The sequence below is a fragment of the Drosophila rhopaloa genome, unplaced genomic scaffold (assembly GCF_018152115.1).
Source record: "Drosophila rhopaloa isolate 14029-0021.01 unplaced genomic scaffold, ASM1815211v1 contig_155, whole genome shotgun sequence".
Classification (NCBI taxonomy): Eukaryota; Metazoa; Arthropoda; class Insecta; order Diptera; family Drosophilidae; genus Drosophila; species Drosophila rhopaloa.
The window spans coordinates 14,210,918-14,355,096 of NW_025335034.1; the positions used below are offsets into that span (position 1 = coordinate 14,210,918).

At 37.6% G+C, this 144,179-nt stretch overlaps 3 protein-coding genes and 1 pseudogene across 3 annotated transcripts; 2 read left to right on the forward strand and 2 right to left on the reverse strand.

The window, feature by feature from the left end:
* Positions 1-3,358: 3,358 nt before the first annotated feature.
* LOC123037204 (fatty acid synthase-like) lies at positions 3,359-6,847 on the reverse strand. The gene is given in 6 exon segments (XM_044456901.1): positions 3,359-4,033; positions 4,093-5,137; positions 5,199-5,548; positions 5,612-5,886; positions 5,953-6,565; positions 6,625-6,847. Coding segments are annotated over 5 exon segments (2,892 nt in total). The 5' UTR covers positions 6,515-6,565; positions 6,625-6,847; the 3' UTR covers positions 3,359-3,373.
* Positions 6,848-9,976: 3,129 nt separating this feature from the next.
* LOC108039020 (fatty acid synthase) lies at positions 9,977-84,643 on the reverse strand. Its single transcript, XM_044456900.1, has 10 exons — positions 84,355-84,643; positions 17,065-17,582; positions 15,188-17,005; positions 14,706-15,129; positions 13,371-14,651; positions 12,699-13,311; positions 12,358-12,632; positions 11,945-12,294; positions 10,788-11,883; positions 9,977-10,728 (listed from the first exon to the last, which is right to left on the reverse strand). Exons 1-10 carry the CDS (start codon positions 84,490-84,492, stop codon positions 10,054-10,056), a joined length of 7,188 nt encoding a protein of 2,395 aa, XP_044312835.1. The 5' UTR covers positions 84,493-84,643; the 3' UTR covers positions 9,977-10,053.
* Positions 84,644-104,085: 19,442 nt separating this feature from the next.
* LOC123037297 lies at positions 104,086-107,488 on the forward strand. Its single transcript, XM_044457361.1, has 3 exons — positions 104,086-104,346; positions 106,992-107,090; positions 107,211-107,488. The coding sequence occupies exons 1-3, from the start codon at positions 104,232-104,234 to the stop codon at positions 107,486-107,488; spliced, it is 492 nt and encodes a 163-aa protein (XP_044313296.1). The 5' UTR covers positions 104,086-104,231.
* Positions 107,489-108,854: 1,366 nt separating this feature from the next.
* LOC123037298 lies at positions 108,855-132,290 on the forward strand (annotated as a pseudogene).
* Positions 132,291-144,179: the final 11,889 nt, after the last annotated feature.

Sequence of the window (144,179 nt, forward strand, 5' to 3'; positions counted from 1 at the left end):
AGTAACTGGTGTCTAGACTCTGGAGCAACGTCTCACATGTGCTCACAACAAAATATGTTCGTAAATTTTGAGCCTGCAGAAGGCCCGAAGCTCAAACTGGCAAATGATGAGGCTACAGACATAAAAGGATATGGACCCGTGCAGTTCTCGCCAAACAACAAGTTCACCGCCAGCCTGAAGAACACACTCTATGTGCCAGATTTAAGGACCAATCTCTTATCGGTCTCAAAAATATGTGATCACGGTTTCAATATTGTTTTCAGGAAGGAGAAAGCTGAAATAATTAGAGCTACAGGAGGAGAAATAGTGTTCACCGCTCCTCGCAAATTGGACTTATACCAGATAGAAGAAAAACACGAATGCAGCCAGATCGCTGCAGGTAAGCAAAACAGCATCAAAGAATGGCATGAACGTTTCGGCCATCTTAATGAGCCGGACCTAAAAGAACTAATAAGAAAAGGTAAAGTACAAGGAGCCAAAGTAAACTTCAAGGAGACTCTTCCAATTTGCGAAGTATGTATCAAGGGGAAGCAGTCCCAGAAGCCGTTCCCTGTATCAAATTCAAGGGCAAGAGACGTACTAGAACTTATCCACAGCGACGTATGCGGTCCCATGCGTGTAAATAGCCACGGCGGCAGCCGCTACTTTTTGACATTCATCGATGATTTCTCAAAATGGTGCGAGCTCTACACTATTAAAAGAAAGTCTGAAGTGTTCCAGAAATTTAAGGAATTCAAAAACTATGTTGAACGGCGAACTGGAAAGAAGATAAAAACAATCAGGTCAGATAACGGTACAGAATACACTAATAATGAGTTCAAAAGTTATCTTGCAGCCCAGGGAATAAAGCACGAGTATTCCGTAGAATATACTCCTCAACAAAATGGTACAGCCGAACGTAAGAACCGGACCCTTGTTGAAATGGCTCGCTGCCTGATGTTGCAGGCCGCACTTCCTGCGAGCTACTGGGCTGAAGCAGTAAACACAGCAAACTATATAAGAAACAGATGTCCTTCAAGGAGCCTATGTGGAGAAACGCCCTTTAAGCTGTGGAACAATCGCATCCCAATTGTAAGGCATATGCAAAAATTTGGTCAAATTGCATATTCACTGGACAAGCGATCGAAGAGTAAGTTCAGCCCAAAATCCAAGAAATGCGTATTCGTTGGATACTGCACCGATGCCAAAGCTTATAGACTGTACGATGTCAAAAACCAAATATTAATTAAAAGCCGAGACGTCGTTTTCACAAATCTATTTGAGCACGAGTATAAGTTCGAAGAGTTCATTGAACCTCAGATCGATGTCAACATTGAGCCGGTAGCAGACAATCAACCAGAAAATGACCAAGATGACAACGAAAGCATCCAACCAGAAAATCCTGAGTCAGAGGACAATGAGCCAGACGATAGACAGCCAGTAAAACGTGGCCGTGGAAGACCAAGGAAGCTGTTAACAGGTAAACCAGGAAGACCCAGATTAATTTACAATCAAATACTTGCAGACCAGATCGACACACCCAATCAGCATTTTGAGTCCGACTCAGAAGATGTGTTCTACGAAGCCACTTCACTTGCAACGAACCCAAAGGAACTAACTGCGAGCGCAGCACTTAAAGGTACAAATGCCATTGAATGGAAGGAGGCGCTTATAAACGAGTACAGGTCATTGAAAATGAACAATACCTGGGAAGTTGTTGATCGGCAGAAGAACCATAGGGTTATCGAAACGAAATGGGTACTTCGAACAAAATACTTACCTGACGGAAGGGTAAATTGCCGTAAAGCTCGCCTGGTTGCTAAAGGATTCACCCAACGCGAAGGCATTGACTACGATGAGACATTCTCCCCAGTTTCCAGAATGAGCTCGATTCGAATTGTAATAGCTTTAGCTGCGGAACTCGGACTGGATCTTCATCAATTCGACTTTAACAGTGCCTATTTGAATGGAGATATTGAGGAAGAACTTTACATCAGCGTCCCACCTGAATTCCAAGAAATCTTGACAGCTAAAGAAAAACAAATGTATGGACCTGAAAAAGTGTGTAAGCTAAAAAAGGCTCTATATGGCCTAAAGCAGAGTGGACGCCAGTGGTACAAAAAGCTAGATAGTAAACTAAAAGAACTGAACCTTAAGCCCCTCGCCGCTGACAAATGCGTGTACTTGAAAAATGAACAAAACGGAATCCTGATCGTATCGCTTTATGTAGACGACCTCATAATTGCGACCAATAACACCCAAATGCTCTTACAATTGAAGCGCGAATTGTCCAACAAGTTCCAGATGAAAGATTTGGGTAAGCTATCGTATTGCTTGGGCATCGAGTTTAAACAAAACAAAGATAAAACAGAGTTTACCATGGGTCAGCCAAAATATATCGCAGATATTCTCAAACGGTTCAATATGGAGAATTGTAAGCCCGTAAATACACCAATCAACACGAATGAGAAATTGTCAACTGAAATGTGTCCAAAAACCGAAGACGAGAAAGAAGATGTTTCCAACGTGCCGTATCAGAGTTTAGTAGGAGCCCTAATGTGGTTGGCAGTATCAACGCGCCCTGATATTGCATTTGCAGTGAGTGCACTGAGTCAATACAATACAAACTTTGGAAAACAACATTGGATTGCTGCGAAAAGGGTATTACGTTACTTAAAAGGCACTCAGAACTATTGCCTGGTTTACAAACGAAGTGGCAAAGACATTGTAGGCTACGCCGATGCTGATTGGGCCGCCAACATTGATGATCGCAGATCTTTTTCAGGTTTTGCTTTTAAGTTCGCAGGTGCAGCAATATCCTGGGAATGCCGAAAGCAACGGACGGTTGCATTGTCAAGCACAGAAGCAGAGTATATGGCTCTGTCTGACTCCTCAAAGGAAGCTGTTCATCTTAGAAGCTTTCTACAAGAAGTTTTGGGCCAACTGAAGACGACCATCATCTACAATGACAATCAAGGAGCTGGCCAACTTACACGCAACCCCGTGTTTCACAAACGCACCAAGCATGTTGACATCCGCCACCACTTCATCCGAGAGCTGGTTGAAGAAGGAACTATTTCAGTAAGCTATATTCCAACGACCGAGATGCCAGCGGACATATTGACAAAAGGACTCTGTGCTTCAAAACACAATACCTGCAAGACAGCCTTGGGTATACGTCCAGTCGATCAACGCCCTACCAATTGAGGGGAAGTATTGGAAATGCAATTGGCACCGTATTGATATACAAACCGAACTATCGATAGTACGATAAAGTCATCATATAATGTAACTTGTCTCCCCCCTTCTTCTGTCCACCACTATCGCCAACGAATGTGTAAAACTTAATCTCTGTATCAATTATCCTAAATAAAACTATTATTCACTACTCAAGCTAAATTACAACACTAATATATTCTTCAAAATTTTTGTCTTCTAACAGAGCTGGATCAAAGTCATTTATGATCTGGCTTAATGATGGATTGTCCAACATAGTCGTATGATTTCCCTCAATAACTTTGAGCGTTACTTTACCAGATGTCAGTAAAGATATGCAATAGTCTTCATCAATATCTTGCAGTGAAACCTCCGCCGGACGGACTAGTGTAATTGGTGATTTAATTTTTCTTATACTATCCAAATCAAAGGAAGCGGCCATTTTAACTCTTTTAACCATAGCGTCTATCATTGTTACAGAGTATTCTTTGCTGTATATGTTTTGGTTTTCAACATAGTCCATGAACAAACACATTTTTTCTGACAGGGTGTCAACTTTGTGAAAAACTTCAGATGTTAATTCTTTAGTTTCTTCGGGAAATATCTGATTTACAATACTAGTGAAAAGCAGGTCATAAAGGTCGTTATCCGAAAAGCTTTCTCCCAAATGCAGATTAGTAAGACTTTTTAAAAAATGAGGTGCTCCATCTAACAACATTACATGTCCTCGGAACCCGGAATTTTCAAGCAACTCAGCTAGTTGTAAAGCTACAAAAGTTCCATATGAATATCCAATCACATAAAAAGGTTCAGTTTGCTTTAAAATAAGTTTTACATGCTGTAAAGAAAAAGACAATCCTAAAATTACTTTCACGATATAACAAAAAAATTAGTTACTTCAAAGCATTGTTGCGCTAAATCAGTTAAATTTTCCAAATGCGCGAACTAATGGAGCTGTAAGACAATAGCCCTACTTTGCAAGCCCGAGCCTATTTGGTACCATGCGCGGCCAGCTGTTCCTTCTAATTCCGGTATTAATATATTTGGTAAAAGACTCTGTTTTGAAGGAGCTGCTGGGGTCTTGAGTGGAATTATTATTCGATCACAATTTGTTTCATCGCCTAAGTTTCGAATCAGTGAATCCATTCCTAAAAGCTTACTATCTGAAGCAAATATCATTTTAATTTCATTAGTATTCTCTTTTTCCTTGGCCTCAATGAACTCTTGAAGTTTTTGGAAAGTGAGCAAACGTAAATCTTGTGGAGATAAAATTAACTCAAAGTGCCGCTCTAGGGTTTGCTTGATTTCAACAGCCATCAATGAGTCCATACTTATTTCTGATAGTGTTGTACCTAAGGAAACTGACTTTAAGTCCCGTATTCCCATAATATTCATGACAGCATCAATAATACTTTCATTTCCAGAACGACCTGTCTTTTTTTCAGCGACAACCATGCTGGAAACTATCGATGCTTCAGCACTTAGTAAATGATCCAGTTCCTGAATACAAGATGAAATTCTTTGCTGAAGGGTTCCTCCTATTTCCATATCAATTTTGTCTTCTGCCATATCGGCCACTAAACCCACTTCACAAACTGCACCCCATTGAATAGCTTTACCTGGCAAACCGTCTCTGTTGCGATACTCAATGATACGTTCCATTACAGAGTTAGCCATTCCATAGTTGGTTTGGCCTACATTTCCTCGCACTTGAGATATCTCGTCAAGATGTTTTGTAGCAATAGCTTTTGGTGCAAAACTTTCCAAAAATTGATTACAATTTTGGTTGGAAAAAAAGCTATCCCTTAACACAACTCCCAAATTAAAAATTCCACCCACTGGTCCCAATAAAACAGCTTCAGAAAGCAGTTGACGGCATCCATCTTTTGAAGTTATATCTGCGGTGCTAACAGCGATTTGGCAGCCATACGTTTTCCATAGCCTATAGACACAAATTTGCTTTGAAGTTGTGAAGATAAATATGTTAATTCTATAAAACTTACGCAATTCGGTATGATTGATAGTCTTTTGTTACTCCATATCTAGAGCTAAGTACAAGATTCCGAGCACCACGCAAAGCCATCCAATCAGCCAGTTCCATTCCAAAGCCTCCCAAGCCACCAATGATGACATATGTAAGATTATGCTTAAAGTAAATTTGACTAAGCACCCGTACAGGTAAAGTAGCTGGATCATCCGGGTGTTCACGAACTTGAATAACAACTTTTCCAATGTGCTTGCCACCGATCAAATGTCTAAAAGCCTTTTCGATTTCATGAGCCGAAAACACTTTAACCGGTAATGGTTGAATAATTCCATTCGAAATATCTGAATCAATAAGGGTTTTCAAATGCTATAAACAGATAATAAATTTGTAAATTTAATTTGTTCTTAGGATATTATACTACCCTATTACCCAAATATCTTCATCAGGAGCCACAAGAAGACTATCCGCAAGAACAGCATGGAAAGTAATTTCTTTTAAAAAGCATCCCAATCCAATCTTTTTGTCGTTAGCCATGTCAAATTTTCCAATTTCCAAAAAGTGTACGGACTTACCAAGACAAGGTACTGACGCAATCAACTTTTCTTCTGATAAGGAATTCAACACAAAATCAACACCTTTTCCATTTGTCTCACGCTGCACCATAAGCTCAAATGATGTATCCCGAGAATTTCCAATGTTCGATTCTGAAATTTGTAATATAATGTAATTTGAAATAAATTAAAATGTTATTTAAAATTTGTTTAATATACCTTTAAGTTGGGGAAAAGTCTCTAACAAAAATTTCTTTTTTTGAAGAGAGCTGCAAGTTGTAAAAACTTCTAGGTTATAGGCCAATGCCACACGAATAGCGGCCAGACCAATGCCCCCGGTACCAGCATGTATGAGAATGCTTTTCCCTTTTCGAATATCGCATGTCATAAAGAATGCATAGTAGACAGTTATGTATACCACAGGCACTGTAGCTGCTTCTTCTAATGACCAGTGATCAGGTATATCCCAAATTAGTTTTGATGGCCTCTCCACATAGGAGGCTACGCCACCTTTAACCACCATACTCATTATCCGACGTCCAGTTGCCATGTTAATGCCGGAATATTCAAAGCCCAGAATACAGTTTTGATCTATTCGACTTGATCCATATAATTCAACGGCTAAGCGTCCAGTTGCGAGCATTACATCTCTAAAATTTAGAGAAGAATATGATATTTTAATCAAGCAGCTTTTAGCTTGAAAAGGTCCTTTTAGCCATTGTAAAGTCGATAAGTCACCACGTTGAATGACGTTTCTATATATGTGATCCAATCTGGCCATTGGGTTGTCACTTTTGAGCAATTGCAAATGTCTATAGCTGCCCCAAGAACCCTAATTAATAAAAGTGAAATATAAAAATGAATGGTGAATATATACAAAATAAGTCTTACATTGCGATATATGTTGAACGCCAATCCCAATGCAAGCTGAGCCGAATATAGAGGGTGTGATAAATCAAAACTAGCATTTTGATCATCAATAAAGAAACATCTTATCAAATTACCGTCGGGCTCTTTTCGCAAACAGGTAACTAAACCTATAAGCACAAGCTCTCGTTAAATGAATACACAATAACCGGTGTTTTCGTGCTTATTGCAGATTGTAATTCTGCAATTCAGTCAAAAGTCTCATCGATTTCATATACCTTTACCAAAACTGGTTGTACTGTTAGTTTTTTTGAAATTTTCTGTAATAATACAAATATATCCTCTTTGTTATCGATCGGAATTATTGTAATAGTTCGGAATAGCTCCGATTCTTCCAATGCTGAAAGATTCGTCTTAGACTTTAGTCTAAGCAACATATACCCAATGTCAACGAGTACCTTATGGGCAGCTTCAATATTATCTCGTAAATGTTCTTCATCAAGGTCTTTTAATAAAACAAAGTGACAATTTGATTGACAAGACAAGCTTCCGTTTTCAACACGAAGTCCTGGAAAGTCATCCAGTTTGTGGGATGTCAATAGAATGTACTCTCCAGTAATGACAGGTAAATCTTCTATAGATTCTAAAAATGATGTTAGCAGTGGTTTTTCTCCATTAGAATCAACCTCTACCAACTTCATTTTTAAAGAAGGATTATTTTCAAGAGCGATTTGAACGCAAATACGAGCAGCATTTTTTATTGAAAGCATTGGTGACGGAAAAAGGGAAGAAATACATATTCTTCAAGAACTGGGATACCCGGAGGTCTTCGCCTTTGCACTGGACTGGCATGTAATCCGACAAGTTCTATTCCACCTGCTATGATCCGATCGTACATTTGATCTATATAGACATCAAAAAAGCGATTCTCTGGATTCATTTTGGTCATTAGGTTGAAATGATGCACTCCATTTATTTTCAATTTTCGAATTTTTGTTGGTAATAAAAGATTTCGTGAATCTGTTCCCAGTATTTAAATTTTAAATATTGCATCCATGAAGGTTACCCAATTATAATTCCACTCAACTTTTCCGAATAAACCATCTGAACGGGCCATATGAACGGCCTTAAATGCGCCATTGTAATGATAGCCTCGTAATCTTAACTCTTTATAAAAGTCTTTTTTATAAACTTCTGGAATAGTGGGGTTTTCCGTTTCACGGATGATACCGGTGACAACTAAATTACCTGCTTCCGTTATCTAAAAACCAATAAATAATTTTTTTAACTTAAATCCACTTTAAAATGGGCTTACCTCAAAATGACCGGTGCCATAGTGAATCATAACAGTTAAATCGACTTTTCCATTAACGGGCATACTTGTAGCTCTTAAGAAACGTATATCTTCGAATTCAACGGGTACCATATAACTCGGACCATGGTACATAAGGGAAAATGTTTCCCAAACATATTAAAGATAACATGTAGCTGGCACTAGAATTTTGCCATCTATAATATGTCCACTCAAAAATTCTTCATTATCACTAGCCAAATTAACTGGAAAAACACGCTCGCCACTGGACTTTGTTTTCATATTCTCGTATTTTGTCACGAACCAGTCTTCACTATGATCCCAGCGAATAAGCGAGCTAACACTAGGCGTTGCTCGCGAAACAGGGAATTGATTGGTTTCATATAGGTCAGCGACCGGTAGTAATACACCATTTTGATAAATTCTACAATAAAACAAAGCTATAACAATAATTAACGATCAAGGACTTAAACTATACATACTTTCCAAGAGCCGATAAGAAAAACAACGTATTGTTTTTATTACCCCTGTTTGTTAGTGGAATATGTACACCACTGGGCATTGATCGTTTAAGAATAGCTCCTAAAAGTCCATGAGGCGCGATTTCAATAGTCAAGGAATTTTTAGGTAGCAATGAAAATGTTTCATTAAAAAGTACACTGTTTAAGAGATTGTTGGTATGATACTCTGCAGAGCACATTTTCCCTTGATCTTTATACCAGTCATTTTTGGGAACACTAGTACTTAACCACTTTATACTTCTAGTCTTAGGATTTGGGATAATTTCTTTCATATATTGCAGTAATGGAGGCCCCATGTGTGCAATATATTTTGAGTGATAAGCAATATTTGAACAAGGCACTTCCTTTGCGAATCAAATCGATCGGCGTACAGCTTAAGAAGTTTAACCCGTGTCTTCCCAAACCGTTCAAAAACTGCCTTCTGGCGCACTTAATATTATATTTAAAAGCACACAATACTACATTGTATTACAATTTGGTCTCAAAAATTATAAATAAAAACTGCATTTGACCATCGGGACAGTCGATCGAAATTAACTTGAGGCTCTTATGAATAAAACCAAGACGGTTTTGCCTAAATACATTAATAGATTACATGAGAGATAGACAGACCCTTCGTAGTGATATGTAACGCAACAACATCTAACGACTAATTTATTGGTGATTTCCACAGGGACAGCGTTGTCCTTACACAGTAGATAACAACATCAAAATTCGCTGACAACCCCGCGGTCCTCGGCCGTTAATTGAATGGTATATTTACCCAATTTATGTTGTCTTTACAGACAATCGTGTCCTCCACTAACCATTAATCTTACTCAGATCCTTCAAGACAGCGATGTCCACCCGACAGGCTTCTAATAGCATCTGGTGGATCACGGGCAGAAGTAAAATAGACATCACAGAGAGCGATCTTCAAATTCCTCGAATAATCAACGGGGTTGCTTAAATTAAAACATCCACAGGGATCTTGGCAATTCGCCGGAATAATATACTTATTTTCACTGCCATATATCCATTCTATTATATTTTAAGCTGAGTTTCTACATGAGTATTTATTATCACACTCTGCTTTCACGATATGGGGAAGAATACGAAATGGAACTACCATGATAAAATAAGATAAAATCTTACAAAATAGTGCCCGGACTAAACCATTTTCTAGTTAGTGCATTGGGACAATAAGATTATAGATATTCCAGTTTTCACCTCACTTTTGCATTTTGAGTTTTAAGCAACTCAGCGATTTAATTTTTAAATGCTCCGGTACTCGCAGGTGATTTATACATATAAAGAATAAACATTCTTCAGCAGGTATAATTTTCATATCAAATGTGAGCCTTTGAAAAAAATAGATTGGCTTCAAATTTTAAATGTTTGCGTTTTAATAATATACTTACCTACTAAAATTTACATCGGTAAAAAAAAAGGTTAGCAAATTTGTGAAACACAACCCCAATTTGGGAAGATACCACAAGCGCACACAATATCCCATCAGGAAAGGAATTGTTAAATATTTGATAAAATTAAAAGGTTTTTAATATTTGATTGGATATTTATTTAATATATAATATATTGCGTGTTTTGTTTGCTTTAGAAATGAATATTATGAATGAATGTTTACACAACTGAAACCGGCTTGTCATTTCTAATATATTCTTCAAAATTTTTGTCTTCTAACAGAGCTGGATCAAAGTCATTTATGATCTGGCTTAATGATGGATTGTCCAACATAGTCGTATGATTTCCCTCAATAACTTTGAGCGTTACTTTACCAGATGTCAGTAAAGATATGCAATAGTCTTCATCAATATCTTGCAGTGAAACCTCCGTCGGACGGACTAGTGTAATTGGTGATTTAATTTTTCTTATACTATCCAAATCAAAGGAAGCGGCCATTTTAACTCTTTTAAACATAGCGTCTATCATTGTTACAGCGTATTCTTTGCTGTATATGTTTTGCTTTTCAACATAGTCCATGAACAAACACATTTTTTCTGACAGGGTGTCAACTTTGTGAAAAACTTCAGATGTTAATTCTTTAGTTTCTTCGGGAAATATCTGATTTACAATACTAGTGAAAAGCAGGTCATAAAGGTCGTTATCCGAAAAGCTTTCTCCCAAATGCAGATTAGTAAGTCTTTTTAAAAAATGAGGTGCTCCATCTAACAACATTACATGTCCTCGGAACCCGGAATTTTCAAGCAACTCAGCTAGTTGTAAAGCTACAAAAGTTCCATATGAATATCCAATCACATAAAAAGGTTCAGTTTGCTTTAAAATAAGTTTTACATGCTGTAAAGAAAAAGACAATCCTAAAATTACTTTCACGATATAACAAAAAAATTACTTACTTCAAAGCATTGTTGCGCTAAATCAGTTAAATTTTCCAAATGCGCGAACTTATGGAGCTGTAAGACAATAGCCCTACTTTGCAAGCCCGAGCCTATTTGGTACCATGCGCGGCCAGCTGTTCCTTCTAATCCCGGTATTAATATATTTGGTGAAAGACTCTGTTTTGAAGGAGCTGCTGGTGTCTTGAGTGGAATTATTATTCGATCACAATTTGTTTCATCGCCTAAGTTTCGAATCAGTAAATCCATTCCTAAAAGCTTACTTTCTGAAGCAAATATCATTTTAATTTCATTAGTATTCTCTTTTTCCTTGGCTTCAATGAACTCTTGAAGTTTTTGGAAAGTGAGCGAACGTAAATCTTGTGGAGATAAAATTAACTCAAAGTCCCGCTCTAGGGTTTGCTTGATTTCAACAGCCATCAATGAGTCCATACCCATTTCTGATAGTGTTGTACCTAAGGAAACTGACTTTAAGTCCCGTATTCCCATAATATTCATGACAGCATCAATAATACTTTCATTTCCAGAACGACCTGTCTTTTTTTCAGCGACAACCATGCTGGAAACTATCGATGCTTCAGCACTTAGTAAATGATCCAGTTCCTGAATACAAGATGAAATTCTTTGCTGAAGGGTTCCTCCTATTTCCATATCAATTTTGTCTTCTGCCATATCGGCCACTAAACCCACTTCACCAACTGCACCCCATTGAATAGCTTTACCTGGCAAACCGTCTCTGTTGCGAAACTCAATGATACGTTCCATTACAGAGTTAGCCATTCCATAGTTGGTTTGGCCTACATTTCCTCGCCCACAAGACACACTTGAAAATACTACGAAGTGCTCCAATTCAGGACAGGAAATCCGAGATATCTCGTCAAGATGTTTTGTAGCAATAGCTTTTGGTGCAAAACTTTCCAAAAATTGATTACAATTTTGGTTGGAAAAAAAGCTATCCCTTAACACAACTGCCAAATTAAAAATTCCACCCACTGGTCCCAATAAAACAGCTTCAGAAAGCAATTGACGGCATCCATCTTTTGAAGTTATATCTGCGGTGCTAACAGCGATTTGGCAGCCATACGTTTTCCATAGCCTATAGACACAAATTTGCTTTGAAGTTGTGAAGATAAATATGTTAATTCTATAAAACTTACGCAATTCGGTATGATTGATAGTCTTTTGTTACTCCATATCTAGAGCTAAGTACAAGATTCCGAGCACCACGCAAAGCCATCCAATCAGCCAGTTCCATTCCAAAGCCTCCCAAGCCACCAATGATGACATATGTAAGATTATGCTTAAAGTAAATTTGACTAAGCACCCGTACAGGTAAAGTAGCTGGATCATCCGGGTGTTCACGAACTTGAATAACAACTTTTCCAATGTGCTTGCCACCGATCAAATGTCTAAAAGCCTTTTCGATTTCATGAGCCGAAAACACTTTAACCGGTAATGGTTGAATAATTCCATTCGAAATATCTGAATCAATAAGGGTTTTCAAATGCTATAAACAGATAATAAATTTGTAAATTTAATTTGTTTTTAGGATATTATACTACCCTATTACCCAAATATCTTCATCAGGAGCCACAAGAAGACTATCCGCAAGAACAGCATGGAAAGTAATTTCTTTTAAAAAGCATCCCAATCCAATCTTGTTGTCGTTAGCCATGTCAAATTTTCCAATTTCCAAAAAGTGTCCGGACTTACCAAGACAACGTACTGACGCAATCAACTTTTCTTCTGATAAGGAATTCAACACAAAATCAACACCTTTTCCATTTGTCTCACGCTGCACCATAAGCTCAAATGATGTATCCCGAGAATTTCCAATGTTCGATTCTGAAAATCGTAATATAATGTAATTTGAAATAAATTAAAATGTTATTTAAAATTTGTTTAATATACCTTTAAGTTGGGGAAAAGTCTCTAACAAAAATTTCTTTTTTTGAAGAGAGCTGCAAGTTGTAAAAACTTCTAGGTTATAGGCCAATGCCACACGAATAGCGGCCAGACCAATGCCCCCGGTACCAGCATGTATGAGAATGCTTTTCCCTTTTCGAATATCGCATGTCATAAAGAATGCATAGTAGACAGTTATGTATACCACAGGCACTGTTGCTGCTTCTTCTAATGACCAGTGATCAGGTATATCCCAAATTAGTTTTGATGGCCTCTCCACATAGGAGGCTACGCCACCTTTAACCACCATACTCATTATCCGACGTCCAGTTGCCATGTTAATGCCGGAATATTCAAAGCCCAGAACACAGTTTTGATCTATTCGACTTGATCCATATAATTCAACGGCTAAGCGTCCAGTTGCGAGCATTACATCTCTAAAATTTAGAGAAGAATATGATATTTTAATCAAGCAGCTTTTAGCTTGAAAAGGTCCTTTTAGCCATTGTAAAGTCGATAAGTCACCACGTTGAATGACGTTTCCATATATGTGATCCAATCTGGCCATTGGGTTGTCACTTTTGAGCAATTGCAAATGTCTATAGCTGCCCCAAGAACCCTAATTAATAAAAGTGAAATATAAAAATGAATGGTGAATATATACAAAATAAGTCTTACATTGCGATATATGTTGAACGCCAATCCCAATGCAAGCTGAGCCGAATATAGAGGGTGTGATAAATCAAAACTAGGAGCATTTTGATCATCAATAAAGAAACATCTTATCAAATTACCGTCGGGCTCTTTTCGCAAACAGTTAACTAAACCTATAAGCCCATTCAAGCTCTCGTTAAATGAATACACAATAACCGGTGTTTTCGTGCTTATTGCAGATTGTAATTCTGCAATCCAGTCAAAAGTCTCATCGATTTCAGATACCTTTACCAAAACTGGTTGTACTGTTAGTTTTTTTGAAATTTTCTGTAATAATACAAATATATCCTCTTTGTTATCAATCGGAATTATTGTAATAGTTCGGAATAGCTCCGATTCTTCCAATGCTGAAAGATTCGTCTTAGACTTTAGTCTAAGCAACATATACCCAATGTCAACGAGTACCTTATGGGCAGTTTCAATATTATCTCGTAAATGTTCTTCATCAAGGTCTTTTAATAAAACAAAGTGACAATTTGATTGACAAGACAAGCTTCCGTTTTCAACACGAAGTCCTGGAAAGTCATCCAGTTTGTGGGATGTCAATAGAATGTACTCTCCAGTAATGACAGGTAAATCTTCTATAGATTCTAAAAATGATGTTAGCAGTGGTTTTTCTCCATTAGAATCAACCTCTACCAACTTCATTTTTAAAGAAGGATTATTTTCAAGAGCGATTTGAACGCAAATACGAGCAGCATTTTTTATTGAAAGCATTGGTGACGGAAAAAAGGGAAGAAATACATATTCTTCAAGAACTGGGATACCCGGAGGTCTTCGCCTTTGCACTGGACTGGCATGTAATCCGACAAGTTCTATTCCACCTGCTATGATCCGATCGTACATTTGATCTATATAGACATCAAAAAAGCGATTCTCTGGATTCATTTTGGTCATTAGGTTGAAATGATGCACTCCATTTATTTTCAATTTTCGAATTTTTGTTGGTAATAAAAGATTTCGTGAATCTGTTCCCAGTATTTGAATTTGAAGCATTGCATCCATGAAGGTTACCCAATTATAATTCCACTCAACTTTTCCGAATAAACCATCTGAACGGGCCATATGAACGGCCTTAAATGCGCCATTGTAATGATAGCCTCGTAATCTTAACTCTTTATAAAAGTCTTTTTTGGAAATCATTGGAAACTTAGATTCATTTTCAAAATTATAAACTTCTGGAATAGTGGGGTTTGCCGTTTCACGGATGATACCGGTGACAACTAAATTACCTGCTTCCGTTATCTAAAAAGCAATAAATAATTTTTTTAACTTAAATCCACTTTAAAATGTCCTTACCTCAAAATGACCGGTGCCATAGTGAATCATAACAGTTAAATCGACTTTTCCATTAACGGGCATACTTGTAGCTCTTAAGAAACGTATATCTTCGAATTCAACGGGTACGTCCATATAACTCGGACCATGGTACATAAGGGAAAATGTTTCCCAAACATATTGAAGATAACATGTAGCTGGCACTAGAATTTTGCCATCTATAATATGTCCACTCAAAAATTCTTCATTATCACTAGCCAAATTAACTGGAAAAACACGCTCGCCACTGGACTTTGTTTTCATATTCTCGTATTTTGTCACGAACCAGTCTTCACTATGATCCCAGCGAATAAGCGAGCTAACACTAGGCGTTGCTCGCGAAACAGGGAATTGGATGGTTTCATATAGGTTAGCGACCGGTAGTAATACACCATTTTGATAAATTCTACAATAAAACAAAGCTATAACAATAATTAACGAACAAGGACTTAAACTATACATACTTTCCAAGAGCCGATAAGAAAAACAACGTATTGTTTTTATTACCCCTGTTTGTTAGTGGAATATGTACACCACTGGGCATTGATCGTTTAAGAATAGCTCCTAAAAGTCCATGAGGCGCGATTTCAATAGTCAAGGAATTTTTAGGTAGCAATGAAAATGTTTCATTAAAAAGTACACTGTTTAAGAGATTGTTGGTATGATACTCTGCAGAGCACATTTTTCCTTGATCTTTATCCCAGTCATTTTTGGGAATACTAGTACTTAACCACTTTATACTTCTAGTCTTAGGATTTGGGATAATTTCTTTCATATATTGCAGTAATGGAGGCCCCATGTGTGCAATATATTTTGAGTGATAAGCAATATTTGAACAAGGCACTTCCTTTGCGAAAATGCCTTTCGTTTTTAGTTCAGATACAAAGAGGGAAACTTCATCGATTGGTCCAGATATTGTACAAGAATCCGGGCCATTATGACAAGCTACTTCGATGGACTTAGGCAGCATGTGTACAATAGTATTATATCCAATACCTATTGCTGCCATTGAACCCCTTATTTTTTCTAGGTCCACACTTACTCTTCCACGATAATAGGCAGCCAATATCATTTGTTGAGGAGTCAGCCCACCATCAGCATATGCGCAACCTAATTCACCAACAGAGTGGCCAATAATAAAGTCTGGCTCAAAATTAAGAGAGCGCAAGACATCTGTTAGGCCTATTTGCACAGCGGCTATTCCCACGAACGAATGTAAAATATTTTGGTAAATTTCCGGGTCATTGGATGTTAATATATGTATAAGATTAAGGCCTTTCGACAGCAACGTCTGGTGACATATTTCAATTGATTCGCGGAATCGAGGTATTATCATAAGTGATGCCCCCATCTCGGACCATTGTGACCCCATTCCGCTATAAACCCAGACGATCGGACGCTGGAGGCCAGTGTAATGCTGAATATCTTTTGTCAATGATTTACATGATTTCACACCTTCTTTTGAAAATACTGCATAGCCCCTAAATACCATACCGGAAACATCTTCCTCTTGAATGTTTTGAAGCAATCCAATAAACTCAGCATCTAACGGGTTTTTCTCTACAGCTTTAAAAATCTCTTCAACGGCCTCTTCCGTCCTTCCTGCCCATGTAAGTAGCCGCGGAACTTCATCTTGTGGTAATCCAAAATTTATTTTCGACTTTGGATAGCCCTTTAAAAGCGCATGCGCATTGGCTCCACCAAATCCAAAAGAGTTTATTCCAATATAAGGCTTTGGTAATTGAGTAACGTCTTTTACAACAATCAACCGTCCCTCTGCTAAGGGTGCAATTCCATGTTTAACCTCCGTAAAATTTATATTTGGTGCAATTAGTCCGGTCTCAAAAGCGAAACAAGCTTTTACTAAAGAACATATTCCAGAAGCCGCCTCGGAATGCCCAACATTTGACTTTACTGAACCAACCAATAGTGGCTCCTGCCTTTGACTGCATAAAACATTATCAATAGCTTTGCACTCTTCTGGATCACCAACCACAGTTCCAGTACTGTGAGCTTCCAAGTACCCCAAGTCACTTGGTTTATGGTCAATGTCTTTGTAAAACTGGTCAAGTAACTTCTCCTGGACTATACCAGACGGATAAGTTATACCTTCCGGCTTATATCCATCGCAGTTAGTTTTTGAGTAAACTACACTTGCATAAACTCTCTTAGCATCTTTTTTTCTTTGCAAGAAAAGGCAATTAATAGTCTCTGACCTGGTATAACCACTAGCATTTTTATCAAAAGGGCGACAAAACCCATCAGGTGCCAGTACTCCAAGTCTAAAATATTAATTAAGGTTAATGGTTACTGGCTACAAATAAAGGTATTTCTGGCTTACCGTGCAAACTGAAGTGTTACAAATGGATGAAGTAGTAAGTTTGAACCACCTATAATTGCTGCATCAATCTCTCCATTTCGAATAGCGGTGAAGGCATTGTCTAAAGCGTACATCGAACTGGAACAAGCCGTATCTAGTAAAAATGAAGGACCCTCTAGTCCCAAAGAATATGAAATTCTATTCGCCATCATAGCCCGACTACAGCCAGTGATTCCAAACCCGCCAGAAGAAACTTTTTCGTAGAACCAAGTTTTTTCCGATTCAGATATACAGGAACCGATATATACTCCGGTTTTTGATCCACGTAGACTTTTTGGATTTACTCCTGAGTCTATTACAGCTTCATAAGCCGTCTCAATAAGAATTCTTGTTTGGGGATCCATTGTGTGCGCCTGTTTAAAATGGACTCCAAAAAAAGTTGCATCAAATTTTTCAAGTTCACCAATTTTTCCAGATCGTTTTGGTATCTCCGGATTAAAGTGACGCCAACGGCGTTCATCATCGTCAACCATGTCTATCTAAAATAAGTTAAGCATGTTTTTCTCTTAAAATTTTGATTCGTACGACTCCAAATGTCATTAGTGTTTTATCAAAACTATCATATGCATTAGCTTTTATATAACAATATTTTTTTATTATTTGTTCACTTATTTAGTTTTACTTTGTTGATTGCTATAAGACCCTAAAGTATGACAATTTAATAGTTAATTGTTAGTCAATAGTCACTAAAAATATTTAAATTAATCTGTCCAATAAATAAAACGCAGCAACATCTACTGCAACGGTCCCTGCGACCAGATCAGCATAAGCGCTAAACAAAATTACAACACCAATTGAGGGTTCCAGTGACTTCATCAGTCATATCAGTGATTCACATCAGTCGCTACATCAAAAAACATTGCTTATAAAATAAAATACACCTAAGACTAACTGATTTAATAATTCAAACAAATATATATTCCTGTTTGGCGAGTAATGAAAGTAATTAACCCGAACCTGGACAATAGGTCCAAAAGAAACCAAAATTCACACCCATATAGATAAGGAAAAAGAACTCGAGCCCCTTAGGCAACCAAATTGGTGAGCTGGTCACCAAGGTACAGTGAAGGCACCAATTGTCATGACTATTGACACACCAGGAATGATTACGACCTTCACCACACGTGCCTAGCCAGGAGGCAATCACTCGGCACTACTACAACGACGTAAAAAGTCGATAAAGGGCCATTATTTGTAAAATTTTTAGCGAATAGTCGCTGAGCAGCGTAGCAATAGGAACCAATACTGCAACAGTCACTGCGACTCGAATCAACAAAAAGACTGTGCTTCTAACCACACTGTTTGTATTGGCACTGGAACAATATCATCTTATTAAAAATCAGAATTGAACTGTCCCCATATCTCAACATCAAGGCCGACATCGAGTGATCTGATAATGCTCTGAAAAATCAGCGAAGATCTAAAAACCACAAGGAACATATGAGCAGATCCACCAATACACATTCAATCAGCAAGTTAAGAAAAAGACGATTGCTAATTTTAAAAAATTAAGTAAACGCGCAACGCCAGTATATTGAAAAACTTACACAAATCTATGCTCTTCGATCGAAATGGTCATTCCTCTAAGAAACTTGTCGGGAACTGTAACCGAAACAACGAAAACAGAGTTGAAATATTGGCCTTACATCTACGAAATTTATTGCCGCCAATCCGCTCTGAAAATGAGAATCAGCCAATTTTGTTTAGCACAGACGAGAATGCAAAAGTCATGCACGAGCAACTGAAACCAAAAATGGATATGGGCATGGCCCTCCGAGCTACAATATTGATTATTGAATATCAAATCTGAGCTTTCACATTTTCGTCGGCGTACAGCTTAATAAGTTTAACATCGTGTCTGTCCAAGCCGAAAAATGGCTTAAAATCTTAAAATTTTGCGTGCTATGGACATACCGCGGTCAAACTTACTTACTGAGCACGGCATTAGTGAAAAACCCAAAGGAAAAGTGAATATATATTTAATTTTGCAATTGGTAAGTATCTCTTATTCAATTGCCTTTTTACACTGCAAACTCTAAAACAAAAGTTATGCATCAATTCATTCTTGTTTTTATTTTGATACGAGGGGTTAACAATTGTTAGACGGATATGGTATATACGGTATGAAGCCTTGAACTGCTCTGTTTAGATGCCGACCAAGAAATCCGTTAATAATCTCTTAAGGTAGGTGTTTCCTTTTGAAATTTTTACAAATCCCGGATCTAATAATCCTCTATGAACGATATTCATATTTTAATTTGCATTTGAAACTCCCAAAAAAAACTTTTTTTCCATACTTCAACAGTTATTGCCCAGTGAAAACTGCACTTATAACCAAATTAACCGTTAAATCACCCTATTTTGTCTTTAATAATTCCAGAAATTCTGTCAAATTTTTATTTTTTGAATGTCTATGGTTCAGACAGCCGAAATATTTGAAAATTATTTTCGTAGATGATTTTTTAAATGACAAAATATTGTAATTACTTTTTAAGCAATTTTAAACTTTTAGTCAAGCAATACATTACTTTGCAAGTGTGTTTATGACACATGAAAAATAAGTAAATTAAAAATGTTGGATCGACGGCAGTAGAAATTTAGATTAATTTTAGGGTCTGGGTGTGATATTTTAGAAATGTGTTATATGTATTTAAAAAACAAGAGAGAACGCTATAGTCGGGTGCCCCGACTATCAGATACCCGTTACTCAGGTAAAGGGAGTGCGAGGGAGATGGAGATAGAAACTTTGATCACGCATAACTTTTTAACGAATGGTCCGATTTGAAAAATTTCTTCTACATTTCGAAAGGTATTGATAAACACAATAAAACTGCATTTTTACTTTTCCGAAATATTTAAATTTTTAAAATTGTATATAAGCGATTGTGGGCGTTAAAGGGGGCGTGGCACCTTTTTGAAACAAACTTGCGCTGCGTAGGAACTCCTAGAATCTGCATGCAAAATGCCAATCTTCTAGCTTTTATAGTTTCCGAGATCTCAGCGTTCATACGGACAGACAGACAGACAGACGGACAGACGGACAGACGGACATGGCTATATCGACTCGGCTAGTGACCCTGATCAAGAATATATATACTTTATAGGGTCGGAAACGCTTCCTTCTAGCTGTTACATACTTTTGCACGAATACAATATACCCTTTTACTCTACGAGGAACGGGTATAACAAGAAAGGAAAGCTAACTTCGGACGGAACCGAAGTTGATATACCCTTGCAGAATATTTTGTAAATTATATTCTTCAAAATTATTCATTTGATGCATTCTTAATACTCATAAAAAGTCCCAATTTCCTAACTTTGAAAACACCAAAGTTATGGCATTTTCAATCGTTCAGTTATATGACAGCTATAAGATATAGTCGGCCGATCATTATGAAATTTTGTATGTCGGATTGATTGGCCAAAAATAAAACCCATAGAAAATCCCAACTTCTTAACTTTACAAACACCAAAGTTATGGCTTATCCGATCGTTCAGTTATATGGCAGCTATATGATATAGTCGCCCGATTCGGCTCGTTCCGACTTATATACTACCTGCAATAGAAAAACAACTTTTGGGAAAGTTTCAAGCAGATAGCTTTAAAACTGATGGACTAGTTTGCGTAGAAACGGACGGACGGACTGACGGACGGACAGACGGACGGACAGACGGACGGACAGACGGACGGACAGACGGACGGACGGACGGACGGACAGACGGACGGACAGACGGACGGACGGACAGACGGACGGACAGACGGACGGACGGACGGACAGACGGACAGACGGACATGGCTAGATCGACTCTCGTGGTGATGCTGATCAAGAATATATATACTTTATAGGGTCGGAAATGTCTCCTTCACTGCGTTGCAAACATTTGACTGAAATTATAATACCCTCTGCAAGGGTATAAAAATATATTTATTTTTCAAGGGTTACCTTAATCATTGGGTTACGCAAAGTATTTTAAGAGAAATATTACTATATTAAAGAACATATTTCAATTTTGTAAGATAAGTTACTTTTTGGGGCAGTCTTTCTATTTTTAAGAAAAAGGTACGAAATTTACACATTTGGGAACAATTTTCTTCATCCGGGAAAAATTGCCTTGTTTTTAGAAAAGAAAGTTCTTAATTTTTTCTTGGACGTATACAAAAATAAAGTCTTATGGAGAATTTAAAATAATAAGGACTATTTTTTTTGTATGAGTGCTGCCAGTGTCGTGTTTCAATTTTTTAATTTTATAAAAAACCGGAACAAGCCTCTACTTCAAGGATTTGATGTAGTCGAAATCATTAATAAGAGGTCATTGATAAGTGCCACAACCAAAAAGAAGCAAGCAATTGGGTCCTTGCTAGAGTCGATGGGGTGAGCGGAAGTTAAAAAATTCCCGTCCTTTATTGAATAGGTCTTTTTTGCTTCTCTATGTTTTCGCCTTTTTAAGTGTGAGAAACTTTTCTTTTTCGGAATTAATACACTAATTTAAGACCAAAAAAGGTGAAAATTTGTCGGATTAGTGTAAACTGATATGCTTCCATTTTTAGTTGTTAACTTGTATACGGCAGTCAGTGTAGCCATTTTAGGATTTTAATGGTAAGTCGGATTTTAATTGATATTTGGAAAGTTACTTCCTTGCCTCACAAGAAATTTCTGTAGAGCTCGATATGAGTTTTTTTAATAAAAGAAATAGTGTTGGATTCTAGAGCTGTGGCTGTTCGAAAAGACAGAGAAGAACAGCAGAATGGTGGTGGTCCCGAGGTTTTCAGCGAAGTCAATAATATCAAAATTCTTTTTTACTATTGTCAGGAGCTATCGACTACCACGAGAAGGTACATTTTTTGTTAAATTTTTTTACACTCGCGGGATGTATTAAGCAAATAGCTTAATCAAAACAAGATCATCAAGGCAATATATGGATGCCTTGGAATGCTTGGCAGCAGCTCGATGATCACTGACTGTAGTGGCATCTAGTGTAAGCTGTTCCAATTCTGCATCTGATCCTGGCTTTGGATTGCATTCGGTCCTGGTCATCATAATAATACTCATATTCCTGATGTCCATCTGGTACTTTAAATAGTTCACAACCTTCTCCTGACTTTATGTAGCTTTTAACAAGGTTTCGCATTCGAAGTGAACTCGACTAAGCGCGTCTACCTGGTTTATATGTGTTTCAGCTCGATGAACAATGTTTGTCTAACTCTTGAAGTGTGGGGTAAAAGCTCTCGTTTCTTTATCGACGTTTTTAAGGCATTACAATCAATAATAACTTTTATTCTCATACTCTCAAACCATAAATGTAATACGTAACGACGGCTAGAACATCCAGCTGGTAACTGTAGTAGTTTTTCTCAGACTTTAAAGTTGCTCGTGCATAATAAACAATTTTATTGCCGGTGGCAACTGGATTCGATACCAGATATTTCTTAAGCTCGCAAGGGCAAGGCGAAAATAACCGCTGAGACACCAAAAATGTTCTCATTTTGGTATCATTGGTCGGCTTTGGGAACATTCTAATGGTACTCGTTTGGTTACCTAAGAATCTATTTGACTATTTGAACAATTCATGTTTATCTAGGTTAGTCCGCCCTTTCACAGGACTTAAAGGATTTGCCAAAGCTTCTTATACATCTCGCCAAACATTTGTTGATTGGCAGCAGGAGCGTTTTTTAATCCGAACGGAAGCCGCTTGAACTCATATAGTCTATCCGTAGACTATAGCACTATCTGGTGCTATTGCAATTTAATAATTGTCACTGTTGAGGTCCAGGAAACAAAGAATTTAAATCGTTTTGCCTCCTGCAAACGCTCTTCTCTTTTTGGTACAGGAAAATTTTCTTCTTTGTCAGATTATTTAGGCAGCGGTAATCGACGCACTTCAGCATTCTTAGCACAACCAGGATGCGGTAATAATATCCTGATTCAACGGCTCGACAACCATTTTCTGTACAATATCCTTGTTTGGCTCGGAAACTCGGTAAGATGCTTGAGATTCTGCCTGACCCCTCTATAAGATGATATTTGCTTAAACAATGCTCATTTTTCCCATGTACTGCTATCAGGTGAGAAGATATCTCCGAACTTTTTCAACAAACTGCGCATTTGGCCTATTTCCTTCTCGTTTTGATATTTGCCTGTCTCAAGGTTCCTTACCCAACCAAAAGTCCTCCTGCAATAAATCGCCACTATGCCATCGATGTCCATATACAAAATTAATTATTTTACGATCGCTGACTCACTAAGCTGGTAGCGCACCCCTAGGGTGGACATCCTGAAACAGTATTATTTTACTGTCTCCTTTGATCGTCTGGTTACGTTGGCCATATTGAAATGATCTTCAACCTCGCCTGCTTCAGCAAAATTATTCCATGTTGTGTGGGAATCAAGTTACATCTCGTCAGGACCGTTGAGCCTTGCATACCTTGCGGGTAATAGGATAGCCATCAACAACCTTGTTGACACGATCGATGAACTGGTTCACGAAGATGGCGTTATCGCTGGGATCAAACTCTGGGACGGTATTTGAAATTTCTTCGACTGATGCTTGCCTCACGTTCTTGGTCGCCTGTCCAACAGGACTCTAGATGCTTGTGACATCGGATTCCACTCCTCTTGGAGCCCCTTATTAAGCATTAGAGCACGTCTTTGAACTTCTCTATAATATTTAAGTCTGGGCTTTGTGGTGCTAAAAATAATTGCTTGGGAGCATAATACTGCAACCAGCGGTAGGCGATTTTTTGGTATGATGGTATTTGGGGATTCGAAAGGAGATCTATTGTTATTTTAAAAAATATTGCTTCTTTGGTTCCTAAGAGAGTTACAGATGGACAGCAGGTGTTTCAGTGATAGATTGTCATTGCAAAACGGACAGGTTGACGGTTGGATTTGGTCGAAGTAGTGCTTGTGTGTGATTTGTGTGAGTGCAAGTCTGAGCCCTGTGATTTTTATACCCTTGCAGAGGGTATTATAATTTTGGTCAAAAGTTTGCAACGCAGTGAAGGAGACATCTCCGCCCGAAGTTAGCTTTCCTTTCTTGTTATTTGTTCTCTTCGCGAAATCGACATTTTTTTTATATTAAATATGTTGCTGCATTGTGAGTTGATTTTGGTTGATTTTTTGATACCAGTTGAGGTATTGGTGATGTTAGTTAGGTATTCTTTGTAGTGTGCCTTTTTTATATATTTAAGTATGCCCTGTGTGTTAAGGTTTTCAATAGTTGTAAGTGGTTGTTTTTTGAGGTTTTTGCTTGGCTATCTGCGAGTTCGTTTCCTGGTATACCAACGGGTCCTGATAAACAAAAAATTTTGAATTTGGGGCTGAATGTGTAGTGATCGCTCTTATTCAAATGTTTGATGGCTTCAATGGCAGAGAGAGTCTGAGCATATGCAGAATTTTCCTCTTTTCTTTTTGTAAGTCTCTAGGGCCTCTATGAAGCTAGAAGCCCTGCTGTGAAGACTGATGAGAAGCTGGGTAGGATGTGTCGTTTGTTAAATTCAGCTTCGTTGGTAACAGCGAGGATGGTAATTTCGATTGTTTGAGATCCGTCTGTGTAAATGTAAGTGCAGGAAAGATCGTTGGTTTACTTTTCTGTGAATAGTGTTCTGAATGTTTGTGGAGTCGTGTTGTTTTTATTGAACATATTTAGTGTTGTGTCGAATTTTGAAAGGTTCTTGTTTTAGGGTGCACAGTGGTCGCTGCCATAGGCCAAAAATCAAAAAAATTGATTTTGAGATATTCCAGCGAAAACCGGTTCTACGATCAGCTGATTGTCCAACCTTTACGACACAATAGTTTTTTTTTGGAATATCTAACGGGACTTTCCAACACTGGAATGAAAAGTGCGAGAACGTGCTTACTTACTTGCAATTTGTCAACAGTTCAGTGCTACGCAGTGAATTTAAAAAATTCTAATCAATTATAAAGCACGATTTAACCCCATTCGAATATAATGCACATTGTCATAACGGTATATACTTTGTTTATACAGATACATGAATTGGGCTGTGTTTTGTGTAAATAAGTGGTAAAACGTGCGTCCTATTTAGTTCTTAAATATTGTGCATTACAATGTTTAGGTAAAGTTTTAAGTGCATCCCCCCGGTTGCCCCCTAATGATGTTTATATCCTTTTATTTATTAATATATGAAGATTATAAAAATGTTTTTTCAGCTTCCAAATCTTGCCGATGTACTTGTGCCATTAAAAAATGCAACCTTGCCTCATTTATTTTAGCAGCTCTATCTAGGAGGAAGCATTTTATTGTCCTGTGTCTATATGTGCTCAGTTGTGGTTGTAGTTTGTTTTTGATGTGTGTTTTATGCTTTATGTTGTTAGATTATTTTGTCGTTTTATTAATGTATTCTTTCATTAGGAACAAATACCTACTACCAGTATTCTGGAAAGCATGTTGTTAGCATTTGGCAGAATGAATGCGAATTAAAATTGTTCTGGATGCTTTAATTAAGGATCTTAAAAACTCAGGATATGAGCTGGATGTGGACAAATGAAAAAAACAAATACCCTACATTTGTAAGAAGATCGCATTATTAATTAACGTTATTATAAATTAACGTTTATGAAAAAATATTCTGATTGGCTTTTAATTTCCGATCCATTTATTAGTGAACAAAGAATACTAAATTATAAGGAAAAGTCAACTCTACTAGAGTCAACTCTTTTGTTACTTGATGAAACCATTTAAATATTATATAATTTTTTATTATTGTTCGTTTTGCTTGTTATAACTTTTTTGGGAAGGTGGGCGTGGGAAATGGAGTGAGTAATCACTCCCATACTTTTATATTACAGTTCCTATTTTGTAAATAACTTACATTAAAAAGTTCAGCCTATTATGATTACAAGAAATAAATTTATGACCGCTCTCGCGTTTTGAAGGGTGGTAGAATTTTGATATTGTTATAATTGGGGAGTTGTTAGAGTTGATTAGGGTTTTTGTGAGCTTTGATGGAGGGAGGTCTCGTCGGTCTTCCAGAGAATCTGCGCGTGGTTCGAAGAGGAACCAGTTGATCTGAAAGCTCCAAGGGTGGTTCTGAAGGCTGTGTTTATGTAGGTTTTAGTTTTCGTAATTTTAAGTTTGGGGAAAACCCGTTGCTTTTGTGTCGTTAAGGATTGTGGATGTGTTGCAGTTGAATTTTGGCCTTGATAAACATTTTATTATGCTAATTTTTTTAAGTTTGGATGCTATGTGGTCTGCGTGTGTTTTCCATCTGTATTTGTTGTTAAAGTGTCTACCTATTATTTTTAGTGACGTTCTGTATTTGCATGCTGTCAGTTTGCAATTTGCAGTTGCAGTTGTGTTTTCTGCAGACATGTAGATGTTTACATTTTGTAAGCGTGTGTGGCACCTGAATATTTAGCCCAATCGGATATTGTAGTGAACATGGGGTTTAAGTTCGTGTTGGAATTTTTTTTGTTCTTAATGATATTGAAGTCGTCTGCATATGCGCTAAGGTTAATGATTGTAGGCTATTGTTAAGAGAACGACTGAGAGTGGAAGCCTTGTGAAATGCCATTTTGTTTTGGTTGAAAGGAGGAGAGATCGGAGTTGATGCGCCCAAGTATTTTCCTATTAGTCATGTAATTTTTTACGTAGTTTGTTATGTAGGGTCTAGTTTTCCAAGTTGGTCTAGGATGGAAATTATCCCTATGCGGAAAAAAGCTTTAGCGAATTTTAATGATATTATATAAGTATGGTTTTTTCCAGAGATGGCTCGAGCTTATAGGTGGTCTACTAGAAGTAAACTGTCTATAGCCGATATCTTCTTCTTGAAACGATTTTGACTGTTGTGGATTAGTTTGTCGTTTAATATAAACCACCACAGTCTCTTTGCGATACTTTTGTCCAGAAATTTGGATAAGCATGAGTTCAGTGAGATAGGCCGGTATGAATAAGGCAAGGTTTTTTCTGTGTTTTTGGTTTGGCAATTGGTATGATTAGGCTTTTTTGCTTGGAGTATGTATTTGACAAGAATTTCACTTTGATGATTGATAATTCTATCTTTAGTTTTTTGTCCAGGTTTTTTATCATCGCATAGTTTATTCTGTCCAGTCCAGGTGTACTTCCTTTTAGTGTGTTTAGTGCTGCTGTAAATTCTATGTATGTTATTGGTCATTCTATTTAATTTGCCGATGGGTTATGAGTGATTGTGATTGGTATTAAGTAAAGTTAGCTTTTGGTTATTAAAGGTGTGGGAAAAATTTGTGTTGTGTGATGCTTAGGAAAAGTTTTTGCAAAAAGCTCTGATATTTGTGAATGTTGCTCCAAATTGTTTTTGAGGGAGTGTCGGGTGAGATTTGGGTGATGAAATTTTCGATAGATAGGCTAACGCACTTGTAGAATCGGGAGTGAATAGGTTTATTATAATGAGGAAATTGTCGCTACTGAATAGATGATCTTCTGTGTGCCACGTGCTGTCGATTTGTGGTATTGGGCTGGCGAAAGAAATGTCCAAGTTTGTTAGTATATTGTGACAGCTAAAGTGAGTTGCTGACTTGTCGTTTAATAGGATGTAGTTAGATTGGATGATCAATTTTTCTACCAGTGACTAGGGTAGGTATATATGAGGTGTCTAGAACGGCGTCAAAGTCGTCGCTAAGGGTTATTTCTCGAGCTTGCTGAGAATTGTGGGTTAGCAGAGCCACGCCTCTGTGGTATAGTTAATAGGTATGGGTATATGATCAATATATTTTATATGAGTTTTATAAGGATGTGTGGAGTGAGTGCTTTTTAATAATTAATTGTAGTTCGCAGTAGTTTTTTAGATAACCATTTATATTCCATTGTATAATTTTCATAGGCATTTAAAGAAGCTATTTAGTTTATTTACATAGATTGTTACGATTCTTGATTGTATACCTGTTTCCCATAACTGCTTTAAATTATCGGGTTTTTGGAAATATATGCTATCGGAATCGTTATTGTTAGTGGTCTTAGTTTTTTTTTTAGGTATTTTTTCTTTTGGTTGGTTGTTTTTAATGGGTTTGAGATTCATTGCAAGGTTTGTTCTTTTTTATTGAGAAAATTTTAAGTGTCAGGTCGTTGGTTTTTTCGATGGTTAAGTCATGAGTTCGAAGTGGAGGGTGTGTCAAGATCCATTTAGGTGTCATCTGTGTTGTTACGATCAGTTAAAGCTTGTGAGATTGGTGCTGAGTTTACGAGACGAGTTTACGAGACGAGTTTACGAGACGAGTTTATGAGACAGGGTGGGGTGTCTGTTATGAGGTCGTGGTATGAAATGGTGTTTTGGTGATGATGGGTTGTTTTATTTGGGTATGTGTTTTTGGGTGTAGATGTGGTATTTTTCTTTATTGTTGTTGCGTTGATGTTTTGATTTTTCAGTGTAGATCCGAAGCTCTTAGTTATTTGTTGATTATGGCGTTTGTAGTGTAGTGCTAATGCTGTTTTGTGATCGACTTTTTCTGTAATGTTGATGGCTACCAATTCTTGTTGTTTTTTAAATGTTGGGCAAGTCCAGTCTAATGGGCTGTGTTTGGCACCAGATTCAAGGAGGTTTCTGCAACAGTGTGCGCGCGTACAAATAATAGATACCTGTTTACCGAAGCAATGAACTCAGCTATTAGTGAAATTATTCGAAAAAATTACTATACCAAATATTATATCAGTGTGTAGATTTAATGTTAGTACCCCAAGTAAATTAAGACGTGTTGCACAAGAACTAGGAATATATGAAAATTACAAAAACAATATTAAGCAACAACAAAACTATTCAAAGAAGAAATTTTATAACAATCCTCAAATGCATCCTAATTTTGACTATCACTTATGCAAAACCAAAATTGGTTTAATCCAATATATCAGAATCCTATTGAAAATGTAAATAATAATTATAAGTATCCACAGAATAATCAGCAAGTACAAAATCAAAGTTACTTTAGAAATAAGGCTAGGGAAATTAGAAACGATCGATTTGACAACGACAGGTTCCGAAAAAATTATGAGAACATGAGTATTCAACAACAATCTAATTCAACCAATTTTAGGCCTTGCGAATTTCAGAATCAGAAAAGAAAACGTATGTCAGATTCTGGTCGAAGCAACGGACACTGACAAAAATGTTCTAATAGGAGCCTTGGTCAATCAAAGAATTCCACAATTTGCATACAAATAAATAAAAAACAAATATTATATCTCATAGAGACAGGATCTAGTATTAGTTAAAAAGGGCCAGATATAATTAATATTTATCTGTAGCATGAAACAAGCCCCAAAGTAATATTTGCAATTATAGGAGAAGTAATTTTACTATACGAGAAAAAAACGCCAAACCTTTAACTAGCAAGCCTGGAAAATTTAAACCTATTTATCAATGATTTTTCGACCAAATATGATACTTTGATTGGAATAGATATACTAGAATTAAGTAAGGCCCAAATAAACTTCGAAAAAGAATAAGCAAAATGAAATAACTTAATTTTTAATATCACCTCTAAAAACATAATTACAATGATCATTGTAAAGCGAATGTGAATAAATTAAACAAAAGTTTATTCCAATTAAAAAAGGAAAAAATTTGGACGAGGAATTAGAGGATAATGACTTTAATTATGCATCTAAATACGGAAGAATAAGAAATCAATAATGCATTTAATAAAAAAATAAAGGTTTATACAATTTGTTGAAGGTCACCTTCACTTTTCCCTTTACACATACCAAACATGTAATAAAAACTAAACATCAAAGTCCTGTCTATGCCATACCATACCATACAAGTACCCAGATATTTATAGAGATGAGGTTGAGGAGCAAATATAAGAATTAATAAGTCAGGGTATGATTCGAAAATCATCTTCTCCGTATTGTAGTCCAATATGGATAGTCCCAAAGAAAGATGATAGTCACTTAAACAATATTACTATTAACGACAAGTTTCCAATTCCTATTGACGAAATATTGAACAATTTTGGAAAATATCAATAATTTACGACCCTTGACCTTGCCAAAGGATTTCATCAGATAGAAATGGACCCTGAGTCAATTGAAAAAACAGCATTCTCAACATAAAACGAGCACTTTGAGTGTGGGCAACCAAGTATTTCTGCTGTTTCCTTTACGGTAAAAAGTTTAAAATTATTTCCGAACACAAGCCTTTGGCTTGGTAACACAATGTAAAAGAGCCAAACATTACAGAAGTGGAATATAAGTTTAAGCGAATTTGAAATTGAGCACATTAAAGGCAAACAAAATTATGAAGCAGATGCTTTTTCCAGAGTAAACATAACAGACAGTAGTCAAGAAACAGATTCGGCCACAGACTTTATGAACAATGAATCAGATTCATTTGTAACAGTAACTGAAGATTTTGTCTCGTTAGTACCTACAGTTTATAGAGCAGAAGAAGATGCCTTTCTAGGTATTATAAAGTGTCCTCTTAATATTTATAAAAGACAATGACAAGGAAAAAGTCGAGGTGGAAAAAATATTTAATCGTTCTTTCGTGAAAATTTTCTACTCTGAAATGACCAGTGAAAACGATATAATACTAGAATCCATTTATGGACAAACCTCTACTATTTTGTTTAAAAATATAAATGATTTTGTTATATACCAAAATGATTATATGAATAAAATTCTAACAAACACTGGAATTTAACTCTTAAAACTACAAAAAATCTTATAAATATAAGAAACTATTCTGGACTTAAAGACCTTATTATTAAAATACAGTAAAATAAAGTTCACCAATTTACCCAGACTATAAAAAAATAATACGAAACATATTCAACGAATGTAATACGTGTAATTTGGCAAACATGAAAACAGGCGAACAGATTTACCATATGAAATTACCTCAACACCAAATAACATAAGAGATAAATACATTATTGATTATTTCTTTACAAATAATAGATATTTTTTAGCTTGTATTGCTTTAAAATCTAAATTTTGTCAGATGTGGTTTTGGGCCTCTACTGATTGGATTGAAACAAAAAAGACATTATAAAAAGTATTTAATTTTCAAGGTAAGCCCATAGACCATTGACTTTAAATGGGTCAAGATCCAGGTATGACAAGTAGCAAGGTTAAAAAACGAAAATATTAACAATAAAAATAACAAGCTCTAAAAATGGAATAGCTAATATTGAACGTTAATGAATAGAAACTGTTGCAATGGATATGGAAGAAATTAATTAAATTATAATCACAAAACTATTCATAGTCCTACAGGCAACACTCCAGCACCAATATTTTTAGTTAATGAGGAGCCAACGGTGGACGTAAAACAAAGTAAGGAAGATAAAATTAAACGATTAAATAAAGAGAGAAAGAAACATGAAATAGATACAGCTTTTGATTAAATAGATATGAAAGTAAAAAGAAAATTAAAAATTGAGGGCCATTTAGGAAAACTAAAATTATCATTATTAGGAATAGATTAAGAATAGAAATATAAGGCGTCATAGATCTAAATTGAAACGAATAAAATTAATTAGAAATTCAAAGTACTCAAATGAATACGAAAGGAAAGAAAATGCTAATTCAAATGATAATCGCAGCGAACAAGTTTAGTTATGCTAAACACCGCATAAAAACGACTGTATGAATTAAAAAATTTAACTTTGTTTAGATTTATAAAACTGTAATACATTATTTTTAAGTGAATATTATTATTAACGAGGACGTAAATCATTCTTAAGTTCTTACGGTGTAGTTTCTTTTTGGTATTTCTCTCTCCGTTCTTTCGTTCAATATGCTTATAATAAAACTCTGTCCAAATAATTGAAAAGAGAAATTCAAATCGAAATCAAAATCATTTTCAATAAAATTAATTAAATTAAGTACATATATATATATAAATAACAAGCATGTGAAGCGCATTAGCTCAAAACCATAACGAACTGCAACTCCCGTTATAATGTGCATCACGTTTATTTACAATGGGGAAAAGTAATAAAAGTACTGCGGAATTTACAGTACAGGATTTGTAATTTATAATGATTTTAAGTAATGCCTTACATAAGCGTATACACATACTCGTTCAACTAAAAAAAACATTTATATACGTATTTATTTTCTTTTTTATATAATTTTTTATTACGTAAGTTTATTTACTGTCGTTTGTTATTATGTAGACAATATCCTGATAATGTCAAATTCGGCAAGACCAATTTTTAAAAGCCGTGCAGATTTTTCACAAGAAAATCGCAAGTCAGGACTTGGAAAGTTTTAAGAATCTATCTTTTACTCTGCGCGAAATTTTGATCAAAACTTAAGAGATAAAAAACTCATTTTGGACAAATAACAATAACTTATACGTACATTTAAAAAAATCAGCGAAATTGAACAAATTCGGATTGATTTTTCCTATGGCACCTATAGGATATTATCGTCCAATTGACAGATTTCTTAACTTGGTCAGTGTACACATAAAAACAAAACGCTTTGGAATGTTAATATATTTTACACAGATCTAATAATTGGCGTTAACCGTATAGTCAGTATGACAGATTTATTGCAGCTATGGAATATATAGTCAACCGATTCTTATCAAATATCAAGGGATAAGTGCTAAACTTAAAAAAAAACATCATTTTGAAACAAGTAATTCCCGGTCTATACTCAAATTTAAAATAAAATCTAAATTTAACGTTTTAACTTGATTGCTCCTATAACAGCTAAAGCTATAGAAGTCCGAACTCTACCATTTTCCATCTTGATCTGCGTAAGCTGCAAAAGGGTGTAGAAACAGCCGGACAATGCAATATCAACTCGGAAATGTCTCCTTGAAATAAAACCAATCAACTTCGGCTGCGTGCAGACGTGTTTTCTTAACGCTCCGGAAAAACAACTAGTAAATCAGTCGAAAACGTTCGAAAAATTAATAAACGCGAGGTTCTGTTCCGCGATGCAAATCGCAAATCGTAATCTAATGTTTTAATTAATTAAATAATTAATCTTTACGCACTAACGATAAACAAATGAGTAAGAACGTGGATCAGCACACTCAACGACAAAAACAACAAGACGAAGCCCGTGAAAAATTTCAGAGAGAGCAAGACAAACGTCGTCTTTCTTTGGCCCGTAAGAATGCTTATTTTACGGTGACTAGTAATACTCTAGAACCGAATGTGCAAGTTTACTGACCGCCGAAAACCAGAGAGCTAGCCCTTGCTCTCCCGCCCTGCTCTTTACCGCTCAAACGCCATGGAGTGAGCAATGCAACCCTCCAACAGAGCTTCTGCCGCCTAGCGCAACAACAACAGCAACTACTACGACTACTACAACGGTCTCTGTCGCCACCAATGCAATAACGACTCCATCCTCTTCTTGTGCTGCAGGTAAAGCAACAACACAACCAAGTGCAAAAATCGGTGCAAACGGCAAAAACAAAGCTACGGCCAAAAATAAATCGTTCCAACAAAGGCCCTGAAAATCCCGGGCCACTAAATGAAAATAGATTTTCCATTCTGGCGGAGCCTGAAAAAGAGTCGGAACAATTAGCCCCAAGGAAACTAAAGCCCCCACCTATTTTTATTCGGGAGAAGATCTCGAATGCCCTAGTCAACAAAATAGTTGAGCTTGTCGGAAAAGATAACTTTCATGTTACTCCGCTTATGAAAGGGAATATAAGCGAAACTAAACTCCAAGCCAAAACCGAAGACGATTTCAGAGCAGTGTCGAAGTACTTAAACGATGCCAAAAAGAATTACTACACGTACCAGCTAAAAAATTGTAAAGGTTTGCAAGTTGTGCTCAAGGGAATAGAACCCGATGTGACCCCCTCCGATATTACAGAGGCCTTAAAAGAAAATGGTTTTTGCGCAAAAAATGTTATAAACATTATGAACAAAAACAAGAAGCCGCAACCACTCTTCAAGGTCGAGCTGGAGCCAGACAGCAGAACTTTGAAAAAAACGCAGTGCACCCGATCTACAAGTTGCAGTACCTTCTGCACCGTAGGATCACAGTGGAAGAGCCGCACAAACGAACCGGGCCAGTGCAATGCACAAATTTGCAGGAATACGGTCATACCAGGGCTTACTGCACCCTCAGGTCAGTATGTGTAGCTTTTGGAAACTGCCACGGCTCCGAACCCTGCCCTGCCAACAAAGAAGACTCTCTCACTAAAAAGTGTGTAAACTGCCAAGGAAACCACACCGCAAACTACAGAGGCTGTCCAGTCTACAAGATGATGAAAAGTCGGATGCAACGAGCGACAACGGCACGCTCCCTGAACACACAAAACACTTACATGAGATCCCAAACGACACCGGAAGTTTTCTTCCCAAAAGCAGCCAGATCATCATTTGGCCCTTCAATTACCACCAACGGAATGTCTTACGCCAGTGCTTTAAGATCAGGCACAGTTCACAAAGAGCCGAAAATTGATAACATCCAGCAGGCCATGGGACAGCCACAAAGTAACATGGAATCTATGATGATTACTTTGCAACAAAATATGATGGAATTTATGTCCTTCATGAAAACCACCATGCAAACCCTTATGCAAAACCAAAATATCTTACTACAAATGCTTGCAGCTCAGCAGTCCAAATAAACCATGCCTAGCCTTCGAATACTCTGTGGAACGCCAACGGTGTTTCACGGCATAAACCTGAAATAACTCAATTTCTGAACGAAAACCACATCGACGTTATGTTGCTGGCAGAAACGCATCTCACCAGCAAATATAACTTTCAAATACGGGGATACACGTTCTATGGCACAGATCATCCAGATGGTAAAGCGCATGGCGGCACTGGAATCTTAATAAGAGACCGCGTCAAACACCACTTTCACCAACGGTTTGCTAAAAATCATCTGCAAGCTACATCGATAAAATTACAGTTGGGCAACTGCAACCTTGCCATTGCAGCTGTCTACTGCCCACCCCGCTTTACAGTCTCCGAAGGCCAATTCATGGACTTCTACAATTCACTTGGTGAGCGATTCATAGCAGAATTCGCCAGACGAGAATTTTGTTCAATTTTTGTAGGCCGAAAATCGCCTTGAAAGAAATAGAAATATCATTAAAAATAATAAATCAGCCTTTAACTTGGCCAAGCTGCAAACCCCATAGCACAGCGGTGAAGGCGCTTAGCCATAAATCTGAGCAGTACAAGTTAACATCTTAAGGACGGGATATTATTTTGTAGGCTTTTTATACCCTTGTGGAGGGTATTATAATTTTGGTCAAAAGTGTGCAACGCAGTGAGAAATCTCCGACCCTATAAAGTATATAAAATCTTGATCAGGATCGCATCCTGAGTTGATATAACCATGTCCCTCTGTCCGTCTGTCTGTTTCTACACGAACTAGTCTCTCAGTTTCAAATATATCGAATCGTATATGAGTCGGAACGGAGATTACAACGCCAAGCACACGCACTGGGGATCCCGCCTTGTGACCCCCAAAGGAAGGCAATTATATAATGCACTCATTAAAACGTGCAACAAACTGGACTACGTTTCACCAGACAACCCTACATACTGGCCTACAGATCCTAGAAAACTACCTGATTTAATTGATTTTGCTGTGACAAAAAACATTTCTCGCAATCTGATATCAGCAAAATCGCTTTTGGATCTATCATCGGACCACTCACTTGTGCTAATAACAAAGCCCGGAATGAATCGAGCACCCTCGCAGGCTGACGTCGCATAGAACCAACTGGCTGAAGTTCAAAATGTACGTAAGTTCCCACATTGAACTAACTCCACAGCTCAACATCAAGGAGGACATCGACTGCTATGCCGATGCACTGGAGTCTGTACTCGTCGCAGCAGCCAAAGTCTCAACACCGCAAGGGTGGGACGGGCACACACCAACACAAAACTAACCTTAAAATCAAACGCTTGTTCTGGAGAAAAGACGTTTGAGACGTGCTTGGCAAACCAGCAGATCGCCATCCTCCAAACAAAGACTTAAGGAAGATGGTCGCAGACTGATTAGGGCTCTAAGGCAAGAAGAAGTAAAAGCACAACGCCAGTACATTTTGAAACTTTCACCCACCAGCACTAAGCATCCCTTGAGGAGGGCCCACCCAAATCTAAGTGCGCCGGCCGAAACAGTAATTCCCATAAGAGACTCTTCAGGCAGCTTGGCCAGAAGCGACAAAGACAGAGCTTGTACATTTGCTTTGCACCTTCGAAATGTTTTCCAGCCAAACCCTGCAACTTATTCATTCGCACTACCGTCGCCGTTAATTCGAATCGAATCTGAGACGGATCCAATTCTGTTTCAACCAAATGAAGTTGCAAAAGTAATCAGCGAGCAATTGAAACCAAAAAAGGCCCCAGGCGGTGATCAAATAACTCCCAAAATGTTAATCGAACTTCCAAACTGTGCAGTTGAGGTTATTTGTAAACTCTTCAACGGGATTACACGACTTGGCTATTTCCCAAAAAAATGGAAAAAATCGGTAATCATAATGATCCCAAAGCCAGGGAAAGATCACACAATACCCGCTTCGTACAGACCGATAAGTTTACTCTCGTGTCTGTCAAAACTGCTCGAAAAATGCCTTTTGACGCGCATAATCCCATATCTGAAAGAGCACAACGTTATTCCAGCACACCAATTTGGCTTTCGAGAAAGCCACGGAACAATAGAGCAAGTCAACAGACTAACAAAAGAAATACGGACTGCATTCGAGCTTCGGGAATACTGCAGTGCGGTATTCCTTGACGTTGCACAGGCTTTCGACCGAGTCTGGCTTGATGGCCTTATGCATAAAATCAGAACGATCCTGCCGTGAAACACTCACAGGATACTTGAATCGTACCTTTACAACAGAGCCTTCGCCGTGAGATGCAACACTACAACATCCGACGACTACGCTATAGAGGCTGGAGTTCCCCAAGGTAGCGCCCTTGGTCCAACTCTATTTCTCCTCTACACCGCAGATATCCCCGCGAACGAGCGGCTAACTACTTCTACATTCGCAGACGATACCGCGATCATAAGTCGGTCCAAATGCCCAATTCAGGCAACAGCACTACCAGCTGATCATCTCGTTGTAGTGGAGAGGTGGTTATCAAACTGGCGTATAAAAATAAATGCGCAAAAGTGTAATCATATAACGTTTACTCTTAACAGACAAACGTGTCCCCCGCTAACCCTGAATAACACGCCACTTCCACAAGCTGACGTTGTAACGTACCTTGGCATCCACCTAGACAGGAGACTTACATGGCGGAGACATATCGAAGCTATGAAAATTCACCTAAAACTAAAATCAAACAGTCTCCATTGGCTTATATACGAGCGCTCCCCCCTCTGCCTGGACTTCAAGGTCCTGCTCTACAATTCAACACTTAAGCCAGTCTGGACCTACGGCTCCCAATTGTGGGGAAACGCGAGCAGCAGCAACATCGACATTATTCAGCGAGCACAATCAAAAATCCTGAGAACTATCACTGGGGCACATTGGTATGTTCGGAACGACAACATCCACAGAGATCTTGGCATTCTACCCGTAAAAGATGAAATATCAAAACAAAAAGCGTCCTACCACACCAAGATAACTTCTCATCCAAACCAGCTCGCCGGGGGCCTAGCCAGGGTTTCCAACCGGACCCGATTGCAACGCAATGACCTTCCAGCTCAGCAATAGTTATTAGAGCCCCTAAATCTCGCGCCAGTCACCTTGACTGTCAGATAGTTTTTTAATTTAAGATTCTATATACTTATTGTTAGTCTCAATTCAGAGAAGATCCAATAAATAAAATGCAAAATGTTAAAAAAAAAAAAAAAAAAAAATGTCTCCTTCACTGCGTTGCAAACTGCTGACTAATTTTATATTTTCTCTTTCAAGGGTAAAATAATATCCCGAATAACAAGAAAGAAGTTGATTTTTCTATATTCAATTGCAAATTTATATTGAAACAACACATCTGTGATTTAAAGGCGTCCCAATTTTCTTAAACTTGGGAATTTGTTTCTGGTACTTCTGTGTTTCCAACTGATTTCTATTAAACCTGTTTTAAATAATATGCATGTTAAAAGAGCATTTTGACTCCACCTTCAGCAAAACAGCTCTAGTAAATCAGCTTACACAAATTTTTGATTCAAGTAGCTAAGTCATTCTTACGATAATTATATTAAATTTCTACGATTTCTTAAATTTCTTTATTATCTTCTTTTAAAAAATATAAAATCGAGTCCAAAATCGTTCAGATAATTAATAGGCTCTTCTTTATTCTGTTTTGAATAACCGTCAATTCTTTACATAAAAGAGGCTTAGTTTATTCCTAAGGATTGGTTTGATAGCCAATAGTCGCGAAAATGTTGCTTTTAGTAGACCATCATTTCTTAAGAAGGCATTGTCAATCATTGGTGTAACCTTTTTAGTTTTCTTCTGTTCATAGGATTGGATAGTGTAATCTTGAAATATAGTGAAGTTTCGTGTAGAGTAAGGGGCGTTAATCATATCTCATAAAATTTTTGCTTGGCATGATTCAATTAGTTTAATGGATGTGTTACAGCCATTGCCCCAAAAGTGGATTCACCAAGGAAGGGTAGGCGCCCTTCGCCGTGGACGATAGTCCACTGCCCGGTTGAAGGATCCATTTTACCTTCCGCTTTTTGCCGAGTGGAGGCACAGGCAGCCCCAACATGCTGCTTCCTGGTAAGTCACCTGTCTAGGGTAAGCCGAAGGTACCTAAACGTGGCAGAGTGCTTGATGGGAACCACGCCCAAAGAAAGGCAATATGTGTTTAGCCTGTTCAGCGAAAAAGTGGCATGCTGAGACTTCGCAGTACTAACAGCAATATTCCATCGCTTAAAACTCATTTAAGATGTCCTGCACCATGTCCGTGACATCGGTTAGCAGTGCACTCTTCGCCAGAAATGCAGTGTTATCTGCATGCGTCGCTTTTGAAGCATGTCTGACGCGTATATCGTATACAAAACAAGGCCCATTACACTTTTTTGAGGAACTCCAGCGTTGTATTCTTTGAGCCACGAACATCCACTTGGAAGGTTCAGACACGATAAAAGGCTTGCTTCACATCTAGATATACTCCGCAACAAAATTTATGTCTCAAAGGCTTTAAGAATATGATTGCATTCTGGAAAAGATCAATTCTCAAAAGCCGTTTCAGGAGAATTCCCTCGAAAATCTTGGAGACGGTCGGCAATAGTCTTATGGGTTTTTTTTGGGATCATAGCAATATTTCCATGCTTGTACGGCCCTGGATAATATAATAGAAATATTGTGGCATTTAAGATGCAAGTTAAGAACGATATTGCTGTCATTGGCAGAGCTTTGACCACTTTCCCATCGCCACTATCATGCCCAAGGGCCTTATTCGGTTTTAGCCGCTTGATTTGACCCTTAAATTCTTCAGAACCTATGGCTATAACTACAACATTAGGACCAGGCGAAACGTCATTAATGGCTCTTGTTACGGCTGTTTCATCTTCTGTGGCTAAGTCGAAAGACTTGAATCGTTCTTACAATGAGACTGCAAATTCGTTAGGATAATGAAATATCCTTATTCGCCCAAGTACCATGTGATCGAAGCAGGGGATGCAGCCGCTTAAGCCCGCGAGTACATTTCCATAGTTCAAAGCCTCGATCAGCATCAGGATCAATAGCACTAAGTTTACGAAGGAAAAAATCTGAGCTAGCATCGTAAAAACTGATCAATTTTAAGGATGACGTGTACGCATTCAGGGTCGCCGTAGTGCTCGCTACTGGCTAACCAGAGCCGATATTCCAGGACTTATAAAGGCGTCATTTAGGTGAGGAACAATAGGGTGATTACCGTTAGCGGAGCATGCGGCATCAACGGACGGCGTTTTGAAATCATTTACGGCGGCATCAATTCCCAGATCTAGCTCTCGGTCAGAGCTTGTTATACCCGTTACTCGTAGAGTAAAAGGGTATATTGTATTCGTGCAAAAGTATGTAACAGGTAGAAAGAAGCGTTTCCGACCCTATAAAGTATATATATTCTTGTTCAGGATCACTAGCCGAGTCGATCTAGCCATGTCCGTCTGTCCGTCTGTCTGTCCGTCTGTCCGTCTGTCTGTCCGTATGAACGCTGAGATCTCGGAAACTATAAAAGCTAGAAGACTGGCATTTTTCATGTAGATTTTAGGAGTTCCTACGCAGCGCAAGTTTGTTTCAAAATGGTGCCACGCCCCCTCTGACGCCCACAAGCCACAAGCTGTGGCCACAGTTTTGATGCTATTACGAAAATTTTAATTGATATGTATTTGTTTCGTCAATACCTATCGATTGGCCTAATAAAAGTTTGCCACGTCCACTCTAACGCCCAAAAACCCATTAAACGCTTAAGCCTGGCTAGCGCCTACATTTCCGCCTTTCATGGCCCGTGGTACCAATGTCTTGAGGTAGATGGCGCAATACAATAGCGCCATCTAACGGATAACTTTGGAACAGCTGGCCAAGGTGCTCAACAGAGTCAACGTTCATTCTCGATAAGGATTTCTATTAAAGGAAATTGCGATGGTTTTCATTTGTCAATACCGAACTATATCCCAAGAACTATGCAAATCAAATCAAGTGAATGTAGAAGTATATGAATATATTCTTGCGCAGAGCCAATCAACGTCGAAATCTGGGAAACTACAAGAGCTACAGTTTTTGGATTAAAGTTTATTTCAAAATGTTGTCATGGCCAACACTTTGCAGATTTCATAGAGGCCAGTTATTTGGCGGAATATGTCAAAAACGATCTGAAAAAACTTATTCGATCAATATCTAATGACACACCACAAATTTTCAAAATTTGTATTTATAACGACACTGCATATTTGAAAACGTTTTTCACATATTTGAGAAAGCGGAAGAGAGCGGAAAAACTGTGAGCGGTTGGCGGAGTGCAGCTCACTCTATTCAAATCTTAGCCTAATACATAAATTTAAATATGTGAACTGAGTAACACAAATCTTATAGTCGAGGCACTCGACTATAAAGATTCTCCTTTCTATTTTTATACCCTTGCAGAGGGTATTATAATTTTGGTCAAAAGTGTGCAACGCAGTGAAGGAGACATCTCCGACCCTATAAAGTATATATATTCTTGATCAGGATCACCTTCTGAGTTGATATAGCCATGTCCGTCTGTCCGTCTGTCTGTCCGTCTGTCTGTCCGTCTGTCTGTCCGTCTGTCTGTTTCTACGCAAACTAGTCTGTCAGTTTTAAAGATATCGAACTGAAACTTTGCACACACCCTTATTTCCTTTGCACGCAGTATATATGTCGGAACGGCCGGGATCGGTTGACTACATCCTATAGCTGCCATATAACTGATTGATCGGAATTGCCATAACTTTGATGTTTGTAAAGTTAGGAAGCTGGGATTTTCTATGGGTTTTATATTTGGTTAGTCAATCCGACCTATCAAATTTCATTAGGATCGGCCGACTATATCCTATAGCTGCCATATAACTGATTGATCGGAATTGCCATAACTTTGATGTTTGTAAAGTTAGGAAGCTGGGATTTTCTATGGGTTTTATATTTGGTTAGTCAATCCGACCTACCAAATTTTATAAGGATCGGCCGACTATATCCTATAGCTGCCATATAACTGATTTATCGGAAATGCCATAACTTTGGTGTTTGTTAAGTTAGGAAGTTGGGATTTTCTTTGGTTTTTAATTTTGGCCAATCATACGACCTACCAAATTTCATAAGGATCTGCCGACTATATCCTATAGCCGCCATATAACTGATTGATCGGAAATGCCATAGCTTTGGTGTTTGTAAAGTTAGGAAGTTGGGATTTTCTATGGGTTTTATATTTGGTTAGTCAATCCGACCTACCAAATTTTATAAGGATCGGCAGACTATATCCTATAGCTGCCATATAACTGATTTATCGGAAATGCCATAACTTTGGTGTTTGTTAAGTTAGGAAGTTGGGATTTTCTTTGGTTTTTAATTTTGGCCAATCATACGACCTACCAAATTTCATAAGGATCTGCCGACTATATCCTATAGCCGCCATATAACTGATTGATCGGAAATGCCATAGCTTTGGTGTTTGTAAAGTTAGGAAGTTGGGATTTTCTATGGGTTTTATTTTTGGCCAACCGATGCGACTTACCAAATTACATAAGAATCAGCTGACTATATGCTATAGCTGGCATATAACTGATTGATCGGATATGCCATAGCTTTGTTGTTTCTTAAGTAAGAAAGATGGGACTGGCTATATCGTATATCTGCTATATACCTGAACGATCAGAAACGAGATAACTGTGCACTATGGGGAATTCGCCCGATTTTTTGGAATAAATGTATTTTTTAAAAGTATGCCAATTTTCAATTTTTTTGTTTTAATGTATTAAGAAAACATCAAGCTGTTTCGTAACATACCGCAAATGTTAACATAAAAGTCTAGTATTTAAATACCAACTGTTAAAGTCAGCTGTTGCAAGCGCACATGGTTTGTTTACATTTTGCTTAACTATGAAGCTCATTTTCAAATCATTATCTCTGCAACAAAATGACGTAAGACAGTCAAATTTGAAATGATTACCAATTCTCAAGGTATGTTCTGTGTAAAAATACTTATATATTGCTTAATATGTGCGTCCAATTTTTACAATTTGTAAATGTAGCAGGTGATGTTTTCGTTTGGGTTTTGGAAAGAAAGTTTAACTTTCAATAGAGTTTTACAAAAATGTTTAACTTTGTTCAGTAAGTGTCTATATCCATGTTGTAAAGTCATTAATTGCGAATTCAAAAAATATTGTCTCATCGTGCGCTTCGTGCGACTTTTCGCGTAATTTCATTTTTTAGAAACCAATCTCTTGATCAAAAACGCAGCCCTGCTGGAAGTTTTGCATAAGCAAAAGGGTCTTCGAGAAAGAAAAGATGGCGAATTCACTTTTGTTAGCAAGCAAGTAATCCCACAGTCGAATCTCCAACTCTACAGATGTTTTTCAGAGAGCCATGGTTACTTCAGACCCCATCATTTCATCTATGAATTTGAAGAAGCGCGTCCGAAAACATAAGCTGCTTGCTCTTCCACCAGAAGTCATTCAATTGTTATTATGCGAATATGAACCTGGAGACGAGTCTCTAGATGTTGATAATTATGAAGAAGAAAACGACTATGATTTTTTGTACAACATTGAAATTGAAAATTAAGAGCATATAGAGCTAAATTTATTATAAAAAATATAAAAAATTGGGTGGGGGGGAGGGGTATACTTTCACTTTTTCAACAGGTGTGTATAGGTATGTAGAACACTATAAAAAAAACCTCACTGAAATATGTTACATAGTTCGCGAGTTATTAATTTATTCCAAAAAATCGGGCAAATTCCCCATAGTGCTGTGGTGTGTTCTTCAGACTTAACTTTAAACCTAATTTAGAATTGTTATTGAGCACTAAGAAAATTTTTACTTAGTCAAAGAATATGTCATATAATGTGGCTATCATAGCTATCATCATCAATAAATCAATAAAATTCAACCCCCTCGAATTTTTCCTTAATGGTAATGCCAACTTTTGAGAAATAGATTTATTAAATATTATTTTCCATTTTGAATCTGTCGTCGATTTATTTTTATACCCTTGCAGAGGGTATTATAATTTTGGTCAAAAGTGAAGGAGACATCTCCGACCCTATAAAGTATATATATTCTTGATCAGGATCACCTCCTGAGTTGATATAGCCATGTCCGTCCGTCCGTCTGTCTGTCCGTCTGTCTGTTTCTACGCAAACTAGTCTCTCAGTTTTAAAGCTATCGAATTGAAACTTTGCACACACCCTTATTTCCTTTCCACGCAGTATATATGTCGGAACGGCCGTTTATATCCTATAGCTGCCATATAACTGATTGATCGGAAATGCCATAACTTTGGTGTTTGTTAAGTTAGGAAGTTGGGATTTTCTTTGGTTTTTAATTTTGGCCAATCATACGACCTACCAAATGTCATAAGGATCTGCCGACTATATCCTATAGCCGCCATATAACTGATTGATCGGAAATGCCATAGCTTTGGTGTTTGTAAAGTTAGGAAGCTGGGATTTTCTATGGGTTTCATTTTTGGCCAACCGATGCGACTTACCAAATTACATAAGAATCAGCTGACTATATGCTATAGCTGGCATATAACTGATTGATCGGATATGCCATAGCTTTGTTGTTTCTTAAGTTAGAAAGATGGGACTGGCTATATCGTATATCTGCTATATACCTGAACGATCAGAAACGAGATAACTGTGGTGTGTTCTTCAGACTTAACTTTAAGCCTAATTTAGAATTGTTATTGAGCACTAAGAAAATTTTTACTTAGTCAAAGAATATGTCATATAATGTGGCTATCATAGCTATCATCATCAATAAATCAATAAAATTCAACCCCCTCGAATTTTTCCTTAATGGTAATGCCAACTTTTGAGAAATAGATTTATTAAATATTATTTTCCATTTTGAATCTGTCGTCGATTTATTTTTATACCCTTGCAGAGGGTATTATAATTTTGGTCAAAAGTGAAGGAGACATCTCCGACCCTATAAAGTATATATATTCTTGATCAGGATCACCTCCTGAGTTGATATAGCCATGTCCGTCTGTCCGTCTGTCTGTCCGTCTGTCTGTTTCTACGCAAACTAGTCTCTCAGTTTTAAAGCTATCGAATTGAAACTTTGCACACACCCTTATTTCCTTTCCACGCAGTATATATGTCGGAACGGCCGTTTATATCCTATAGCTGCCATATAACTGATTGATCGGAAATGCCATAACTTTAGTGTTTGTAAAGTTAGGAAGTTGGGATTTTCTATGGGTTTTATATTTGGCCAATCAATCTGATCGACCAAATTTCATAAGGATCGGCCGACTATATCCTATAGCCGCCATATAACTGATTGATCGGAAATGCCATAACTTTGGTGTTTGTTAAGTTAGGAAGTTGGTATTTTCTATGGGTTTTATATTTGGCCAATCAATCTGACCGACCAAATTTCGTAAGGATCGGCCGACTATATCCTATAGCTGCCATATAACTGATTGATCGGAAATGCCATAACTTTGGTGTTTGTAAAGTTAGAAAGTTGAGATTTTCTATGGGTTTTATATTTGGCCAATCAATCCAACCTACCAAACTTCATAAGGATCGGCCGACTATATCCTATAGCTGCCATATAACTGAACGATTGGAAATGCCATAACTTTGGTGTTTTTAAAGTTAGGAAGTTGGGATTTTTTATGAGTATTCAGAATGCATCATATGAATAATTTTGGAGAATATAATTTACAGAGTATTCTGTAAGTACCATAACTGCACAGTTTTTGAGTTTTGGTTTTCGGGCAAACTTCTAACACCGCAGCCTAGCGGTTAAGTCGCTGGCCATAAGTCTGAGCAGCACAAGTTTGAGTCCCATCTCGGTATATTATTATACCCTTGCAAAGGATTTTAAATAATTGGTCAGAAGTTTGTAACGCAGTAAAGAAGACATTTCCGACCCAATAAGGAATGTATATTTTCGATCAGCATGACTAGACGAGTCGATATAGCCATGTCAGTCTGTTTCTACACCGTTTGCAAGCTCAGCTTAATTTCAAATTTTGTGTTTGTTTTTGTTAAGTTGAGTATAAGTTACCGCGACTTTCTTGTGCTTAAAGTATTTTTTTCTTACTGTTTAGCACTTATCCCTTGCTTGATATTTGATTAAAATATTGACTATATTCCATAGCTGCAATATATCTGTCATACTGACCATACATAGATTCTTAAAACTTTCCATATCGTGATTTGCGCTTTTCTTCTCGGGAGAAGTCAAATATTTGTTTTTATTTTTGAAAGAAGCTATCGAGGGTATTATTAATGATTATTATCATTATTAAAACTAAATTAAGGAAAACAAAGGGTGGGCAAAAATCGGTTTTACGTATACCATACAGCCATTTGTGAACTGCTGTCAAGTTAATAGTGCTTTTAAGATAGTGTTTCTACAATACGGTTGAATAAAAACATCCATATCATCCGAGCTGTGTGGAAACCAAGCTGATAATATGCTCTTAGTTACATTGCTAGCATCATTTCTTTATTGTGCATGTATATGTGTCTCCGGTATTAAAAACGATTTTTTGACAACACAAGATTTACTAAGCGTGCAAAGTTCAAGCTTGTATTGCTATTCATTAATAACACGAAAAAAGTTGCTCGTAAAAGTTAAATTTTGTTGTGGAATCGAAAAATTCGCTTTCAGAATTTGACGACCCACAGTGAGGCGAAATACAATTACTTATACGAACTCATTTTAAATCGGGTAAAAGAGAAATATTTCGTTTTCCCTTTATTGGGTTTAAATTTTGCGATCATTTTATCAGAAACAATAAAATTCTCTATCGGCTCGAATAAAGTCCTTTATTCATGGTTCCCGGGCTTTTCCTGTTGGTTGTCTAATTGGCTTTAACAATTTTGACAATTGGTGAAATAATAAGATATTATTATTAATATTAAGATATTTATTATAAAATGTCATAATACTTAAAAATTTCTAGAAAAATACAGTTTTCTAAGATATTAAAAAAAATAGTAATTACAATATAATTAAATATTGAATTACAAAAGGATTCATAAATCAAATCTTATAGTTTTAAGCCCTGCAGTCGAATTCAATAGTTTATTTATAAGAAATATTATTTAAAAAAAACTTAAAAGGCTAATTTGGCTCCGTACGCCTATAATCGAGGGGGATAGGTACATTTCAAAAGCGAATTGTTTGAGAGCCAATCGCCAAAAATCAGTTTTCTTTTTGATTTGTATACATTTTTTGGACTAGATATTAAGAACTCATTAGAAAAACTTTTGCAACATTAAACTATTAAGAAAAACATTTATCCACCAAATTAATAAAAACCGCTTTTGAAGCAGTCAAAAAAGAGTCCTTTGTTTTATAGCTATACCTATTTGACCTAAGATCTTTAAACATTTAAGCTTTCCAAAGCAAGCTTCCATTCCATTTGATATTAACATTTATCTTTTGTAATTTGTCATTATTTCGCTATAACCTTAAGGTTATATATTGACCACTCTTTGTCTCTTTGCCTTTATGTTTTAGTCAAAGATGTTTGGAAGAAAGTAAAATTACAGTTTCAGCAATGGTTATATTTTTTATTAGTTCAACAAAAGTTTCGTCACAAATTCCAGTCTAATTCGTTCCCAAAGTTTTCAAAATATTATTAATCTTTTTCCACTTTTAGTTAATAATAATATTAGTTTTTCATTGTTTTTATTTTAAAACAGTTTATCTTTTTACCTTAGATAGAACAACGCACAAGATGACAACACCACCCACCACAAAACAAATCGCAGAACTGCTCGACGATTGCAATAAACATTGAAATAAACATTGCGATCGGGATAGCATTTTCTTACTCTTACTCACTGCTGTCTTTTTTGTTCTTTTTTTGATTTCGAAAGCAACAAGTCAAAATTACGATTTCCAGTAAAGTTTACAACGCGAAGTGGTTGGTGCCATAGGCCATAAATAAAAAATTCATTTAGAGTTATTCGAGCCAAAACCAGTTTTACGATCAGCTGATTGTCCAAACTTTGTGACGTTTTGAAGAATATGAATGAATGTTTAAATAAACTTCTAATTGTTTTACCCCGGTTGCCCCAAAATGAAAAGTAAGTCTTGTTATTTATTAACATTCTAAGATTATAAAAAAGTTTACCTCAGGTGCAGAAGACTGTAGATGCACAAATGTCATTACAAAATGGAACAAAATAGGACCCCGCGCGTAACAAGCACGTATTTGGTGTCGCTGGGCCACTTGTTTGTACTGCTCGAAGTGCATCAACGTCCATCAGTATAACCTCATTTGTTTTAGCAGGACTATGTAGAAGGAAAGCACTTTTTAGTTTTGTGTCTGTTATGTTGTTGTTGCCACTGTAGTATGTTGTTGTATTTTCGTTTTTTACTTTGTGTTTTATGTTTTTAGTTCATTTTTTATTTTATTTGTTAGTTCTTTTCTACCCATAATCAATGCGAGTATTCTCGTGTGTATGTTTTTAACATTTGCCCTAAGAAATAAAAATGTGCTGGGTGCCTTAGTTAATGACATAAAAAGTAAGGGATATAAGCCAAATTTAAAAAAAAAAAAGGCGTTTAAGCTTTGATCTACCTATTACTGGACAATCACTCCCAAATTTCTGTATTATAGTTCTAAGTTTGTAAATAACTTACTCACACACATAAAATGAAATAAGTAATCTACCCTACAGGACATTAATGCAGTTACTGCACCTAAAGGTGCTATTAAAAAAAAGATTACTGTTTAATAGCTTGATGTCTCAAAAAATAGGGTCATGAACAGGCAATTATCACAAATCAAACCGTTAGATTGCATCACCATTAGAGTTCGTTAGACCTTTAAATCCGAAGTTGTTATCATTGGATCTGTGGACTATGTTAAATAACGTAAATTCTGTTGGTCTCATTGTTTGACATCTGCTGGGTAACCTAGCTCACCATAATCCTTAACCAGAAAAGCTTTTAACTTCTCATTCTGAGGAGCTACATGGAGTCGATAGCTTGCCGGCAGAAGTATGACGGAGCCTTTGCGAATTCCATCAATTTTTTTCAACTGGGACTTAACTTGCCTATTAAAAAATCCGTTTTATTTAATTTTCTATATATTTTTTAAAATCACCTATTTTAGTACCTGATGTGTAAAAGCTGGTACATTATAAACTTAAACATGTATTTATATCTACGATGTTCAATAATGATTTTCGTTGAATTTGTATTATACGGAACTGAGCGGACGTGTTTTACGCGAGCTGCGTCAAAACGTACAGAAATTGTTTAAATTCAAAGTTATTAAAGCAAAAAAATGTAGGGGTAAACCAAAACGTAGAAACTCAGTAAGCTAAAGAAACGGGTTCTACTACTTCTCAACCCGGGAGACGGAAGTGGAAAATCTTCTTTAAAGAGCAAGTCAGCTCTACTGACCACTGATAGCCAAAAGGCACGGTCCTGCTTAACGGCACTCCTCCCTCCCACTCCCACATCATGTAGTTCGCAGAGTAAAACCCCCTCTTCTGGCTTCGACGAATTGCGCACCAACAACAAGCAGTGCTAAAATTCCCGTCACTGCAGTAACTCCAACCGCAACAGTTTCGGCAGCGACCAAAAACGTGATGTCAACGACTGCAGCGACTGCAAATAAAACAAATTCTGTAAGCTTTAAAGCGTCCCGGCCACACAGACCGGAATAGGTCGCCATTCACCATTCAAATCAAGCGTAAGCTGAGCCCACAAAATAATTTAGCACGCAACAAAACAAAAATAAATCGTCCAGAAGATCAATGAAGAACTGTTCTCTTGGCAGAGGAAGAGAAAGACAAACCTGCGCAAGATTCTCTAAAGAAACCCAACCCCTCTTATCTCCATCAGGGAGAAAAGCTTGATCGCCCTGGTCAACTAAATATTAGCGACACAAACGTAATGGTCATGTGCAATACACTTATTGCCAGGAGCATGGACACACTACATACATATTGCACACTTCGGGCCATCTGCGTAGCCTGCCTGGACTCTCACGATTCTGTACACTGCTCTGCCAGGAAATCATACGGCGAACTATAGGGGCTGTGTGGTCTACAAGGAGCTTAAGAGTCGCATGTGACAAGTGACAACATCGCCCCATCAAAATGCACGGAACGCATATACTGCATCGCAATCATTACAAAAGCATCGCCAGAAGTCTTCTTCGCGAAATTTGCGAGGTCCTCATTTACTACTCTAAATACCCCCGATGCTCTTTTATCTGGGATGAAAAATCCACTCCAATCTAACTAAGAAAGCTTTCAGCAGGCCCTAGAACAGCAAAATAGCAAAATGGAAAAAAAAATTGTTTACCCTGCAACAAAGCATGATGGACCTATGTCATTCATGAAAACGACTATGCAAACATAGAGAAACTTTCGCCAATCAGTACAAATAATCCCCTCTGAAGAGCGCACCCACTAACCGCAAATGATAATCGAACTTTTAAACTGTGATATTGAGATCGTTTGTAAACTCTTTAATGGGATCATTAATCTTGGCTACTTCCCTAAAAAGTGGATAAAATCGAACATCATATTCGTATGAAGCCCGGAAAAGGCCACAGAACTCCATCATCGTACAGAGTTACTATCAAGTTAACAGAATAACATCAGAAATACGCTCAGCTTTCGAGCATCGAAAATATTTTAGCGCTTTATCCCTCGATGTATGACAAGCCTTCGACCGAGTTTGGCTTCATGGTCTCGTCCATCGAGAATATTGTCGCGCTATATTCCTCGATGCATTCTGAGCCTTCGACCAAGTTTGGGTTCAAGGTCTCTGCGGATATCCCTACGAATGAGATACTCACAACGTCCACGAACCATCTCTGGGGCACCATGCTCGCAACGAAAACACCCACAGGGACCTTGGCATCCTCGCAGTAAAAGACGAAATCGAGAAATAAAAAGTGTCTTAGGAAAAAAAGATATCTGCAAGGGGACCGCTCGATAGGCAACAGCGGGATATTGTTCAGCGGGGATTATTCAAATAAAGTGTTTACTGTTGACATGTTTTTTTCTGATTAGTATTGTTAACGCACTAAGGCCAATACATCCAAATATTAAACATACATAAACTCCTACAGAAGAATGGAACACAAGATGCGGAAAACTCAGAGCTTAAAGAATTGGATATAAACAAAACTTTTTTTCCTGCTTTAGCACCTTTAGGTGCTTGCCGGAAAAACTTGAGCTTCCTTAACATGTCTGAATTCCAAATATCACAATGTCCCCAATGTTTAGACATGTCCCCAATATATAGACGATCGTACAAAAATGAAGAGAACAGTAATTTATTTTCATACCTTATTAGGCGTGCTTTTAAAATATCTTGAAAAAGCATTAACTAGTGCTGAATTACAAAAGAAAAAAAAATAAGAACTATAACTATAACTTACAGGAGTACTTTAATGTAAGATAGCAGCTTTTGTAATGATAAAGGATGCTTATGTGACGCCCTAGCGGCACACCGTCGCTACAATTACGTTCTGGTACCAAATATATTTTATATTCAGTGCGTGATCGTGGGAAGCGGCACCAGCTTTGGTAAGCCAACCGATCGCGACCAAACTTAACAACGATTAACTCAGATATTAGGCCCTTCGAAAAGAGATAAAGAGGAGATAGTTCGGGAGCGTAACAAGGCTCAAATTTTCTCAGCGTTCACTTGCGTTCCAAAAGCGTTTGACGACAAAAAAATAAAAATAACTTAACAAACTAAGCAACGAACAAAATGTTCAAACTAATGGTATTAATTTAAGCACAATAAATTACAATGTTGTTAGAAACACATAAAGGCAATTATTTATTTAAAATGTTTCAATGTAAGACCGAAGAGATATTTTAGTATACTCTTTAAATGAAAAATATAACATTAGGACTGGAACAGATAAGAATTCGGGCTTAATCATCAGATGTAAGCCCTATAAAAAATACATATTCATGTTCAGAATTTATCTGTCCATATGAACGTGGAGATCTAAGAATCACAGAATTACAGTTAGCGGGGGTCGGAGGTGCTGCTCGCCCTTTGCTAACAGTTTTGACACTGGAGCTCGGTAAATGATGGAACCTAAAACGCGATTGCTTGTCAGCTAGGGCCATCTTAATTTTTTTGTATTGATTAGCAGAGAATTAATGATGTCCTTAAATTAAACAATTTGTGACCGTACTAGGCAATAAGAATATTTGTAATTCAATCGTTAAAATGTATGTAACAGGTAGAAGGGAGCGTTTCCAGCCCTATAAGGTATAATTAATGCCACAGCAAGCATGTTGAACTTTAACGCTATGTTTGTTTATCTAATACGCTGATATTATATAAATTAAACAAAATATTTATAGATAGAATCATTATTTTACTTTATAAATAATTTCTTAAAAATAAAAAAACAAAAAATTGACCTAATTTCCCTGAACAACATTATTGTTTTAATTAACTATTTTGTTAAATCTTTATCGAGTTGGGCACTATTTTTTTTAGCTTTTTCCCATTTGCCTCTATACTCTAAATGGTAAAATGATACATTTTAAAGCAAACATCTTTTTAGTGCCTCAAATTAAAGAAATACTTGTTTGAATTTACATTAACATTTAATAAGCAGGATCAAGGCAAACCGAATGCAACATTTTAAAGGACCCACGCCGTTGGGTCCGAATCATGGATTTAAATGGCCAGGAATGCGTAAGGATCGTATAAAAGGATAATGTCTCCTCACTTTGGTAAGGTATTTACCCAACAGCTTTTCTGCAGGCCCTGCGTGATGGTTTCTACAAACGACTTGCTCCTATATAAAATAATTAAATTTGAAATGTCAACTAACAAAAAATTGTTTTTGCTTCGGGAAAGAATTTTTATATCAAACGAGAAGGTTGAAAGGATCCAAAAGTAGATTAGCATTCTGCAGGCGCTTCCTAAAATTGATTTATTTTAAAATCGGTTAGCTGAGTAACGGGTATCTAAGTGACAGTCTTCACTCGACTATAGCGTTCTCCTTGTTTTTGTTGTGTTAGGCAGCTCTATATAAAAAGTTGTATACAACGACATTTTGAAAATTGAACCAGCTAGAACAACTCAAGCTACACAATTTATAAATGTGTTTTTATAGGTCTTTGTATTTAATCGAAAACCACTAAACTTCTGCAATCGCACAAAAAGTAACAGCAACAACTACAGCAACGGCAGCAAAACCAAAAACATCCCGAGCAACGGCCTTTATCGCGGAATCGACTGCGATGTCGTCGACTGCAGCGCCAAATACAACTAAAACAAGAGAGAACGCTATAGTCGGGTGCCCCGACTATCAGATACCCGTTACTCAGGTAAAGGGAGTGCGAGGGAGATGGAGATAGAGATAAAAACTTTGATCACGCATAACTTTTTAACAAATGGTCCGATTCGAAAAATTTCTTCTACATTTCGATAGGTATTGATAAACACAATAAAACTGCATTTTTACTTTTCCGAAATATTTAAATTTTTAAAATCGTATATAAGCGATTGTGGGCGTTAAAGGGGGCGTGGCACCTTTTTGAAACAAACTTGCGCTGCGTAGGAACTCCTAGAATCTGCATGCAAAATGCCAATCTTCTAGCTTTTATAGTTTCCGAGATCTCAGCGTTCATACGGACAGACAGACAGACGGACAGACGGACATGGCTAGATCGACTCGGCTAGTGATCCTGAACAAGAATATATATACTTTATAGGGTCAGAAACGCTTCCTTCTAGCTGTTACATACTTTTGCACGAATACAATATACCCTTTTACTCTACGAGTAACGGGTATAAATATAACAATAAAACAAAACCAAAAAATATTCAAAATAAATTTCATGCTGTTACTTACTAAAGGAAATGTTCACGAAACCAAACTTTTGACCAAGTCCTTAGAACATTTCCGATTTGTGTCCAAATACCTGGAGGAAGCTAAGAAAAACTACTACACGTACCTAAAAAAAAAGGCAGCAAGGGCTTCCAAGTTATACTAAAAAGAATGAAGCCCGACGTAACCCCCCATTAAGTTATCGACGGTGTTTCTGCAAAGAACGTTAATAACATCATAAACAGGAAAAAAAAGACGCAACCACTCTTCAAGGTATAGCTGGAGTCAGAGAGTAGAGTCTTTAAGAAAAATGAAGCGCATACCAGTTTTAACCTGCGATAACTATAGCACCGAAAATTTAGGTGAAAGAGCCACATAAAAGGAACGGCCCAGTGCAATGCACAAACTGTCAGAAGTATGGACACACCAGGACATACTGCACACCTCGATCAGATTTTCACAATTCCGCTAATTGCCCTGCCAACAAGGAAAACCCCCAAAAAAAGAATTGTGGAAATTGTGGAAATTGCGGAGGAAATCACACGGCAAACTACAGGATCTGTGTGGTCTACAAGGAGTTGAAAAACCGCATGCGACGAGGGACACCAACGCTCCATCAAAATACTCAATACGTGTACACTTACTTACGACACCGGAAGTATTTTTCGGGACGGCTGCAAGATCCTCATTTGGTCAGCTAAATACTTAGAAGGGATTCTCATACGCCGATGCCCTTCGAATAGGAACGGAAAACAACCCACTGCAGTCTAATCTAGGAAACGTTTAGCAGGACTCAGGACAGTCACAATGTACACTGGAAGCACTGATAGTTATTATGGTACAACTTGAATGAAAATCGAATCGACATTATGCTACTGATAGAGACGCACCTCACAAGCAAATAGAACTTACATATTTGAGGCTACACCTTCTACCGCACAAGTCATCCAGACGGTAAAGCCCACGGCGGAACTAGCATCCCAATCAGGGAACGCATCAAACACCACTTTCTTTTAAAGTGCAGTGAAGTAACGCACACCTTTCAATAGCCGCTGTCTACTCCCCGCCTCGCTATACAATTTCAGAAGGACATTTCATGGATTTTTACAACTTACTTAGAGATCGCTTAGTAGCAGCTGGAGACTATAATGTCAAACACAAAGGCAATTATGCAATGCAATTATAAGACTGAGCAATAAATTGGTAGCTCCACATACTGGCCAATAGACCCCAGAAAAGTCCCAGTCTTAACAGATTTTGCGGACATTCCACGCAACATCAGACCATTCGCCAGTGCTAATAACTCTTCATTAAAGTCCAGAAACTACGGATCACCCCCAGAGACTAACATCGCACAGAACAAACTGGTGAAAATGAAACCAACAGATGGCCATCTTGAAAACAACGTCTTAAGGAAGCAACTCGTACACTAAACCGAGCCCTGAAGAAAGACGCTAAAAATGCACAACTACGGTACTTCGGAAAACTTTCGCCAACCAGTACAAAACATCCTCTCTGGAGGGCTCACACAAATCTGAGCTCTTCAATCGAAACAGTCACTCCGATAAGAAACCCATCAGGTAGCAACATTGACATCATCATCAATCGAAAATCCTAAGGACCATCACTGGGGAACTATGGTATATTCGCAACCAAAACATCCATAGAGACCTCAGCATTTTTGCAGTAAAAGATGAAAAAATGAAGGGAAACAAAAATCGACCTACAATGAAAAACCCTCTGCGCACCCAAATCATGCGCAACGACCTTCCAACCCAGCAATAATTCTCAGGGCCCCAATACTCAGTACCAGTCATATGATTGTTAGTTAGGTTTCTATAAGATTTGATACACTTATTGTTAGTATCCGAAAGGAGAAGATTAAATGAATCAACTAAAAAGCACTTACGCATATTTACTAAACATAATAAAATTATAGCACTATAGGAAAAATTACCACCATTTCTGTCAAAGTTGATTGACTATAGGTCATTAAGAAAACGTTTTCAATAATTTAATAAATGAGAACAACACTGATCTTCAAAGTGCCGAAAATAAAGGATTAACGAGCCCGACACTAATCTTATCAGCTCTGTAAGAGAGCTGTTACTAGTTTCCACATTAAAATTATAAAAAATACGCCGGTGTATGAGTACCCAGTCCAAAGAACTTGCACGGTGGCAAAACAAAGGCTTAACAGTTGCAAAAAATTAATCATTTTTGTTGTCCTCTTAGATATGTTTGAGTGACTTTACTTAATAAAAAATTCTTTTTTTGGCAAGCCGAAGTTTATATACCCTTGCAGCTATTACAAATCGACTACAATTTGATTTCTATGCCTATTTTGCGCTACACTTTGCCATCGTTTCTATGGGAGCTATATAATATTGTTGTCCGATTTTTAGATCATTTAATTAAAACCGTAATTCCATAATATTTAAATATTACCAAATCCCAAAAAACAAAAACAAAAAATTAAAAAAAACAAAGTTAAATTTTGTTGATTTTTTTTCCGATTGTTCCTATGGGAGCTATGTGATATATTCGCCCGATCCGGCTCGTTCCGACTTATATACTACCTGCAATAGACATACAACTTTTGTAAAAGTTTCAAGCAGATAGCTTTAAAACTGAGGGTCTGGGTTGCGTAGAAACGGACGGACGGACGGACAGATGTACGGACAGACGGACAGACGGACATGGCTATATCGACTCTCCTGGTGATGCTGATCAAGAATATAGGGTCGGAAATGTCTTCTTCACTGCATTGCAAACTTTTAACTGAAATTATAATGCCCTCTGCAAGGGTATAAAAAACTCCAAGTAAACAGATTTTGTAATGCCAGTACTTAAAGAAAAAGTGAGTTACAAAAGTTTGACATAAAAAGGATAATGTAATGCTGTCGGCTCCCTACCTCTCCTCCGACACTTCTTACACGCAACTTTTAAAAAATAAAATATTTTGGTAAAAAAAACAAGAAAGAAAAGCTTACTTCGGGCGAAGCCGAATTCGATATACCCTTGCAGAATATTCTGTAAATTATAGTCTCCAAAACTATTCATATGATGCATTCTTAATACTCATAAAAATCCCAACTTCCTAACTTTAAAAACACCAAAGTTATGCCATTTCCGATCAATCAGTTATATAGTGGCTGTAGGATATAGTCGGCCGATCCCGACCGTTCCGACTTATATACTGCGTGCAAAGGAACGAAGGGTGTATGTAAAGTTTTTAGAACTGTAAGTAACTATTCTTATTTTGGTTTGGGCGTTAAGGGGTTCAATAAAAATATTAAAGTGACATTCTTTAAATGGTCATATCTCAGGAACGAATAATCGTATTTAAAAAACTAAAAAGAATTTTAAAGGTTAGGATGTGCAGGTAAAATTGGTGCTAATGTTCAAAAAAATTTATTATTGAATATATAGCTTGTTGAAATATGCCAAAAACGTCCATTTTTAAACTATTAGGTTAGAATATCTCAGAAACTGTGGGTGCTGGATTTGGATTCAGCGAGAAAAATTGCTTAAGAAAAAGTGTTAATAAAGACGTCATTGCTTTTTGCATTTTGCATTTTTTTGCATTTGAAAACGGTGGTTCAGACGAACACTAATAATAATAAAATATATCATTTTATGAGCTCAGCGCATATCATTTGTCATTATGTAAACCGATCTAGAGCCATAAATTAAGATCTACAAGTTGAACGCTACAAGGGAGCGGTGTTAGCACTTGTAATATTTAAGTACAAGCCACTTGAACCTAACCAATTATAAACACCAAAGATGTTTCTAGCGCTGCACCAAGGGTTCCTGTGCGGGGGTCAAAAGATAACCCTTCTGCTCAGGCAAGCAGACGCTCCCTCTGCTTGGGCCACACATTTATTGGACATTTTTTTTTAATAATAATTCACTTTATTTATTAGCCAGAATTCGGTCTCAAACAAATATCAGTGGAATAATAATAAAAGTTAAAGTGTTAATACTTCCTAAATTAATGAGGGCTATCCCAGTCAATACAGTTAATGTTGAGAAATTAAAATGGGAGAAGTATAATTTGGCTGACCCAGACTTTAATAAGTGGAAGATCTATTCACTTACTTTCTGCAAAATGGAGTGGTCAAAATTAATGGCCTCCTCGGTCAAAAAACCGATTTTGGGTTTATTGTCTCTGGATGCAACAAATCCAAAGGAAAATTACAATTATAGCAACAACCACCATCGAATTTAAGGATATGGATCGCTATTGGGAAGAAGAGGAAGAAGACAAACCATTTCATAACAATTCCAAAAAAAACAGATGGGCAATACATTGTGTCGATTCCATTTAAACATGATGCCACCTTAAGGAATTCAAAGAAACATGCAATGGCTCGTTTCATGAACTTATAGAACAAATTCAAAAGAAATGATAAACTAAGGATAGTCTATATCTATCTAAATTAAATAAATAGATATAATTAAAGATTTAAGCTTGATTTTATTAAAGAATTATATTTTATAGTATTTATAAAATAATTCGTTTAATTAAAAAAAAGAAGGAGTTTTATCCATATTTTCTATTCGTAAAAGAGCTTAAACTATCTGAAAAGGTAAATATTAAGAAACAACAATATCATTTCAGTCTAGAGATAAAGTGCCTTAAAACAAAAAATTAAAATAAGACACATAATTGTATATGGTTGTTGAATTTGTTTTTGGATAACTATAATTGCCGCGCAGCTTGAAAAATATAGAATTGATTGGCATGACTACTACGAAGTGATGTCAAAACTTTTATGCTAAACAGAAGCATGCTTAAATGCAATAACTTGTATACCTGAAAAAATGAAATTAATCAGCATGAGTCTAAACATTTCATGTTTCATTTCATGATTGGTAGAACACCGTTAAAGATTGTTGTACCAAATAAAAAAAATTGGTAATTTAGATAGGGTGAAATTAATCCAAGAAATTAAAAGAGGAGTATTTGCATGCCACAGAGTGGAAGAGGAAAAGTCCAAATATATAGGAAGGACAAATTGTCTTATTAAAGGATGAGAACAGTTACCCAGCCAGAAGTAAAAATACAATATGGATTTATCACTAGGCCGATGGACGGAATAAAGTCTGTCGATGAAATAGAATCAGACCCCGAAGAAACAAAACCAAAACAAGAGAGAACGCTATAATCGGGTGCCCCGACTATCAGATACCCGTTACTCAGGTAAAGGGAGTGTGAGGGAGATGGAGATAGAAACTTTGATCACGCATAACTTTTTAACGAATGGTCCGATTTGCTGTGTTGCAGTAATCATATAATGGGTACAAAGAGTCTATTACTAATATATAAATAGAAAAACAGCAACATAAATTTTTTTTCGTTTAAATTTTTATAATTTTTTCTTTTCATATAGATGTCCGATTTTAATTTAATTAATTCCATAGTACTTAAATATTACTGTTCAGACCTTTCTCCGAGTAAATCAGCAGAATTTCTTCGGGTACGGGGCTGGGATTGATTGCACAGACAGTGACCGGTTGGTGTAAAGAAAAAGCCTTTTTTGTCCAGGTTTTTGCGCTTCCGTTTTATTTCACGTCGTTTTCTTCTCTCTCTTATACACACACTGAAAATTATCAACGACTTATATACTACCTGCAATAGACATACAACTTTTGTAAAAGTTTCAAGCAGATAGCTTTAAAACTGAGGGTCTGGGTTGCGTAGAAACGGACGGACGGACGGACAGATGTACGGACAGACGGACATGGCTATATCGACTCTCCTGGTGATGCTGATCAAGAATATAGGGTCGGAAATGTCTTCTTCACTGCATTGCAAACTTTTAACTGAAATTATAATACCCTCTGCAAGGGTATAAAAAACTCCAAGTAAACAGATTTTGTAATGCCAGTACTTAAAGAAAAAGTGAGTTACAAAAGTTTGACATTAAAAGGATAATGTAATGCTGTCGGCTCCCTACCTCTCCTCCGACACTTCTTACACGCAACTTTTAAAAAATAAAATATTTTGGTAAAAAAAACAAGAAAGAAAAGCTTACTTCGGGCGAAGCCGAATTCGATATACCCTTGCAGAATATTCTGTAAATTATAGTCTCCAAAACTATTCATATGATGCATTCTTAATACTCATAAAAAATCCCAACTTCCTAACTTTAAAAACACCAAAGTTATGCCATTTCCGATCAATCAGTTATATAGTGGCTGTAGGATATAGTCGGCCGATCCCGACCGTTCCGACTTATATACTGCGTGCAAAGGAACGAAGGGTGTATGTAAAGTTTTTAGAACTGTAAGTAACTATTCTTATTTTGGTTTGGGCGTTAAGGGGTTCAATAAAAATATTAAAGTGACATTCTTTAAATGGTCATATCTCAGGAACGAATAATCGTATTTAAAAAACTAAAAAAGAATTTTAAAGGTTAGGATGTGCAGGTAAAATTGGTGCTAATGTTCAAAAAAATTTATTATTGAATATATAGCTTGTTGAAATATGCCAAAAACGTCCATTTTCAAACTATTAGGTTAGAATATCTCAGAAACTGTGGGTGCTGGATTTGGATTCAGCGAGAAAAATTGCTTAAGAAAAAGTGTTAATAAAGACGTCATTGCTTTTTGCATTTTGCATTTTTTTGCATTTGAAAACGGTGGTTCAGACGAACACTAATAATAATAAAATATATCATTTTATGAGCTCAGCGCATATCATTTGTCATTATGTAAACCGATCTAGAGCCATAAATTAAGATCTACAAGTTGAACGCTACAAGGGAGCGGTGTTAGCACTTGTAATCTTTAAGTACAAGCCACTTGAACCTAACCAATTATAAACACCAAAGATGTTTCTAGCGCTGCACCAAGGGTTCCTGTGCGGGGGTCAAAAGATAACCCTTCTGCTCAGGCAAGCAGACGCTCCCTCTGCTTGGGCCACACATTTATTGGACATTTTTTTTTAATAATAATTCACTTTATTTATTAGCCAGAATTCGGTCTCAAACAAATATCAGTGGAATAATAATAAAAGTTAAAGTGTTAATACTTCCTAAATTAATGAGGGCTATCCCAGTCAATACAGTTAATGTTGAGAAATTAAAATGGGAAAAGTATAATTTGGCTGACCCAGACTTTAATAAGTGGAAGATCTATTCACTTACTTTCTGCAAAATGGAGTGGTCAAAATTAATGGCCTCCTCGGTCAAAAAACCGATTTTGGGTTTATTGTCTCTGGATGCAACAAATCCAAAGGAAAATTACAATTATAGCAACAACCACCATCGAATTTAAGGATATGGATCGCTATTGGGAAGAAGAGGAAGAAGACAAACCATTTCATAACAATTCCAAAAAAAAACAGATGGGCAATACATTGTGTCGATTCCATTTAAACATGATGCCACCTTAAGGAATTCAAAGAAACATGCAATGGCTCGTTTCATGAACTTATAGAACAAATTCAAAAGAAATGATAAACTAAGGATAGTCTATATCTATCTAAATTAAATAAATAGATATAATTAAAGATTTAAGCTTGATTTTATTAAAGAATTATATTTTATAGTATTTATAAAATAATTCGTTTAATTAAAAAAAAGAAGGAGTTTTATCCATATTTTCTATTCGTAAAAGAGCTTAAACTATCTGAAAAGGTAAATATTAAGAAACAACAATATCATTTCAGTCTAGAGATAAAGTGCCTTAAAACAAAAAATTAAAATAAGACACATAATTGTATATGGTTGTTGAATTTGTTTTTGGATAACTATAATTGCCGCGCAGCTTGAAAAATATAGAATTGATTGGCATGACTACTACGAAGTGATGTCAAAACTTTTATGCTAAACAGAAGCATGCTTAAATGCAATAACTTGTATACCTGAAAAAATGAAATTAATCAGCATGAGTCTAAACATTTCATGTTTCATTTCATGATTGGTAGAACACCGTTAAAGATTGTTGTACCAAATAAAAAAAATTGGTAATTTAGATAGGGTGAAATTAATCCAAGAAATTAAAAGAGGAGTATTTGCATGCCACAGAGTGGAAGAGGAAAAGTCCAAATATATAGGAAGGACAAATTGTCTTATTAAAGGATGAGAACAGTTACCCAGCCAGAAGTAAAAATACAATATGGATTTATCACTAGGCCGATGGACGGAATAAAGTCTGTCGATGAAATAGAATCAGACCCCGAAGAAACAAAACCAAAACAAGAGAGAACGCTATAATCGGGTGCCCCGACTATCAGATACCCGTTACTCAGGTAAAGGGAGTGTGAGGGAGATGGAGATAGAAACTTTGATCACGCATAACTTTTTAACGAATGGTCCGATTTGAAAAATTTCTTCTACATTTCGATAGGTATTGATAAACACAATAAAACTGCATTTTTACTTTTCCGAAATATTTAAATTTTTAAAATCGTATATAAGCGATTGTGGGCGTTAAAGGGGGCGTGGCACCTTTTTGAAACAAACTTGCGCTGCGTAGGAACTCCTAGAATCTGCATGCAAAATGCCAATCTTCTAGCTTTTATAGTTTCCGAGATCTCAGCGTTCATACGGACAGACAGACAGACGGACAGACAGACGGACAGACAGGACATGGCTAGATCGACTCGGCTAGTGATCCTGAACAAGAATATATATACTTTATAGGGTCGGAAACGCTTCCTTCTAGCTGTTACATACTTTTGCACGAATACAATATACCCTTTTACTCTACGAGTAACGGGTATAAAGACATACAAGAGTAACTTTGAAGATGTCAAAGCTTGGTTTTCAAATGGCTCTGCTATTATTTATATTCTGCCAATTTTCTATCGCATTAGCTGAAAGCATGCAATAGAAAAGATAAATAAGCCTTAAGCAATATATCTACTCAATGGGTGAAGTTTAAATTTTAGTCTACTCCTGGAATTTAATAATATTTTATAATATGGAGGTTTATTTCGATATGCTATTAAATGGTAAAGAGTTAATCCAAAAATGAGAATTATTTGGAAACGACTTCTTAGTTTTGAAGATCAATGCCTTCTAGTTCTGGGTAACACAGAAAGGCAGATCTCAGACTTGGAAGAATATAATAAACTGTTTATGGCTCATGGTAAATCGAGAGAAAAACGTGCCTCATTTGTTTTTGTGTGATCGCTTAATCACTTTATAATTGTAATAGTGCATGAAGACTACAGGATACAAATGGATGATAATATGAAGAACTTATTAAGCAATTGGCAAATCCTTAGAGTTAAGTAGGAAACCAAAATAGAAACTTCTTTAGTCGATTCTACGACCAACATTTTTAACTAAGCGACTAATAAAGTTAACTCAAATTTTTGGGGAATGAACGAGAGAATTAAGAATACGACGGCTGTGTTGCAGTAATCATATAATGGGTACAAAGAGTCTATTACTAATATATATAAATAGAAAAACAGCAACATAAATTTTTTTTCGTTTAAATTTTTATAATTTTTTCTTTTCATATAGATGTCCGATTTTAATTTAATTAATTCCATAGTACTTAAATATTACTGTTCAGACCTTTCTCCGAGTAAATCAGCAGAATTTCTTCGGGTACGGGGCTGGGATTGATTGCACAGACAGTGACCGGTTGGTGTAAAGAAAAAGCCTTTTTTGTCCAGGTTTTTGCGCTTCAGTTTTATTTCACGTCGTTTTCTTCTCTCTCTTATACACACACTGAAAATTATCAAAAAAGCCTCCTTCCATGCTGGTCTTACAAAGTGACCGTACGAATTATAAAAATATACTAAATCTGTTAACATTCCAAGAAATAACATCGAAGACGATAAAATTCAACTAAGTTAGGAATTGGACTCCAACAATTACCAAATCCCAAAGAAGAAAAACAATTAAAAACAAGGAAGGAAGCGAAACCGGCAAGCCGAAGTTTATATATCCTTGCAGTTATTACAATTCGACTACATTTCGATTTCTATGCCTATATTACCAAAAACAATGAAGCTATGTCGATTTTGCTTTTTAATTTTTTTAATTGTAATTTTTTTTTTAAATTTTTTTAAAACCCAAAGATTAACAAAAAAAAAACAAGTTATAATTTTTTTAAATTGTTTTTTCCGATTGTTCCTATGGGAGCTTTATGATATAGTCGACTGATCCGCCTCGTTTCGACTTATATACTACCTGCAATAGAAGGACAACTTTTGGGAAAGTTTCAAGCAGATAGATTTAAAACGGATTTAGACGGGCAGACGGACGGACGGACAGACGGACATGGCTAGATCGACTCTGCTGGTGATACTGATCAAGAATATATATATTTTTTAATGTCTCCTTCACTACGTTGCAAACTTTTTTACCCTTTGCAAGGGTATAACAACAAAGTTGTACTTTTCAAAATTTCGATCAGGCTCTTTTTGACTTATATACTACCTGTAATAGAACGACAACTTTTGGGAAAGTTTCAAGCTGATAGCATTCAAAATGAGGGACTAGTTTTGCGTGGAAACGGACGAACGGATGGACAGACAAACAGACGAACATTGCTAGATCGACTGTCCTGGTGATGATTAAGAATATATACATACATATACTTTCACTGCGTTGCAATTTTTGGGCTGAAATTATAATACCCTCTGCAAGGGTATAAAAACTCACAAGCTGGACTTGAGGGAATTATATGATATTTTCAACATATAACAGTACATGCATCTTTAATTTTATATATATTAGTAATTTTAATTACATATTTTATAAAAAGAATAAAAATACGAGGGCAACTACAAGCCATAGCTATACCTAGTGGTATATATACAAAAAATTAATGATATAAAAATGTTTAAATAAATAAACTCAAGAATATGATAAGATAACAAATATATTGTTCAACATAAAATATATCGAGCAAATAGTCCACTAATTTTGTTTGCAAGTATAATCAACAATGTAATCCTTTCTAATTCACCTTATCTTGCCGATAAACTGATCTAGAGCGATAAATTATGATTTGCAAGTTAAACACTACAAGGGAGCGGTGTTATCACTTGTAATCTTTAAGTACGGGCCACTTGAGCAAAATCAAATATATATAAAGGGTTCCTGGTCAAAAGATAATCCTTCTGCTCAGGCAAGCAGACACGGCCTATGTAAGCATAGACCATAGACCAGAATAAGAATTTCATGTTAGTCTCCCAAGCAGGGACTTAAAATAAATTCGGTTTTAATACAGAAGTCAACTGAAAAGGTTGTTTATTGTAAATACAATCCCTTTCAACGGGGTTTTATATTTAGAGAGAGCAGCGTGTCGTCATAATAATGTAGTTCAATAAGCATTGGGACGTACGGGCAAAAATCACTGTAGGCTATGACTGCACAGGGGAAAAACTTCTAGCCTTGAACAGTTTTTTTGCAGTTTAAATACATAAACAGCAAAAGGACACTCATTTGAAAAAACCAGAGTATAGATATATCCGTCTATACCTATATCAGGATATATGCGGCTATATCCTAAAGCTGATTTAGTCTGCGTGCAATATATTTATAAATATATGCAGATCTTTAACAAAATACAATATAATTTTTCATTTCGATGGAAATGAAGGGGAAACTGGCCCAAGTGTATACATGTTATTAGAATTGAATGGTAAAAAGTTTAAATATAGTTTTTCAACTGGTTTTGTATAAAGTGAGGAAGGTAGAGGAATAGAAATAACAAGACATTTGTGATCTTATTTAAAAATAAAGAAAGCTCAGTTCTTAACAGATTCCCGGTAAAAAGGTTTTAAAAACCCAGAAGATTATGATAATAATTAATATATTACATATTTGTTTATATTTGTAATGTTCCCGCAAGGAAATAAAATTAAGCACATCTATAGTTTCGAAAAAGTAAGTCAAAACTTTTTAGTAAGACTTTTTAATAACAATGGGACTAGAAAAAACTTTATATTTTGAATGCTAAAAATTGATAAAATGTTGTACAGATAAGGTGTAACTTTTTGGACTATAATATCTCTGGCGGAGAGCTAGAGAATCCACTGAGAAAGAAATTTGTTTCGTGCACATGCAAGCGCAATTGTATGCTGGTCGAATTAAATAATCCTTTGCCTTTATCATAACTTCGAAGATAGCTGGGGTTTTGGGGAAGCTTGATCTGACTACACGATCAAAAATATGGAAAATGGGGTCGATTATGTCCAGTGAGCATAACGTTTCTTACAATGATTGTAATTTTGTTGATACAGGTCCGTTGGGTCTTTAAAAAGTTGTTCAAAAAGTTAATTTGTTTTGTTAAAAATTTTAATCCGAAAAACAAAAGCTCTACCATTCTTGGAAAAACATGCCAGGATGGCAGGAAAACAGCTTATATTAACTCTCTACGACCACAACTAAAACAAGGTGGAACGCTATAGTCTATTCGTTACTTAGCTAACCAATTTCGAATTTCGTTCGACGCGACAAACCATTGCGGGACGGGTATACAAAGCATATCTATATGCGAACCTTAAACTAAACAAATTGTGTTCATTAGACATGTGTCCATTCTGAGTTTTAAGGCTTTTAAACATTTCTCTCAGCAACATTATCTTAAATTTTCGTATAATTGTAACGGCCTTATTAAAATTTTTTTAATTTTAGTTTGATATATATGGCCTTATTGGAACTCTTAACACTGACTTCACAATCATAAGGGCCTGGAACACCACTAGGAACGGTGGCGAAGGCGAGACTGATGGCGGTGCTTCTCAACGCCGCGCGCACTGGCAGCCTGACGACCCCAAAGCAGGTGGGTCTTAATAGCCCGGAACGGACTCACCGGCGTATATTAGAAAGCGTTGGCGGCGTCCGAGGATGGCGTGTTATGGTGTCCAAAATGTATCTCTGGGTTGTAAGAAGGTGCGTATAGGTACGTATGCCAATATCCAGCTTATATGTCCCGATTTTATCTTCCAAATGAATATCCCAATTTTAAATATTCAATTTGAACTTCCAATTTAATTAGTCCAATTAAGTCTTCCAATTTGAATTTCCAGATTTAATTTCCTCCAATTTAAATATCCAGGGGCCCTTTGTATTGGGACCCCGGTTGCCCTACGAATAATTATTTATAAATAAAATAAACTATTAAACCTAACACAAATTTCTCTAACACTCACTTTTTATTATATTTCGGCACAAACACTATTTTAACATTTTTGTTCTGTCTGCTGGGACAATATGGTTGCGACTATATAAAAATTTGCCTATCATGCCTATATCTCGCCATATTCCCTTCGCCTCTCTCGAAATTGGGTCATTGGACATATCAAGGCCATCCTAGCCATACCCAGAGCGAACCGGGCTAGTTTAAATAGCTAGATAGCCAAGACATCAGCAGAAGGGGGCGCCACTCCAGTAGGAGTTGCCACCCTCCTACTTTATCGATAGCCCTACCAAAAACGAATACCTCCTTCTTAATTCTTCCAGCCGATTCCAACTTGAAATGCAACACCACCCAAGGATTTAGAGGGACGCCTTCGAACCATGGCCACTCGACGAAATCATTGGGAGCATTGGAGATCGGTGTCTGGCGAAATCCGAATGCAATTCCAAACGGTGCCCTACGCGGGGCCCACGCTTACCGGTAAGTACTGCCTTGGTTTTTTTGTTTCGTTCCTTTAATTTATGCTGCCTCTTTTCAGGTTATACCCGGATGTCCTTAGCGTGATACACCCCTATCCGACGTCCTTGAAGATCCTCCAGCTCGTAAGCATTGTTGCCGACTGCTTTCACCACCCGAGCTTTGAGGAACTTCCGAGCAAACTTCGCGTTAAAGGCACTTTTGAAGTCGCTGAGGACGAAGTTACGGCGATACACTTCCTGGCCTGGCTTCGCAAGGAACGTCCGAGCTCTCTGGTCGTACTGCTGGCGACTTCGCTCGTACGACTTTTCGAGATTCGTCTGCACCTTGGCCTGGATCACTTTGAGCTTGTCGACTGTTCCCATCCCAGCAATCTCATGGTCGCACAGGGATTTCAACTTTCTCGCCAACTTGTAGCTGGCCCCGTTCAAGAACATGTGATGACCGAAAACCGTGAAGAAGGGCGTTTCGCCAGTTGCTGCGTGTATCGCGTTGCGAAGAGCCACCTCGATCTCCGGGAGAAATGCGTCCCATTCCCGATGGTCTTCCTCCAAATAACTCCGGATTGCCGCCAGCACGCTTCGATTAACTCGTTCTGCGGCGTTGCTTTGCGGAGAGTAGACTGGAGTCTTGATGTGGGAAATGCCGAAACTCTCCATTGCCTCCACGAAGATCTTTGACATAAACTGTCGACCGTTGTCTGAGTGAATGATTTCCGGGACCCCGAACTTGTAGAATACCTCGTGGATGAGGAAATCCACCACGCTGGCGGCCGAGGCTTCCTTCATGGCTTTCAGAAACGTATACTTCGAAAAATGGTCGACGACAATGAAGATCCATGCGTGGCCCTTCTTCGACCTCGGATATTTTCCAAGAAAATCGATGTACAGTTTCTGAAATGGCTGCTCAGTCTGGACTCTTTCCCCAATACCAACTTGCATCCGGAAATTCGGCGCCTTGGACTCCTTACAGACATCACATCTGCGTACGAAAACTCGGACCTGCAGCACCATACCTGGCCAGTAGAACTGTCGCCGTAGGATTTTGGGCCATGAGCTGCTGTTGGGTCCGTATGCGCACGCTCGATTAGGCTGTGGGTCAGACTCTGTGGGATCCACAGTTTCCATTCGGAACCTTCCATCTCATCGTCCAGATTTACCGAAGAGACTCTCTTGAAGATGAGACCATCCACGATCTTCAGGTCCGGTAAGTTATCCAAGTTATTCTCCACCTCCTTCACTAACTCGAGATAATCTTCTCCAGCGAAGTCGGTGGTTTCGAACCCCAACAAATCCGTCGGATTAACTACGAGCTCCTCCACACACCGTGAAAGGGTGTCTGCCACGACGTTCTCACTTCCTTTTCGGTGCTCGATGTTTTTTTTTTTTTTTTTTTTTTTTTTTCGCGCGGAGTCCCACGGCCCACTTACCCGCCCAACCGACCGAGGGGCGCAGCCGTGTATCGTACGGCACGATTCGCGATAGGATAGACGCGAGATAGGAAAATAAAGGTAAAGGTCCGGGGAAAAAAGTAATAGTTAGATCAATCTTGTGCCAATGAAGCAAGTATTAATCGTTTTAGGAGCGGCAGAGAGTCAAGATTTGATATTACAGGAGAAAGTCTATTATAGTCAGAACATAATACTCTGAAAGGCTCATGCAAGGCATAGTTAGATCTACAATGATTTAAAATTAGGGGAATATAATTTCTAGTTAATCTACTTGGCACAGAAAAGTTTAGCCGACTTAACAAGTCGGGGCAGTCAATATCACCATGTATAAGGTTATAAATAAAGATAGTACCAAGCATCGTTCTACGGTTGGCTAGGGATGGTAAATTAATCAAAAGAAGTCTACTTGAATAAGAAGGTAAGATAAGATTTGCATCCCAGTTTAGGCGCCGTAAAGCAAAAAGAAGGAAGTTTTTTTGTACAGATTCAATACGACCAATATGTATTCCGTATTGTGGACTCCAGAGGGGAGACCCATACTCCAGAATCGGACGGACTAGCGAAATAAATAAAGTTTTAGTCAAATAAGGATCATCGAATTCTTTTGACCACCTTTTAATAAATCCAAGCACTCCTCTGGCTTTATTAACCATGGACGAAATGTGATTAGAAAATTTTAGTTTAGGGTCCAAGAGAACGCCAAGATCGTTTACAAGAGTTATTCTATCCAAAGAGCTGCCACTTAACGTGTAAGTCGCTTATATCGGATTGGCCCGATAAAAAGTCATCAGCTTGCACTTGGAGCCGTTTAAATTTAGTAAATTATCTCGACACCAGTTTTGAAAATTATCTAGATCGGATTGCAAGTCTAAGTGGCAGGAAATGTCCTTATACTGCAGGCACAACTTAACATCATCTGCGTACATAAGTACGCGAGAATGACTTATAATTGAGGGAAGATCGTTAATAAATAATGTAAAAAGTAACGGACCCAGATGGCTCCCTTGTGGGACACCGGAGGTAACACGGAGAATTTCAGAAATTGAATTTTTAAAAAGGACCCTTTGTGACCTGCCATTTAGATAACTTGAAATCCATTTAAGCAGATCAACTGGAAAACCTAAAAGGTCAAGTTTATGAATAAGAAGTAAGTGATTTACAGAGTCAAATGCTTTACTAAAGTCAGTGTAAATGACATCTGTTTGAAAACTACCATTGAAGCCTTTTATCACAAATGTAGTGAGCTCTAGAAGGTTTGTAATTGTGGATCTACGTTTAATAAATCCGTGTTGACACGGAGAAATAATTGATCTGCAAAAGTGCTGCAAATGAGGAGTAATAATTTTTTCAAAAAACTTAGGAATAGCTGACAACTTAGAAATACCTCTGTAGTTAATGGCTTCTAACTTGTTACCTTTTTTGAAAAGAGGAATAACAAATGATTCCTTCCAAATATTTGGGAATTGGGACGTTTCTAGAGATAAGGTAAACAACTTGTGAAGAGGTTTGCACAGGGCCTTAGCGCAATACCTAAGCACGCACCCAGGAATACCATCGGGCCCTGGCGAATAAACAGGCTTAATACGAAGAAGATCCAAAAGAAGAGAGCTTTCTGTTAAAGTGGGACAGAATATGAGGTTTGACTTGGGCATGGTGTAAGAATAAGGCTGAGATGAATAATCTAAAGTAGAGTAAGTCGTTTGAAAAAATTGGGCAAATATATCGGCTATTGCCTGATCTGTGGTTCCCGTCATGTTTTCGAACGACAGCGAGGAAGGAAAAGAATTAGATTTACGCTTGGTGTTAACAAAATTATAAAACTGTTTCGGGTCCTGAGAGAACTGGACCTTACAACGGTTTAAGTAACTATTATAACACTGAGCATTAAGCACGGTAAATCTTGACCGAGCACTTAGATATCTAGTAAAAACAGATTGAGAACCGGTATTTTTATATTTCCTAAAAAGTCTGGACTTTACATTTCTTAAGTGTGTCAACTCTTTGCTAAACCAAGGTGATTTATTGGAAGTTGACGGATAGTAACACGGAACACAGGAATTAAAAAATGAGTTTATTGCAGTGTAAAAAACATTAACTGCACTGTTGAAGTGGAACCCTTGAAGTTGCAGCGACCACCTCGCCAACCGTCCCGACAAATCCTTCATGGACATGAGCCAGTTCAAGCTGGCATGATCCGTGATGCAGGTGAATGGCATCCCTTCGACATATGGCCGGAACTTCCGGATGGCCATGAGCGCCGCGAGACACTCTTTCTCGGTCACGGTGTAATTTACCTGATGTTTATTCATCTTGGCCGAGAAAAATGCAATTGGCTGCTCTTGTCCGTCGTCGTCTCGCTGGAAAAGCACCGCCCCGACTCCGACGTGTGACGCATCGCACTGGATAAAGAACCGTCTCTTGAAGTCCGCATGCACCAGGACTGGTGCAGTCGTTAAAGCCATCTTCAAAGCTTCTACCGCAAGCTGAGCCTCTGGACTCAAGGAAAACTTAGAATTTCCAGTTTTCTTCAGCGATTCAGTGAGCGGGGCGGCCAACGTCGCAAAGTTCTTTATGAACCGGCGGTACCATCCAGCAGTCCCAAGGAACGCTCTCACCTCCTTCATCGTCCTAGGCTCTGGCATCCTCCTGATCGCTGCTACCCGTCCCGGATCCATTCGTAGACGACCTCCACCAACGATAAAGCACAGGTAGGTCAATGATTTGAAGCAAAACTTTGACTTACCCATACCTAATGTTAACCCCGCTGCTTTCAGGCATTCCGCGACTCTCCGAAGGTACTTGAAGTGGGTCTGGATATCTGGAGCCAGTATCAGCAGATCATCGAGGTAGACAAAAACGTTGGAACGGATCTCAGCTGGGATCACTCGGTCCATAAGTCTCACCAACCGCTACGCCGCGTTGCAAAGTCCGAAGGGCATCACCCGGAACTGGTAGAGAGGCCGACCAGGAACCGTAAATGCCGTCAGTTCCTTGCTCTTCGGGTCCAACTCGATCTGCCAGAATGCGAACTTCAAATCCACGCTGGAAATGTAAAACGTTTGGTCGATTCTGGACAGGATTCCGTCGATACTCGGCAGCGGGTAAGCGTCTTTGACGGTCAGATCGTTCAATTTGCGGGCGTCTAAGCAGAACCGATCTTTCCCAGGTCTCGACACTACCGACGTCCGGTTGCTCCACGGGCTCATGCTCTCCTCGATGACTCCGAGCGCCAGCATCTTGTCCACCTCGTCCTCGACTACCTTCTGCTTGGCTGGAGACATGGGATACGGCCGATCCTTGAAGACCTTGGCTCCCTCAATCAGCTCGATCGTGTGCCTTTCCAGATTGGTCGTTCCCAGACAATCCTTCTCAAATGTGAGAAACACCTCCTGGATCTCCGCGAGCTGTCGTGCGTCGACCTCAGATAACGTGCAGGATTCAGGATCCGGTTTCTCCTCGTCGTCTTCCTGTTCGGCGTAGTGCTCCATATCCCTAGCGTGGATTTCGTCTGCCTTGACGCTTTCCGGGTCGCTGGGGCCTATCACCGCTGGAGCCAAGCCAAACGCCTGCCAGAAGTCCACTCCGAAATAGGCTTCCTGCTCCAGGTATGGACATACATAAAACAGGATCCGCTTTATCTGTCCTCTGTACTCCACAGGTAGCTCGACGCGTCCTATAATCGTGCGGTCCTCTCCAGACGCCGTTCGGACCACGGACAGGTACTTCTAGATTGGTACATCCAACGCCTCGACGAGCTCTCTTCCACCTTTGCCCAGCAGGCTGACACTAGCTCCCGTGTCCAATAAGCCAGTCAGCTGTTGGGTCAGGATCCGGACTTCAGCGAATGGTCGAGGGTCTCCCGTTCCACTGCGCTTCACAGCGGCAACCACTTCTCGCCTCTTCGCTCGTCTCTTACGGAATCGATCCCTGGCCTTCTGGACTTTCCTAGACACCGTTCGCATGCCGGCTAACTGGTGCTCGGAGAAAATTCGGTTCTTGGTCTCCAGGTACCGACGCATCCTTTCCTCATAAGGTAAGTATTTTAAATGGTTCTTATAACTACTCGTACATACTAAACCCTTTTTAAGTCCTATGACATCTACTGCTTCGCGGAACTCTTGTCTGGACGCATCCTTCCCGCCCTCGGATCGCCCAGCCGACCGTTTTCCGCGCAATCCGGATATCTCGGAGACACGGTGTCTGGCCTTCCGCATCGGTAGCAGAACAAGCGCCGTTCTGTTGCCGCACAGTCACGGAACCCGTGGTCTACGGCTCCGCAATTCTGGTCTTCGCTTGTAACGCCTCCACTTGCCACTGAGAATCCTCTGCAGTATCTGGACCAGCTGCCTCGCTAACCCTGGCCTTCTCCGCCGGAGGATAACGCATCGGGTGCGCATAGGCCGCACGTCCTCGTCGTCCAAAATTGCGCTCCACCTCGCAGCACTCTTCCCTCAACTCGTCCACAGTCATCACATCCATTGCGTAAACAAATCTTGCAATACCCTCTCTCAAGCCCTTTTTAATTATTTTTACCATCTGTCGCTCTGACAGTGGTTTTTTAGGCGAGAGGCTAGCTGCTGCATCGCATGGACAGCCGTTGAGGACTGGCTTCTCCCGGCTGCTGTTCCCTCTGCAGAAGCTGATGCATCCGGTCGTGCTCCGTCTGGTGGCCTCGGAACCTGTCCATCAGCGCAGCACGCAGCTGTGGCCATCTCTCCACCCTACAGTGACGCACGTGGACCCAATACCACTCGCGTGCCCGTCCGGTTAGCAGCACATGGAAATGGCGGAGCACTTCCTGCCAAGGGCACTGGTACTGCCGCTGCAGGAACTCGCGCCGGAACAGGAAATATTCCACCGAGTTTCGCTCGTCCTCGCCATCAAATGAAACGCCCCACCGCTCGATGCGAACCTGTTGGCTGCCGCCACCTGGCGCTGTATTGGCATAAAAGCGCGGCTCCTCGCGGAAATCAGAAGCCCTGCGGTCTTCGAAGTGCCAATTTCGAGGCTCGTTGCGTCGCCCTCGTTCGCCATCCAGAGGATATCCTAGACTGCTGCTCTCCACCGGAAACGACTCCAAGGGCCTTCTAGGCGGCTTTGGTGGAACCTTTGGTGGCGGTGGACGGGAGCCAATCGTGTCTGCTGATGGTGCAGTCTTTGGAATCGCCCCTTTCTGGACCAGACTTGGAGCCAGTGGTGCCGCCGTGTCCGTCCAAACCGGATGCTGTTGCTGATCGGTATGGTTCCCCTGTGGAAGCTGCGGCCGCTGAGCAGTAGGCCTTAACACCTAGTTCATCAGCTTCATCATTTCCAGGAAGCCACCTCGGATTTCATCCCTTAAGGACTGGCTGACGCCGGACTCCTGAGCCTTCCGATGGGTCTCTGCCGTCTGGGCCAATGCCACATTTACTGCCGATTTCGCCGCGTTGTCCAGAAACGCCTCCGAGCTCACTTGCTCCGGAACTTGATGTTGCGTGGGATCTGTTCCCATCTGAAGTTCCCTGCGCAGCTCCTGATGAAGACGACCCAACGGAGTCCTTGGCAGTCCCATCGATATCCGTGGCTGTTCGGCCCCGGCAACCTCATCTAAATCGGTGGACCACAATTTCTCCTCTTCCTCGGCCGGAAGAACATTCGATCGGAGATCGTAATTGGAAGGCATCTTTGTATCGCACCGAACAACAAAACAGAAATATACCTATCTCCCTCAGAATTCCTATATCCTACCCTAAACAAATCACCACAAGAAATAAATACTTAAGAAGAATAATAAATATTAAAATAAGGACTAGCAAATAATAAATAAACAGATAAATATATAAACATGTAATAACAGATAATAATTATAGAAACAAAATTTTAAATAAATAAATAAACGTTAGAAATAAATAAATGTATAATTTTAGGAAATCAATAGATAATTTTTTTTTTCAGTAAATAAATAAATATTTGGAAAAATAAATAAATAATGTACGAAAATAAATAGAATAAATAAATAGATATGATTTATTTATGATTCCTCCTTTTTGCTTTAATTCTTCTGAGATTTTTATCAGGGGAGATGGAACTGACCCTCGCCGGTGGACTTCCGACCTAGCTCGTCCGGTGCTTTCCAAAACCCAATTTTTCCCGTCACATCTTTCCACACGCCGCTCGTCAACTGGACTGGCTATCACTCTTGGTGATAGCCGCCAGTTAAGGACTTTGGATGGTGGTTGAGTCCTGTTGGCTTTGTTTTCCCGTTTGTGGTTTGATCCTTAAATCGAGGTGTTCGTGCAGCGCGTGTACATAAGTCACGGGTCACGAACACACATTTAAGCATCCAACCGACAGAAGGTATCAAACACATCCGAGAAACCAAAAGCCTCCGGATCAACAAAAAAAACAACAAATGGAATTACTACAACTGACTTTACCCCACAAACACAAAATATAAATAAATAAAAATCTACGCCCTAACTATTTTATCACAGTTTACATATGTATTTCACAGAGTTATTGCACGGACCACCTTCGGATGCAAATCCTTCGATCCTATTACAGGCGAAGATGCCACCCGGCGGTCACGACCAGTGTTCTCTGTGACCAGGAGCCATTGCCTCTACTCGAAGTCAAGCCTCCTGCCTGCTCAAAAAAAAAATCCCCTAAGCCTGTCACTCTGCCTCGCAGCCCACCACTCCCGGTGCAGTTGCATGCAACCTGCTGTTGCCCTGCAAGTCACCGGAGCGGAGGCTATGCGAGGCAAATCCCTATACGCGAGACGTCGTCGTCTGGACGATTTATTTTTTTTTTACCATTGGGCGCCACTATGTTATGGAACTGCATTTGGTCCTGGGACGGCGCCGGCTAGCTCCCGAATCCCCAGGGCGGAGTATCCCCAATGTCCCTACAGATTCCACAACATAAACATCGATGACACGCGTCTCACATCACAAAAAATATCGGTCTTCACTAACAAGCAAAACAAACAAAATGTAAACAATGCAATTAATTGAAGTGACGGGAAATATATGGCGTTTTGGTGGCAAGCACGCCCACCCAACCAAGGATGCCCCGGAGGATTCTGCGGAGGCATCACCCATAATCAGCTGGTCCAAGTCACTCCTCGCGACTAGGACAGCTCCATCTCCCCCACAACGACAACTCACTCGTACATTTCAGTTTCTAGATCTGTACATTTAATATCCACAGTAAGTACCTATGCTATACATTGTTATAATGGCTCTCCTATAAACTAATTTATCCTTTCATAGCCTTTACGACCAAACTTGGCCACCGTCTTCAAATTTAACCGGTCAAAGCGGAAAATTACCTTCCCTCGGCAAAGGCTACAGGCGCCGCGGAAATAATGTTCCACCAGTCACTTATTGGTGGAACTCGCATTGAACGAGGCGCACAAAAGCACACACACGGTTAGTGTGTCGGGTCACCTAATCCTGAGGAGCTCCTGGGGAAAAGAAGGGACAGGCCAAACAGTAAGTAATACGCGCTGTAATCTATCCCGCCGAAAACTAACAATCGCGACCCTTTTTTTTACAGGCACCACCAGGACAACTAAGGTTTTCGGGTCTAAGTCCGGATAAATTTACAGGTCAACAGGTAAGTACATATATATAAATTTAGTAAGGTGCACATTTAATTCAACATTTATTATTTTCAGCCACTTCTGGGCTAAGCACCGGGCAAATATGGCCCGCCCAAAGAGTACTCTGCCGGAGGCTAGCACTAATAAGGGCCTGGAACACCACTAGGAACGGTGGCGAAGGCGAGACTGATGGCGGTGCCTCTCAACGCCGCGCGCACTGGCAGCCTGACTACCCCAAAGCAGGTGGGTCTTAATAGCCCGGATCGGACTCACCGGCGTATATTAGAAAGCGTTGGCGGCGTCCGAGGATGGCGAGTTATGGTGTCCAAAATGTATCTCTGGGTTGTAAGAAGGTGCGTATAGGTACGTATGCCAATATCCAGCTTATATGTCCCGATTTTATCTTCCAAATGAATATCCCAATTTTAAATATTCAATTTGAACTTCCAATTTAATTAGTCCAATTAAGTCTTCCAATTTGAATTTCCAGATTTAATTTCCTCCAATTTAAATATCCCGGGGCCCCCTTGTATTGGGACCCCGGTTGCCCTATGAATAATTATTTATAAATAAAATAAACTATTAAACCTAACACAAATTTCTCTAACACTCACTTTTTATTATATTTCGGCACAAACACTATTTTAACATTTTTGTTCTGTCTGCTGGGACAATATGGCTGCGACTATATAAAAATGTGCCTATCATGCCTATATCTCGCCATATTCCCTTCGCCTCTCTTGAAATTGGGTCATTGGACATATCAAGGCCATCCTAGCCGTACCCAGAGCGAACCGGGCTAGTTTAAATAGCTAGATAGCCAAGACATCAGCAGAAGGGGGCGCCACTCCAGTAGGAGTTGCCACCCTCCTACTTTATCGATAGCCCTACCAAAAACGAATACCTCCTTCTTAATTCCTCCAGCCGATTCCAACTTGAAATGCAACAACTGAGAGACTAGTTCGCGTAGCAACAGACAGACGGATAGACGGACACGCTTATATCAACTCAGGAGGTGATCCTGATCAAGAATATATATACTTTAAAAGGTTGGAGATATCTCCTTCACTGCGTTGCACACTTTTGACCAAAATTATAATACCCTCTGCAAGGGTATAAAAATTAGAAGGTTATATGTTTAAGCACAAATGAGCATAAAATAAAATTATACTTAGAATATATTTACCTTGTAAGAACTAACGCTGATTAAATCTTATTTACATAAAACAAAGCCAAAACATACGGAATATGATACTTAACTTTGACAAATATCCGAAAAAAAAACTAATTTTAAACTAGTTATTCATTACAAAAAGTGAAAATCGTTGAAATATATTTACCACATCTTACAAAACGCACTTTAATAAAACACATACACCTGCCCTATTTAGGCAAAAAGAAAGTTTGGCAAGTTTGTGTTATTCATGTATAAACGAGAACTTACAGAAATTATTCCAACTCAAAGTTATTAAATCAAAAAATCTGGGGTAACCCAAGATATGTGAAAAGACGCTAAGCCAAAAAAAAACAATAAATAAAACTTAATCTAACAACTACTTTAATTAATAAGTGCCACCCAAAAAAGCTTAATGAGCGACGAACAAATGAAATAGCGTAGAAGCTCAGTAAACCAAGGGAACGTGGAAAAGTCGCCGTTAAAGAGCAACTCGGCTCTACTGAACTTTAATAGCCAAATGGCACGGTCTTGCTCACCCGCTCTCTTTACTCCCACATGATGGAGTTCGCAGTGTAAAACCTGATACTCTAAAGAAACAGAAGCCCCCACTAATCTATATCTGGCAGAAAAGCTCGAACGCCCTGGTCAAAAAAATGGCCAAATGACGAAATGGAAACTATGATTTTTACCCTGCAACAAATTATGAAGGAACTAATGTCATTTATAAAAACGACTATGCAAACACTTGCTTTAAACCAGAACATGGTGATACATTTGCTCGTAGTACAACAGTCTTAATAATCGATGTAGATTTTCAAATATCAATGGGGATCGCCAATGGTGTCTCACGGCATAAACTTGAACTAACACAATTCCTAATCGAAAATCATATAGACGTTATGCTGCTGGTAGAAACGCACCTCACAAGCAAATACGACTTTAAATAAGAGGTTATACATTTTACCGCACAGATCGTCCGGATGAAAAAGCCCACGGCAGAACCGGAGACTTAATCAGAGAACGCATCAAACACCACCTTCACCAAAGGTTTTTAACAAACTACTTGCAAGCCATTTCTATAAAAATGCCATCAAGTAACGGAAACCTTTTAATTGCTGCCGTCTACTTTCCGCTTCGCTTTACAATCTCGGAAGGACAATTCATGGATTTCTACAACTCACTTGGGGATCGCTTCATAGCTGCAGGAGACTACAATGTCAAACATATGCACTGGGGATCAGGACTTGTGACTCCCAAAGAAAGGCAATTGTACAATACAATTATAAATTTAAGAAAGAAAGCCTCACATACTGGCCAGAAAACCCCCGAACGCTCCCAGATCTTTTTGACCTTGCGGTGACAAACAACATATCTCGCAATCTAATAAGTGCCAAAGACTTTTTGACCTGTCTTCAGACCATTCGCCTGTGCTAAAAACACTTCTTCAAAGCCCTAAAACAAAAAGTATGTGCGTTTTCACAACATTATATGCAATCGGACATTGACTGCACTACTAAAGCCCTGGAAGGCGTACTCGTTGCAACAGTCAAAATCTATAGACCACAAGGAAAGAAAGTACACGCAAACAAATACTATAAATCCAATCAGCAAATCAAACAGCAGATTGCGTATTCGACGTGTTTGGCAGACCAGCAGATCGCCATCTTCAAAGCAACTTCTCTCAAAGAATCTTCTAAAGACGGCTTACCCAAATTTAAGCGCTCCGATCGAAACGATTACCCCCATTAGAAACTCTTCAGCATGCTGGGTCCGAAGCGACAGAGACAGAGCTGAAACAGTTCTTTTTCACATCTTTAAAGCGTGTTCCAGCCAAACTCTGCAACAAATCCATTTTTCAGCCCGAAACTACATCTTTCCCAACTTCGTTTCGGCCGAACGAAATCTAAAAGGCAATTAAGCAACTAAGCCCAAAAAAGTGGTGACTTACTCACCTCCAAAATGTAAATCGAACTTCCAATCTGTGCTATTGAGATAGTTCATAAAATTTTCAATAGGATCATTAATTAAGAAGTGAAAAAATCTTTCATCGTAATGATACCGAGGCCCGGAGAAGGCCGCACAATTCCGTCTTGTTTATGTAAATTATTTGAAAAAAGCATATTAACCTTTCTGGCTTCCGAGGAAACAATGGAACCATCGAGCAAGTTAACAGAATAACATCAGAAATGCGCTGAGTTTTCGTGCATCAATAATATTGTGACGCTATATCCTCGATGTGTCACAAGCCTTCTACCGAGTCTGGCTTCTACTCTATATAATAGAGTATTTTAAGTGAAATGCAGAGCAGCAACAGCTGGGGTTCCACAAGGAAGCGCACTTGGGCCTACCCTATTTGTCCAATATAATGCGGATATCCCTACGAATGAGATACTAAGAACGTCCATGTTTGCCGACAATACTGTGATCCTGAGTCGCTACTGATGCCAAATACGAGCAAAAAGCCAACTCGCTGATAATCTTGCTGTAGTGGAAAGGTTGCCAAAGGTTGTCAATAAGACTCTTAGTTAAGTTAGTGTGATAAGATTTGATATATTTATTATTAGAAGATAATGATAAAAACAAAAAAGTTTTTTGTTTAGTTACAAAAAAAAGCATCCGCAGTTGTCGCGTCCAGAATCTATATTAATTTAGATGCAAAATCAAATAAAAGTTTAGCAACAAAACTTGCTAACATATATACTAACACTATACTTACTAAAACAAAGTAGACAACCTGACTTCAAACTTTTGTGTTTTTCTGAAATTTTATAAATTTCATTTCCATTTTGCAGCTAAAATTTTTATCATAGGAAGAGATAAATCAAAGCTATCCAAAACAATAAATAAAAATTAAAATTCCCACTTCGGGTCCGTAACCCTGGAACTGCCAATAAGTCATTGAAAAGGATTTTAAAAATGATATTTTCCTGCCTTAAAATAATTTATTTCAAACGAGACGACTTTTTTATTGATTGTAAACTTTTTTTGGATGTGTTCTAGAAAACGTGTTTTTACGATTTCCGTAAAAAAGTTATAAATTAATTTGTCTATTATCGTCACTTGAATTCTTAATTTAAATTATGAACTTTATTTTTTTTTTTACAAATTTTTATTATAGCTAAAGATAAAAAACCTATTTGATTTTTATAGCAAACTTAGCAACTTAGAAATCGCGGTCCATCGAGAATAACGTTTTAGCGGTTTTTGGGGAACAATTTAAAAACATCATAATTGATATTTACTTTACAGTTACCCAGTAAATAATTAAATGATAAAGTAAATTATCTGACCTTATAAGTCTTAGGTTTGTTAAAGAATCAGAATTAATTTATGTATTAAAGAACAACAATTTAAGGCACCATTTTTAAATTAAAGGTGCCAGTATAGGAAAAATAAATAAATAAAAAAAATTGCTAACTGAAGACAGAAAATAAATGAATAAATATGAAGAAAATGAGTATATATATTTCTGCTTTACGATCGAGAATTTTTAATTATATCGAACAACAGGGTAGATGAGACTTTAAAATATTGCTTGCAAAAAATTAAACCATTTTTCATACATAAGCATTTAAAAATTAAAGGTGCTCTAACTGCCATTATAGGAAAAATACATAAATAACAAAAAACTGCTAGCATATATTTCCTGAAGACAGAAAATAAATTCTGTGCAGAAAGTACTGGTCTAGGATCTTCTTTCGCAATAACCAATATTTGTAATACTTTTTAATGAGAAGAAGTATTTTTATACCCTTGCAACGCAGTGAAGGAGACATTTCCGACCCTATAAAGTATATATATTCTTGATCAGCATCACCAGGAGAGTCGATCAAGCCAAAGACCAATATAAACTCTTTAAGAAAGTAAAAAATCAAACAGCAGATTGCGTATTCGACGTGTTTGGCAGACCAGCAGATCGCCATCTTCAAAGCAACTTCTCTCGACCAGGCGGTACATCGAGAAGCCAATCAGTAAAAAGAATCTTCTAAAGACGGCTTACCCAAATTTAAGCGCTCCGATCGAAACGATTACCCCCATTAGAAACTCTTCAGCATGCTGGGTCCGAAGCGACAGAGACAGAGCTGAAACAGTTCTTTTTCACATCTTCAAAGCGTGTTCCAGCCAAACTCTGCAACAAATCCATTTTTCAGCCCGAAACTACATCTTTCCCAACTTCGTTTCGGCCGAACGAAATCTAAAAGGCAATTAAGCAACTAAGCCCAAAAAGTGGTGACTTACTCACCTCCAAAATGTAAATCGAACTTCCAATCTGTGCTATTGAGATAGTTCATAAAATTTTCAATAGGATCATTAATTAAGAAGTGAAAAAATCTTTCATCGTAATGATACCGAGGCCCGGAGAAGGCCGCACAATTCCGTCTTGTTTATGTAAATTATTTGAAAAAAGCATATTAACCTTTCTGGCTTCCGAGGAAACAATGGAACCATCGAGCAAGTTAACAGAATAACATCAGAAATGCGCTGAGTTTTCGTGCATCAATAATATTGTGACGCTATATCCTCGATGTGTCACAAGCCTTCTACCGAGTCTGGCTTCTACTCTATATAATAGAGTATTTTAAGTGAAATGCAGAGCAGCAACAGCTGGGGTTCCACAAGGAAGCGCACTTGGGCCTACCCTATTTGTCCAATATAATGCGGATATCCCTACGAATGAGATACTAAGAACGTCCATGTTTGCCGACAATACTGTGATCCTGAGTCGCTACTGATGCCAAATACGAGCAAAAAGCCAACTCGCTGATAATCTTGCTGTAGTGGAAAGGTTGCCAAAGGTTGTCAATAAGACTCTTAGTTAAGTTAGTGTGATAAGATTTGATATATTTATTATTAGAAGATAATGATAAAAACAAAAAAGTTTTTTGTTTAGTTACAAAAAAAAGCATCCGCAGTTGTCGCGTCCAGAATCTATATTAATTTAGATGCAAAATCAAATAAAAGTTTAGCAACAAAACTTGCTAACATATATACTAACACTATACTTACTAAAACAAAGTAGACAACCTGACTTCAAACTTTTGTGTTTTTCTGAAATTTTATAAATTTCATTTCCATTTTGCAGCTAAAATTTTTATCATAGGAAGAGATAAATCAAAGCTATCCAAAACAATAAATAAAAATTAAAATTCCCACTTCGGGTCCGTAACCCTGGAACTGCCAATAAGTCATTGAAAAGGATTTTAAAAATGATATTTTCCTGCCTTAAAATAATTTATTTCAAACGAGACGACTTTTTTATTGATTGTAAACTTTTTTTGGATGTGTTCTAGAAAACGTGTTTTTACGATTTCCGTAAAAAAGTTATAAATTAATTTGTCTATTATCGTCACTTGAATTCTTAATTTAAATTATGAACTTTATTTTTTTTTTACAAATTTTTATTATAGCTAAAGATAAAAAACCTATTTGATTTTTATAGCAAACTTAGCAACTTATAAATCGCGGTCCATCGATAATAACGTTTTAGCGGTTTTTTGGGAACAATTTAAAAACATCATAATTGATATTTACTTTACAGTTACCCAGTAAATAATTAAATGATAAAGTAAATTATCTGACCTTATAAGTCTTAGGTTTGTTAAAGAATCAGAATTAATTTATGTATTAAAGAACAACAATTTAAGGCACCATTTTTAAATTAAAGGTGCCAGTATAGGAAAAATAAATAAATAAAAAAAATTGCTAACTGAAGACAGAAAATAAATGAATAAATATGAAAAAAATGAGTATATATATTTCTGCTTTACGATCGAGAATTTTTAATTATATCGAACAACAGGGTAGATGAGACTTTAAAATATTGCTTGCAAAAAATTAAACCATTTTTCATACATAAGCATTTAAAAATTAAAGGTGCTCTAACTGCCATTATAGGAAAAATACATAAATAACAAAAAACTGCTAGCATATATTTCCTGAAGACAGAAAATAAATTCTGTGCAGAAAGTACTGGTCTAGGATCTTCTTTCGCAATAACCAATATTTGTAATACTTTTTAATGAGAAGAAGTATTTTTATACCCTTGCAGAGGGTATTATAATTTCAGTCAAAAGTTTGCAACGCAGTGAAGGAGACATTTCCGACCCTATAAAGTATATATATTCTTGATCAGCATCACCAGGAGAGTCGATCAAGCCAAAGACCAATATAAACTCTTTATATTGGTCTTTCATCAAGCCATGTTCGTCTGTCCGTCTGTCCGTCTGTCCGTCCGTCCGTTTCTACGCAAACTAGTCCCTCAGTTTTAAAGCTATCTGCTTTCCCAAAAGTTGTCTTTCTATTGCAGGCAGTATATAAATCGGAACGAGCCGGATCAGGCGACTATATCATATAGCTGCCATACAACTGAACGATTGGAAAAGCCATAACTTTGGTGTTTTTAAAGTTAGGAAGTTGGTATTTTCTATGGGTTTTATTTTTGGCCAATCAATCCGACATACTAAATTTTATAAGGATCGGCCGACTATATCCTATAGCCGCTACATAACTGATCGGAAATACCATAACTTTTGTGTTTTTAAAGTTAGGAAGTTGAGACTTTTTATGAGTATTAAGAATGCATCATATGAATAATTTTTGAGAATATAATTTACAGAATTACAGCTTTCCTTTCTTGTTTTATTGTATTTTTATTTATATATGATTGAATGGAGTTATTGAGTAAACTCGCTATACTTTACTTTACTCTATAACACAACGTTTATTTCCACTTAACTTTAACTTGCACTCACTGGGGAGTGAAACCTATGATTAAAATATTTCTGATATCAAGTAACAGCACGTGTTATCCAGGTAAGAAATTCGTGTGATAACAAACTTTTTGATAAAAAAATTTATTAAATTCGTTTGTTTTAATTTTATCAACATTAAAAAAATATTCTTAGGAAATTATAAGTGAATTTAAATAAATAAAATATAAAAAATAAAACAATGTGGCTTTTTTACTAAGTCTACACCGAAAGTGATTAGCCCCAAAACCTAAAATGAATGTACTATTAAATATAATTTTAATTTTAATCTTTTATTTTTCCTTTTTCACATGTTTACAATTTACCTTGTTGTAAAGCTTATACTGGTATTCCACTATGTTACGGCAGTTAGGAAATTTTCCTGCCATTCCGGATATCACTATATCATCGCCGTCTGTTTCAGGAAATTTTCTAGAATATTTCTTATTTTTTTTAAATTCCATTTTTAAATAAATTTGGCGGGTATTTTTTTTTAAATTGTTTGTAGTTTATATGAAAAGAATTATAATTTTTTGAAGATGAGCACGTTAAATGTTCCTTAATTTTTACTTCCCCTCTGAATATTAAATAAATAGAAAACGTATAAGCGAATTGCGAAACAATTTGCAACTAGGCATCACAAATCCCTAAGCGGTCTTTTATACATACTGCTCCATTCCCAATTCAAAAAAAATGGTAAGTACTTTGACCACAAACACTTCAAAGTAATTAAAGTCGTTGAATTGCATAAATAGGCTGGTTCATGTAAATTTAGGAAACGTTTAATTTACAAACCATGCCTACTGGCATGCTTAATGTAGTGAATCTATTCAATGGACGATCGCACACGAAGATAGCATGCCCGGATTCAAGGGAATACGTGTTGTACAGCTGGGCCCAAGTCCCCAAAATTTTGTGCATAAACAATATTTGACCAAACGACTCAATTCAATCGTAGACCGTCCAGACTCAACTACCATAGTATCAACCATGTAAACAGTAACGTATAACTGAACCAAGTCGCCAACCATTGATGAGGGTTCGCGGAAAAATAGATATTGCATTTTCTCGTACTGACCTTATGTTGTTACAAGTGGAGTATATTCTACAGAATCAGGGTGCTTTGGAATTTGATGATATCCGATAGCCATTTCTAAACAAGTAACATAATAAGAGGTACACAGCAAGGGGTATTTGTCAGAAACCGTGTTTGAGTTAAGCTCTTTTTTTCTCTTTTTAACAGCAAAATTGGGCTAGAGTATAGAAAACAGCCTGGCCTAATAATGTTGAATTTTATTAACTCACTTATTGTAGACCGAACTGTTTTCTTTTCTGTAAGGCTGAGTTTATACGGTAATCGTGTTTTTAGACGTCGCATTTATAAAAACTACTGAATATTGTTCAAGTAATTAAATCAACTTATTTTTGTCTTTGTCGATCAGTACAGTATAAACATCAGATAAAGGATTTAAATATTATCAAAGAAAGTAAAAAATTAAAACCGTGATTAAGAATTTATCTTTAAACTATAAAATAATTCTGCAATTGCTTATATGGGAAGAAATTATGCAAAATTTCAAGGGTATTTTCATTAATAACAACACTAATTATGATTTAAACGTCTTAAAACCATCCGTGCACTTGATTTTCAAAATTAAATCTTACATTACAAATCTCCGATATAATCTGACATAATTTGCCTAAAGAAAAGTCTATCTATGACGTCGATTTGGTCGATGAGGTTAGCAACTTCTTCCGGGTTTAATTTCATAAATTTCAATAATAAATTATTTACATTGACTGTCGCTGGAATACCAAAATACTATTAATAAATAAAAGAATACTATTCATAAAGACTAAATAAAACAAAATTTCTTTTGAAATATTTACGGTTTTTGTTTTTTTGAGTATTTTCGAGTCTGTATTTTCTGTCTGATTTGATGTTATGATTCAGTAGGATTTGCATATAAAAATTATGTAAAAACCAGAATGTTTTGGTTTCAAAATAAAACGACATTGACAGTAGCAAGATCTCGATTTTCGGTAACTAATGTTGTGTTATTTTATCGAGTAAATTTTCCGATGTCGAAATAATTAATCCTGTCCTTCACGTTTACCACATTTAAAATATTTATATAACATCGTATAATAATTAACTTGATTTTGTAAGGTCTTCATAGTCACCATAAATGAATTGAAGCTTCTTATTGGTTATATAAAAAATTAAAATCTTTATATTGGCTTATAGTATAAGAGCATTGGAAAACACCCTATGGAAATAAAATTAACTTTTATTTAACAGTCAAGGACAAAAAAATAACAAAAAAAGTTTTCATTTAAAACACCCTTTAGAAATAATCCTGCAAACATCGAATTTGTATCTACAAATAAATAGAGTAAACACGCCCACGAGTTTCATTAATCTTATTAGTCATTTGCTCAGTTTGAGAGTAAAATCTTATCAGATACAAACAAACAAAATATGAACGCGACAAAAATAGAATTTTTAGGAAAAAGTAACCAGCTTGTAATATTCAAAAATATCCCATATGATTAACATGTTAAAATATTTTTAAGTTTTTGCCCTCCTCTTCCCAAAAAATATGATTATATGGTTAATTCGGCGAATTTCATGAATTTTTTTACGTGATACGGGACATTAACCGTAAATTATTTTATAACCATATTTCAACTACGTTTTCACAAATTTTTATTAAAAAAAAAAATAAATGAGCCGTTCACAGCAAAGCTCCGTAGGCGCCTCCAAGAAAAAAGGTTTTGCAGTGAACAGCAGAACTCGTTACTGGATCATTAGAAAAAAACAAAAAAAATTGTTTATTAGTTAATATATTTCTAGAGGTAACAACGTTGATCTTTTGTTTATTAAATTTTTTGATTTTTGGTAACACTTTAAAGTCAAAAACGTGATTTTAGCCTAAAAATTCGATATCTTTGTTATTATAAAATGAAAAATAATAATTAAAAAAAAAACTCGACGTCAGAACTGCGTACTTAGATACAGAAATTGTGTGATAAATTTCAAAACGATTTTGAAATTGCAATTTCTGATAAGATTTTATCTAAGTACGCAGTTCTGACGTCGAGTTTTTTTTTTAATTATTATTTTTCATTTTATAATAACAAATATATCGAATTTTTAGGCTTTTCAGGTGAGCGTTTTTAAAGTTTTGGACATCGAAAAATCGCATTCAAAACGAGCTAACTTACCTACGTTCAACTGCCCATAACTTCGAAAGTTTTAGTCGGATAAATCTAAAATTTTAACGCAGTATTCATCAAATGTTGTGCATTCAAAAAAATTTTTAAAAAAAGGGCAAAAAAAATTTAATTACAATACCCCCTTAACTCATTGTATATGTTAGCAATATTATATTTACAACCTGGTCAAGCTGCCACATGGGCAGCAGAAAACTTGTTAAATTTATAATACAACAAGAGAGTGGTTCGACTATTAGATACCCTTTACTCAGCTAAACAACTTAATATAAATATAAATAGTATTATGTATATTAAAGTATAAATGTTTGCACAACACGAGTAACGGGTATAGCGAATAGCTTTCTTTGAAAGTAGGGTTGTTGATAATATATCAAAATATCAATATATCGATATTTTTTTCCTAAAAATGATATATTTACATCGTGAATTCCGATATTTTTTTTAAAATTTTTGTCTTTGGTCACTCTGAATTCCAAAGCGACATCGACTGAAAGAATTCAGGCGCGAAATAAAAAATTGTGTGTAAAATCAAACTATACGGATATAAAAAACGGCATCCGCCATCAAATGTGTTGTGTGCGACTCAAGGAGCAGGATGACTGACGCACACATAACGCAAAGGGTGTTATTAAAATCCCTAAACCCTGCATACTGGTCATAAAATATGTATAATAAAATACTATTGTTTCTAAAAAGAAACTTTTTGTCTTTTTATTGTGTGCGGTCAATTTTTTCATTATATCAATATATCGACATTTTTATGTGATATTTTAAATATTATCTTTTTTTTTCGACAACCCTATTTGAAAGGAGTTATCTTTGCCGGGCAATTGCAACTGTGTACAATGTAAATACATACATATGTATATGCTTACATCCATACACACATACGCCATTGTTTAACTCAGACCTCCAATTTGGCTAACTTGATTTGATTTGCATAGTTCTTGGGATATAGTTCGGTATTGACAAATGAAAACCATCGCAATTTCCTTTAATAGAAATCCTTATCGAGAATTAACGATGACTCTGTTGAGCACCTTGGCCAGCTGTTCCAAAGTCATCCGTTAGATGGCGCTATTGTATTGCGCCATCTACCTCAAGACATTGGTACCACGGGCCATGAAAGGCGGAAATGTAGGCGCTAGCCAGGCTTAAGCGTTTAATGGGTTTTTTGTCGTTAGAGTAGGCGTGGCAAACTTTTATTAGGCCAATCGATAGGTATTGACGAAACAAATACATATCAATTAAAATTTTCATAATAGCATCAAAACTGTGGCCACAGCTTGTGGCTTGTGGGCGTCAGAGGGGGCGTGGCACCATTTTGAAACAAACTTGCGCTGCGTAGGAACTCCTAAAATCTACATGCAAAATGCCAATCTTCTAGCTTTTATAGTTTCCGAGATCTCAGCGTTCATACGGACAGACAGACAGACGGACAGACGGACATGGCTAGATCGACTCGGCTAGTGATCCTGAACAAGAATATATATACTTTATAGGGTCGGAAACGCTTCCTTCTACCTGTTACATACTTTTTCACGAATACAATATACCCTTTTACTCTACGAGTAACGGGTATAAATATATCAAGTGGCCAAAGCGCCATCTATGTGTCAGTGCACTCAGATTGTAAGGCGTCGTCTAAGAGTTAAATTTTTGGGGTTCGTCTTGACTAAGATATGTATTTATGTGATGTTTTAAGGAATTAAAACCTGTGTAGAAAGTTGCATTTAAAAGGTGAGATTTTTTGTTGTATTTTTGGACATTAATATATAAATATGTGTACATTCTGAACAGTCTGAACAGTTCAGTAACTTTTGTAGATCCTGAATACAAGCCTATCTATGCCACGAACAACATGAGACTACGAGAGCTCCATTAACAGATTGGAATCGGCTTTTCCAGCTAATGACAGTTAAAAAAAAAAAATTCTATGTTGAAGAAGAAATTATTTACATTGACTGTCGCTGGAATACCAAAAGACTAAATAAAACAATATTTCGAATGAAATATTTACGCGTATTATTTTTTGATTATTTTTCAATCTAGGACTAACATTACTTTGATGTTATGGTTTAGTGGGATATGCATATACAAATGGTGTCGAAGCAGAGTATTTTTATTTATGGACAAAAGCATCTCGATGATCTCGATTTATGGTAGCTAAAATTGTGTTTTTTTCATGGTTAATAAAACTTTTCCTATAAGAGTATACAATAAACTTAGCGATCTGGTTGAACCAACTTAGCTTTTTGTTAATTTTGTACGTGTCATGATGTATTACGTTATTCTTTTTATTAATAGGAAAAGTCATGACTAATTTGATCCGTTTGTAATAATATATTATTTTTGTGTTTAGAAAAATACCTCCGGTATGCGATGATTTATAGATGATATTTTGAGATACGACCACTACTGAGCAATGTTGTGATCCTTCTGTTAACGTTAACAGTTTACAACCATTTTTACTAAAGCTCCTGCCCCCTGCTTTCAGATTTCTTGCTTTCTCCCGCTCTTTCAAATATATGAACCCCGTTTTTAAATATGGAATGACGTCATAATTAAAACTTAAAATTTTCTATAATTTGTAAAGTAATAGTGCGATCGGAGTGTTATTAGATATTGACTAAAAAAGTATTTTAATGCTAGATTTAACATATTCAGACCAATAACTGGGGGACGGACGGACGACCAGACGGAATTGGCTAGTCTATTAGTAACTTATACACTTTACTAGTAGGCTGTTGCTCACGTCCTTGAGGGTAAGCTCGACGGTAGCTGTAGTGTAGAACGAAATGCTGAAAATACGCGACAAGCTGTATTCTGTTGACTACAAGAAAGGACACATTTAAAAACATTTCCGAAAGAACGATTCACAGAAAGCAGCATTTGACTTTGATGCAGATTTGCCAATGACTAGTGCAACTTACGGGTCAACATCTAGAGTAGATGTTAAAATCCTCGGTAAGGTGATAGACGGATCTACAAAGATTGACGCTGAAACTCGAAGCAAATGCATTGAAGAAAGTCGGGTATGAAAACCCCAACTGAAGTCGATCGACTTAAGTTTTAAGAAGACGCTGTGAGGAATTTAGAGTTCAGTCAAAATTATTCTGACTCAGAATTAAAGATTTGAACTCAACAAAACGAAACTTAGCAATCATAATACGCTTTGGTATCAACGAAAGAAAAAATATTCAAAAAAATGTAACACTAAGGAACACAAGATAGTAGCTACAACTAATGCATTCGACCTATTTTTATGGTTTGTAAAAAGGGATTTGCGCAAGCAATGGGTTTCGCCAGGGTGTACAGTTTATTTGTTGTGTATCCCAAATTTTGTCCAACAAAAAATACCTGTCCTGTCCTTTTTTATATACCTAAAAACCGGACCTGTAATACGCACAGATAGGGTAACGGAATCTCGTTAGCCTCTGTGATTTAAAAATAGAAACTGTCTTAATGGGAGAGAGGGAGAGAGAGGAAGAGAAAGTCTCTCTTAGAAATATTTGAGCATTTAAACTAGATCTGAAATTTTGTTGATTTGACCAAAGTAATTTTAGAATATAAGGCTGTATATTATTAATGTCTGGCTTGAACACTTTAAATTGGTCGAAAATAAAATTATATTTTTGAAGAGATTAACTTAATAAAAATTATTTCATTTATGATAAATAATTTTAGTAGTAAAAAAAATATATGTTAACGTTGACATTGGGGACATTTTTTATGTATATCGATCATTTAAAGGACTTTTGCTGATTTTAGGGACAGTCCTCAAAATTTTCTGGCATATAGCGTCTATTTCGGGGACATTTTAATATACGCAGTGAAGTACGAATTATTTTGGTCCATTTATTTACTGTTATAAAAAGAGGTCTTTTTGCTGCAAAGATTCAATAACCTGTTCTTATATATACTCATTTTAAATAATAGTTTTTAATACTTTTATTTTTTTAATATATATTTATCATTGATTATGGGGACTTCTGATAAAAGTGCGTGTAATGCAATGACTATAAATGTGGAAAGTTTAAATTTATGTTAATATGATATTCTAACCCCATTTCGATGAAAACATGTTGAAAATTCTTAAGTTAAAGCTATATTTAAAAAATTGTACATAATTTTTTTCTGAAAGGTGGCATCTCTGTGCTGTATATATGCAAGTTAACAAGTTAACATAAGCTGACAGAAGTCAATGACATAAGCATTGATTTCTGTCCCTTATCCAACTCCGGCCGAAATTGCTGATGTTGCATTTGGGCCGGACGCTCGTGCACAGACGGCAAACACTGCATATTTGCGTGGCCGCTGTGAGTCTTTTGTTAGCTCTAAGTTTCATTCTTAAGTTCAGTTCATAATTGTCATTCAATAAAGCAAGAGCACAAGCTCATATGAATCTCCGACACTTAGTCGTTAAATCACTTATTAATTATTACACTGACTGAGTCCCTAGGCCAGCAGTATTGAAGGGAAGTCAACCTTCCAACCTAACCTTCCTATCTCAGCATTGGAGGTACCAGGCCAACCGGCCGCACACGGAGTAACCAGCTAACATCCATTGGAGACAGCAGCGAGGGAATTCTGATAATTCATCTCCTGCACCCCCTATACTTTCTAATTGGCGCTCAACTTTAAGATACCCACTCGACAGGCCCTCTTGACCCGAACTGGAAATAATTAAATGACAGTAAAAAACATGTAAGTGGACACTGATGGTCAAACTTTTTGTTGGGTCTGTAAATTAAAAAACTTAAATTGAAAAAAATTGCTACCAGCAAAAACTGAATCAAGTGTTAAGTTTGAGTATTCCTTGAGAATTTGAATTTTAGGAATTTGGTTTCAAATAAAAGTGGTACAAAATAAATAAATATTACATATGAATATTAACAACGAATACGTTTTGTGAGAATATTTTTCGTGTGTTAGCTTCGCATCTCTATGACTGCTGTTTAACCCCCCACTCCGCTAAAAAATTTTTTTTTTTGTTGCGGCGGCACATACATTTGCGACGCAGCGTTATATTACTTGCATCTGTATTTGAACCAGCGGAGAAGCAAGTCTACCCGCAACCCGCCAACCACTGGCCACTACATTCATAGTGTTGTGCCTTTATTCTACTTAACGACAGTGCAGGTCCCCCCCCACTATCTAATAAATAAATATTATAATATTATCGCACATTATTTTCCCTGCGAAAAATTTGAATTACCATATATAATGATATATGACTTGTGAGGCGCATAAAAAATTCTTTTATCACTCATAATTTCCGCCCTGTGTCACGGCGCATCGTTATTTCGCCAAGCAGCTCAAGTTATTTCTCGCTGTGTACTCAACATACATTTTATGCAGCGGTGCATACATCGCCACCCTGCAGACACCGTTGTTGGTTTTGTTGCTCCGCTTATCGCAAGGAAATACGACCCCCAAGCTTTTTGCCTTCGTCTTTGTTGTGTATAGCTTTTGCTTATGCGCACGAATTTCGGTGCAGTTAAATCCGGGTGCCCATGAGTAATCCGTTTCTCGAATATAGAAACAATAAGCAATACTCGAGCGACTCAGAGTCTGAGAGTGAGGGACAGCTCCACACCTCAACCCCAACACTCGGGTCCCCAGCCCCCCCTACAGAAATGGATCCCGAGCAGCTCCGAGTCGTTATACAGGCCGCCGTTACTAATGCCCTTGCAGAACAGGCCGCCCAAAACGAACTGAGGGAGCAAGCGCTTAGGCAGCGAATTGAGGAATTGGCCGGGCGGGTAGCGACAGTCGGAATCGCGTCAGCTCCAGCCCAGACCCCCCAAATAAATACATATAAAACCATAGAGATAAACGACGCCGTTCCACGCAACGAACCGCTGGACGCGGTAAAGTGCTTGCCAGAATTCGCGGGAGCACAAGAAACATACGTCTCCTGGCGGCAGGCGGCTGTAGCAGCCTATCACATTTTTAAACGATTCGATGGCAGCTCTCGCCACTACCAAGCTGTAATAATCATCAGAAGCAAGGTTAGGGGACCCGCCGACGCAGTACTGTCGTCATTCGGAACAGTACTCAACTTCGATGCGATCATAAGTCGCCTCGATTTTACATATAGCGATAAACGCCCGATGCATGTCATAGAGCAGGAGATGGGCACCCTCAGACAGGGAAATCTCTCCCTGCTGCAGTATTACGATGAGGTCGAAAAAAACTAACCTTGTTGACAAACAAAGTCAATATGTCACACGAGCCGTCAGAGGCTAAAACCTTGTGCGATAAATTCCGTGAAGACGCCTTGCGCGTATTCATTTCCGGTCTCAAGCGCAGCCTTACGGATGTGCTATTCGCGGCAAAGCCGAGAGACATGCCATCGGCTCTGGCCCTGGCACAAGAAGTGGAATCAAACCACGAAAGGTACATTTTCGCAACTACGTTTGCTAAAAGCCAAGAGGAAAAAGATCGTAGGCAAACTCCAAAGCCACAAGATCGTCAACAAGACAAATCCTCTTCCCAGGCAAATCAGCAGTTCGGTGCCAGTAAAAACCCGCACTTTAGCAAACAGCACAGGGCACAGGTACATCCTGTACCGCAGGGTAATACCCAGGAACCGATGGATGTTGACCCATCCCTTTCCAGGATGAAACAACCTACCCAGGCACAGGCTTACCAAAATGGGAAGCCGGCCACATCCGGTCGTTCAGGCCCTCACAAAAGACAAAGGGTTAATCATATCGCTCAGAGCGTAGATCAGGCCGATGATACATACGCAGCCGCAGCTTCCAGCGCGGCGGCCAAAGTCGACGATGACGCCATCTCCGAATACGATTCGGACATGATTAATTTTTTAGGGAAAATCCCTGCTGCCCGTCATCAGACGAAGAGTAGCGGGGAAAGAAATGAGATTCCTCATCGACACGGGTGCGGCGAAAAATTTTATCCGACCTCACAAAGGCTTAGAAGGCGTTCGCCCCGTCGATTCCCCTTTCACCATTCACTCACTCCATGGCGTTACAACAATCACCAAGAAATGCTTTGTATCATTATTTAATTTGAAGAGCACGTTCTTCCTATTACCGGACTTATCCTCCTTTGATGGAATAATCGGCCTTGACCTATTAAAACAGGCAGGGGCAACACTATGCCTAGCTTCCGGTAGCCTAAATTGGGGCACCGAGGTAGAGCAAATCGATTTCCATACGTGCGCTGATGTAAACTTCACCAACGTGAGTTGCTCAGATGCACCGCCATTGGCAAAAAACGCGTTCCTAAAAATGCTAAAGACCAGAAAAAAGGCCTTTGCAAACCCTAATGAGGCGTTACCTTACAACACATCGGTGGTAGCTACCATCAGAACAGTTAGTGAGGAGCCCATATACGCGAAGTTATACCCGTACCCCATGGGGGCAGCGGATTTCGTCAACAAAGAGATTGAAGATCTGCTTAAAAACGGGATAATTCAGAAATCGGTATCCCTTACAACAACCCGATATGGGTTGTGGATAAAAAAAGGACCGACGAGCTTGGGAACCGAAAAATGCGACTAGTTATTGACTTTCGCAAATTAAACGAAAGAACTGTGTCCGACAAGTATCCTATGCCAAATATAAACATGATATTAGGCAACCTAGGTAATGCTAAATATTTCTCTACGCTAGACCTCAAGTCTGGCTATCACCAAATCATACTCGCAGAACGCGACAGAGAAAAAACTTCCTTCTCAGTAAATGGGGGGAAATACGAATTCCGCAGACTACCGTTTGGCCTCAAAAATGCAGGCAGCATTTTTCAGAGGACCATCGACGACATCCTACGGGAACAAATCGGCAAGTTCTGCTATGTTTACGTTGACGACGTAATCATTTTTCGGAAGACGAAGACTCTCACATCAAGCACGTAGATTGGGTTCTTAAGAGCCTGTACGATGCAAACATGAGAGTATCAATAGAAAAATCCAGCTTTTTTAAGAAAAGTGTGAGCTTCCTTGGGTTTGTAGTCACTTGTAACGGTGCTACAACAGACCCAGACAAGGTAAAGGCCATAAAAGAATTTCCGGAACCCAAAAATGTTTTTGAGGTACGATCATTTCTAGGCCTAGCCAGCTACTATCGATGTTTCATTAAGGACTTCGCAGCAATAGCGAGGCCTATATCGGACATCCTGAAAGGGGAAAACGGAACAGTTAGTAGACACAGGTCACGAAACATTCCGGTTCAGTTCTCTGAGGCGCAGCAACAAGCGTTCCAGAAACTACGAAATATCTTAGCGTCCGACGACGTAATGCTAAGGTACCCCGACTATAAAAAGGCATTTGATCTAACGACAGATGCCTCGGCCTATGGCATTGGCGCAGTATTGTCCCAAGAGGGACGACCAATAACAATGATCTCAAGGACATTGAAAGACAGGGAGGTTAACTATGCCACCAATGAGAGGGAACTCTTAGCCATAATCTGGGCACTGGCTAAGTTACGACATTATTTGTACGCGGTGAAAGATATCAACATCTTTACCGACCACCAGCCGTTAACCTTTGCAGTGTCGGAATCCAATCCGAATGCAAAGATTAAAAGGTGGAAAGCGCGCATTGATGAGTCAGGAGCGCGGATTTTCTACAAACCCGGCAAGGAAAATCTTGTTGCCGATGCACTGTCACGGCAACAACTTAACGTCATGGAGGGACAAGAAGCTGAATCGTGCGCAGCCACCATTCACAGCGAGCTCTCCTTGACACACACAATTGAAACAACGGATAAGCCCTTGAATTGTTTCCAGAACCAGATAACTCTGGAGGAGGCACGCTTTCCGTTAAAACGCAAATTCGTCCTCTTTGGTAACAAGAGACGAGCTGATGTTGTACAGACGAACTCGGAGGACTTACAAATTAAAATCCGAGAGAAAATAAAAAACGCCCAGGACGCGTTAAGAAGCCGAGAAAACGCATCCCGGCAGAATAGAGTCTTCGAGGTTGGGGAAAAGGTATTGGTAAAATCCAACAGAAGGCTAGGAAATAAACTCACACCCTTATGTGAGGAGAGAGCCGTAGAAGCGGACCTGGGGACCACGGTCCTCATTAAGGGGAGGGTGGTCCACAAGGACAATCTTAAATGATACGACCAACGATGTCCTTTAAGTTTTTTACTTACCTTTTATTATTTTTATACTTTTTCTTCTCTTAGCCACTTGGCAAGTTATTTACTTACATAGGCCTCAGTGCCATACCTGGTTTGCCATACCTGTACCGCAGGGTAATACCCAGGAACCGATGGATGTTGACCCATCCCTTTCCAGGATGAAACAACCTACCCAGGCACAGGCTTACCAAAATGGGAAGCCGGCCACATCCGGTCGTTCAGGCCCTCACAAAAGACAAAGGGTTAATCATATCGCTCAGAGCGTAGATCAGGCCGATGATACATACGCAGCCGCAGCTTCCAGCGCGGCGGCCAAAGTCGACGATGACGCCATCTCCGAATACGATTCGGACATGATTAATTTTTTAGGGGAAAATCCCTGCTGCCCGTCATCAGACGAAGAGTAGCGGGGAAAGAAATGAGATTCCTCATCGACACGGGTGCGGCGAAAAATTTTATCCGACCTCACAAAGGCTTAGAAGGCGTTCGCCCCGTCGATTCCCCTTTCACCATTCACTCACTCCATGGCGTTACAACAATCACCAAGAAATGCTTTGTATCATTATTTAATTTGAAGAGCACGTTCTTCCTATTACCGGACTTATCCTCCTTTGATGGAATAATCGGCCTTGACCTATTAAAACAGGCAGGGGCAACACTATGCCTAGCTTCCGGTAGCCTAAATTGGGGCACCGAGGTAGAGCAAATCGATTTCCATACGTGCGCTGATGTAAACTTCACCAACGTGAGTTGCTCAGATGCACCGCCATTGGCAAAAAACGCGTTCCTAAAAATGCTAAAGACCAGAAAAAAGGCCTTTGCAAACCCTAATGAGGCGTTACCTTACAACACATCGGTGGTAGCTACCATCAGAACAGTTAGTGAGGAGCCCATATACGCGAAGTTATACCCGTACCCCATGGGGGCAGCGGATTTCGTCAACAAAGAGATTGAAGATCTGCTTAAAAACGGGATAATTCAGAAATCGGTATCCCCTTACAACAACCCGATATGGGTTGTGGATAAAAAAGGGACCGACGAGCTTGGGAACCGAAAAATGCGACTAGTTATTGACTTTCGCAAATTAAACGAAAGAACTGTGTCCGACAAGTATCCTATGCCAAATATAAACATGATATTAGGCAACCTAGGTAATGCTAAATATTTCTCTACGCTAGACCTCAAGTCTGGCTATCACCAAATCATACTCGCAGAACGCGACAGAGAAAAAACTTCCTTCTCAGTAAATGGGGGGAAATACGAATTCCGCAGACTACCGTTTGGCCTCAAAAATGCAGGCAGCATTTTTCAGAGGACCATCGACGACATCCTACGGGAACAAATCGGCAAGTTCTGCTATGTTTACGTTGACGACGTAATCATTTTTTCGGAAGACGAAGACTCTCACATCAAGCACGTAGATTGGGTTCTTAAGAGCCTGTACGATGCAAACATGAGAGTATCAATAGAAAAATCCAGCTTTTTTAAGAAAAGTGTGAGCTTCCTTGGGTTTGTAGTCACTTGTAACGGTGCTACAACAGACCCAGACAAGGTAAAGGCCATAAAAGAATTTCCGGAACCCAAAAATGTTTTTGAGGTACGATCATTTCTAGGCCTAGCCAGCTACTATCGATGTTTCATTAAGGACTTCGCAGCAATAGCGAGGCCTATATCGGACATCCTGAAAGGGGAAAACGGAACAGTTAGTAGACACAGGTCACGAAACATTCCGGTTCAGTTCTCTGAGGCGCAGCAACAAGCGTTCCAGAAACTACGAAATATCTTAGCGTCCGACGACGTAATGCTAAGGTACCCCGACTATAAAAAGGCATTTGATCTAACGACAGATGCCTCGGCCTATGGCATTGGCGCAGTATTGTCCCAAGAGGGACGACCAATAACAATGATCTCAAGGACATTGAAAGACAGGGAGGTTAACTATGCCACCAATGAGAGGGAACTCTTAGCCATAATCTGGGCACTGGCTAAGTTACGACATTATTTGTACGCGGTGAAAGATATCAACATCTTTACCGACCACCAGCCGTTAACCTTTGCAGTGTCGGAATCCAATCCGAATGCAAAGATTAAAAGGTGGAAAGCGCGCATTGATGAGTCAGGAGCGCGGATTTTCTACAAACCCGGCAAGGAAAATCTTGTTGCCGATGCACTGTCACGGCAACAACTTAACGTCATGGAGGGACAAGAAGCTGAATCGTGCGCAGCCACCATTCACAGCGAGCTCTCCTTGACACACACAATTGAAACAACGGATAAGCCCTTGAATTGTTTCCAGAACCAGATAACTCTGGAGGAGGCACGCTTTCCGTTAAAACGCAAATTCGTCCTCTTTGGTAACAAGAGACGAGCTGATGTTGTACAGACGAACTCGGAGGACTTACAAATTAAAATCCGAGAGAAAATAAAAAACGCCCAGGACGCGTTAAGAAGCCGAGAAAACGCATCCCGGCAGAATAGAGTCTTCGAGGTTGGGGAAAAGGTATTGGTAAAATCCAACAGAAGGCTAGGAAATAAACTCACACCCTTATGTGAGGAGAGAGCCGTAGAAGCGGACCTGGGGACCACGGTCCTCATTAAGGGGAGGGTGGTCCACAAGGACAATCTTAAATGATACGACCAACGATGTCCTTTAAGTTTTTTACTTACCTTTTATTATTTTTATACTTTTTCTTCTCTTAGCCACTTGGCAAGTTATTTACTTACATAGGCCTCAGTGCCATACCTGGTTTAAGTTAGATTAATTTTGGTGGAGGAAAATTTAAACATCTTCGGAACTATACGTAATCAAGGTTCATTCCACAGGTGCGGTTTTATCATCCTACTGTCCCTGTCATTGGCGTCGGCGCACATTGCTGACTATTCGCAAGCAAAATACATTCCCATCATTGATGGCGAAGTGCTGGTATGGGAGGAATTTGCGTACGTAACACACACGTCAAATCTTTCGGAATACATGCGAATACTTGACGAAACAGCAAGCATGAGTGACATGTTCCCACAGTCGCATATGAAAAAATTGCTGGAAGTAGACACCGCGCACATACGAGACCTACTGGAATCGTTGGGCGTGCACCATAGGATCGCTAGAAGTTTAGACTTTCTGGGGTCAATTCTTAAGGTAGTAGCAGGAACACCGGACGCCGGTGATTTGGAGAAGACGAGATTCATAGAGATGCAGCTGACTAACGCAAATAATAGACAGGTAGCAATCAACACTAAAGTTCAAGATAAAATTAATGAATTAACCACTACAGTAAATCAAATTCTTAAAACTTCTAAAGACTCACAAGTCGACACTGGCCATCTATATGAAACACTCCTGGCCAGGAATAGAATGTTGATGATGGAATTGCAAAACTTGATGCTTGCCATTACACTTGCTAAAGCTAATATTGTCAGCCCCAATATACTCGATCACACAGACCTGAAGTCAGTTTGGCTTGAGGAACCCACTAATACCCCCATAGGGGACCTTATGTCCGTAGCGTCCGTAAAAATTTTACAATCTACCAATGCCCTTCACTTTATAATTAAATTTCCAAAGATTAAAAACGTTTGCAAAAAGGTCACTATATTCCCTGTCACTCACCGTAATGTTATGCTGCGAATAATGGACAACGTGGTGGCCATGTGTGGTGGAGAAGTCCATACGATTAGGAACTGTGCCGTATCGCCGGGAGCCACGTTCTGTCAAACGTCATCAGACAGTTCATGCGCTAGAGAACTCCATGCAGGCGTACTGGCACACTGCGCAACCCAGCCAAGTGACCTACATCCCGTCACTCGAGTTGATGAAGGAATCCTCATCATCAATGACCAAACAGCTAAGGTCAGAGTAGACAACGGTACTGAAGTCTGGGTACACGGTACGCACCTCGTTACCTTCGAGAGTCATGTCTTCATCAACGAAACCCTCTACGTCAACCACGATAAGGCCCACACGAGAACTCCAGGGGTAGCAAGATCATCATTGCTCAACATCACATTCAATCAAGATGTGCTCAGCCTCCCTTACCTTCAACGATTAAACGAACGTAACGTGGAGCTTATTAAGGAGTTCGACAAAAACATCGACACCAACCAGACGTACCGCATATCACTGATCGTGGGCGTATTCTGTTGTGCGATGATCTGTGTCGGTATGGTCTATCTGCATTTCTTCAAGGCCAGAAGATCGGCAGCCCAACTGAAGGAAGTCATTGCCGAGATAGCGCCGGCCGAGGGCGGCCTTAATTCTGAGGGGGGAGTAGTTAACAAGTTAACATAAGCTGACAGAAGTCAATGACATAAGCATTGATTTCTGTCCCTTATCCAACTCCGGCCGAAATTGCTGATGTTGCATTTGGGCCGGACGCTCGTGCACAGACGGCAAACACTGCATATTTGCGTGGCCGCTGTGAGTCTTTTGTTAGCTCTAAGTTTCATTCTTAAGTTCAGTTCATAATTGTCATTCAATAAAGCAAGAGCACAAGCTCATATGAATCTCCGACACTTAGTCGTTAAATCACTTATTAATTATTACACTGACTGAGTCCCTAGGCCAGCAGTATTGAAGGGAAGTCAACCTTCCAACCTAACCTTCCTATCTCAGCATTGGAGGTACCAGGCCAACCGGCCGCACACGGAGTAACCAGCTAACATCCATTGGAGACAGCAGCGAGGGAATTCTGATAATTCATCTCCTGCACCCCCTATACTTTCTAATTTGCATACCATATCAATGTCTTGTTTGGGGACTTCACAAATAATTAAATTATTTGAAGTAATCTTTAATGGCAACCAAGAGAAACAGATAGTTGGCAAAGTTTTGCTCCACTTTCATAAAAAAAAAATTATTTTATTTAATTTTTTGGGTTTGGTTATATACTACCAATTTCCAACAAAGGGTTTTTTTTTATTTTAATTGGCAATACAACAATAATATTCAATAAAAAAAAGTTATTTTTATGTTAATTCCTGATTAATGAGTTTACTTATGTATCGAATAGTATACAAAACATAGCAATTACAAAATTTCAAATTTTTTTTTAAATGCAAAGGTTAAAAACCTATAATTTAAATTTTTATCATTTAGAAATTGTTGAAAGTTTGTTAACGATGCGGAAACAAGAACTCCATTAGTATCTATTAAAAAGAGCAAGACCTACTTGCTGCCATGCGTTTTAATAGAAGAAGGAGGGCTAATATGATACTTTTTCACCATGTCGATGAAAATGTGGAAAATACTTAACATAAGCTATATTTAAGCTAAATAATATGTAATAATAATCTCGGTATCCCACATTCCTCCCATTCATACATACATATACATATTGCAAGAACTGCAAGGGTAGGGGGACGGCAGTTCAGAAAAATCAAAAGTGTTTTTAACAAACAAATACCATAAATAAATTTATGAAATAAATGTATCGATAATATATTATTGTACAATTATAACGCAGTCATATTGTTTGTTGGTAATGCTTACAGACATACATACATAGGTATGTATGAATTATATTAGGGTGGCCTTCTTTAAGGTCATATGAGCTCAGAATCTTAAATGATAGCTTTCTGTGTTCAATAAATTTGTGCAAAAACAAAAACAAATTATTTAAACACTTAGGAGGTGCGCAACGGACACAAAGTTTGACTACAAATTATTTATACGACACGTAGAATTTTCCTTCATGCTTTAATTAAAGGCAAAAAAGTCCGCCCTAATGTACATATGTATGTACGTAACTTCAAACTAACACATTGTTCAGACAGACGGCGTTTCTGCAACATCCAAATACGCAACTGTGTTTCTAGCAAACAATAACAATATATGTATAAATTAAAATAATAATAAATGTATCGATGATCTAGTAGTTTATAATAAAAACGTAGTCACATTACATGTTCGTAATGCTTTCATACATTTCCGATCCCCGATATAAAAAATTTCTTCTAGGTTTCGGCAGTTATTAATAACCAAACAAAATGGCATTTACACTTTAACAAAAACTGAAAAGATGTGGGCGCCAGGATTTTGTTAATATGCTTTAAGGGAATTTTGGCTGTTAGAGTGTGCGTGTCAAATTGTTTTTAGGTATCGAAGCAAGAAATACATTTCAGTCTAAGTTTTCAGTACAGCTTGGGCGCCACAGTTTTTCGCGGTTTGTGGGCGTTAGAGTAGGCATGGCACACATACGTAGAATTTTTCTTCATTTCCTAATTAAGGGTACCAAAAGGCAAACAAGTCCGCCCTAATGTACAAAAGTAAACAAAAACTAATACATTGTTCAGACAGACGGCGTTTCTACAACATCCATTTAAATACGCAACTGAGTTTTTAGCAAACAATTACAAAATATATAAATTAAAATAATAATAAATGTATGAATGATCTAGTATTGTATAATGAAAACGTAGTCACATTACATGTTGGTAATGCTTACATACATATGTATATACAGTGGCTCACAGCTTATTTCAACCAGTGCTCAAGTAAAACTTTAAATCGCTGTATTTGCCAAATTTAGAGGGATATTGGAACATTTTAAACCCAGATTTATAGATCTGTATTTTAACTTTTATTTCATCAATTCTTACATTTTTAAATATTTTTTTAATATTTATTTTGATTTTAAGACTCAAATAACAGGTAAAATGAATGCCACATTTTATTTCAACCAGCCATGAAAAGAATATATTTTTTAAAGATTAAGAACTAAAAATGATAAAATAATATTTTGTATGACCAGCCTCCGTGTAAACAATAATTTAAAGTCTTTTTGGGATTGAGTCGACCAATTTTTAAGTCACTTGGGGACTAATTTTGGCCCATTCTTTGAGTAATGCGTTTTTTAGGTCCGTCTTATGGAAATTTTTACGCTTTCGAATTTTTCTGTCCAATATAGCCCACCAATTATCAATAACATTATTATCTGGAGACCAGGCTGATGGTTTCATGATATGGGGGCAATTTTAAATGAGCCATGTCGGCAGAGTTCCCGATGTGTGCTTGGGATAATTGTCCTGATAAAATCGGAATTTATCACGAATCCCCAGATTTTCATGAGAAAAAGCGAGATGCAAACTGCGGAAATGAACTTTGGGTCAACCCTAGCGAAAAGATTAAAAAATTTAATCTTTTGGCGTGCGCTTCTCACTGAACATTATAAGAAATGGAGGGAAAAACTCAAAAAACTCACAAAAGTCGATTCATGTGAGGACAAAATAATATTAATACCATCTGGGGTGCCTCTTGTCAGAGCAAAATATTTTTTAGGTCCAGAATGTACAAAAAAACACAATAAAAGTGCAGCTATGAACTTTAAATTAGCAAATAATTATCAGTAAATTAAAAAAAACAGCTGTTAAATTTAAATTGTATTGTTTTTTAATTTCTTTGTACATCGGCAGACTTGTCTTGCCAAGGTATTTGATAATATCTTTTAAAGGCTCTTTCCTGCAAATACGATATTTGAATTTTAACTGCTTGTCAACAAACCCAGCTGATTGACAGTACGACCGTAGCACGCTTAAATCTGATGAACTCTCAAAAGTTTGGTCACACTGGAAAGATTAAAGTTTTTACGCTAGCGTAATTGTTTGTCGATCTGGATACTAGGCTTAACAAATAAATACTATTATTGTACTAACCGGCGTACTAAACGTTAACACGGTGCAACAACTTTTTCGATGTTGCAAATTTTAGCGGCAGTGTGCAATCATTAATTAACAAAAAACGCGCTGCGTTATTGAAAGTAGTATTAGTGTGAATGGGATATTATTGTATATAAAAACAAATTATCGAAAGTTTCTCGGACCGGAAAGTACAATGTACATACTCATATATGCACATATCGGATCTGCATTCTCTTGTTAACCGCCTAAGCTTCAAAGTGAGTCCCAAAAAGTTATTGCGTGTGCGCGTGAAGAATATTAAGAAAAAAGTTAAAGTGGCTGCAGGTAAGTAATATAAAGTCCAGTCTATATTTATTTTATGTGTCATAAACAAGGTTCTCAAAATAATTATCCAGTTAAATGGAAATAAGTGATCGGAATTAAGACAGTATTTAAATAACATGGCTAAAAAATAATCTATGCGTCAATTCTAAGATGTTCGAAGGGCTAATTAGAAAAAAAAGTTATGGACATATAAAATTTCCCTGGAACTGTCGCGCCAAAATGCATCCAAAGCCTTAATATTGTTTTTCACATAGCCAAAGGTTATTATATTTGACATTTTAACGGTCCGATCTGTATGATTTTTTTTTGTAAGTGTTCATAAAACCGAATACTGCAAAAATTGAGAAGAAATGCGGGATAAACTATTTTATTTTGACTGTGTTTAAGATTCTTAAATTTAAACTAAGAATATCTAAGCACCAAGAAAATTTCAATAAGTTAAAACTAATATTTTAAATTTCGCATCTAAATCTAGAATCCACTGCTAAGAACGCAAAAGGCCCAGGCCCATACTCCGAGCTCATCTCTCTTTAAATAATACCGCGGTATCTCAAAATTTTTCTTATAAGCCTGATGTTCCTTTATATGACGTAAGAGACTTGATTATTCCAAGCAAAAAATTGATAGAAAAATCGAAAAAACATTTTTGTATGTTCTGTCAAAAACTGCAAACAAAATTTGCACGCCATTTGCAACTCGTTCATAAGAATGAGAGCTCAGTGAGGAAATTTAATTGTCTTCCAAAAAATGACAAAATAAGGAAACAATTAATTGATGAAATCAGAAAGAAAGGCGACTTCATGTTTAACACAGATAAACAGTTCAACAAAGGCATTTTGATTGTTCCTCGACAGAAACAAAAAAACTCAAAAAACCAAGCTGCTGATTTTGTTTGCTGCAAATTTTGTTGTGGGTTCTTTCCAAAGAACACTTTGCGCAGCCATGTAAAAAACTGCCCTGGTAGTAGTCACAAAAAAGGAACTCGTGATTTACTTAAGAATGGTCGTGCCAAAACAGGATTTGTCCATCACTCTGCTGTCGATGTTCTACGGGAAAAAGTATTGCCGGTGTTAAATGATGACGAAATTTCACGAAACCTACTTTACGATGAGCTTATAATATTATATGCAAATGAACAATGCTTCCGCCACAATGAACTTCAATATGACATGATTAGAGCGAATATAAGGTTGCTTAGCAGATTGGTTATGGAATTAAAGAAAAATTCTGAAGACATTCGAGAGCTCAAAGACGCCATTGCACCGAAACATTTAGACGTTCTTGTATGCTGCATTCGTTCTGTTGCGAAATGGGATTCAACCACTCAATTTTTTAAAACGCCTTCGGTAGCGACTAACCTCACCGCGTTAATAAAAAAATGCGCCTACAGACTACTGGCACAAAGCATAAAAACACAGAATGACGATCAAAAAAATCAGTAAAAGATTTTTTAGTTTTATGGGAAACTGAAATTCCGATTTTTATAAACAAAAAAGCTTGTGAGGATCAGTCGAAAATCAAACGTTCAGCACGAACCATTCTTCCATGTAAGGAAGATATTAAAAAGCTTTTTGATTATGTCAGAAACAACTCAGAAAAAGCTCTTCACGTATTAAAAAATAAATTTGATTTAAATGCCTGGAACTCTTTGATTCAAAGTACACTTATCGCCCTGCAAATTTTTAATCGACGACGAGCTGGTGAAATTGAACGACTCACTATTGAGAATTATAACACTGGCCACGCCATTGAGGAAAATATGGACCTTGAAAATTTCGCATCCCTATCAAAGGAATCACAAGAGATTGCCAATAAATATACAAGACTAACAATTCGCGGAAAGCTGAATAGAACGGTTCCAGTGCTTCTTACGCCTTTTGATAAATTTTGTATAGAGACTATTTTAAAGTATAGAAAAAAGGCTGGCGTAAAAGAAACAAACATCTATATATTCAGCGTTGCCCATTGTAAGCCCTTAGCAAAACCTTATGTAAGGGCGTGTCCCATTTTAAAAATGTTTGCGGAAAGGTGTGGAGCTAGATGTCCAATGGCTTTAAGAGGTACTATGCTCAGAAAACATTTAGCTACGTATACCTCTCTGTTAAATGTAGAAGATATGCAAATAGACAGACTTGCAAACTTTGTGGGACACCACAAGGATATACACAAGAGCATATACCGCATACCTGTATCAGTAGCAGAAATTACAGAGGTGTCAAAAATGCTAATGGCAGCTTTGGGAAACGACGATCCAGAGGATGAATCTATTCCTGTTCCGTTAACAAATAGTGAGTAATGTTAATGGGTGCCAGTGGCTTACATATTTATTAACATTTATGATCATAACTTCTTTTTAACGGTGATAATTGTTTGTGGTTGATCTGGCTCTAATCAATACAATTACACAATCTTGCAATACAATTTTTTGTGCAACAAAAAAAATGTGATTTATGTTAAGACTAAAATTAATTAATTATTTACAAGAATAAAGCACATATTTTTTGACCAGTATGTTCGAGTATAAAGAATGAAATTAATTATTTACGTTAAATATAATCTATGTAAAAATTAATTTATTAAAATCAGAATTATTTTGTATTATGTTTTTTGTAAGCACTATAAATATAGTTGTTTATATTTTGTAGATGATTTCGAAGACTCCGGGTCAAACTATTCGGACAACAAATCTGAAAGTGGATCCGATGACGAGTTTCTCCAAAATTTTAAAAACAACGAAAAAAAGAGTATGTATTGCAATGAATTGCATTTAAAACCTTCTAAGATTAAAAATCGCTAAAATTATTAAATATTATTTTTAGCTTTTGAATAAAATTAATAACATTTTTAATAAACCCTTTTTTTAGGATCTTCTTTTGGAAAAATTCAACGAAAACGCTGGACTGCTGAAGAAATTAACGCCTTGGCCATCGAGTTTGGCGAACCAGCTCAAATTTCAAAATTACCTTCGTTAAAAAAATGCATCAAGGTAATCAATAGGAATCCCCATCTTAAGGATAGAACACCCCAGCAAGTCAAGTCTTGGATTGACAACCAGAGAAAAGCTGAAGGGCGCAAGACTGGATCTTCTCTTAATAAGAAAAATATAAACTTTAAGTTACATTATAAAGAATGTTATTCATGAATGTTATTTTTATTTTTATGATTTAAAAACTTATAAATGAAATGTAAGTGTATTTTTTTCATTTTCGCTCAAAAATAAAAAGTTAAAAACAATTGCAAAAATTACACGGCGTTACATGTTTAAATCCTTTATTTGAGTACCTCGGTGGATGTCAAAAAATTTCTCAATGCAATGATTCTGTCAAAAGCGACCTCTAAGTTGGAAAACTTATTTATTTTCTTAAAGTTTATATGAATATAATTTTGGGGTCTCTTTATTTGTTGTCCCGAAAATCGCCTTTTTATAAAAAAAAGTTCAATTGACTTATATAACGTAAGGTCTATATGAATATAATTTTGGGGACTCGATGGAGTGTCCTCGTTGTGTACGTTGGGATAAGCAATATGTTCAACCAGGTGGCAACCTTGTACTTTTGTCCCCGAAATAAGCATTCTATACCTATATAAAAAGTGCCCAATTTATGTATTTAATAAAAAGTTTATTTTGAGGACAAAGTCCCCAAAATTCAATATATATTTCGTGTTCCTGAAATAGACGCTACATACACAAATGTAAATAAATAACGTGGGAAAGCTTGAAGAGCTCCAACATTTATTGTGGATAGTTTTTGGGTCCTCTTTTATTCAGTTTTATAACGGAAACCCCAAAATTTGTGTGTCCCCAAAGTGGTCGCTGAACATACATATATATATATATTATATATATATACATATACATATACATAAGTACTTCAAGAGTATAAAAGGCTATTTATTCCTTTTAAATAAATTAGTACACAACTGAAAATTACCTGATAATAACCAATCCGGACCAACGAAGCTCTAAAATGGTTTGTTAGACCCAAAATGTTTATTTAACATCGTATTAGAATTTACTTTATTTCTTCAGGATTTTATAACAACCCTTAATGAATTGAAGCCTCTGATTGGTTATACAAAACTTGAAAATCTATGTATTGGTTTTGAGTATAAGATTATTGGATGCAAACTGAAAAAAACACCTTATGGAAATAAAATAGCTCTTTATTTAACAGACAAGGACAACGAAAACATTTGGATATTTTTACCTAAAAGTTATGTAAACAAGTTTTCCACTAAGACACCCTTTAGGAAGTTAAATGAGAATGGTAATTCTCACATTGTATACAAAGGAAAAGATATGAATAGATATAGTCCTGATCTAATCGAATTTATATCTTAAAATAAATAAAGTAAATAAGGACATATAAGACCCCATATAAGACCACAACATTCTTTCTTCTGCATCAGTCGTTCGCGCAGTCTTAAAGAGTGAAAACCATTCCAAATAAGCAACTATTAAAATGCACTCGAAACAAATTGAGTTGTTCTTAATGCAGTTCGAAGACATGATCTTCGAGGAGCACGTAACCAGACTGGAATATTTACGCCTTACACTGGAGGATTTGGAAGGCAAGGAACTTATTCACTCAAAGTATGGTTTTCACTACAAGCTTTGTCCCTGGAGCGATGAAGACGCCTCGGTCGGACCGGATACCTGTCAGTGTCATAGACTGCCTCTATTAAAAGACGAAGCCGTTAATATTATGTTAAGATATTATAAGTTGAACCAGAGATTATATAGAACCCCCACAATAAACAATATTAATTGATTTTATTTTAATTAAATTGTTTTTTTATTTTTAAAATATTTCTTAAACATTTTCAGAATAAGCTTATCATTATAAAAAAAATCATTTCTCTTAAAATTTTTTAAGAAACAGTTTAAAGATTTTTTTTTACTTTTAAAAAGGCCATACAGTATACAATAATGTCCACAAGAATTTGAGAAATATCCTTGTAGTTGCTGTTTGTTATACAAATATTTTACAGAATTTTTTTTTAAAAAGGTTATGTACTCTTTTTTTTGAGGGTATTGCCCATAGGAGTCAAAAAACTCAGCTGACCTATTACTATTAAAATGGAATGCAATCCAATGTGTACCAGGTTGATCTGAAGTATCAGTGTTGGCAATAATTAGAGCTGGAAACTTAGAAATCGTTTTGGGTAGCTGATCTGATGGAAAAACTCCTTTAAAAATAGCTTTTGTATATGTATTCTTACATAGTAAATCAATAATTTGTAATGTATTCATGTTCAAAGGAGAACTCTGATATTTCGATTCTTATTGAGAAATTAAATTCGAGCACACAGTTGAGTTTGAATGATCCGCAGTTAGGTCAAAGGCTAATATAAAACTGTTTTTATCAAACATTTCCTTTGTAATTTGCAGACCCCGATCGTAATGTTTTATTCCACTTCCTCTAAATAGCATTATATCCTCGCGCGCTTTGGGGATTTTCGGGGTTCAAGTAATCAAACTCAAGGGCCTGAGAAGGAACTTGAACTCCATTAACCAAAAGGTTAAATCGTTGAACTTTAAAATGTTCAAAATCGAATGGGTCCAATCCACGATTTCCTGAGTATGCACGATTTTTTACCGTACAAAACGTTAAAAAAATTGGTAATTGCCCAATAACAGCGTTATCAATCGATAATGTATTGTTTCCTGGGTATATAGTGAATGACTTTACTTCTACTTTGTTGAATGGATATATGGCATTTTTTGTTTGTAATACATGATGATGGGCCAATAAAATGCTGGGGTTGATAGTTATATGATTCATAAAAAGTTGCGCTTCCAATATCTTCAGATTTGATTCTGTTTCGTTTTCCATTAAATAAAATGAAGTTTTCTCAATGTTAAAATTAATCCTTAAATCAACGTTGTTTACAAGCAGTTTCGGTTGATTAAATATATCTCCATGAATCTTACCAAACAGTTCAACCTTATTACTATTTTTAAATATATTTTTCTGAGTTTCATTTGTTGATGGGTAAACATATTGACCAGCTGTTATTCTTCCAAAATTAGGATAATATCCTTGAGCGGCCAAATGGCTTTCTGACGCATCACTCCCATAGTTTAAAACTGTCTGCAAATACGCTCTATAATGATAGTTATTATCACTCTGCGATACCAAAATGTTATTTAAATAAACTGAAGAACTGCGAAATATCGAATGTAAAATATTGTTTACTACACCAACGGCGTTTCCTTCAATGACGATGTTGTCATTTTTTTTTAATTGTACTACAAGACGTAAATAAACACTTGATAAGTCTCTATATGTCTCACCATTACCCAAGCAAACAAATTCGATTGAAGAAGCGCTGTCTAAGGATGCAATTGGATTATATGATACTTCTTCAGTTCTTAAAATAGAGCTTTGCGTTGGATGGGGGGCAAACAAATCCAATTCACTTTTCATGCATTCAATAAGGTTACTCATTTTGACTTAGAGAAAATATCACTAATATTTATCTTTCTTGATGGCTTTTTTATTTTATGCTGCGTCTGGGTACGTTTACGATGTGTTTTGGATGGTAAATGAAGTCTTTTTTCTTATAACCTTTTGAATCGGTTATTAATATTGATATCTCGTTTGGAGACCATATGTCTAAAGGATAATATTCAATATTTTTAAATTGAATATTTTTTTCTTTACCATTGTAATGCAGTACTCGAAGGCATCGGGGTCTTTTACTACCAACAATCCTCGGTTTGATTATATCAGTATAAATAAAAATTAATCCATTTTCATGTGTTTTTGACTCCATGGTTACATTTGTATATCTAAATGTTTCAGCATTTACTAAACTAACAAATTCAGTTGTACTATTTTCTGTATTTGTAGGTATATTTATTTCTTTGTCAGATGAATTTTTAATGTAATTATTTAGATATATATCGGTAATACCGACTTCCCAAGCATCGTTCATATCTTCAGAAATATTTACAATGTTAGTAAATGCACATTTTACATTATCAGGAAATACATTTAGTGAATCATTGCTGAGCAATGTGATAAACATGTCATATAAATACCCCATTTCTGAAATCAGCCTTTACAATTATTGATATGACGTCCAATTTAGTTTGTTTTTCCCTATTTGTACAGAATTTTTAACCGATCGATTCAACTTTTCACGCCCTGTTACATAAGTAAGATTTTGAAATGGATATGGTTCCTCTTTATATTTTTTTAGGTTTACTCTTAATTTGCGTTGTTTTGCATTAAGCTTCACTTTTGTAACTGCCATCTTCTTAATATCTTCTTTAGTATCACCAAAGGAAGTATTCCGAATTTTTCGATTGTGATCATTTGCTTCCGAGTTTAAATCTTCCTCACTTTCAGATGGTAAATCTGGTAACTCAACCTTTTTTGGTAGTGAAGAGTCAATTTTTAATTTTAATCCTGAAGTACTAGGGTTTGTATCAATCCAATCAGTTGTTTGAGATTCATTAGTTTGAGTTGAGATAGAGGGTGCTTTTTGTTCATTTGATACATGCCATAATTTATTACGTTTTTTATTTTGTTATGAAGACAATTCTTGACGAATTTTAATCAATTTGTCAAAATCACTTATTTTGTTATCATTAAAAATTGGTAAGCATTTTAAACTTATTAATTCATCGCTTATTAATTTTTGATATTTGATGGGGATCATCAAAATGACTTTGTTTAAATTATGTTTATTTTATAGCATGGCTTAATATTTTTCCTCCTCTTTGAACTATAACTTTTCTCTTGGAATTTAATGTGCGTTTTGGACAGGAAAGGTAGCGTAATACTTTTTTATACTTTTTGAGCGCTGTTAGATGTGTTTTTGTAACCTTATGATTTCCTTGCAATGTATTTAATACGATCTCTACTAATGTTTTAACTAACTCACTATCGCTATTACTTATAATTGCCTTCCGTAGTTTGTTGTTAGCTTTTTTGAGAACATACAATATATGTTTGTTCGCTTTTAGATTCTTTTGTAAACCATTTTCCTCTGAATAACACACTGTATATTCGGAATTAAAAATGTTAGTTCTAAATCTTAAGAGATCGTTGATTCCTTGGGTGAGATCAATAAGTAAATATCCATGAGGTTGCTCCGTAACTTCCTTATATATTCTAAATAAGTCTGAGGGATTTTCAGGATAAATTTGTCTTGCTAAACATTGAAATTGAAGCTTATCACGGGGGTTTTTAAAAGCAACAATATATTTTGTATTTAGTGAAATATCTCTGGTATGTGATGATTTATGAAATATATTTTGAGTTACAACTACAACTGTTAAATTTCTATGGTGCGATCCTTTCGTAAACAGTTCACACACATTTTTATTAAATGCCCCTATCATCAAATCATCCAATATTAAAAGAATAGGTTCATTAGTTTCGTTTTCAATTGTTTCGGGGACTCCTTTATAGTACTCAACATTATTAAAATTAGGTTTAGCAGTATCCTCTCCATAACACCAAATAATCCGATCTATGGAAACATTTAGCAAATCATTCTTTTTATTTATTAGATTTTCTAAAAACGTTGTTTTTCCGGATCCTGAAGGTCCGCAAATTAACATTGTGAAGGGATGTATGAATTGTGTAAACATTTTATTATTTTATATATATTTTATTATATTAATATATCCTTAAATTACATTATTATTATTTAGATTTTTCCTGGTCACGTTTTTTTGAGCAGTTCTTTTCGAAATGAGTGTCAGATCCGCAATAATTACAATAAATTAGTTGAGTGTATCCCCTTCTGCGGGGGTCATTACCAAACAAATTCTTAAAGGTATCCATTGAATAAGACAACCTCTTAGTTCGACTATAATTTTTTTACTGATAATCAAATATATGTGTTAGGATTACAATATACTTCATAATTTGAGTTTTATAAGATTACAAATAGTTTAAACAAATTATTTAATGAACATCTAAGAGGAATTTTTTTCGTGTGGATTTTACAATTGGTGAAAAAATTTGGAAGCTGTGCTAAACTTCTTCCAATGTCAATATCGATAATGGTTGTTGATAAATATTTACTTAAAAATGTTTTTTAATTTCACCACGTACGATAATTGCACTATACTTATTAAGTGGTGAAAGTATTTTTTCTAGACATGTATATGGTATATCTCCAGCTGACCAATCCAATCCATTAATATTCTGTCGATTTAAGTGTTGCTGTTTAATTGTTTCATTCTCCAATTCCTTTATGTTGAATGGGGTTTTGAAATGAAAGAAATTGGGGACGACTGTTCCGGTCTGCATGAATGCTAACTCCTTAACAAAAACTTGTTTATTGTTTCCAAGTAAATATTGAAAATCTACTATAACGCTAGATTTGCGATCTACAGTGTTCATGATTGCTTGAGATTTTTTTATCAACTGAGGCTATGACTACATGAAGTTTCCCCTTTATATAGCGGTCTGATCGGTACAAATGAGTAGTTTAGAAAGACGGCTCAACCATAATGGACACGTACCAAGATACAAAAAATAAAAAACCCCGAAAAAATCAGGATCATGAAGTTATATTCGGATTCGAATATTATGTAGTACATAATTTAAAAATAAAATGTGGATTGTCAACATAACGAAAATTTTCACCAATGGTCTGGATGCAGCAAAGTAAAAATAATTTTGTGGGATTTGAAAAAGATCAATGGATGCAGCTCCTCACATACAAGGAATATATTCAACTAAAACTTGATCAATACGATTTTTTGTTGCCTGATTCAATTATTGATCATCCAACTATGTCTACTATAAAATGTAATTTTAGGTTTCGAAAATCCGATAAGCAGTATGTAATGGTAATAAACCAGTATGGTAACAAAATTGAATTTGATAGTGAGTCCTGGAGATCCTTACTAAGATTAGGTATATTTTTTACTACATTTTTATGTTGGAACTCAATATTAAGTTAACAAGTTATATACCTTTACTATAATCACATTATTCCTAAGTGCGTTTCATTACAAAAATATGATGTTCAACTATCTGATTTAGAAGGATCTTACGATAAAAATGTTCAAATAGATTTAACTAGACTGTGTTTTGAAATTTCAAAAAAGATGCGTAAGGAAATAAAAAGCGATGTAATTGTATATAAGCAATCACTAATATCTAAACCCTCTTCAACACCTAATAAAAAATAACATCATGAGCAAACAGCAAGTGGTTAATGAAATTCATAAACAGGTTCGAAAAAATTTTATTCGACGCAAATTTGTTCAAAAAGGAATAAATAATACCTGGCAAATTGATTTAGTTAAAATTATTCCTTTTTGGAAAGAAAATAGCGGATATAGATATTTACTGATAGTTATTGACACATTCTAACGAAGTCTGCACAGGAGGTAGTAGAAGCAATGAACACAGTATTTAAAACAGCAAAAACTAACCCTAAGAATATTCAGTCAGATCAAGGTAAAGAATTTTTTAATTCTTCATTTGGTACCTTAATGAAAAAACATCATATAAATCATTATTATTACCTACACACATTTAAAAGCATCCATATGCGAGCGTTTTTATAGAACATTAAAAAGTAACATGTGGAAAATGTTCAGTATGCAGGGAAAATATAGATGGATACATAAAATCAATGAACTTGTACATGAATATAATAATTCGTATCACAGAACTATTAAAATGAGTCCAGTTGATGTATGCACTCAAAATGAGGAGTTTATATTGAAATCAGTTTACAATATTCCAAAAATATATCCACAACACAAATTTTATGTGGGGGATTACGTTCGAATAAGTAAATATAAGGGCGTGTTTATGAAGGGATATGAACCCAATTGGACAACAGACGTTTTTAAAGTAATAAAGATTAAGTCTACTTACCCTGCAACGTATGAGTTGGAGGATTATAAGAGTGAACCTATTGAGGGATCATTTTATGAACAAGAACTTCAACGAGTTAAAAATCCTAATGCGTTCTTGGTAGAGAAAATATTAGAAAAGCGAAAGAATCGACTCAAGGTTAAGTGGCTTGGTTTTGATGAAAGTCACTCTTCGTGGATAGATAAACAAAGTTTGCTGAAATAGTAATTTGGAATAATAGCCATACACACCCAGATTTTATTTAATAATTTATAATTCATTTTATTTTATTTTTTTTTATTATATATTTACACAAATTTACAAATTGTACATTTTAAATATATTAAATACATTTTTGATTAATTATGCATTTTTTTTTTTTTGTTTAATTTTAACTATCACCTGAAATATTTCTTATTTCAAAATGTCCGTGAGCTAGTGTATGTATTTTGTCAGGTAATATAAACCTTTTATCATCCTTATAATGAAGACTTATTTTATTAACTATTTCAGTATAAAGATTATGAGCTCTACTTCTAATTGTTCGCTGTTCCCCATAATAAGTTTTCTTTTGCTTAATACATTCTATATAATCATTATGCGATAGCTTATTAACAACCGATCTTTGAACTCCCTTAACCTTTTTTATACATTCGTAAGGACTTTGCTCTGAATTTTGATTACTGTCCTTCAGAACTAAGATTGAGTAGGCCTTGGCCTTTAGACCCGCGAAGGACTTCATTATTTTTCCTGCATTTTCGTCTTTCATTAAGCCTAGTTCTTTATTATTGGCCTGAGCTATATTATATTTATTATTTTCATTGTAGTTTGATGTATCAAACCGACTAGGATTTTCTTTTATTAATTTATAAAAGTCTTCTTTGGATGATATAATAAAGGAATCGGTATCCATATAAATAATACTTGACGAAGGACACTTTATAATAAGAAAATTATAGAAGTAATCATATATTAACCATTTGGACAGTTCTAAAACACTGGATCCAATATATATGGGCTTATCATAAAATATACATGTTTGTGTGGACTCGATTGCAGCTAAATTAGGGCCAAAAAGTTCTACACTATGAAAATTGTGACTGGCGATTCGTTGTCTAAAACCAGGTGAGTTTTGTTTTGATTGGTAATGAGTCACCAGTGCCACGACTCTCCTTTTCTGGACATTTTCCATTGTATATATACATATATTTAGTGAAATATCTCTGGTATGTGATGATTTATGAAATATATTTTGAGTTACAACTACAACTGATAAATTTCTATGGTGCGATCCTTTCGTAAACAGTTCACACACATTTTTATTAAATGCCCCCATCATCAAATCATCCAATATTAAAAGAATAGGTTCATTAGTTTCGTTTTCAATTATTTCGGCGACTTCTTTATAGTACTCTACATTATTTAAATATGGTTTAGCAGTATCCTCCCCATAACACAAAATAATTCGATCTATGGAAACATTTAGCAAATTCCTCTTTTCATTTATTTGATTTTCTAATAACGTTATTTTTTTCCGATCCTGAAGGTCTGCAAATTACCATTGTGAAGGGATGTATGAATTGTGTAAACATTTTATTATTTTATATATTTATTTTATTATATTACAATATCCTTAAATTACAATATTATTATTTAGATTTTTCTTGGTCACGTTTTTTTGAGCAGTTCTTTTCGAAATGAGTGTCAGATCCGCAATAATTACAATAAATTAGTTGAGTGTATCCCCTTCTGCGGGGGTCATTACAAATTCTTAAAGGTATCCATTGAATAAGACAACCTCTTAGTTCGACTATAATTTTTTTACTGATAATCAAATATGTGTTAGGATTACAATATACTTCATAATTTTAGTTTTCTAAGATTACAAATAGTTTAAACAAATTATTTAATGAACATCTAAGAGAAAGATTTTTCGTGTTGATTTTATAATTGGTGAAAAAATTTGGAAGCTGTGCTAAACTTCTTCCAATGTCAATATCGATAATGGTTGTTGATAAATATTTACTTAAAAAATGTTTTTTAATTTCACCACGTACGATAATTGCACTATACTTATTAAGTGGTGAAAGTATTTTTTCTAGACATGTATATGGTATATCTCCAGCTGACCAATCCAATCCATTAATTTTCTGTCGCTTTAAGTGTTGCTGTTTAATTGTTTCATTATCCAATTCCATTATGTTGAATGGTGGTTTGAAATGAAAGAAATTGGGGACGACTGTTCCTGTCCGCATGAATGCTAACTCCTTAACAAAAACTTGTTTATTGTTTCCAAGTAAATATTGAAAATCTACTATAACGCTAGATTTGCGATCTACAGTGTTCATGATTGCTTGAGAGTTTTTTTATCAACTGAGGCTATGACTACATGAAGTTTCCCCTTTATATAGCGGTCTGATCGGTACAAATGAGTAGTTTAGAAAGACGGCTCAACCATAATGGACACGTACCAAGATACAAAAAATAAAAAACCCCGAAAAAATCAGGATCATGAAGTTATATTCGGATTCGAATATTATGTAGTACATAATTTAAAAATAAAATGTGGATTGTCAACATAACGAAAATTTTCACCAATGGTCTGGATGCAGCAAAGTAAAAATAATTTTGTGGGATTTGAAAAAGATCAATGGATGCAGCTCCTCACATACAAGGAATATATTCAACTAAAACTTGATCAATACGATTTTTTGTTGCCTGATTCAATTATTGATCATCCAACTATGTCTACTATAAAATGTAATTTTAGGTTTCGAAAATCCGATAAGCAGTATGTAATGGTAATAAACCAGTATGGTAACAAAATTGAATTTGATAGTGAGTCCTGGAGATCCTTACTAAGATTAGGTATATTTTTTACTACATTTTTATGTTGGAACTCAATATTAAGTTAACAAGTTATATACCTTTACTATAATCACATTATTCCTAAGTGCGTTTCATTACAAAAATATGATGTTCAACTATCTGATTTAGAAGGATCTTACGATAAAAATGTTCAAATAGATTTAACTAGACTGTGTTTTGAAATTTCAAAAAAGATGCGTAAGGAAATAAAAAGCGATGTACTTGTATATAAGCAATCACTAATATCTAAACCCTCTTCAACACCTAATAAAAAATAACATCATGAGCAAACAGCAAGTGGTTAATGAAATTCATAAACAGGTTCGAAAAAATTTTATTCGACGCAAATTTGTTCAAAAAGGAATAAATGATACCTGGCAAATTGATTTAGTTGAAATGATTCCTTTTTGGAAAGAAAATAGCGGATATAGATATTTACTGACAGTTATTGACACATTTTCTAAATACGCGTACGCCGTACCTGTTAAAACCAAATCTGCACAGGAGGTAGTAGAAGCAATGAACACAGTATATAAAACAGCAAAAACTAACCCTAAGAATATTCAGTCAGATCAAGGTAAAGAATTTTTTAATTCTTCATTTGGTACCTTAATGAAAAAACATCATATAAATCATTATCATACCTACACACATTTAAAAGCATCCATATGCGAGCGTTTTAATAGAACATTAAAAAGTAACATGTGGAAAATGTTTAGTATGCAGGGAAAATATAGATGGATTCATAAAATCAATGAACTTGTCCATGAATATAATAATTCGTATCACAGAACTATTAAAATGAGTCCAGTTGATGTATGCACTTAAAATGAGGAGTTTATATTGAAATCAGTTTACAATATTCCAAAAATATATCCACAACACAAATTTTATGTGGGGGATTACGTTCGAATAAGTAAATATAAGGGCGTGTTTATGAAGGGATATGAACCCAATTGGACAACAGACGTTTTTAAAGTAATAAAGATTAAGTCTACTTACCCTGCAACGTATGAGTTGGAGGATTATAAGAGTGAACCTATTGAGGGATCATTTTATGAACAAGAACTTCAACGAGTTAAAAATCCTAATGCGTTCTTGGTAGAGAAAATATTAGAAAAGCGAAAGAATCGACTCAAGGTTAAGTGGCTTGGTTTTGATGAAAGTCACTCTTCGTGGATAGATAAACAAAGTTTGCTGAAATAGTAATTTGGAATAATAGCCATACACACCCAGATTTTATTTAATAATTTATAATTCATTTTATTTTTTTTTTTTTTTATTATATATTTACACAAATTTACAAATTGTACATTTTAAATATATTAAATACATTTTTGATTAATTATGCATTTTTTTTTTTTGTTTAATTTTAACTATCACCTGAAATATTTCTTATTTCAAAATGTCCGTGAGCTAGTGTATGTATTTTGTCAGGTAATATAAACCTTTTATCATCCTTATAATGAAGACTTATTTTATTAACTATTTCAGTATAAAGATTATGAGCTCTACTTCTAATTGTTCGCTGTTCCCCATAATAAGTTTTCTTTTGCTTAATACATTCTATATAATCATTATGCGATAGCTTATTAACAACCGATCTTTGAACTCCCTTAACCTTTTTTATACATTCGTAAGGACTTTGCTCTGAATTTTGATTACTGTCCTTCAGAACTAAGATTGAGTAGGCCTTGGCCTTTAGACCCGCGAAGGACTTCATTATTTTTCCTGCATTTTCGTCTTTCATTAAGCCTAGTTCTTTATTATTGGCCTGAGCTATATTATATTTATTATTTTCATTGTAGTTTGATGTATCAAACCGACTAGGATTTTCTTTTATTAATTTATAAAAGTCTTCTTTGGATGATATAATAAAGGAATCGGTATCCATATAAATAATACTTGACGAAGGACACTTTATAATAAGAAAATTATAGAAGTAATCATATATTAACCATTTGGACAGTTCTAAAACACTGGATCCAATATATATGGGCTTATCATAAAATATACATGTTTGTGTGGACTCGATTGCAGCTAAATTAGGGCCAAAAAGTTCTACACTATGAAAATTGTGACTGGCGATTCGTTGTCTAAAACCAGGTGAGTTTTGTTTTGATTGGTAATGAGTCACCAGTGCCACGACTCTCCTTTTCTGGACATTTTCCATTGTATATATACATATATTTAGTGAAATATCTCTGGTATGTGATGATTTATGAAATATATTTTGAGTTACAACTACAACTGATAAATTTCTATGGTGCGATCCTTTCGTAAACAGTTCACACACATTTTTATTAAATGCCCCCATCATCAAATCATCCAATATTAAAAGAATAGGTTCATTAGTTTCGTTTTCAATTGTTTCGGGGACTCCTTTATAGTACTCAACATTATTAAAATTAGGTTTAGCAGTATCCTCTCCATAACACCAAATAATCCGATCTATGGAAACATTTAGCAAATCATTCTTTTTATTTATTAGATTTTCTAAAAACGTTGTTTTTCCGGATCCTGAAGGTCCGCAAATTAACATTGTGAAGGGATGTATGAATTGTGTAAACATTTTATTATTTTATATATATTTTATTATATTAATATATCCTTAAATTACATTTTTATTATTTAGATTTTTCCTGGTCACGTTTTTTTGAGCAGTTCTTTTCGAAATGAGTGTCAGATCCGCAATAATTACAATAAATTAGTTGAGTGTATCCCCTTCTGCGGGGGTCATTACAAATTCTTAAAGGTATCCATTGAATAAGACAACCTCTTAGTTCGACTATAATTTTTTTACTGATAATCAAATATATGTGTTAGGATTACAATATACTTCATAATTTGAGTTTTCTAAGATTACAAATAGTTTAAACAAATTATTTAATGAACATCTAAGAGGAATTTTTTTCGTGTGGATTTTACAATTGGTGAAAAAATTTGGAAGCTGTGCTAAACTTCTTCCAATGTCAATATCGATAATGGTTGTTGATAAATATTTACTTAAAAAATGTTTTTTAATTTCACCACGTACGATAATTGCACTATACTTATTAAGTGGTGAAAGTATTTCTTCTAGACATGTATATGGTATATCTCCAGCTGACCAATCCAATCCATTAATATTCTGTCGATTTAAATGTTGCTGTTTAATTGTTTCATTCTCCAATTCCTTTATGTTGAATGGGGGTTTGAAATGAAAGAAATTGGGGACGACTGTTCCGGTCTGCATGAATGCTAACTCCTTAACAAAAACTTGTTTATTGTTTCCAAGTAAATATTGAAAATCTACTATAACGCTAGATTTTCGATCTACAGTGTTCATGATTGCTTGAGATTTTTTTATCAACTGAGGCTATGACTACATGAAGTTTCCCCTTTATATAGCGGTCTGATCGGTACAAATGAGTAGTTTAGAAAGACGGCTCAACCATAATGGACACGTACCAAGATACAAAAAATAAAAAACCCCGAAAAAATCAGGATCATGAAGTTATATTCGGATTCGAATATTATGTAGTACATAATTTAAAAATAAAATGTGGATTGTCAACATCACGAAAATTTTCACCAATGGTCTGGATGCAGCAAAGTAAAAATAATTTCGTGGGATTTGAAAAAGATCAATGGATGCAGCTCCTCACATACAAGGAATATATTCAACTAAAACTTGATCAATACGATTTTTTGTTGCCTGATCTCCTATAAAATGTAATTTTAGGTTTCGAAAATCCGATAAGCAGTATGCAATGGTAATAAACCAGTATGGTAACAAAATTGAATTTGATAGTGAGTCCTGGAGATCCTTACTAAGATTAGGTATATTTTTTACTACATTTTTATGTTGGAACTCAATATTAAGTTAACAAGTTATATACCTTTACTATAATCACATTATTCCTAAGTGCGTTTCATTACAAAAATATGATGTTCAACTATCTGATTTAGAAGGATCTTACGATAAAAATGTTCAAATAGATTTAACTAGACTGTGTTTTGAAATTTCAAAAAAGATGCGTAAGGAAATAAAAAGCGATGTACTTGTATATAAGCAATCACTAATATCTAAACCCTCTTCAACACCTAATAAAAAATAACATCATGAGCAAACAGCAAGTGGTTAATGAAATTCATAAACAGGTTCGAAAAAATTTTATTCGACGCAAATTTGTTCAAAAAGGAATAAATGATACCTGGCAAATTGATTTAGTTGAAATGATTCCTTTTTGGAAAGAAAATAGCGGATATAGATATTTACTGACAGTTATTGACACATTTTCTAAATACGCGTACGCCGTACCTGTGAAAACCAAATCTGCACAGGAGGTAGTAGAAGCAATGAACACAGTATTTAAAACAGCGAAAACTAACCCTAAGAATATTCAGTCAGATCAAGGTAAAGAATTTTTTAATTCTTCATTTGGTACCTTAATGAAAAAACATCATATAAATCATTATCATACCTACACACATTTAAAAGCATCCATATGCGAGCGTTTTAATAGAACATTAAAAAGTAACATGTGGAAAATGTTTAGTATGCAGGGAAAATATAGATGGATTCATAAAATCAATGAACTTGTCCATGAATATAATAATTCGTATCACAGAACTATTAAAATGAGTCCAGTTGATGTATGCACTCAAAATGAGGAGTTTATATTGAAATCAGTTTACAATATTCCAAAAATATATCCACAACACAAATTTTATGTGGGGGATTACGTTCGAATAAGTAAATATAAGGGCGTGTTTATGAAGGGATATGAACCCAATTGGACAACAGAAGTTTTTAAAGTAATAAAGATTAAGTCTACTTACCCTGCAACGTATGAGTTGGAGGATTATAAGAGTGAACCTATTGAGGGATCATTTTATGAACAAGAACTTCAACGAGTTAAAAATCCTAATGCGTTCTTGGTAGAGAAAATATTAGAAAACCGAAAGAATCGACTCAAGGTTAAGTGGCTTGGTTTTGATGAAAGTCACTCTTCGTGGATAGATAAACAAAGTTTGCTGAAATAGTAATTTGGAATAATAGCCATACACACCCAGATTTTATTTAATAATTTATAATTCATTTTTTTTTTTTTTTTTTATTATATATTTACACAAATTTACAAATTGTACATTTTAAATATATTAAATACATTTTTGATTAATTATGCATTTTTTTTTTTGTTTAATTTTAACTATCACCTGAAATATTTCTTATTTCAAAATGTCCGTGAGCTAGTGTATGTATTTTATCAGGTAATATAAACCTTTTATCATCCTTATAATGAAGACTTATTTTGTTAACTATTTCAGTATAAAGATTATGAGCTCTCTTTCTAATTGTTCGCTGTTCCCCATAATAAGTTTTCTTTTGCTTAATACATTCTATATAATCATTATGCGATAGCTTATTAACAACCGATCTTTGAACTCCCTTAACCTTTTTTATACATTCGTAAGGACTTTGCTCTGAATTTTGATTACTGTCCTTCAGAACTAAGATTGAGTAGGCCTTGGCCTTTAGACCCGCGAAGGACTTCATTATTTTTCCTGCATTTTCGTCTTTCATTAAGCCTAGTTCTTTATTATTGGCCTGAGCTATATTATATTTATTATTTTCATTGTAGTTTGATGTATCAAACCGACTAGGATTTTCTTTTATTAATTTATAAAAGTCTTCTTTGGATGATATAATAAAGGAATCGGTATCCATATAAATAATACTTGACGAAGGACACTTTATAGAAAGAAAATTATAGAAGTAATCATACATTAACCATTTGGACAGTTCTAAAACACTGGATCCAATATATATGGGCTTATCATAAAATATACATGTTTGTGTCGACTCGATTGCAGCTAAATTAGGGCCAAAAAGTTCTACACTATGAAAATTGTGACTGGCGATTCGTTGTCTAAAACCAGGTGAGTTTTGTTTTGATTGGTAATGAGTCACCAGTGCCACGACTCTCCTTTTCTGGACATTTTCCATTGTTTTCCCGTACACAGCGTTATTCATTAATTTAAAAAATTTTTTTCAAATTCATTATACCCTTGCAGAGGGTATTATAATTTTGGTCAAAAGTGTGCAACGCAGTGAAGGAGACATCTCCGACCCTATAAAGTATATATATTCTTGATCAGGATCACCTCCTGAGTTGATATAGCCATGTCCGTCTGTGCGTCTGTCTGTTTCTACGCAAACTAGTCTCTCAGTTTTAAAGCTATCGAATTGAAACTTTGCACACACCCTTTTTTCCTTTGCACGCAGTATAAAAGTCGGAACGGCCGGGATCGGCCGACTATATCCTATAGCTGCCATATAACTGATTGATCGGAAATGCCATAACTTTGGTGTTTGTAAAGTTAGGAAGCTGGGATTTTCTATGGGTTTTATATTTGGCCAATCAATCCGACCTACCAAATATCATAAGGATCGGCCGACTATATCCTATAGCCGCCATATATCTGATTGATCGGAAATGCCATAACTTTGGTGTTTGTTAAGTTAGGAAGTTGGGATTTTTTATGAGTATTAAGAATGCATCTTATGAATAATTTTGGAGAATATAATGTACATAATATTCTGCAAGGGTATATCAAGTTCGGCTCCGAACGAAGTTAGCTTTCCTTTCTTGTTTTTAGCTAATTTTCTATGTTTTGTGTTTAAATCTATGCAGGGTTTTAGCCAACAAGATTGTTTAAAATTTAGTACTCTATGAATTTTTTTTACTATAATCCCGTGTTGAATGCATAATTGTAGGTATTTTAAATGTATAATATAATTTTCTTTATCATTTAAATCAGCTATTAGCTTGGGAATTTTTGAGCCTGGAGGCAATTTACTTTCAGGACAGAAGGGCAATGAATTATGCGCGTTATGAAGTTCAATAGGATATTTGAGGTCTACTTCGAGCATGTACCCATAAGCCCCGTTTGCTGGCATATTTTTTATATCTAAAAATGTAAATTCTGATAGGGGAAGGGGTTGACTCATGGCCCAACCATATAAATTATTAGCATCAATGTATGCCAAGAAATTAGTGGACTTCGATAATGTCTTCCATGTATTTATTATTAGCACTTGAAATTCGTTGAGTGCATTGAGTCAATCCTCCTCGTATAGATCTCTTAAGAAAATTGTACATATCAGGATCACTTATTAGAGTTAATTCTGTTCGCGTGAATTTTAACATTGCATCCCAGGAAATTGAGGGAGCCGTTACATAATTGACGGTGTTTACGCCGCTCTCCCCTCGTTTAAACTGCCCGCGCTTCCCTCGTAGCGAATGCCCACTCGCCCGCACTGGCCAGGCTCTCCCGCAGCGTTCAATTAGGTTTAAGTTAGTCTTTCATTGTACCACTAGTGAAATACATCGCCCGGCCGGTCCGCGCTATAACCCGAAAAGTTCACCGAGGTTCTTTTGTTTCATAACTTTGCGCACCGCGATCGAGTGTCTCTTCACCACGTATTTTCCAGCTTGCGACAGCCGCAACCACCGACGAAGCTGCCCCCAAGCGACGACATCCCCGACGCCCCAACTCTTCATTTTTTGGTCCTTCGAGCCGGATAAGTGCCAATTAATTAATTTTTGTATTAACTGCCGATCGACAGTCAGCCATTCGAAGAACATAATTCGTTTGACTTTCTGTACGATTTGTCTAAAATCCAAGTCCGATTTAATCCGACGACGACAGTTAGTAAATTACAATTCCAATTCCGTCTTTTATTTCTTCGTTCTCTTTTAACGTGCGGCCATATTGCCTATTTTCTAATTCCTTTTCGTGTGCATATTGATGTACAAGTTTCATATTCGCATTTGGCCGTACATCCACTAAATATACATCCAACATCAAATCGAAGAAAATAAAAAGTAGAAATCCAAATTAAAGTGTGCAAATAAAAAGTCAAGCGTACAGTGAACAATAAATTAATTTCAAAATTCAGTGAACAGTGAAAAATAAATCAATTTAAAAAATTGAGTTCAAATTAATTTTCCACAAAAAAAAGTGAAACAAAAAATTAAGTGTTCCGCCAATTTCGGCCCACTAATATTTTTTGATATTAATTTTTTTATTGTACATCCGCTGTGACAATATTTGCTTACATTATTACAAATCCAAATACAGTCCACAATAAATCGAAAATTTACAACACATACCCGCCGGCAAAATTTACAATAAAATTTTCCGCCATATTGATTACATATATTACATCCATATTACATATATTACATCCATATTACATATATTACATCCATATTACATATATTACATATTCCATATATATATACATACATTTATACATATTTTTTCTACACAACTACACCCCAATTCCGAAAGCTCAAGTATTTCCGTCGGCCATCCAATAAATATATATAAAACGAATTCCTAAAGCTGACGTGAAATAACTTTTGTGTCTCAGTGTGTTTTACTTATTTACATATTTTGGGCACTATCCATCCATACATCTACACATACACGCGAATTGCAGTACCGCAAAAAGCTCGATAATCCCGCGCATTCCAGCGTCACCAATACACAGCCCGCAAAAGTTCGGGCAGTTGTTTTTCAATCATCCAATTAATAAATTAATTAATAAATTCCAACAAAATTAATAAACACCAAGTTCAACTCCAATAAAATTAAACAAATACTGAGAATTACTGCCAGTTCCAAAAAAGAAAAAAAAAAAAAAAGGGGGAAAAAAATATAAAATACTGTCGCCATCGCGGAACTAGTGGAATCAATTTATTAATTTATTGATTTATTAATTTGTTTCTTCGGTTTCACATTTTTTTTTCTTCAAAAAAAAAACGCCCTTTCCAGTATTTTGTCTTCTTATTTATTGAGCTTGGTAAATCTGCAGATACATCGATACTCAATTTTTTCTTTTGGGGATAAAAAAGAAAAATTCGAAAAAAATACCACCCGCATACCACTGAAAGGTATTATTTTTGTTTTTTTTGTCTCCGAATATTTTTTTTAAAATAAAGAAAAACAAAACCAATAAACTCCAAACACTGCCGGGGACATCCAATCCCATCCTAATTCGGCCAACCACCCACTATAAAATACTAAACGACAAATACCTCATCCAATCCAGTATTTTTTCAGTATTTTTATTTTGTGGTATTTTTTTTTGGTATTTTTTTTCCATTCTTGCTCCATCGTTCCACCAAAAGCCTGGCGAATATTTCAACAATAATTCAGCCACGCATATCGACTATTTTTTGAGCTAGTCGATATCCTATTTCCACCGGTCCATAAGTGGGTCCGTAATTGTTTCTCTGATTTTTGTCCGAAACATCAGCGCGCACATTCCATCCTAACAGCATCCTAGTTTGGTATGTCCGGGGAAAGTTCCAACAAACTACCCCCTGTTCCATCACCGAAAATACCAAAAATCACGGTAAGGACGCCCACACCTAAAAAGGTCAAGACGTCACCTCCCAAAAAAGCTCCTTCTTCCATCGAAAGAACCACGCGAGCCAGCACAAAAATGGTTGCAACGGCTGCCGACCTCGCTATGAGCCAATTTATTGAAGTCTCGGATCGACTGTCCGAATTGGAATCGCGGATAAATATTCCCTCGGCGGTCCCTCCTACGTTATCCGTCCTCAATATTCGCCGAGACGAAATCCGAGAGGTATGGATCCGCATCAAAAAAGAATACGATGCCTGTACCGCATGCCTTGTAGCAGCCGGAGAAGGTGCAGCTGACAGCTTGCCAGTCCTCAAGGCTAAGTACGGGTATTGCTACAGCGCGTACGAAAGGTGCGGTGCCCAGATAGCAGACATGATAGCGCAAACTCCGCAACTTCCGCAACCTTCCCCAACGCCAGCTGATCCTTCTCAGACATACATTCCGTCAGGCTGCCGGCTTCCGCCGTGCGATACCGAAGTTTTTACCGGCGACTATCTTCGTTGGCCAACCTTTAGGGATCTATTCACGGCAATTTATATCAACAATCCCAGACTCACTCCTGTCGAAAAATTATTTCACCTTAATGCCAAAACGAGTGGCGACGCTCACAATATAGTTTCAAATTCACCCCTTACTAATGATGGCTTTCGATCAGCGTGGGATAACCTCACTGAGCGTTTCGAAAACAAGCGATTGTTAGTAAACAGTCAATTAAAGATACTTTTCAATGTACCGTCCGTCACACAGGAGTCTGGGTCAGCCTTGAAAGAACTTCAAAGTACCATCCAGGGTTGCCTTACTGCACTAGAAATGTCCGGTATTCAGGTCGAAACTTGGGATTGCCTCTTGGTATATATGTGCTCGTCCAAACTCCCAAAGCTTACGCTTTCCCTATGGGAGCAGTCCCTCCATAACAAAGCCGAGATCCCTACATGGCACGAGCTGAACGTTTTCCTAACGGAGCGTCACAGGACACTAGAAGCCATAGATGATGTACGACCATCAGGTTCTAGTCAGACTCAGCCCAGGGCATCCACTTCCAACTCGGCGTCTCGAAGAATAAATTCATACGAGACAAGGGTAGCACCTAGGCAACTTAGAGGGTGCGATCTCTGTAATAGAGAGAACCATCCTGTACGCACATGCGCCAAATTTCTCCAGATGACGGTCGACCAACGCATCGCATATATAAAAAGAAAACAGCTGTGTTTAAACTGCTTTGCGCGGACACATCAGTTGCGCGACTGCGAAAGCGCACATTACTGCTTCACGTGCCGCGGCCGCCATCACACGCTCCTACACCGAGGCAGCCCATCCCCAGCGCGCGCAAATCCAACGCCAACGCCCAGATCCAGACCAAATACTCTCGGTCCCTCGGCTGCCAGTGGCACGCAGTCAACGCTTCAGAATTATTTTGCGGCAGGCACTCGGTCAGTCCTCCTAGGCACCGCTGTAATTAATATATGCCATCGAGGTTCCAATTTCCAAGCGCGAGCCTTAATAGACTCCGGATCTGAGGCGACCTTCATCACTGAGCGCCTTTTCAACCTGATTAAACTGCCGTTCCAGGTTATCCGAGCACAGGTCTCAGGACTTAATCAAACGGTCTCCGCTGAGACCAAAAAGATCTGTCAATTCACGATCCGTTCTCCAACCCGGCCTAGCTTGCAGTTAAACACCACTGCCTACGTGCTTCCACAAATAGCCGGAAATCTTCCTTCATGTCCGCTTCCGCAACATTTCCTGCGAGACCTTCCCGAACTTCCGCTAGCGGATCCAAAGTTCTATGAGAGCGCACAAATAGATATTCTAATCGGGGCCGATATACTTCCATCCATTCTACTAAGCGGTACCCGAGCGAACATCTGTGGCTCGCTTCTCGGTCAAGAGACTATTTTCGGCTGGATTCTAACAGGACCAGTACCAGCTCCGAGGCATGATCAAATATCATCCTTTTCCACGCAAGTTGCACACACGTATGAAGCGTCTCTCGATAAACTCCTCACCAAATTCTGGGAGGTGGAGGATCTGCCAGTAAAAGTGGCAAAAGAATCCGACGTGATTTGTGAGGACAATTTTCTTCGGACCACCACAAAAGACGAAACCGGCAGGTATGTCGTGAGTCTCCCTTTTCGAGATCCTGAGAACATTAATTGCTCCCTGGGACATTCCAGATCCCAGGCGCTGGCTCAATTCTTAAGAAACGAGCAGCGGCTAAAAAGGGACAGTACGTTAAAATCCAAGTACGACTCAGTTATTCAAGAATATCTCGACCTCAATCACATGAGAGAAGTCCTTCCTACCCACGATTCAGCATGTTACTACCTGCCACACCACGCAGTGTTAAAACCGGAGAGTACGACCACCAAACTTCGAGTGGTATTCAACGCCTCCAGCCCTTCAGACAATGGGGTCAGCTTAAATGATATCCTTCATGCTGGCCCGGTCCTACAGTCCGATCTAACCATCCAGATCCTGAAGTGGCGATATTTCCGATTTGTGTATAGTGCTGACATCGAAAAAATGTACCGGCAGATCTGGGTAGATCCGAAGCAGACAGCGTTCCAACGTATCTTATTCCGCGATAGGGAAGGGTACATTCGAGATTTTGAGCTAAAAACTGTTACGTTTGGGGTCAATTGTGCACCGTTCCTGGCAATTCGGGTACTGCAACAGCTGGCGACCGACGTGCAACTAACCCATCCGAGGGCGAGTAAAGTTATTCGTGGTTGCATGTATGTCGATGATGTCCTTTCGGGAGCTGACTCTGCAGAAGAGGCTCACCTCACCATTCGCGAGTTGCAGAGTGCCCTCGATTCGGCTGGTTTTCCATTAAGGAAATGGACCTCCAACCACAAAGAAGTTCTGGCTCATATCGGAACCGATCATCTTCTAAATGCCGATTTCCTCGAAATAGATACGGAAAGCACGGCGAAAACTCTCGGAGTCCGTTGGAAAGCAACATCCGATGAGTTTTTCTTCGCCCTCCCCGACCTATCCACCGAAGCTACACTCACAAAACGGCATGTTCTCTCCCAAATTGCGAAGCTGTTTGATCCAGCAGGCTGGCTCGCCCCTTTCGTGGTCTGTGCCAAGATTTTCATGCAGGAGATCTGGCTGCGTGATCTAGGGTGGGATGATGAACTTCCCATTGAACTGTGCCAAAAGTGGCGTGATTTCCTTAAAAGCTACTCAGTCCTAGATCAAGTCCGAATTCCCAGATGGGTTTCCTTCCGCCCAGAATTCCGAGTGGAACATCACGGATTCTGTGATGCCTCTCAAAAGGCGTACGGTGCTGCGATCTATGTGCGCGTCGAGATGGGGCACACGACGCTAGTGCATCTTCTCACGGCCAAGACGCGCGTGGCGCCAGTAAAAACTGTGTCGCTTCCCAGACTAGAGCTGTGTGGAGCTCTATTGCTATCCGAGATGGCCGAATCCATCCTCCCCCATATGCCGATGCTGTCCTCGAAACTCCATTGTTGGACCGATTCCACGATTGTGCTTGCATGGCTAGCCAAACCAGCATGCCAGTGGACAACGTTCGTTGCCAATCGGGTAACAAAGATCACCCAGTCCACAGAGGCAGCCAATTGGTCGCATGTTCAATCCGAACACAATCCAGCTGACTTGGCCAGTCGGGGCGTGCCATTACAAGAACTGGTCGACAACTCCCTGTGGTGGCATGGGCCCACTTGGTTGCAAAAGCCACGAGATCAGTGGCCTGCCCAAAGCACCGATTTACAGGTGACCGAAGTGGAAAGGCGTCCTGTCAAGGCCCACGTTGCGTCCAGTCCGACAGAGGACATCCTTGATCGCTTTTCCAAGTTAAATAGAGCTTTACGGGTCCTTACGTATGTCCACCGTTTTGTCCAGCGATGTAGGAAACAGTCGCCGATTCCGGAAGTCCATCTAGAAGCCCAAGAACTTGTCGCCGCTGAACGGCTCATGGTCATTAGCACTCAGCGCAGATATTTTGCTAACGAATATCGCTGCTTGAGTCAAAAGCGTCCTGTGTCCGCGGCAAGTTCCATCCTCTCCTTGAACCCTTTTCTAGATGAGAAAGGGCTTATAAGGGCGTGCGGCCGAATAACGGCCTCCGAGAATTTGCGATATGATGAACGACATCCTATAATCCTCCCGTACGAATGTGCACTCTCTCGACTACTGGTAAACTTTACGCATCTCATAACGTTGCATGGAGGTAACCAGTTAGTCGTACGTCTCACCCGGTCCAGATATTGGGTTCCGAAAATAAAGAACTTGGTAAAGGCCGTTATTAACTCCTGCAAGGTCTGCGTTATCCATAAGAAGCGATTGCAAGTTCAGATGATGGGAAGTTTTCCGAAAGAGCGAGTCTCTTTTTCCCGGCCATTCACGTACACAGGGATGGACTACGCCGGCCCTTTCGACATAAAAAATTACACAGGCAGAGCTTGCCTAATTACAAAAGGGTATGTGTTGGTTTTCGTGTGTTTCTCTACGAAGGCCATCCATCTAGAGCCTACATCCGATCTGACGACCGAGAAATTTCTCGCCGCTTTCGCTCGGTTCGTATCCAGAAGAGGTTTTCCCCGTCAAGTGCAGTCCGACAATGGGAAAACCTTTGTCGGCGCTGCCACCCTGCTCTCCCGAGATTTTCTACAAGCCGTAAAAGAGTCTGTGACTGATGCGTATAGTCATCAGCAGCTCAACTGGCAATTCATTCCTACGGGGGCACCCCATATGGGAGGCCTGTGGGAAGCGGGTGTCAAAAGCTTCAAAACCTTGTTTTACAAGTCCACCGCTACTCGAAAGTACACTTTTGAAGAACTTTCAACCCTCCTAGCGAAAATTGAAGCTTGTCTAAATTCCAGACCGCTATCTCCTATGTCTGAAGATCCCACTGATCTCTTAGCATTGACACCAGGGCATTTTCTAGTCGGCGGACCTCTTCTGTCCATAGTGGAACCCGAATTAAAAGGGGAATCCAAGTCCATTGTAAATCGGTGGCAACACTTAAAGGCGCTCCATCAACAATTCCAAGCTCGATGGAAAGAGGAGTATCTCAAAGAGCTCCACAAGCGTAACAAGTGGCAGTCCCCGACCGCAAATCTCCGCGTTGGCGACATGGTAGTCGTCAAGGAGGACAATCTGCCCTCGAATGAGTGGCGCCTTGGCAGAATCGACTCTGTCTTTCCGGGGGCTGACGGCAATGTCCGTGTCGTCAGCATTCTCACGGCACGTAGGATTATCAAGCGTCCCGTGACCAAGGTGGTTCTTCTGCCAGGAGAACCCTCCAACCGTCTTCCTCAACCAACATCCTCCACATAATTCCCCAACAATCCTCGCCATCGAAGCATCTCAAATCATCTTTTTTTATTTTTATTACTCCCCACCAGATCACATCATGGTTCCTCGTCCACGCAGCGCTCAGGCATTAGAAAGCAGACGTACTCGAGGTATACATTCCTACCGATGCCGAGTCTGCCGTGGAATCCATCCGCTTCGAAAGTGCCAGAGGTTCCTAAAGCTGAGCGCAGAGAAGCGGCTTCGGGCAGTGCTGATTAATAAGTACTGCTCAAATTGTCTCGCCCACGAGCACTCCGACGGGAGTTGTCGCAGTGGCGACAAGTGCAAAACGTGCAACGGCAAGCACCACACGCTCCTCCATATGCACGAGCGTCCCCTGCCGTCGGCTAATCAACAGCGTTCGCGCCGGCAGAATCCGCCAACTCGCCAAGCGCTAGCCCCGGCAAGGCGCTCGGCATCCGCCGCTTCTCAGCAGCGCTCGCGCCGGCAAGATCCGCCAACTCGCAGAGCGCTTGCCTCCCCGCCGCGCTCAGCCTCCTCGGCACCGGCTCCGTCACTGGCGTCCATTCTCCAACGGCACAGCGTCAATGTCCTGCCGACGGCCATGATCACTTTGGAGACCGGGCTGAAGACCTTCGACACGGCCGCCCTCATCGACCCGTGTACACCGACGAGCTGCATCGACGCATCATTGGCATCCGCGTTCCGCTTGCCGACTACGACCGTCGGCGACGAGAGCATCTGCACGGCGACAATTCGGTCAAAGTGCGACAACGGCTTCAAGCTAGAGGTCGTCTTGAAAGTGGAGCCGAACGTCCGCATCCGCACCCCCATCCGAGAGCTCTCGGACACCGTGGTCGGCAGATACGGAGACCTCCCGTTGGCCGACAAACGTTTCTACTTGCCGGCAACCATCTCGGTAGTCCTGGGTGCGGATGTCTACGCCAAGGTCATCCGACCGGGCTTCCATCTGGTCGACGAGGGACTCCCAGTGGCCCAGAAGACGGCATTCGGGTGGATCCTGTCCGGCGCCTGCAGTCAAGCCTAGGCGACAGGAGTGGGCTTGTTGTTTTTTCTTTCGCAACGCTAGCGATTGCAAGGGGGGCGGAATGTTTACGCCGCTCTCCCCTCGTTTAAACTGCCCGCGCTTCCCTCGTAGCGAATGCCCACTCGCCCGCACTGGCCAGGCTCTCCCGCTCTCCCGCTCTCCCGCTCTCCCGCACTGGACGCTTGCGATTCCAGGCTCTCCCGCCTTCCCGCTCCCGGAATCTCTCCACTGCGCTTTGAAACGCAGCGTTCAATTAGGTTTAAGTTAGTCTTTCATTGTACCACTAGTGAAATACATCGCCCGGCCGGTCCGCGCTATAACCCGAAAAGTTCACCGAGGTTCTTTTGTTTCATTACTTTGCGCACCGCGATCGATTGTCTCTTCACCACGTATTTTCCAGCTTGCGACCCGGCTACGTGCGACAGCCGCAACCACCGACGAAGCTGCCCCCAAGCGACGACATCCCCGACGCCCCAACTCTTCAGACGGGATCAAGTTTATAGATGTGTAAATCTTTCTAAAATTTTCGAATACGTCAGCTAAAATCATTACATCGCTTTCTAAATATAATTTTAAATAGTCCCTTAGAGTTTTACAATTAAATGTTGACCAAACCTTTTGAGCGAATTCATATTCTTCGGCAGAACAGGCTTGGTCTGTGAGGGAATTGAAAAAATATTCAATTGGAGGAAGTTCTGGCTCATTAAATTTTTTAAAGCTATCTAAAAAGTCATAAGGGAATACTCCCTTTCGACTCATTTGGGTGAATTTCTCACCCTTCTCACCATCTCGTCCAAATAACTAGCTAGTTTTTCTAAACTTGAATTTAAAAACCTATTTGAATCTATAAATTGAATTTTATATCGACAACTAGCATTTATTCTAATGGTTTGGGTGAGGGCAATATATAATTCCTTATTGCAAGGTATTGGCTTTAAATTATCTCCTAATTCCTTAATAAATAAATGGATATCGTACCTTGAAAGATTATGAAAAATTACTGGGAAAAACGCCTCTTTTAGCTTATACTCTACTTTACAGTTCTTATGAATAGGACCTATATAGCTACCAGTAAATTGATTGAAGTACGGGTCGGCGGTCCCCCGAATTGGTAGCTCACAGGCGCAGCAATCTTCATTTTCGTTCTGGTACTCCTCGCATGGATCCAATGGTCTGGTTGGATCTTTATGATGAGCCCAGTATTTATTGTAAAGAGCCAAAGTGGTATCCTTGAGGGCCTTACAAAATTGTTTGATACAATCAGGACCTTAAATAAATGAAAATATTATTATTAGTATCAATTTACTATTAGAATATAATATTGATAATTACCTTCATATGTCCATTGTTCATTTAAAGTTGAATCGTATTTGTGCACCACACAAAATGAAACCGCGCAAGCAATATGCTTCTGGGCTTTGGTTGTTGATGAAATAGTCGGCGTATTTATTGCGGTATGAATATTTTTTAATACCGCTTCGATGTCCGCATATATAACTATTGGCGGAGATAGTTTTTTATAAAAGTTTTTAAACTTCGTAACCGAATTCGGAGTTGGATATGTTGCGGCAACTTTACCACACTCCTTTGTATCGTGTGTCGAATTTGCTGTTGTTATGAAGTGCAAGCAATTCTCACAAAAATTCGCAGGAGTTCTAGATTTGGAACATTGCGAATAGCAAAGTGTTCTCATACAGGTAATGTATGCGTAATGTAAAGAATTTTCCTTTTCAATTAGTAACAAATTTATATATGAGGGCCTAGACTTAAAATCAGTCCTTACAACGGGCCCTACAATTTGTTTTCCTGTTGCGTCAATTTCATATACATTTACGCTAAAATTGGGATTTAATTTTTCGAATATCTTTATCCCTTTTTTTGTAATAGGAAACTCTATTCCAGTAAAAATTAACGTTGCTTCCTTGTATTGAATAATTTCCTGTGAAATATTAAAATTTGTATAGAAGGCAGGGAATTGTAGTTGTTCTCTAGCAGCCCTTCTTTGTCTGGGAGTTGGAAATTGATCCAATGCATGGCTTTTAAAAGCAATAGAGGCCAGTAAACTCCACATAAAACAATATTCATCATTGTTTTTGGACAGACAAATCAATTCGGCTGCGTGCAGACGTGTTTTATTAACGCTCCGGAAAAACAATTAGCCGAAATTTAATTAAATCAATTAGTCGAAAACGTTCGAAAAAAAAAAATAAGCGCGAGGTTTTGCGTTTCGCGATGCAAATCGCATATCGTAAACTAAAGTTTTAATTAATTAAATAATTAATCTTTACGCTCTAACTATAAACAAATGAGTAAGAACGTGGATCAGCGCACTCAACGACAAAAACAACAAGACGAAGCCCGTGAAAAAATTCAGAGAGAACAAGACAAACGTCGTCTCTCTTTGGCCCGTAACAACGCCTATTTTACGGTGACGAGTAATACTCTAGAACCGAAAGTGCTTGAAGGTGCAAGTTTACTGACCGCCGAAAACCAGAGAGCTAACTCTTGCTCTCCCGCCCTGCTCTTCACCGCTCGAACGCCATGGAGTGAGCAATGCAAGACTCCAACAGAGCTTCTGCCGCCTAGCGCAACAACAACAGAAACTACTACGACTACTACAACGGTCTCTGTCGCCAACAATGCAATAACGACTCCACCCTCTTCTTGTGCTGCGGGTAAAGCAACAACACAACCAAGTGCAAAAATCGGTGCAAACGGTAAAAACAAAGCTACGGTAGAAGAAGTGACAATTCTGCAAGCGGGTTCGGCCATTCAGACAGGCATGGATCGCTACATTAATATCTCCAAGCGCAAGCTAACACCCCCAAAAAACTCGGACGGCAATAAGCCCAAAATAAATCGTTCCAACAAAGGCCCTGTAAATCCCGGGCCATTAGATGAAAACAGATTTTCCATTATGGCGGAGCCTGAAACAGAGTCTGAACAATTAGCCCCAAGGAAACTAAAGCCCCCACCTATTTTTATTCGGGAGAAGATCTCGAATGCCCTAGTCAACAAAATAGTTGAGCTTGTCGGAAAAGATAACTTTCATGTTATTCCGCTTATGAAAGGGAATATAAGCGAAACTAAACTCCAAACCAAAACCGAAGACGATTTCCGAGCAGTGTCGAAGTACTTAAACGATGCCAAAAAGAATTACTACACGTACCAGCTGAAAAGTTGCAAAGGTTTGCAAGTTGTGCTTAAGGGAATAGAACCCGATGTGACCCCCTGCGAAATTACAGAGGCCTTAAAAGAAAACGGTTTTTGCGCAAAAAATGTTATAAACATTATGAACAAAAACAAGAAGCCGCAACCACTCTTCAAGGTCGAACTGGAGCCAGACAGCAGAACTTTGAAAAAAAACGCAGTGCACCCGATCTACAAGTTGCAGTACCTTCTGCACCGTAGGATCACAGTGGAAGAGCCGCACAAACGGACCGGACCAGTGCAATGCACAAACTGCCAGGAATACGGTCATACCAGGGCTTACTGCACCCTCAGGTCAGTATGTGTAGCTTGTGGAAACTGCCACGGCTCCGAACCCTGCCCTGCCAACAAGGAAGACTCTCTCACTAAAAAGTGTGTAAACTGCCAAGGAAACCACACAGCTAACTACAGAGGCTGTCCAGTCTACAAGGCGATGAAAAGTCGGATGCAACGAGCAACAACGGCACGCTCCCTGAACACACAAAACACTTACATGAGATCACAAACGACACCGGAAGTTTTCTTCGCAAAAGCAGCCAGATCATCATTTGGCCCTTCAATTACCACCAACGGAATTTCTTACGCCAGTGCTCTAAGATCAGGCACAGCTCACATAGAGCCGAAAGTTGATAACATCCAGCAGGCCATGGGACAGCCACAAAGTAACATGGAATCTATGATGATTACTTTGCAACAAAATATGATGGAATTTATGTCCTTCATGAAAACCACTATGCAAACCCTTATGCAAAACCAAAATATCTTACTACAAATGCTTGCAGCTCAGCAGTCCAAATAAACCATGCCTAGCCTTCGAATAACTCTGTGGAACGCCAACGGTGTTTCACGGCATAAACCTGAAATAACTCAATTTCTGAACGAAAACCACATCGACGTTATGTTGCTGGCAGAAACGCATCTCACCAGCAAATATAACTTTCAAATACGGGGATACACGTTCTATGGCACAGATCATCCAGATGGTAAAGCGCATGGCGGCACTGGAATCTTAATAAGAGACCGCGTCAAACACCACCTTCACCAACGGTTTGCTAAAAATTATCTGCAAGCTACATCGATAAAATTACAGTTGGGCAACTGCAACCTTGCCATTGCCGCTGTCTACTGCCCACCCCGCTTTACAGTCTCCGAAGACCAATTCATGGACTTCTACAATTCGCTTGGAGAGCGATTCATAGCAGCAGGAGATTACAACGCCAAGCACACGCACTGGGGATCCCGCCTTGTGACCCCCAAAGGAAGGCAACTATATAATGCACTCATTAAAACATGCAACAAACTGGACTACGTTTCACCAGGCAGCCCTACATACTGGCCTACAGATCCTAGAAAACTACCTGATTTAATTGATTTTGCTGTGACAAAAAACATCTCTCGCAATCTAATATCTGCAAAATCGCTTTTGGATCTATCATCGGACCACTCACCAGTGCTAATAACTCTTCTTCAAAGCCCGGAATTAATCGAGCACCCTCGCAGGCTGACGTCGCATCGAACCAACTGGCTGAAGTTCAAAAAGTACGTAAGTTCCCACATTGAACTAACTCCACAGCTCAACATCAAGGAGGACATCGACTGCTACGCCGATGCCCTGGAGTCTGTACTCGTCGCAGCAGCCAAAGTCTCAACACCACAAGGGAGGGATGGGCACACACACCAACACAAATTTAACCATGAAATCGAACAGCTTGTTTTGGAGAAAAGACGTTTGAGACGTACTTGGCAAACCAGCAGATCGCCATCCTCAAAAAAAAGTCTTAAAGAAGCTGGTCGCAGACTTACCAGGGCTCTAAGGCAAGAAGAAGAAAAAGCACAACGCCAGTACATTGAGAAACTTTCACCCACCAGCACTAAGCATCCCTTGTGGAGGGCCCACCCAAAACTAAGTGCGCCGGCCGAAACAGTAATCCCCATAAGAGACTCTTCAGGCAGCTGGGCCAGAAGCGACAAAGACAGAGCTTGTACATTTGCTTTACACCTTCGAAATGTTTTTCAGCCAAACCCTGCAACTAATTCATTCGCACTACCGTCGCCGTCAATTCGAATTGAATCTGAGACGGAGCCAATTCTGTTTCAACCAAATGAAATTGCAAAAGTAATCAGCGAGCAATTGAAACCAAAAAAGGCCCCAGGCGGTGATCAAATAACTCCCAAAATGTTAATCGAACTTCCAAACTGTGCAGTTGAGGTTATTTGTAAACTCTTCAACGGGATTACACGACTTGGCTATTTCCCAAAAAAATGGAAAAAATCGGTAATCATAATGATCCCAAAGCCAGGGAAAGATCACACAATACCAGCTTCGTATAGACCGATAAGTTTACTCTCGTGTCTGTCAAAACTGCTCGAAAAATGCCTTCTGACGCGCATCATTCCATATCTGAAAGAGCACAATGTTATTCCAGCACATCAATTTGGCTTTCGAGAAAGCCATGGAACAATAGAGCAAGTCAACAGATTAACAACAGAAATAAGGACTGCATTCGAGCTTCGAGAATACTGCAGTGCGGTATTCCTTGACGTTGCACAGGCTTTCGACCGAGTCTGGCTTGATGGCCTTATCCATAAAATCAGAACGATCCTGCCAGGAAACACTCACAGGATACTGGAATCGTACCTTTACAACAGAGCCTTCGCCGTGAGATGCAACACCACAACATCCGATGACTACGCTATAGAGGCTGGAGTTCCCCAAGGTAGCGCCCTTGGTCCAACTCTATTTCTCCTCTACACCGCACATATTCCCACGAACGAGCGGCTAACTACTTCTACATTCGCAGACGATACCGCGATCATAAGTCGGTCCAAATGCCCAACTCAGTCAACAGCACTACTAGCTGATCATCTCGTTGTAGTGGAGAGGTGGTTATCAGACTGGCGTATAAAAATAAATGCGCAAAAGTGTAAACACATAACGTTTACTCTTAACAGACAAACGTGTCCCCCGCTAACCCTGAATAACACGCCACTTCCACAAGCTGACGATGTAACGTACCTTGGCATCCACCTAGACAGGAGACTTACATGGCGGAGACATATCGAAGCTAAGAAAATTCACCTAAAACTAAAATCAAACAGTCTCCATTGGCTTTTAAACGCGCGCTCCCCCTCTGCCTGGACTTCAAGGTCCTTCTCTACAATTCAACGCTTAAGCCAGTCTGGACCTAAGGCTCCCAATTGTGGGGAAACGCGAGCAGCAGCAACATCGACATTATTCAGCGAGCACAATCAAAAATCCTGAGAACTATCACTGGGGCACCTTGGTATGTTCGGAACGACAACATCCACAGAGATCTTGGCATTCTACCCGTAAAAGATGAAATATCAAAACAAAAAGCGTCCTACCACACCAAGCTAACTTCTCATCCAAACCAGCTCGCCAGGGGCCTAGCCAGGGCTTCCATCCGGACCCGATTGCAACGCAATGACCTTCCAGCTCAGCAATAGTTATTAGAGCCCATAAATTTTCGCGCCAGTCACCTTGACTGTCAGATAGCTTTTTAATTTAAGATTCTATATACTTATTGTTAGTCTCAATTCAGAGAAGATCCAATAAATAAAATGCAAATGTAAAAAAAAAAAACAAAAAAAAATCATTGTTTTTAACATTAATTAAAGCATTTTTAGCTTTAATGGTTGAAGGAGAAGGAATATATCCTCTAACGGGAATGTGTTCCAGTTTAATTACTGTAATATCGAAATATTTAAATGCTTTTATAACCCATCCTGAGTCTCTCTCCTGAAACTCGCTACTAGCATTAGCCAAATAATCGATACCTTCCTCAATTCGAGGAAGTAAGTAATCAACATCATAAACCGAAAGATATGCAGTACCAAAATGCTTATATGTTTCAACACAATCTCCATCATCGGTGTATTTGACATATAATCCATAAATTTGGATACTGAATTTTATAGACTTAAATTCATCCATTCCATGAGTAAGAATTTGTACCATGTTGGCTTGACATTGTTTATAAAATTCTTTAAGGTCAATAATATCTTTTGTACCGGAGGATTGAATCCGATATGACCTAATTGGGAATTCTGTTTCCGACGCCAGGTGAATAACGTCAACATTTTTGTTCGTTCCCGCAATTGCATTCTTGTGCTTTTCTGACCTAATATGCTTTATTTTTCCTGATTGTGGGTAAGTTCCTCCACACAATTCACAATTAGTATCAACCGAAGTCTTAATCTTTTTTGTATTGGTATTTTGGGTGGAATTACCTTCGGTCCTAATCCGTTTAATTGCAGCTCCTGAAGTGGAGGGTTGGTCATCATAATTTTGGCGCTCAGAAATAGGCTGTAAATGATTATTTTTAATCTGAGCGCCCATCAGCACTTTAAAAGCATTTTCAGGCTAAATGTTCCGCTATCTACGGACATATAACACAAATCACAAATAATTTTGTTGTTAGATGCACTTGTGTTACGAGGCTTTGAGCACTCCTCGTAATGCGTTTCGAACACCGAAAGATTAATATCTTTGTTGCACACATCGCACTGAATTAAAGCCATAGTTATAGTTTTTTTTTTTTTATTTTGTTAGGAACAAATATAAACAATAATAAAGTTCTCAAAAATTAAGCGTAGAAAAACCGACGATGTCTATTCCTTCCTTAGTACAGAATAACTAACTTTACACCTTATTCATACATTCGAATGAAACCTTTTTAACCTGAGTATAGGAAGGGGATGGGGGGGGGGGACATTGCATGCAAGTTATCCAACCCGTGAAACGGTTCCACTTATGGAACTAATAAAAAATTTTTAAATTCAATTATCCAACGGTTCCACTTATGGGATTAATAAACAAATTTTTAAATTCAATCTCAGCTACATTGCCTTTGCCTTTATTTATGATTCTGCCTTCGCCTTTTTCATTAACTTCGAAGGCCGCGCTTGACCGTTCTGCTAAGATAAATAAACCTATAGTAAAGTAAACAACAGCTTCCGTTCGAAGCCAAACTCTCACGTTCAAAGACAAAAGTATTGCGTTCCAATTTTTAATCAAAATTGCATCGGTCAGCATAATTGAATTTCACAACGAGATGCGACAGTTACAGCATAAGCTTTTATTTTAAACAAAAATCAAAGTTCTAGAAGCTTAAAAAAGAAAAGCTTCTGGCCGAGGTTCGTTGGAGAAGATTTTAGAATTAAGGAGTCATTCTTATTCGGATTGAAACCGGGATCGATCATAAGAAATAATAATAAGTGAAAGTGTCTTGATGTAATAAAGAGTTAGTGAATTAAGGTCTGAACCAATAAAGTGAAATTAAAAAATAAAATTTATATTTTTTTAAATCAACCAATACGATAAAATTTAATTGGCGCCCAACGTGGGGCCGTGTCATTAAAAAGTTCCAAAAATAAAAATTTAATGAAAAACAAAGTTAAACAAGAGAGAACGCTATAGTCGGGTGCCCCGACTATCAGATACCCGTTACTCAGGTAAAGGGAGTGCGAGGGAGATGGAGATAGAAATTTTGATCACGCATAACTTTTTAACGAATGGTCCGATTTGAAAAATTTCTTCTACATTTCGATAGGTATTGATAAACACAATAAAACTGCATTTTTACTTTTCCGAAATATTTAAATTTTTAAAATCGTATATAAGCGATTGTGGGCGTTAAAGGGGGCGTGGCACCATTTTGAAACAAACTTGCGCTGCGTAGGAACTCCTAGAATCTGCTTGCAAAATGCCAATCTTCTAGCTTTTATAGTTTCCGAGATCTCAGCGTTCATACGGACAGACAGACGGACAGACGGACAGACGGACAGACAGACGGACATGGCTATATCGACTCGGCTAGTGACCCTGATCAAGAATATATATACTTTATAGGGTCGGAAACGCTTCCTTCTAGCTGTTACATACTTTTGCACGAATACAATATACCCTTTTACTCTACGAGTAACGGGTATAATTAACAACGGAACTCGCGCAGCCAAGAACTCAAATTTTTATTGGAAAAATTAAAACATCCAACACCAAACAGTGATCGTGTAATGGAAATCAATAAATGAAATAATCCATTAAGTTGATTAGTTGGTGGACTGAAGATCTAAATCTCAAACATCAAGAACACTATAAAAATAAAATAAATCCGAAAACCGCTAAAGCCGCTAAAACAAATAAAACTACAAAAGCAACCAAAAACAACAAGCAAATAATCAGACAACATATAACCAACCAAAGACAAATTGAATGAAGGGCTGTAGGGCAATCCCTCGCCAACACTGGAAAAAATTTTTTAATCTCTGTCGACAACAAGAAGAACATCGCATAAATTGAAGGAAGACCCCATCGGACAGTATCATGAGGATAAATATAATTTTACTTTAATTAAGGAGTTTGAAAAGAAAATTAATTTAAGACAAGCAAATTTTTTAAGAAATAACAGTGAGAATAAAAAAGAACAATCTGGAAAATTTAATAGATAGTTTCGGTGAATTAAATTTAAAAATGGCAACTGGAAGTTCAACTAATTTTTCTGCAGGTTGTTTAGCCACAGTCAGTAACCTAACTGTGGAATTAATTAACAGATTAATTAATGTTCAATTGAGCGAAGTAAGCAAAAAAATAGATGGTTTGGAAGAAAAGTTAGCCACAGACGCAAACATAGTAGAGGACTATAAAATTCAAGAAGTTGACCCAAATATAAAATGTGAAACCACTCTTGAAGTAATTAAATCATTACCGAAGTTCACCGGGGAACCAACACAATACGTAGGTTGGAGAGAAGCTGCAGAAACTGCAATGAGCCTTTATAAAATTCAAAGTCAGCAGTATTTTATCGCGTTAACAATTTTACGAAATAAAATCATGGGATCAGCCCATGACGCTCTTACCAATCATGGCACTGTTCTAAATTTTCAAGGAATTTTATCTAGATTGGATTTTATATATAGTGATAAACGACCAATCCATATTCTTGAGTCCGAATTAAGTATCCTTAGACAAGGTAGAATGACAGTTACTGAATATTATAATACATTAAATCCACCGGACTTGCCCAATGCGTTGGAAAAGGTCCAGGAATTAGAGTCAAACAATTTCCGAGCTCAATTTGCAAACAGATACTATGGCTTTAAAAATGAAAATAAAAATCAGGGAAAT

Bases quoted from the DNA above. Each gene is read 5' to 3' on its own strand.
- LOC108039020 (XM_044456900.1), bottom strand. From the start codon at position 84,492: ATGGAATTTAAAAAAAATAAGAAATATTCTAGAAAATTTCCTGAAACA. The intron at 17,583-84,354 runs GTAAATTGTAAA...AACTTATTTTAG, and splicing joins AGTATAAGCTTTACAACAAG to ATAGACATGGTTGACGATGA. The intron at 12,295-12,357 runs GTAATAGGGTAG...ATCTGTTTATAG, and splicing joins CTCCTGATGAAGATATTTGG to CATTTGAAAACCCTTATTGA.
- LOC123037297 (XM_044457361.1), top strand. From the start codon at position 104,232: ATGCACATATCGGATCTGCATTCTCTTGTTAACCGCCTAAGCTTCAAA. The intron at 104,347-106,991 runs GTAAGTAATATA...TATATTTTGTAG, and splicing joins AAAAGTTAAAGTGGCTGCAG to ATGATTTCGAAGACTCCGGG. The intron at 107,091-107,210 runs GTATGTATTGCA...CCCTTTTTTTAG, and splicing joins TAAAAACAACGAAAAAAAGA to GATCTTCTTTTGGAAAAATT.